Below are 141900 nucleotides of genomic sequence, written 5' to 3' on the forward strand. Positions count from 1 at the left end.
TACCAGAGGGATGCGGACAGAGGGACACTGATATCTAAATATAAACTGGGCAATTCAACTATATTTCTAAATCTTTTCAAATCTTTTTATTATTATTATCATCCAAAATCAACACGAGTATATCGAAGTCAGCAACATTTACAATGTCTCAAGAAAAGAACATTATTTTAAAGATTGAAAAATGTTTGGTGATAATAAAAGAAACCCTATATATATTTCAGGCATTACCGATTTTTGTTCCAAAATCTTTTTTGATAAAGTTGACTCAAAAATTTCTTCATTTATTTGGCAAAATAAAAACCCGAGACTGGGTGAAATACATTTACAGAAAGCTAAGAGAGATGGAGGCTTAGCATTACCTAACTTTAGACTTTATTATTGGGCAATTAATATTTGCCATATGAAATTCTGGTTACTTGACCAGGATATACTATCCATTCCTAAATGGGTAGCATTTTAATTACAATCTGTTCAGGGTTTTACACTTGGCTCTATTTTAGGTTCCTCTCTTCCTTTTGATTTGAAACGCCTTAAACAGGTGTCTAACCCGATAGTTAAATATACCTTGCGTATTTGGTTTCAATTCAGAAAATTTTTTGATCTTAATCAATTTGGGTTAGCGATTCCTATTTTAGGTAACATATTTTTTCCTCCCTCTTTTATGGATCGTGCTTTTCAAATTTGGAAGACTAAGGGTATTTCACGGTTTTTGGATTTATTTTTAGATGGTTCCCTTATGTCTTTTGAACAATTATCTAATAAATATAACTTATCAAGAATACATTTTTTTAGATATCTACAAGTTAGAAATTTCCTAAGTACTATACTTTCTTCCTTTCCAATGCTTTCTCCCTACATATATTTTAGATACTATAATTAACCTTAATCCATGTCAGAAAGGTGCATCGGCTATGATTTATAATATTATTATGAAACTTAGGAAAGCTCCATTTGATAAGTTTAGGGTAGATTAGGAACAGGAATTGGGTTCTATCATTTCCGTGGATGACTGGGGGCAGATTTTACAATTAGTCAATACTTCCTCTATCTGTGCTAAACATTCCCTAATTCAATTTAAAGTTGTTCATAGAGCACATATGTCCAAAGATAAATTAGCTCGTTTTTATTCTCATATTAATCCTTTTTGTGATCGATGTCCGGGGCAAATAGCCTCTTTAACTCATATGTTTTGGTCTTTTCCTACTCTGGAAACTTTTTGGAGAGACATTTTTAATATTATCTCAAAGGTATTGAATATAGATATCTCTCCTCACCCTATTACTGCTATCTTTGGATTACCTAAAATTTCTAGTAATCTTTCTCCTTCAGCCCGTAGAATGATTGCATTTCTTACTTTAATGGCGAAAAGATGTATCTTACAACATTGGAAAGAGCTTAATGCTCCAACTACTTTTTTTTGGTTTTCTCAGACGATTTTATGCTTGAATTTGGAGAAAATTAGAAGCAATCTTTATGATTCCTCATTTAAATTTGAACAGACCTGGAGATCTTTTATTCAATATTTTCATTTAATGTAATTTTTTTTTCTCTTTTTTGCTCCATATTTATATTCCTTGTTTTTTTTTTACTGTTTTTAATGGAGGTCGGGTTTGAGGACGTGATTTTAAGTTCTTTATCTCTACTTGGTTCCAAGTTAGCCCATTGCTTTGCTTTGCTTTTAGTTTAGTTGCACGGTGGGTTTTTTTTGGGGGGGGGGTTGGGTTTTTTTTTCCCTTTTCTCTATTGATATATATATATATAAAAATTAGTATACTATTATGTTACCTTATTATGTTATGTTTAAATTACATTGTTTGTATCATTTTTTATCTGTATTAATATCTCCTGTAATTTTATTATATTCTAACAGTGTATTAGTGCCTATATGGCTTACCTTTTTGTATACTTATTCAATAAAAAGATTTAAAGAAAGAAAAGAAACCCTACTAAGCAAGAAAAAAATACCCCACTAGGTGTTCAACCCCAGAGCCATGCGTCGTACAAAAAGCTTCTAAAGACGAACATCAAACTGCCAGTTCTAAATCTTTACACTCCCTGTAGGGCAAACTTCAGAATGGGGAGAGGAAGTGAGTGGCCATGCAGTCGTCATCAATTCACAGAATCAGACCCCATGGAAAGAGGCCATTCAGCCCAACTGGTCTATGCCAACCCAGATTCTCATACAAGCTAGTCCCATCTGCCCGTGTTTAAACCACCTCTCTCTCAACTTTCTAGATGTGCTGGTTCTGTCTCAGTCTTGCTGCCACGAATTGGAACTCCTAACAGTCACGTGTCATCCATTTTACCTGCCGAGAGAGTTTTCCACCCTCATCCTGGTGGCGGTGTACACTCCACCCCTGGCCAATGTCAGGCAGGCTCTGGAGGAGCTGAGAACCTTGATCAACAGCCACGAAACAGCACAGCCTTCCTGATCAGTGCAGGGGATTTCAACCAGGCCAGCTTGAAGAAGTCTCCGTACAACAACCACCAACAGTTGAGGCCAGTTCATTGGCTATATTTAAGAGGGAGTTAGATATGGCCCTTGTGGCTATGGGGGTCAGGGGGTATGGAGGGAAGGCTGGGGTGGGGTTCTGAGTTGGATGATCAGCCATGATCATAATAAATGGTGGTGCAGGCTCGAATGGCCTACTCCTGCACCTATTTTCTATGTTTCTATATCAAGCCCACACGTTGGAAAGTCTGACTACTTCAGCTCCTGGTGTACAAGCAGAGACTGAGGATATGCTCATGTGGTTCAGAGCTTCCCATCACTTTCCCCCTCATCCCTCGGCCTCCTATCACCACTCTTCCCTCTAAGCTGCACGTGCTTGGCCGCGTGGTGTCTGAAATGCTCCCACACACATAGCCTTCGTTGCCACACAGCTGGAATTTTATTTTATATAATGTTAATATAATTTTGAAATTATACTAACATAATTTTGAAGGCTGTGTTAATATAATTGTGAAACACCCTATAACTTAGTATGTGTTAATGAATATAATCCATGAAGTTTCTAAATACTATATGTACCACAACCTTAACTTTGAAACATTTTAGAGCTTCAATGTATTTACATTGTCTGTGTTTCATGTTACAACAGTGTAACAAATTGTAACAATAAACACCGAATGGAAGTCTGTCGTGCTAGTAAATTGTCAGTCTGCAAAATGCCAACACCATCTAGTGAATATACACTATTACAGAGAAAAAACATTTAAAGTGCCATGCAGCTTTCAGGCCATATAAACATTTCCAGCTCAGAGCCATGGTTGGTCATGAAACCAGAGGTCCATGAGCCAGTACTCATCAGAGGGTGAGAGGGTCAGTAACTTTACATTCCTGGGCATCACTATCTCAGAGGACCTGTCCTGGACCCGTCATATAAACATAATCCAAAGAAACCACAACAGTGCCTCTACTTCCTTCGGAGTCTGCGGAGATTCAGTACATCGTCAAAACTGTTGATAAACTTCTATAGACATGTGGTAGAAAGCGTATTGACCGGCTGCATTATAGCCTGGCGTGGGAACACCAGTGCTTTTGAGTGGAAAATCCTACAAAGGGTAGTAGATTTGGCCCAGTACATCACAGGTAAACCTTCCCAACCACTGAGCACGTCTACATGAAATTGTTGCCATAGAAAATCAGTGTCCACCATCAGAGATCCTCACCACCCAAGCCATGCTCTCTCTTCTCGATGCTGCCATCAGATACTCACACCAGCAGGTTCAAGAACAGTTACTATCTCTCAACCATCAGACTCTGAAACAGAAGGGGACGGCTACACTCATGCAAGGACTCCGTTTATTTTGTTACTTCACGCTCGTTTTTTTAATTGCCATTTATTTATATCTGCATTTGCAATTTCTTTACAGTTCCTAATGTCTACAGTTTACAGTTGCTGTTCTGTAGATTTGCTAAGTATGCCCACAGGTAAAAGAATCTCAGGATCGTATGTGGTGACCTGTATGTACTCTGATAATAACTTTTTACTTTGAACTTTGATAAGATGATTAGAGGCATATCTAGAATGGACAGCCAGTGACTTTTTCCCCCAAGTGAGAATTGGCTAATATGAGAGGGGGCATAATTGTAATGTGATTGGAGGAAAGCATAGGGGCAAGTCAGAAGTTTTTCTCTGACTGATAGCGTTGGATGCATGGAATATCCAGCCAAGGGTGGTGGTAGAGGCAGATACATTAGTTTCATACATAAGAGATTCCTAGATAGGCACATAGTTGATAGAAGAAGTGAGATTTATGTAGGAGGGAAGGGTTTGATTGATGTTAGAGTAGAGTAGGTTAAAAGGTTGCCACAGAATCGTGGGCCCAAGAGCCTATACTCAGCTGTAATATTCTGTCTTGACTTGTTGGGCACAGATATTGATGCAATAGAAACTGTGCACCTCATGCTCCCATCATTTTCATTATATTACATGTATCCCAGGTGTTAACCAATTAAATCTGAAAGGTGAAAAATTTAAGGGGACATGAGGGGAAACTTCTTCACGCAGAGGGTCAGGAGAGTGTACAAGTGGTGCATGCAAGCTCAATTGCAATGTTGAAGAGAAGTTTAGATAGGTACATGGATGGTAGGGGTGTGGAGGGCTCTGGTCCCGGTGCAGGTCACTGGGAGTGGGCAGTTTAAATGGATCAGCAGGGAATAAATGGGTCAAAGGACCTGTCCCAGTGCTGTACTTTTCTATGATTATGTGTTAAATGCCAATAAAACTAATTGTTCATTTGTGTCTTTATCCTGTCTTGGTCTGCTCAGTGATCCTGGTGCCCGGGCATGAACAGAAAGGCCGTACAAAGGGAAGTTTGGCTTTCAGGGGTCATTGTGCCGGGGTGACTGAACTATGTCCACACACTGTTCCTGCCAGCTTATCATTTTAACCCTTGTCTTGCCGCAACTTCCACATCAACATCAGAGAGGGGCTCCAGGCGCCTGAAGACCCACGCTGAGCAATTCAAGAACAGCTTCTTCCCATCTACCATCGGATTCCTGAATGGTCCATGAACACTACAATATTCCTCTTTTGCACTAGTTATTTATTTTGTAATGTTATGTCATTGTATTGTCCTGCCGCTGAAAAGCTACAAATATTACAGCATACAAAGGTGATCCTGATTATAGCTTGTGTTCTCTGTGTCATTATCCTAACCTACGTGACGCTGCAGTGGGCAGGCTTTTTACTGTACATGTAATTGTGTACGTGTGAGAATCAGGTTTACTGTCACCCAAAGTTCTGCTCTAATGAGATTGCTAACAGGGCTGCTTGGTCACTGCCCACCACTGTGAAAAGTTGAATTGCAGGAGTGCCTTCAAGAAAATGGCAGGCCAAATTTTGCTGAGTGTTTTTTAGATGAAGAATGGCTGCATTGCACGAAATTCAAAAAATGATTTTTTTTTCAATCATGACCTCTCTCAGAACCTCAGTCAACAAACCTTGACTTAGCGGGACATGAGAGTGTGAAATGAATGAGCTGCCAGCACAAGTGGAAGTTTGGATAGGTACATGGATGGTAGGGGTCTGGAGGGCCATGGTGCTGGTGCAGGTCGATGGGGGTAGGCAGTTTAAATGGTTTGGCATGGACTAGATGGGTCAAAGGGTCTGTTTCTGTGCTGTGCTTTTCACAACTAATGTCATGGAGTGATAGAAATCTGTTGTTTTGTAGCAGCAGTGCAGTGCAAGCTCTTGCAACACAAAATAAATGAGTATGTAGCCCAAAAGAAGAATTGTGAAGTCATGTTCATCGGCTCTTCAGAAATCTGATGCTGGAAGGAAAGAGGCAGTTCCAAGATTGTGAGGGCAGCTGCATCTCCTCCCTGACGGTAGTCAGGAGAAGCGAGCGCATCCCAGATGGTCAGGGCCTTTAATGATGGATGCCACTTTCTCGAGGCAGCACCTCTTGAAGATCTCCTCGATGGTGATGCAGCCGGCTGAATTTTCAACCCACTGAAGCCTCTTGCAATCCAGTGCATTAGAGCCACCCTACCAGGCAGTGATAGAACCAGACAGAATGCTTCCCACCAGACATATGGAGAAATTTCTAGAGTCCTTGGTGACATGCCCCTTCTCTTGTCAGTAGAAATAGTTCCACTGAGCCTAGTAACTAAGCCACACGTGAAGGCCAAGAGTTGGACTTGGGTGTCAGAGGCTGTTAGAGTCGCACACCATTTGGAGCACTTTACAGGCAGTGGGAGCTTATCCCCACTACCACCCCCAGCTATGACAACCTTAGGAATCAAGAGAAGGGGTAAAGGCGGACCACTGGCACCTCAAAACTCGTTGCTTCGGGCAGGTGGGGCTTGTCAGCCTTGGACAGCAGCCCACCTAGGAGAAGGAAAACTCTGATTTTAAACATCCACTGCCTTGCGGCCATACCCACCCATAGGAAAGGCTTCAGGAGTAAACCCCGAGGAAGAAATCCGGAGCCGGGTTCCCTAAGGCAGTTTGATGCTGTTTACAACTTCACTCTGGCAACTGGTGCCAAGCTGTATCAGCACTTGCCCTTCCCTTGGACAATATCAGTGATGTGGAGAGGGACAACAGCCGGTTCTAGTCATAGCCATACTTTATTGATCCCAGGGGAAATTGGTTTTCGTTACAGTTGCGCCATAAATAATAAATAGTAATAAAACCGTAAATAGTTAAATAGTAATATGTAAATTATGCCAGGAAATAAGTCCAAGACCAGCCTATTAGCTCAGGGTGTCTGACCCCCCCAAGGGAAGAGTTGTAAAGTTTGATGGCCACAGGCAGGAATGACTTCCTATGAAGCTCTGTGTTGCATCTCGGTGGAATGAGTCTCTGGCTGAATGTACTCCTGTGCCCACCCGGTACATTATGTAGTAGATGGGAGACATTGTCCAAGATGGCATGCAACTTGGACAGCATCCTCTTTTCAGACACCACCGTGAGAGAGTCCAGTTCCATCCCCATAACATCACTGGCCTTACGAATGAGTTTGTTGATTCTGTTGGTGTCTGCTACCCTCAGCCTGCTGCCCCAGCACACAACAGCAAACATGATAGCACTGGCCACCACAGACTTGTAGAACATCCTCAGCATCGTCCGGCAGATGTTAAAGGACCTCAGTCTCCTCAGGAAATAGAAACGGCTCTGACCCTTCTTGTAGACAGCCTCAGTGTTCTTTGACCAGTCCAGTTTATTGTCAATTCGTATCCCCAGGTATCTGTAATCTTCCACCATGTCCACACTGACCCCTTGGATGGAAACAGGGGTCACCAGTACCTTAGCTCTCCTCAGGTCTACCATCAGCTCCTTAGTCTTTCTTCAGATCTTCCCATCTAGTCCTGCACCCTGGAGAGGACACGGTCCACCAGAAGCGCAAACCCATGATCCCCTGGGATCGAGTGCTGCCTACAACTACTTGGTGACACAGCAAGTCTCCTCAAACTCCCAATGAAGTCGCTGGTGTGCTTCTTCATAATTGCATCAATACGCTGCGTCCAGTACAAATCCTCTAAAATGTAGACGCCCATGAATTTGCAGCTCCTCCCCCTTTCCACTGCTTACCCCACAGTGAAGACTGGTATGTGTTCTTCAAAATCCCCTTCCTGAAGTGCACAATCGATTCCTTTATCTCAGTGATACTGTGGGCAAGGCTGTTGTGGTGACACAACTCAACCAGCCGTTCTCCTCGTCACCATCTGAGATATACACAACTTGTTTTTACTGAAGTCCAGGTATACTCCATCAACAGCATTGCCCTCATTACTGCACTCCTTGAGTCAGATTATCCAGGCGGGACCTCGCTCTATGGGCGCAGGGGGTAGAGCTGCTGCCACACAATATCCAGAGACCAGGGTTCGAGCTGACCTCCGTGTGTGAATGGAGTTTGTATGTTCTCCCTGTGACTGTGTGGGTTTTGCCCTGAGTGCTCCGCTTTCCTCCCACATCCCAAAAATGTTTAGTTGTGAAACTACAGAGTTATTGAACCTTCTTCGAAACTACACAGAGAATCTTTGTTTTAAGAACATGGAACAGTTCAGCCCACAATGTTGTGCCAAACCAATTAAATTAGTAAAAAATGCCCAACTAAACTAATCCCACTGCCTTCAGTGTCCATCTCCCTCCATATCCATGTCAGAGTTTGTTCAACATCTTTCATATATTTACCTCCACCAGCATTCCAGGCACCCACCACTCTCTGCATAAATCAGGGGTCCCCAACCTTTTTGCACCGCGGACCGGTTTAATATTGACAATATTCTTGCGGACCGGCCGACCGGGGGAGGGTGTTCAAGTAGGGTTTAACTCACCTCAACATGTCTTTTACAGTTAGGGTTGCCAACTTTCTCACTCACAAATAAGGGACAAAAGTAGCAGTCAAATCCTGACGAAGGGTCTCGGCCTGAAACGTCGACTGTACCTCTTCCTAGAGATGCTGCCTGGCCTGCTGCGTTCACCAGCAATTTTTGTGGGTGTTGACGAGACACTTGCGTTTTCCCCGAGAAAGACTACCATCACCACGAAGCCTTGCACAGACTCCTGTGTGCGCATGCGCGTACGTGCCGCCCCACCCCCAAATCGGTTTTGGCTTAATCTTCTCGACTATACTGTAATACATTATTTCTACTTTATATAGGTTGTGTATTTATCATATCATTAATGCTTTTACTATATGTTAGTGCTATTTTAGGCTATGTGTTATTTGGTAGGTTATTTTTTGGGTCTGGGAATGCTCAAAATTTTTCCCATATAAATTAAAGGTAATTGCTTCTTCGCTTTACGCCATTTTGGAACGAAAGGTTTCATAGGAACGCTCTACCTTAGCGGGGAAAATACCGGACAAGGGCTGTCCCGTATGGGACAAACCAATTTAGCCCAATATACGGGATGTCCCGGCAAATACGGGACAGTTGGCAACCCTCTGTTCAAGTTCAACAGCGTGTGACCGGGAATGAGGAAAGGTGCAACTGACTCGTATCCTCGCGGCCCGGTGGTTGGGGACCGCTGGCATAAATAACTTGTCCCGCAAATCTCTTTTAAACCTTCCCCCTTTCACCTTGAACTTTACCTACCCTATCTCACCGATGTAGGGGACCACTTTGTCAAGGGCCAAGCAGGATATCTCACTGGCCAACCATTTTAATTCCAATCCCCATCCTGCCACGTCAGACGGCCTCCTCTACTGCCAGGATGTGGCCACTCTCATGGAGGACAAGCATCACTTCATATTCCATCTGAGTAGCCTTGGAATGATGGCATGAACATCTATTTCTCTAATTTCTGGTAACAAGTCCCCACTCACTCTTCCCTCATAGATTGTAGAGTTCACACCCACAGATCCCTCAAAATTTGCCACAGAAGTTACTAGGGTTGTGAGAATATGTATGGCGTGTTGGCCTTCAATAGTCAGGGGATTAAGTTGAAGAGATGCAAGGTAATGTTTTAACATTTGAAATATTGTGTTCAAGTTCTGGTGGCTTCATTATATCGGAAGGATGTGGAAGTTTGTCGGAGCTGATTTACCTGCTGCCTGGATTAGAGAGGACGTTTTATGAGGATCATTGAGTGAGCTGGTGCTTTTTCTCCCTGTAGAAGGAAAATGAGTTTTAAGCCCCTTCATTTTAGCCAATTCCATCCTGGAATAACGTCTCTGGCTGCCCACTTGACCAATGCCATGTATCATCTTGTACACCTCCATCAACTAATCTTCAATTGCCATGGTTTTAAGGTGACTGGAGAAAAGTATCGGGGGAGATGTCAGAGGCAAGTTTTATTTTTAAGCACAGAGTGGTGAGTGCATGCAATGCACTGCAGGTAGAGGCAGGATGAGCTAAATATAGCTCCAGAAGTTTCTACAGACCCAGGCAACTTCTTCCAGTTCTATCTCCTATACTTTCCAGGTTTTTCACTCCATCTCCGTACATGACAATAAACTCCCTATTCACCTATTTACTGGATTCTCTGGAACAATGGAGATTGAGGGGTGACCTGATCAAGGTATATAAGATCACGAGGGACATAAGTAGAGTTAAAGTCTTTTTCTCAAGGGGAGGGGGCTGCTTAGCAAGAAGAGCATAGATTTAAAATCAAAACAGAAGATTTAAAAAGAACCTCATGGGACAGGCAGCGTCTTCATGCAAAGAGTTAAATAAAAATATTTTGAACAAGCATCTAGAAATAGTTCCATCATTGGTCTATTTAAAGTGGAGGTAGATAGGTGCTTAATCGTTAGGGTTACAGGGCAAAGGCAGAAGAGTGGGGTTGGGAGGAAAACAAATCAGCCATGATTGAAGAGAGACGAGGAGGAATTTCTTTAGCCAGAAGGTGGTGAATCTGTGGAATTCATTGCCACAGGCAGTTGTGGAGGCCAAGTTATTAGGTATATTTAGAGCGGAGCTCAATAGTTTCTTGATTAGTCAAAGGTTGTGGAGAGAAGACGGGAGAATGGGGTTGAAAGGGATAACAAATCAGCCACAATCCTATGGTGAAGCAGACCCAATGGGCTGAATGACATATTTTTGCTCTGCCTTATGGTCTTAAATAGTGATTAGGGCCCAGCACATTAGCAACATTTAAAAGGCATCTATAGGACATGTTTGTTGAACTGTGTGCCGAATATGGGAGATGGGTCTAGCTCACTGGGCAACATGATTGGCACGTATGAGTAGGGCCAAAGGGCTGGTTTCCATGCTATATGGCTGTTTCTTTAGTAACAGGATCTCATCCTCTGGCTGGGTTCCTGGCAGAATTCCAAACTCAGGATCAGAATGGTCTGCCTTCCCATCCCCAAGCACCTTTGAGTGATCCACAGCACCTCCACACCTCCATCCCTGTGGCTGTTCCCTCAGTGGGGTCCACGACATCTCCTCTGCATACCCAGCCTGACTGCCTTCGGAGGTCCTTGGCTGGTTTGTCTGCTCCCCCCCCCCCCGCCACAAAATTAATTCCTTGTCTCTCCCTTTCTGTCTCCAAAGGAGGGTGTGGGGGGAGACAAGAGTCCAACCTTGACGGTTTCTTTCTCTCCCTCCCTTCTCTTTCTTCCCCCCCCCCCACCCCTGCTCTCATGGAGTCTACACCATCTCACTATATGTCCTCAGGAGGCTGAAGAAACTTGACACATCCCATTAACCCTCATCAATTTATATTGATGCAGCTTTGAAAGCATCCTACTTGGACACATCATGGCCTGGCACAGCAACTACTCTGCCCATGATCATAAGAAACTTCAGAGATGTGTACATGCCCATCACATAAACCGCCCCCTCCCCTATTGATTCTGTCTACCTTTCCTGTTGCCTTAGTAAAGGAAACAACATAAAGACCTCTCCCAGCACAGACTCTTCTCCCATCCGGAAGAAGATACAATAACCTGAAATCATGTAGCACCAGGCTCCAGAACTGCTTCTATCCTGCTGTTGTATGACTATTGAACAGCTCCCAGTCCGATAAAACAGACCTTTGACCACAGTCTACCTCATGATCTTTCACCATATCGTCTGGCTGCACTGCACTTTCCTAGCAACTGTAACACTTTATTCTGCATCCTTTTGTTTGACTTTGTACTACCTCAATGCATTATTGTAATGATTGATCTGTATGAATGGTGTGCAAGAGATGTTTTTCACCATACCTTAGTACATGTGACAACAATAAAATGATTTACCTCTTTGATTACAAACGTTTGTACTTTGTAGTAAAATGGAATTAGTTTTGCTCCAAGTGTGTCCTTTCTCGGAAAAACTGTGAATAATTTTTATGGTTTTCTTGAGAAAGCTGCTTATCCGATGCGATGTGCCTCTGACGCAGCTGAGAGTAAGTTTTTCTTTGCACCTGTGCAGATGAATTGCCCAGCCCTTCCACAACTCAGTTCTGAGGGCATGTCTCTCTTTTCTCTGTGGGTGCTGCCCAATATGCTGAGTATCTTGCACTCCCCTGCTTCTCACTGGAGATCCCCGCTGCTGCCTCGTTCCACACCACATCTTTCTGGTGTCCGCAAAGAGCAGAGTGCAATCCTGACCTCTGCCTGTAATGTATGGAGTCCGGCAAGCCCCATTCCCACCCCCTGCAGAAGCCCGTCCATCAGTACATCGTTGGGAGAGCTAGCACAGAGAGAAAGGGTCGAAGGGCAAGCTGTGGAAAGTAGATGGGAGTGGAATGGGCGTGTACTGTCACACCCCTGACCTGTAGATGGGGACAGGTGATATGCAGATGTGCTAACCCCAGTCAGGGAAGCGGGGTGTGTACCTTCATGCCCTGTGCTGTAGCTGTGAGGACAAGCCTTAAATTACCCAATCATAGTTTCTGTTTAGTGTTAGCCCCCCCCCCACCACCTTTAAAGAAGGAGCAGCCAGGTCAGGTGGTATAGTGTGTGTGGAGTTTCAATGTTCTCCCGGTCTCTCTGTGGATTTCCATCAGATACTTCTGTTTCCTCCAGCATATCATTGTGTGTGGGCTCGATGGGTTAACCCGCCCTCATCGTGTCTTTAAAATCGGGTGGGGGGGTAGGTATGTGGGGAGAATGTAACAGGATCTGTGATGCACTGGTTGGTGTTGTTGACAGTGTACAAAGCTGTCAAAGGATTCAGCAGGATAGAGATCAGTTGCAGATACAGATGTAGAAACGACATTTGGAGTTTAATCCAGGCAAGTGTGAGGTGTTGCACTTTGGGATGTCAAGTATAAAGGGACAAGACCCTCAATTGTGCCGATATACAGAGGGACCTTGGGTCCAAGTCTGCAGCTCTCTGGAAGTGGCCACACGATTAGACAGGGCAGTGAAAAAAGGTGTAGGGTACGCTTGGCTTCATCGATCAGGACGCCGATCGTAAAGGCCAGGAAGTCATGGTGCATACTTGAAATCCTGCATTCAGTTCTGGTCGCCCCGTTACAGAAAGGGTGTGGGGGCTTTGGAGAGGGTGCAGAAATGGCAAAGCAGCCTACTGCCTCTATTGGAGGCAGTGGAGGAGAGGTTGGACAAAGTTGGGTTGTTTCTCTGGAGCAGTGGACGCTAAGGGGAGACCTGATAGAGGTTTACAAGATTATGAGAAGCATAGATAGAGTAGAGAGACAGTATCTTTTAGCCCAGGGTGAAAATGTCTGAAACCAGAGAGCATGCATTTAATGTGATATGGGGGAAAATTTAAAGGAGATGTGCGGGACAAATTATTTTTACATGAAGAATAGTGGGTGCCTGGAATTTACCGCCAAGGGCGGTGGTGGGAGGCAGATGCAAAGGAGGCACTTAAGATGCTGTTCGACAGACACATGAGCGTGCAGGGAATGGAAGTTATATTGTCATTGTGTAGGTAGAAGGGATTTAGTTTGATGTCATCTTTGATGCCAATGTTGTGGTCTGTGTCAGTGGTGGGCTGATGGTCAGCATACACTCCTCAAGGGGCCAAAGGGCCGATTCCTGTACTGTACCGTTCCATGTTCTGTGTCACTCAACAGGCTGACGGGTAACCAAGCAAGAATACCAGGTGGCAGCTTCGCATTTATTGAGGAAGGAACAGAAGGCAAAACGTCAGAGACCAAATACGCATCACCCTCGCCATTCCTACTAGCGGGAAAATAATAAATTAAAAAACAAAATTCCGCTGCCAAAAAGTACGACTTTTACAGGGATTCTCTCAGGCTGGGGCCAAAGCTCGGTGCCGCATAGGCCGCCATGCCCCGCCCAAAATGGCTGCTCCTGCCCTCATGCCTCACCCAAAACGGACATTGCCTTGCCCACAATATCCACCAAGGCCACAGTCCTACCTATATTGAGTGCCACTGCTTCACCCAAAATGTCTGCCTCAGCCCTATGTCTACCTAAAATGGACACCAATGCTCTGCCCAAATAGACTGTCATGGCCCCTTGCCCCACTCAAAATGGTTGCCATTGCCCCATCCCAAAATGGCTGCCTGTCAATTAAAACATAAAGCACAGGGTAAAAAAGCTGCCAACCTCAAGCACTGCCCCATGAAGTATCAGCCCAGGACCAAGGCAGGAGACTGAAAGCTCCTGCTTGGGGAATTTGTGGCAGTGTGGGCAATGGCCGAGGCTAACGACCTTCACTTGGCACGGCCCGGAATAGTCACTGTCCCACCGTTCCATCTCCACCTCTGCTCCACGCATGAAGACAACCCAGCCTTGTAGCCCCACCCAAAAATGGACTCTTGTCAGCCACACCAAAATGGTCACAGGAATTGAAAGGGGTATTACAGAGGGGATGGGTCAAGGGGCCGGAAAGCAGGTGTTACAAAGGGGAAGACTGGAGAGGGTTTGGTACAGGCAGGGACATATCCCAGGATCAGACTGGGTGTGATACAGAGGTTTCACGGTTGGAGAAGAGTATGATACGAGGGCTCAGGTTTGGAGGGGGTGGTTGAAGAGGTGTTAGTATGGAGGGGTGTGAGTCCCAGGGTTAAAGAGGGGTTGGTAGAAAGGGGAAAATTTCAAGCTTGTAGAAGTGTGATACAGAGGTTTCAGGGTTAGAGAGGGGTTGCTGCAGGGTGAAAAGGCCCCAGAGTTAGAAAGGGGTTGGTACAGAGTAGGAAGGTTTCAGGGTCGGAGAGGGTGTAATATTGAGGTTTCAGTATTGATGGGGGTTTGGTACAGCTTGGGAAGGTTTCAGGGATGAAGAGGAGTTGGTAAGGAGGGGGAGGTTTCAGGGTCAGAAGGTTCAGTACTGAATGAGTAGGGTTCTAGGGTGGGGAAAGGTGTGGTAGGGAGGGTAGCAGCCTAATCGCGAGGGAGGGTGGGTGGAGAGGACTGTCCCCAACACTCCTCAGCTGATGTAGATTCGGTGGAAGTCGTTGGCGCCAAAGGCAGCATTACACTTGGGACACTTCCGCTGCCGGGTGTCGTATCGGGTCTTGACACACTCAAAGCAGAAGACGTGGAAGCACTTGGTCAGCACGGCGTCCTTCTTCCGTGTGTTGCAGCATGGACAGGTCAGTTTGGCCTGGTGGAAGGAGGGGGAGAAACGGTTAATGGGGGACACCCTGTTACTGGGGTACAGGTGATCCCAGGACATCCTCTATCACGGGGGTACAGGCAAGCTTTGAAAACCCTCCACTACTAGACTACAGGAGATCCCAGTGGTCTGACCTTCTGTCACCGGGCTACAGGTAGTCCCCAGGGTCTGATGCCCATCATTACTGCATACGGGCAATCACAGGACTCTCTCCGTTAACAGGGTTAAAGTGATCCTGAGATACCCTCTGTGATTAGAGTGGAGACGGTCTGCAGGGTCCAACACCATCTGTTGATGGGATATACAGGTGATTTTGGGCGACTATCCATTACTGGGGTACATGATTCCTCTATGTGGGGTACACATGATCCCAGGGACACTATTACGAGGATGCAGGCAGTCCTCAGGTCTGACACTCTCCATTAACATGGTATACAGGCAAATGTGGGAAATCCTCCATTACCCAGGTAAAAGGCGATCGCGATGTCCAAAATACCCCGTTACCAATGATTCCCTAAGACGGCCTCAGTTACTGGGGTACAGGCGGTCCCCATGGTAACACATAGTCGGTTACACAGAGATTCCGGCTCTCTCACCTTGTATTCCTTAATCTCCTCCATCAGGATCTCATCGGCATCTGAGAAAACCTCCACCTTCTTCTGTTTCTCCAGTTTCCGGCGAAGTCTGGACAGGTCCTCCTGACGAACAGGAAACGGGAATGTTACAGGCGTTCTGTGGGATCTAATTAGGGAGTTTTATGTACTGTATCAGATCAAATGTGAGAATGTGGTGAGTGCACAAATGGCTGTTTGATTGCATGGCAAATCGATTTGGCCTCCTACGTGTGGGAGGCACTCCCTTCTGTGTATGGGCTTTCAAGTGCACGTCTTTCATCTTGGCAGGCCCAGTTCGTTGCTTCCACACTGTGAAATGAGCAGTGTGTACTGATACTGACATGACTCAGTAAAGGTATTTAATCATACTACCCTGTTGTTCTTGTTCTTTCTCCGCGCAGTTTATGTATAGAGTAACAGTCCCTGGCAATGGAGTACAGACTGGAATTTAATCCAATGGTCGGCAGGGGAGGGGTGTGGTTGGTTTACACGGAAAATAAACCGGTCCCTTGGAGTGAGTGCTACTCACCTGTGCTCGCTTGAGGTTGAATGACTCCTTCTCCTTGGCAGACCGGTTGTCAGACATGGCTGCCTGGATCTCCTTCAGCTTGGTCTGCGTGTGCTCCAATTGGACCTTAAGGTCCTCAGCAAGCTGGGCAGCTTCCACTGCCTGAAGCGAGAGCAAGGGTCAAAGGATGAGATCTGGGGTGGGGGGGTAGGGGTGGGGGTGGGAAAGGGTAGTGTGTCCACAGGAAGGGGAGTGGACAGTGTGTTCAACGCCCAGTCCCGCAGGAGGGAGAGTGGATGGCGTGTCAAATGGCTGGTCTCAGATGGTGAGTCCAATGCCCGGTCCCAGAGGATGGGGAGCAGACAGTATCTCAGACACCTGGTCCCAGATGGGAGGTGGGAGAGGATAGTGAATCCAGTGCCTGGTCCCAGAGGATGGGGAGCAGACAGTATCTCAGACACCTGGTCCCAGATGGGAGGTGGGAGAGGATAGTGAGTCCAGTGCCTGGTCCCAGATGGGAGGTGGGAGAGGATAGTGAGTCCAATGCCTGGTCCCAGAGGATGGGGAGCAGACAGTATCTCAGACACCTGGTCCCAGATGGGAGGTGGGAGAGGATAGTGAGTCCAGTGCCTGGTCCCAGAGGATGGGGAGCAGGCAGTATCTCAGACACCTGGTCCCAGATGGGAGGTGGGAGAGGATAGTGAGTCCAGTGCCTGGTCCCAGAGGATGGGGAGCAGACAGTATCTCAGACACCTGGTCCCAGAGGAGGGAGTGCGGATGGTGTGTCAAATGCCCGGTCCAGGTGAAGAGGGGGAAGAGGATGGCTTGTCTGATGTCCGGTCCCAGAGGGGGGAGGTGTGTGCAAGAGGACAGTGTGGCCCGGGGGTGGGGGGAAGGAGGACAGTGTGACTGATGCTTTGTTCTGGGGGTGAGGTACCTTGCGCTTGTTGAGTTCGAGTGCTTGGCTCCGCAGAGTGAGCTCCTTTTCCACCACAGAGAGGTTACTCTGGAGAACCCGCTCCTTCTCTTCCAGCTTCTGCACCACCAATAACTGGGCATCCACCTGTGGGACACAGGGGAGATGGTGGGGTGATGCCTGTTCCTGCTCCACTCTGAGCAAACCTGTGCCCTCCACCCCCAGTCATAAGAGTCAGAACACGACAGCACAGAAACAGGCTCTTCAGCACATCTTGTCCATGTGATCCTGGTCTTTTGCCCAGACCCATCTACCTGTATCCGGACTGTATTCTTCCATATCCCTCCCACCCAAACTTCTCTTAAATGCTGCAATCCACCACTTGCACCTGCAGCTCATTCCACACTCCCACCAGCCGCTGGGGCTGATGAGGAGTTGGGAGAACGGGAAGGACAGGAGGGTGGGAACAGAGGGGAGAGCAGGGTGTGGGCGAGTAAGGATGGAAGGGGTGGGGAATGGAGCGGAAAAGGTGGGGGGGGGAGGAGTGGAGAGGGAGATTGTTTGTTAGGGGTGATGGAGGTGAGAGTGTGAGGCCATACAACCCTGCCCTCCACGGACGGTACCTGGGTCTTGAGCGTCAGCACCTGCTCTGCCAGCTCATCTTTCTCCTCCTTGAGCAGCTTGTGGATCTGGTTGGACTTGATCCTCTCGGACATGAGCTTGAAGTTGGCGTCGTCCTTCTCCCGCAGCTGCTGCATCAGCCGGATGTTCTGCTCCTGCATGTCCTCGAAGGCCTGGCCCGTGACGTCCATCTCCGAGAGCAGTGCCTCCTCCTCCTGTCCCGGGGAGAGGGGGCAGGGGTCAGATCTCTGTCATGTACAGTGCAGATATTTCCCTTTCTCACACACACTGCAGCTGTCTCTCTCACCCACAGACACTCAGTGCAGGTCGGTCTCTCTCTCTCTCTCGGACCCCCCCCCCCCGTGGTGTCAGTAACTGTCCCTCACCCCCCCTCACCTGTTTTGTTGCCGCCAGCTTCTTCTGCAGGTGCTCAATCTGCTCCTCGGCAAACTTGATCTTCTTGAGGGCGTCCTCATCCGCCAGCTTCTTACTCTCCTTGCGTTCCTTCTCCTCCATGTCCTTCACCTTCCCCTTCATCTCCTCTACCTGGACAGGTAGGCGGGGGGGGGAGGGGGGGTATGTGGAGAGACAGAAGAGAGGGGACAGACAGAGTCCAAAGATTGATCGGAAGCCAGTACATCAAAGACTGAAATATGAGCCCACCAGGGAAGTTGGTGTCCACTGTCAGTGAGTCGATTAGAGGCGTGTCCTATCCTGGGGTTACAGGTCTCTCTGTGAGCGTGTGTGCGTTGATAGTGAGTGCAAGGCAGTGAGGAAAGGGGTTTGTTTTGCTGTTCTGCTGAACACGGTGGGCACGTTATGTTGGTGCAGGCTGCCCCCAGCACATCCTTAAGTTGCACTGCACTGTACTCACTGTATGTTTCGATGAACATAATGAATAAATACATCTGAATGGGAGAGACGGGGATGAGAGGGGTGTGAGAAGGGGTAGAGGGATGAGAGGTAGGGGAATGTTTGGGGGTGGGTTGGTGGGAAGTAGGGGGTGGGGTGGAGTAGGTGTGGGGGGAGGGAAGGGCAGGGGCTGGACTATTCACACTCCCCCATCCCTCTGAGTGTTGCCACCGCTTACCTCGGCCTTGGCCCTCCTCTCCGCCGCCATCAGCTGCACCTTGTCCCTCTGCTCCTTGGGGGCCGACTTGTACATGTCCAGCAGAAGCTTCATCTCCTTCTGGCTCTCCTGGGCTTTCCTGGGGAGTGGGCAGAGGGAAGGACGTCAACGCATGTCAGGGGAGGGGAGAATACTATTGGCACCCCACTACGAGTCGGGGATCGGGGGAGGAACAGCCTGTTGTGAGATGGAAGTCAGGGCTGGGAGCGGGATAGGGGAATTAAGGGTTATAGGGAAAAGGCAGGTACGTGGCATTGAGTCCATGGACAGATCACCCATGATCTTATTGAATGGCGGAGCAGGCTCAACGAGCCAAATGGTCGACTCCTGCTCCTATTTCTTATGTTCTTATGTAGGGTGGAGAGGAGAGCAACAGCATTATTAAGGTACGAATTGAGGGTCCATTATAAGATGGGGACGGGAAAGGCGGGTGGCTATTACAGGGCAGAGGTGCGGATCAGGGACCCATTACAGGACAGGGAAAAGGGAGTGACAGCTTCTTATGAGACAGGAACCATCTCCTCCTTACAAGATGGATACAAGGGATTCAGTACCAGCTGCAAAACGGGGATGCAGATGGGGATCAGGTACCCATTATGATACGGGGGTGGGTGTCAGGATCCCATTGGGAGACGGGGAGGCGGGAATTGGAGGCCATCATATGATGGGGAGTGATGGCCCCTTACGAAGCAGGGGTGAGCACCAAATCCTATTTAAAGACAGGAGGTGAGCATTGGCACATTACGAGACAGGAAGCGATTCCCCATTATGAGATGGGGATCGGTGGACCATTACAAGACATTGTAATGGCAGTCCATTACAAACCAGGTGTGGGGATTGGGCCCTCGTTATAAGACAGGGAGCAAGAACAAGGCTTGTGGGCGAGTGGTCCATATGGGACAGGTCAGCGGCCCTTTATGAGACTGTGGTGGGGACCAGGATGGGCAGCAGGGAGCGGTGGCCCATTACGAGATGGGGTGCGGTCGCCCATTGCAGGCCTCACTTGAGCTCCACTTTCAGCTGCTTCAGGACATCAGAATCCTTCTTCTTGGCGTCGTCGCCCTTGGACTTGTCCTTCTCTTTGTCCCGGTCTCTGTCCCGATCCCTGTCGCGGTCTCGATCTCTGTCCCGGTCCCTGTCTCGGTCTCGTTCTCGGTCTCTGTCCCGCTCGCGGTCCCTTTCCCTCTCCCGCTCCCGCTCCCTCTCTGGCTCCTTCTCCCTGGTCCTAGGAGGGCGTTCTGGTTCCCGTTTCGGTGGGGGAGCCTCCTCCTCTTTCACCTCGGCTGCTGCTGGCACCTCCTTCTCCTTCTCCTCCTTCACCACTGCTGGAGCGGATGGTGTCGGCTGGGGCTCCCGGCTCTCCTTTCTTGCCTCTGCCGCTCCCTCCTCTTCCTTCACTTCCTCCGTGCCAGGAGGGGGACCAGTGGAGGGTCCGGACGAGGTTGAGGAGGAAGCAGTAGAGGAGGAGGAGGAGGAGGGAGGTGCGGGCGTCGAGCTGCCGACAGACGGAGGGTAGCACTGCATGCGAGCCTGAGGAACGGAGAAGTGGAGGGAAGAAAGTGAAGTGTTAGTCCGAGAATAGCGTGCAAGGTGGTCAGATTCGATCAAACTGACGCAGCGGTCTGGATTCTGGAAGCATGGGGACCTCTTTCTTTATTAATCTTTTTATTGATTTCAAAGGAGCATAAATATAATCAAGAGGAGAATTATTTCAAATATACATACATATATATATATCGTAACAACATAAACTGAGATTAAGATAGACATTGTCAAACGACTTGGGCCGGCTCCCCCACCAGACTTGGTCTGGTGAGGAGGGTGGGAGGACACCCAGCAGGACTGAAAAAAACAAGACCTGACAAAGGGCAGATGAGCTCCTTGTGAGCCAACGGCCATCTTCCGTGGAAGAGATTAAAGCCTCACTACGTATGTGGCCATCAAACTTTACAACTCCTCCCTTGGAGGGTCAGACACCCTGAGCCAATAGGCTGGTCCTGGACTTATGTCCTGGCATAATTTACATATTACTATTTAATTATTTATGGTTTTATATTGCTATATTTATACTCTATTCTTGGTTGGTGCAACTGTAACAAAAACCAATTTCCCTCAGGATCAATAAAGTATGACTATGACTATGAATCTACAAATTGTATGCTATGCATTTAGTTAGAAGAGACATGATGAACTTGGGTGCTGCACCGCGTGCCTGAACCTGCCCAAGGCCTCCGCCTAAGGAAGGGCCAAGCTCGAAGAAGTGGCCGCGGCTGGGAGCCGACACGGCCTCGGGCTCGAGTTCAGCGGGGCGGTGGCGGGCAGTGCCAAGGCAGCCAGCGAGGACAAACTGGAGGAGAGGCTGTACTCGGTGCTGTCACAGGATCGAAGATGATGGAGGTGCAGAGCCACCAACCCCGGATTCAGATATTGTTAAACTAGTATAAAATATATAATTAAAAAAATGAAAATAACAATTCTCCTCTTACCAGTATATAAAGAGAAAGGAAAAAACACTGGGTTTTAAATGAAAAGGAAAAAAACACTACACTATAGAGAAAAAAAACAAAAAAAAGGGACTGGGCAGTCCATTTTGCAGATACGACCAAAAAAAAAGAAAGACTTTCTGATCAAATCTAAGACTTCGAAAAAAAGATTGAAAGAGGGATAAATCAAATTAAATGAAAATACTGGAAATAAGGTCACCAGATTTGCTCAAATTTAAAGGATGTATTAAATGTCCGACTTCTTATTTTCTCTAAAATAAGTGGGAGGAGAAGATGGCAGTGCGCCTGCTTGTGCGCAGCTCTCCGGTGAAAAATGATATCGTATCTGTTAAATAGGGGCCGTGGACAATTCTGATTTGATGGAGAATGGACGTGAAAGCACAGAGGAACATCTGGAGAAATTTCTGAAACACCCGTTCGCTGCCGTCATTACGGTGTGGTTGGGAATCTTTCGGAGGGTAGACCTCAAAATCCCCGGCCTTGCCTACTTTTGGCAACCGAGAAGGAGGTCGAATCATTTGGACAGAGATGGTGCTCAGTACTCGGTGTCGGAGAGCTGATCAGAGCTCGAAGTTTTCGGATGACTCAGAGTCGGACCATGGTCGGGTGTGGCAGGGAGAGTTTTTCTTCCTTCTCCCGTCTGCGTGAGATGTGGGACATTTGAGAGACTTTGAACTTTACTGTGCTCATGGACTTCTTCATCAAGTTATGGTATTGTTGCACTGTTGTAACTATATGTTATAATTATGTGGTTTTGTCAGCTTTATCAGTCTTGGTCTGGCCTGTGTTTTGTGATATCACACCGGAGGAAATAATGTATCATTTCTTAATGCATGCATTACTAAATGACAATAAAAGAGGACTACGTGTCTTCATAATCCAAACTCGAACAGGACATAATGGAGGAGAGCCAAAAAAAAGAGCGTAGGTGGATTAGAATACTTCTACTTCAATAAAATAGCTCTCCTAGCCAGTAAGGTCGAAAAGGCTATCATACGTTGAGCGGAAACAGGAATATTTTCTGCTTCCGATGGGATAATCCCAAAAATTGCCGTAAGCAAATTAGGTTGCAGATCCAGATCCAGAACTTTTGATAGCATTGTAAAAACATCTCTCCAAAAGTTATCTAGCTTTATACAAGACCAATACTTATGAGTTAAAGTGGCCAGCTCAGTATTACACCTGTCACAAATAGGACTGATATTGGAGAAAATACGCACTAGTTTATCCTTTGACATATGGGCCCGATGCACTACCTTGAACTGTATCAAGGAATGACGGGCACAAATAGATGAGTTGTTAACAGAACGAAAAATTTTACTCCATTGGTTATCTGAAAATGACTCTTGAAGTTCTGATTCCAAAGCGTATTTAATTTTATCATTAGATATCATTCGTGAGCTCAATAACCGTTTATAGATTATAGCTATCAACCCTTTTTGAAATGGTTTAAACTGAAAGAGAACGTTGAAGACTTCATTCCCTGGAGCACAGGAGAATCGGGGTGATCTTCTAGAGGGGTACAAAATGACAAGGGGTGAACCCATGCTGGCTTATTACACTCACTGGATATATTTACAGCAGAGGTTGACAGGTTCTTGTGGGTTGAAAGAGTGTCAGAGGTTAGAGGTGAAGGCTGAGGATGAGAGGGATAGTAAATCAGCCATGATGGAGCGGACTCGATAGGGTGAATGGCCCACTTCTGCTCCTATGTCTTATGGTCTCAAGTTAGATGACATTAGAACTATACAGTAGGTCATAGGATTAGGTAGGATGACAGTGAACAGTAGCGTCCTGAGAAGAGCTGAACAGAGACACCATGAAGTGCAAGTGTATAGTTCGGTGAGAGCGATGTCACAGCTAGAAGGATGATGAAGAAAGGCGTTTGGCACACTGACCTTCATCGGTCTGGGCACTGAGTACAGGAGTCGAGAGTAGCAGTGGTACAAGATGAGGCCAGAGTGAGCCCATACTTGGGAGTTCTGTGTTGATTTTTTGTTGCTGTACACTGGGAAAGATGTCACTGAGCTGCAAAGAGATCTCTGAGGACATTACAAGGTCTGGGACAGTCTAGGACCAGAGATGAGGAAGAACTTCTTTAGCCAGAGGGCAGTGAATCTGTGGAATTCATTGTTGCAGATGGCCGTGAAAACCAAGTCATTGGGTATATTTAAAGTGAAGGTTGACAGGGCATTGTAAGGGCATCAAAGTTTATGGGAGAAGGCAGGAGCATGGGGTTGAGAGAAATTAATCAGCCATGATTGCATGTTGGACCAGATTCAGTGAGTCGAGTGGACTAATTCTGCTCCTACGTTGTATGTTGCCAGATCTCAGTTATGGGAAGAGGTTAGACAGACTGGGATTTTACTCCTTGGTGTACAGAATGTGCACAGTCTTTTTCCACAGCACTAGGAAATCAAGAACTAGAGGGCACAGTTTTAAGGTAAGTGGGGAGAGATATTAAGGTTTTAAGATTGAAAGGGGATCTTGGCTACTCCCTGAGAACTCAAAAAGAAACATTTTATCAAATCTGGAATAAATGGATTGAATATATAACCCCAATGCGAGCAGACTTTAGATGACTCTCCTAATGATTTATATTGCTCTTCTCATCAACACAGTAATATTGCTAACATAAGCACCCCTAGTCTAAATGTTTGTTGTTTTTTTTTGGAAAATAGAGAATTAACACAAGTAAAGGGAAAGATTTGGGAAAGGGATAAAAAAAAAAGAAAAAATTAAGTAAATAAGTACATAGGGATTGGATAATTATGTCTGCGGGCAGGAACAAGCACGAACAAATTGGGATATAAACACCTACAATGGTTGGTATATAGGCTTGTATGCAAAATTTTGGACCAGTGGAAATGGTCCAGAAGGGTTGTATGGAAACTATTATTACCATTTTTCTTAACAACTAATTTCATTACTTAGCCTAATAGGTTAGATTTACCACAGTACATAATTATCTATTTAAATGTTTATTTTGCTTTTATAACATCTCAATGTGTACTTAAGAATGTATAAATAATTGTAGTTTTATACATATAAAAAAATGGAAAAGGTTATATGTGTGAAAAAAGTACATGATAATTGTGAACTCCTTATCCAAATAAAAATAAAATTAAAACAAAAAAGAAAGGGGATCTTGGGGACAACATTTTCACCAAGAAGAGAGGTCCATACGTGAAATGAAATGCCAGGGGAAGTGGTTGAGGCAAATACATTAAAAGTGTTTAGAACATACTTGGACAGGAAAGGATTAGAGGGATATGGGTAAACACGAGTAAATGGGAACCTGGATCAGCGGAGACGGATTGGACTGAAGGCCTGTTCCTGTGTGGTGTGTTGGTAAAATTTTCTCAACCAGACAGCCTTCGCAGACACTGAAGGATTCCCCTGGCAGATATACTGGGGATGAGATGTGGGGAGCAGGGCAGTGCAGGGTGGGGGTGTCTGCTGCCCAGGAGGAGATGGGGGAACAGGGAACAGAGAAGGAATCGGCTTCCTCAAGGCCACCAACCTTATTAATCTCAGTCTGTGCCTCCCGTAACTTCCTCTTGTAACGCTGCACGTCCCCCTTTAGCTGATGGTTGTGGTTCTGCAGACTGTTGATGAGGTGTCGCATCTCACGGTTAATGGGACCTGGGGGTGGAATGGAGGATTAGACAAAGGGTTAGGCTCCCTCCACACCGTCCTGCCACATTCCCCAGAGTCAGGTTCTCATTGTGTCATCCTAACAGATTCTCCTGGGGTCAGACACAGAGTGACACTCTCTCCACACCGTCCCGTCACACTTTATAGGGTCGGACACGGTGAGGCTCCAATCACACTGTCCCATCACACAAACCTGGGGTCAGAGACAGAGTGACACTCTCTCCACACCATCCCATCACACACTCCCGGGGTCAGACACAGAGTGACACTCTCTCCACGCCGTCCCATCACACACTCCCGGGGTCAGACACAGAGTGAAGCTCCCTCCACACCGTCCCATCACACATTCCCGGGGTCAGACACAGAGTGAAGCTCCCTCCACACCATCCTGTCACACAAACCTGGGGTCAGACACAGAGTGACACTCTCTCCACACCGTCCCATCACACACTCCCGCGGTCAGACACAGAGTGAAGCTCCCTCCACACTGTCCCATCACACACTCCCGGCATCAAGCACAGAGTGACACTCTCTCCACACCGTCCCGTCATACTTCATAGGGTCGGACACAGTGAGGCTCCAATCACACCGTCCCATCACACACTCCCGGGGTCAGACACAGAGTGAAGCTCCCTCCACACTGTCCCATCACACACTCCCGGGGTCAGACACAGAGTGAAGCTCCCCCCACACCGACCCATCACACATTCCCGGGGTCAGACACAGAGTGAAGCTCCCTCCACACCATCCTGTCACACACTCCCGGGGTCAGACACAGAGTGAATCTCCCTCCACACCGTCCCATCGCACACCCCCGGGGTCAGACACAGAGTGAAGCTCCCTCCACACCGTCCCATCACACACTCCCGGGGTCAGACACAGAGTGACACTCTCTCCACACCGTCCCATCACACACTCCCGCGGTCAGACACAGAGTGAAGCTCCCTCCACACTGTCCCATCACACACTCCTGGGGTCAAACACAGAGTGACACTCTCTCCACACCGTCCCATCACACACTCCCGCGGTCAGACACAGAGTGAAGCTCCCTCCACACTGTCCCATCACACACTCCCGGGGTCAAACACAGAGTGAATCTCCCTCCACACCGTCCCATCGCACACCCCCAGGGTCAGACACAGAGTGAAGCTCCCTCCACACCGTCCCATCACACACTCCCGGGGTCAGACACAGAGTGACACTCTCTCCACACCGTCCCATCACACATTCCCGGGGTCAGACACAGAGTGACACTCTCTCCACACCGTCCCATCACACACTCCCGGGGTCAGACACAGAGTGAAGCTCTCTCCACACCGTCCCATCACACATTCCCGGGGTCAGACACAGAGTGAAGCTCCCTCCACACTGTCCCATCACACACTCCCGGGGTCAGACACAGAGTGAAACTCCCTCCACACCGTCCCATCACACACTCCCGGGGTCAAACACAGAGTGAATCTCCCTCCACACCGTCCCATCGCACACCCCCGGGGTCAGACACAGAGTGAAGCTCCCTCCACACTGTCCCATCACACACTCCCGGGGTCAGACACAGAGTGAAACTCCCTCCACACCGTCCCATCACACACTCCCGGGGTCAAACACAGAGTGAATCTCCCTCCACACCGTCCCATCGCACACCCCCGGGGTCAGACACAGAGTGAAGCTCCCTCCACACCGTCCCATCACACACTCCCGGGGTCAGACACAGAGTGACACTCTCTCCACACCGTCCCATCACACATTCCCGGGGTCAGACACAGAGTGACACTCTCTCCACACCGTCCCATCACACACTCCCGGGGTCAGACACAGAGTGAAGCTCTCTCCACACCGTCCCATCACACACTCCCGGGGTCAGACACAGAGTGACACTCTCTCCACACCGTCCCATCACACACTCCCGGGGTCAGACACAGAGTGAAACTCCTTCCACACCGTCCCATCACACACTCCCGGGGTCAGACACAGAGTGAAGCTCTCTCCACACCGTCCCATCACACACTCCCGGGGTCAGACACAGAGTGAAGCTCCCTCCACACCGTCCCATCACACACTCCCGGGGTCAGACACAGAGTGAAGCTCCATCTGCATCATCCTGTCACATACTCCTGGGGTCAGATACAGACTAAATTTTCCTCTGCAGTATCCTGCCACCTACCTACAGGAAATTATGTAAATAAGGTTTAAGGAGTAGTGAAAATTTAAAAGGATGTTGCCAGGTCTGGAGGACCTAAGTTCTAATGAAATATTACATAGGTTAAGACTTTATTTCTTGGAACGTAGAAGATTAAGAGGAGATTTGATAGAGTTATACAAAATTATGAGGGGTATAGATATGGTCAATGTAAGCAGGCTTTTTCCACTTAGGTTTGTTGGGACAATAACCAGAGGTCATGGATTAAGGGTGAAAGGTGAAAAGTTTAAGGGGAAGATGAGGGAAAACCTCTTCACTTGGACGGTCATGAGAGTGTGGAATGAGCTGCCAGTTCAAGTGGTGCATGGAAGCTCGATTTCAACCTTTAAGAGAAGTTTGGATAGGTAGATAGATGGTGGGGGTATGGAGGGCGATGGTCGCAGTACAAGTCAATGGGAGTAGGCAGTTTAGCACTGACCTGCAGGGTCAAATGGCCTGTTTCTGTGCTGTACTTTTCTATGACTCTACACTCCTGGCGTCAGACACAGAGTGAATCTCTCTCTGTGGCGTCCTGTCACATCCTGTCAGGCATAGAGTGAATCTCACTCTGCACCTCGTCACACTCCCGGGGTCAGACTCAGGGTGAAGCTCCATGCACAGGATCATGTCACACACTCCCGGGACACGGACCATCCCAGCTGCGGTACAGAGCACGGTACAACCAACCCCAGCCCGTACCTGCCTGCTCGTTGGCTGCCAGGTTCTGCTCAAACTCGATCCGCAGCATCTCGTACTCCTTGCGCACCTGGGCCAGTGTGTCCTCCAGCTGGATCACCTCTGTCCGCAGCTTTTTCTGCAAGTTCAGCTCGTCACTCTGGGGTGGCGAGCCGAAAGACAGAGGTGTAAAGAGGGAGGGGAGGGGAGGGAGTGAGGAGGTGGGGTGGGGGTGAGAGTAAGGGGAGGGCAAAGGAGAGGGTTGGACGTGAGGGAAGGCAGGAGAATTGAGGGCAGGTTAGACGGATAGAGGGGAGAGGGAGAAGGGGAGAGATGGGAGGCGGAGAAGGGGAGGAAGGGGGTGAAGAGGGATATGGGAATGTTGAGGAGAAGGAGAATGAGGGAGAGGGTGAGAGTGCGACAAGGGTCAGCCCATGTTGGTTGACTAGAACTGCACACAATAGTACCCCACTCTGCTAGTCCCAACTCCTTGCATTAGGCCTGTCCTGCCATGCTTTTTAAATGCTTCTATCATACCTGCCTCAACCACTTCACCTCAGGCGAAAGTCCTTTACCCTTGGGAGAAGACTTAACTTTAAATGTTTCTGTGAGGCAGCACCCTTGTAAATCTGATCTGCACCTTCTCCAGCTTGATGCTGTCTTTCCCTTAGCATGGTGACCAAAATCATATTCAATACTCCCAAAGTGCAGCCTCACCAACAACTGCAATGTAATGTCCCTACTCCTGAGCTTCCCCCTCACTCCTTCCTCATCCCCCTGCCTCCCTCTGTGACACCCCTTCCTCATTATCTGTACCCAAGCATACCACCCTTCCCACTCAGTGACACTCTACTCCTTGCTGCCAACCCTCCTCAACACCGCCCTGACCTCCATGTGCTCAATCTGGCGAAGGTGTGCATTCTTGGTGGTGAGTAGCAGGGCTCGAGCCTCATCCAGCTGCGTCTTCACCTGCAGGCTCTCATTGTAGAGCAGTGAGAACTGCGACTGCAGGCACTTGTATTCCGCCGTCTCCTTCACCACCTCCTCGGGGATGTTCCGCAGGTCAATCTGCGTGCGAGGAAGAGACAAAATCACCTGGGCTCAGAAACCCAGCCCGAGGATGGCGCAGAAGCCAAGAGGGTCACCCGCCCCCACACACTTGGCAAAATACCACGCCTTCTGCCATAGAATAGCTGCACACACTTGCACTCCCTGGATGTCATGGCACAGGTGTCCCTGTTGGAGGTGGGCTGGAGGTCCCTGATGGGGGAAGAGACTCCCTCTGTAACGGGGGTAATGGGGGAGAGAGACTCACTCTGTAATGGGGGTAATGTGGGAGAGACTCCCTCTGTAACAGGGGTAATGGGGGAGAGACTCACTCTGTAACAAGGGTAATGGGGGAGACACTTCCTCTGTAATGGGGTAATGGGGGAGAGACTTCCTCTGCAATGGGGTAATGGGGGAGAGAGACTCACTCTGCAACAGGGATGATGTGGAGGGACTCTATAACAGGTGTTGGGGGAGAAACTCACTGTGTAACAGGGGTTATAGGGGAAATACTCCTCTGTAACGGGGTCACTGTCTGTACCAAAGTAAACTGATCACCGTCTGCCTGTGCGTGGTCCACCCCCCTCCCCCACTTTGTTTCTCTGCCTGTTTGTGCTCCTGTCTAAACAGCCTCTTGAACGTCTCTGTCGTATCTGCCTCCGCCACCATCCCTGGCAGCACAGTCCAACCACCCACTGTGTGTACAAAAAAACCCTCCGTTAATCTGTTTTCACATGTGCTCTGAGCTTCCCTCCACACAACTGGGTTCAGGAACAGCTACTTCCCTTCAACTGCTCAGTTCCTGAACCAACCGCCAGAACCTTAATCACCGCCTCAGTGTAGCAAACAGTGACCACTTTACTACACAATGGATTTTTAAATTCTAATGTGTCCTTTCTGGTAAAAGTTGTACATAATTTCCGCTTTTCTTGTGAATGCTGCTGCAAATTTCTCATTGCACATGTCCTTGTGCAGATGAGTTGTCCACCCCTTGACAACACAAGACTAACTCACTCTCTCACAGCTCTGTGCGGAACCAAAGGAAATGGGGAAGATCTTAAATAGGTGTTTTGCATCTGTATTTACTAAGGAAGCTGGCATGAAATCTATAGAATTGAGGGAATCAAGTAGTGAGACCATGGAAACTGTATAGATTGAAAAGGAGGAGGTGCTTGCTGTCTTGAGGAAAATTAAAGTGGATAAATTCCCGGGACCTGACAGAGTGTTCCCTCGGACCTTGAAGGAGACTAGTGTTGAAATTGCGGGGCCCCTGGCAGAAATATTTAAAATGTCGCCGTCTAAGGGGGAAGTGCCGGAGGATTGGAGAGTGGCTTATGTTGTTCCGTTGTTTAAAAAAGGATCGAAAAGTAATCCGGGAAATTATAGGCCGGTGAGTTTAACGTCAGTAGTAGTTAAGTTATTGGAGGGAGTACTAAGAGACAGAATCTACAAGCATTTGAATAGACAGGGGCTTATTAGGGACAGTCAACATGGCTTTGTGCGTGGTAGGTCATGTTTGACCAATCTGTTGGAGTTTTTCGAGGATCTTACCAGGAAAGTGGATGAAGGGAAGGCAGTGGATATTGTCTACATGGACCTCAGTAAGACCTTTGACAAGGTCCCGCATGGGAGGTTAGTTAGGAAAATTCAGTCGCTAGGTATCCATGGAGAGGTGGTAAATTGGATTAGACATTGGCTCGATGGAAGAAGCCAGAGAGTGGTGGTAGAGAATTGCTTCTCTGAGTGGAGGCCTGTGACTAGTGGTGTGCCACAGGGATCAGTGCTGGGTCCATTGTTATTTGTCATCTATATCAATGATCTGGATGAAAATGTGGTAAATTGGATCAGCAAGTTTGCTGATGATACAAAGATTGGAGGTGTAGTAGACAGTGAGGAAGGTTTTCAGAGCCTGCAGAGGGACTTGGACCAGCTGGAAAAATGGGCTGAAAAATGGCAGATGGAGTTTAATACTGACAAGTGTGAGGTATTGCACGTTGGAAGGACAAACCAACGTAGAACATACAGGGTTAATGGTAAGGCACTGAGGAGTGCAGTGGAACAGAGGGATCTGGGAATACAGATACAAAATTCCCTAAAAGTGGCATCACAGGTAGATAGGGTCATAAAGAGAGCTTTTGGTACATTGGCCTTTATTAATCGAAGTATTGAGTATAAGAGCTGGAATGTTATGATGAGGTTGTATAAGGCATTGGTGAGGCCGAATCTGGAGTATTGTGTTCAGTTTTGGTCACCAAATTACAGGAAGGATATAAATAAGGTTGAAAGAGTGCAGACGTGGTTTACAAGGATGTTGCTGGGACTTGAGAAACTCAGTTACAGAGAAAGGTTGAATAGGTTAGGACTTTATTCCCTGGAGCGTAGAAGAATGAGGGGAGATTTGATAGAGGTATATAAAATTATGATGGGTATAGATAGAGTGAATGCAAGCAGGCTTTTTCCACTGAGGCAAGGGGAGAAAAAAGCCAGAGGACATGGGTTAAGGGTGAGGGGGGAAAAGTTCAAAGGGAACATTAGTGGGGGCTTCTTCACACAGAGAGTGGTGGGAGTATGGAATGAGCTGCCAGACGAGGTGGTAAATGCGGGTTCTTTTTCAACATTTAAGAATAAATTGGACAGATACATGGATGGGAGGTGTATGGAGGGATATGGTCCGTGTGCAGGTCAGTGGGACTAGGCAGAAAATGGTTCGGCACAGCCAAGAAGGGCCAAAGGGCCTGTTTCTGTGCTGTAGTTTCTATGGTTCTATCACAATCCCTGGAATGAAAGGGTTAAGGTGTGAGAAGCATTAGATGACTCTGGGTCATCAGAAGAATGGGGGGGGGGTTGGTGGGAGGGGGGGATCTCACTGAAACCTTCCAAATATTTGAGTGGCCTTGGAAAGGATGTTTCCAATACTGAAAGAGTCTAGTACCAGGGTGAACAGACTCAGAATACGAGGACATTCCTTCAGAACAAGAGATGAGGAGGATTTTCTTTAGCTAGAGTGTGGTGAATCTGTGGAAGCCAAGTTGTTGGGTATATTTAAAGTGGAGGTTGATAGGACGTCAAAAGTTGCAGGGAGAAGATAGAGAATGGGGTTGAGAGGTTAATAAATCAGCCAAGATGCAATGGTGGAACTTAATCAAATCAGATAGTAGGATTAACTTTGCAGACTATTCCAGTCCTCCGAATGCTTTTTCCAATAACCTCGCCACTGAAATGAAATCCACTTGCCTGTAATTACCTAATTTATCCCCTGGTGGGGTTGAGAGGGGTAACAGATCAGCCGTGATGGAATGGCAGAGTAAACTCGACGGGCTGAATGGCCTAATTCTGCTTATGGTCTTATCTGATGCTGCGCGGCTGTGATACTGATGCAGGTAAGCTTTTACATTGCACATGTACTTGAGCACAAGACAATAAACTCCACTTTAAATGAGGCAATTGTCACTCAATCATTTATTATTTGCCATCTTCCTTTCCCGTCCTTTGCTGGGTCACTGGGTCTTGTCATACAGCTATAACATTGCCATGCATGGGGAGAGTTGCTCGGGCACAGTCAGTTTTCCCCCTCTGGGATACCCCTCACTCCCCAACTCCACAAGCCCCCCACACACTCCTTTCCTACCTTCAACTTCTCATTCTCCCGCACAGCTTCCTGTAACTCCTGCTCCAGTTTTTCCAGCTCCGCCATCCGGCTGTTTGCCAGTTCCTTGTTCTCCTCCAACTCTGCATTCAGCATCTCGAACTGCGAGGGTCGGGTGGGAAGATGCAGCAGAGGTCACCCCAATTGGTAGGGCCAAGAGTGAGGTGAAGAGACCCCCTCCCTCAGCCCTTCTGTAAACCCAGCCTGCCTACACTTAATATTCAAACGTGCAAGAAAGTAAGAAACTGCAGAGAGTAGTAGACTCAGCTCAATACATCATGGGCACATCCCTCCCCCACCATTAGCAATATCTACAGGAGATGCTGCCTCAAAGATCCCCACCATCGGGGCCATGCCATCTTCTCGCAGCTCCCTTTGGGCAGAACGTACAGAAGCCTGAAGTCCCACACCATTATGTTCAGGAACAGCTACATCCCTTCAACCATTCGGTTCTTAAACCAGATGGCCCGACCCTAATCATTGCCTCAGTATAGCAACACCATGACCACTCGGCACTACAGTGGACTTCGTTTTCTGTTATCAAATTATGGTATTGCTTTGCACTGCTGTAACTATATGTTATAATTATATGGTCTTGTCAGTGTTAGTCTTTGGTATGTCCTGTTTTTTTCGTGTTATCATTGTGGAGGAACATTGTATCATTTCTTACTGCATGCATTTCTAAATGACAATAAACGAGGACTGAGTGTCCTCATAATCTACTCTAATCTAATCGAGTATAGAGAGGAAATTAAGAACCTGGTGGCATGGTGCGAAGACAATAACCTATCCCTCAACGTCAGCAAGACGAACGAATTGGTTGTTGACTTCAGAAGGAGTAACGGACCGCACGACCCTATTTATATCGGTGGTGCGCAAGTGAAACAGGTCAAAAGTTTTAAGTTCCTCGGGGTCAATATCACAAATGACCTGACTTGGTCCAACCAAGCGGAGTCCACTGCCAAGAAGGCCCACCAGCGCCTTTACTTCCTGAGGAAGCAAAAGAAATTTGGCCTGTCCCCTAAAACACTCACTAATTTTTATAGATGCACCGTAGAAAGCATTCTTCTAGGGTGCATCACTACCTGGTATGGAAGTTGTCCCGTCCAAGACCGGAAGAAGCTGCAGAAGATCGTGAACACGGCGCAGCACATCACACAAAGCAATCTTCCGTCCTTGGACTCACTTTACACCGCACGCTGTCGGAGCAGTGCTACCAGGATAATCAAGGACACGACCCACCCAGCCAACACACTTTTCATCCCTCTTCCCTCCGGGAGAAGGCCCAGGAGCTTGAAGACTCGTACGGCCAGATTTGGGAACAGCTTCTTTCCAACTGTGATAAGACTGCTGAGTGGATCCTGACCCGGATCTGGGCCGTACCCTCCAAATATCTGGACCTGCCTCTTGGTTTTTTGCGTTACCTTACTTTCTATTTTCTATTTATGATTTATAATTTAAGTTTTTAATATTTACTATTGATTTGTACTTCAGATAGTGCAAAGCGCAGAATCAAATATCAGTTGTTTGGCGACAATAAAGTAATTGATAGAACACAGAACATTACAGCCCAGTACAGGCCCTTTGGCCCACGGTCATTTAACCTACTCTAAGATCAATCTAACCCTTCCCTCCCACACAACCTTCCAGTTTTCTTTCATCCATGTGCCTATCTAAGAGACCTCTGTGTGGGAAGTGCCCTTCAGGTCCCCATTAAATCTCCTCCCTCTCATCTTAAACTCTCCAGATTCCCTAGCTTCTGGACTTTCCCACTCAGAGGAAAAATACTGTGAACATCTACCTCAGACCACAGAACTTCATACAGCACAGTAGTGGTCCTTCGGTCCATTATGTTGCACTAATCTTTTAACCTACGCCACGATCAAACTCGTCCTTTCCTCCTATATAGCCATAACCCTCTATTTATCTTTCATCCGTTCGCCTAAGAGTTTCTTAAATGTCCTGAATGTATCTGCCGCTACCACCGCCTCCAGCAGCGCATTCCATGCACCCACCACTCTGTGTAAAAATCCTACTTCTGATATCCCTCCCCTAAACGTTCCTCACTCACTCTGAACCTTTGATACCATTATTAATCAAGAACCTAATAACCCCCACTTTAAGTATACCCAATGACTTGGACTGCACAACCTTCTGAGGCAACGAATTCCATGGATTTATCACCCTCTGACTAAAGAAATTCCTCCTCATCCCTGATCTACAGGAACCTCCTATTCTGAGATTGTGCCCTCTGGTCCTAGATTTTCCCAACATTGGAAATATCTTCTCCACATCTGCTCTTTCTGGGCATTTCAATACTCAGTAGGTTTCAGTGAGATCCCCCCTCACTCTTCTGAACTCCAGGACTCGAGGCATCAAATGCTCCTCATACGTTAACCCTTAATTTCATGGAATCATTGTCACAAACCTCCTCTGGACTTTTTCCAACGCCAGTACATCCTTTCTTAGATATGGGACTGAAACTGCTCGTTACTCCAAATGTGGTCCGATCAATGCCTTATAAAATCTCAGCATCATATCCCTGCTTTTATACTCTTTTGAACATAAATTCTAGTCCTGCTATAACAGAAAGCACTAGCCTTCCCAAAAGCCATCCCCTTCCCCACCTTAAAGGGATATCACCCAACACACCATGTAAATAAAACAGATGACCCTCCTTTCTCCCCACATCTCAACAGAAGGATCAATAAATTAGAGTCTGCGAAGGGCAGCGAACACATGGCCCCGGAGGAACAAAATTGGGTCAGACCAACACTGGGATACCCTACCGGGGGTCAGAGGAGATGGGCCTCACCCAGAATGGGGATGGAACGGGAAATTTACCTTCTGTATGTGGAGCGTGATGTGTCCACCCTGGAATCCACCGGATCCGCCTGACACGTGGTATCCTGTGTTCAGCTGTTGGGGGGAGGGAGGAAATGGGGAAGGGGGAAGGGAGGGAGAGGGAGGAAAAGAGGGATCAGGGTGGGAAAGGAGGGAGAGGGAGTAAGAAGGGAGGGAAAGGGAAGAAGGGTAAGGAAAGGGAGGGAAGGGAAAAGGGAGTGTAAAAAGGGAAAGGGCACAAAAGAGGAGGAAAGGGGTTGGGGGGAGGTGTGATGGGGAATGGGAGGGAGAGGGGATGAAATAGGAGATGGAGGTAAAAAGGGGAGAGGTGGTAAAGAGATGGGCAGAGTGTAAATAGGGAGGGAGAGGAGGTAACAGAGTGAGTGAAAGGGAGGGAGAGGGGTGAGCGAGGGGGGAGTAAGGGGCAAGGGGAAAGGAGGGGGAAAGAGCAATGATTATTCTGCAGTTAACACAAGGATGTCCCTTTAGCACACAGAAGCAGAGGAATTTCTTTAGCTAGAGGGTAGTGAATGTGAGGAATTCATTGTCTCAGATGGCCGTGGAGGCCAAGTCGTTGGGTATACCTGTATTTAAAGTGGAGGATAATAGGTTCTTCACAAACACGAGGAAATCTGCAGGTGCTGGAAATTCAAGCAACACACATCAAAGTTGCTGGTGAACGCAGCAGACAAAGCAGCATCTATTGGAAGAAGTACAGTTGACGTCTCGGCCCGAAATTTCGACTGTACTTCTTCCAATAGATGCTGCCTGGCCTGCTGCATTCACCAGCAACTTTGATAATAGGTTCTTGATTAATAAGGGTGTTAAGGATAACAGGAAAAAGTCAGGAGAATGGGGTTGAGAGGGTACATAAATCAGCTGTGATCAAAATGGAGAGCAGAGTCAATGAGCTGAATGGCCTTACTCTGCTCCTGTCTACTTTGGACTTACAGACTTCCCAACTTGGATCCAGTAGCTGTAGGGACAGGGAAGGGAATGTGCCAGAAGGAGGATCTCCTCGCCCACCTGGCCACGCAGAAGGTACTCACCTGCTCCAGCGCCTCAGCAAGATGCTTGTTGAGCTTCTGCTCACGCTTGCGAAGCTTCTCGATGTCCCACTGCAGGTCCTCGATGGTTGTCTCCATCTCCGACACCTTGGTCTCGGCGGACTGAACCTTGTCCTGCAGCTCATTGTACTGTTGGTGGGGTGTAGAGAGGAAAAAGAGTGTGAGGGGAAGGGGAGGAATAGCAGGAGGAGGTAGGAGAGAGAGAGGGAGAAAGATGGAAAGGGATGGGGTGGGGGTTGAAGGAATTGGAAAGATGTGGGGTGGAGAGAGAAATATCAGATTAGTACATCAGAACCAGGAAGAGACACTTCAGTGCCCTGGGACAATGTTCCCTCTAAGGTGACGGTGCACACACATCTTTTGTTACTAGCACACAAAAGAATTGAAATTGCACATAAAAGGATGTCACCCTCTACCTCGTTGGCATGTTAAGTATGTTTCACTATCATACACAATCACATTTCCTTTTCCAGTTTCTGATATGGACCGTGTTGACAACGTGGAGTTTGCAATGATTGTCTGCAAATTTTAGAACTGGCTTATTTATACTGTTTTTATTGAAGAAATTATTGTTTCACTATGTCAAATTTCAAAGAAGCAAAGGGTGTGAAGCGGACAAGAACTGCTCGTGCATTTAAAATGGAAAGGCTCAATGAAGCAGTAGAAACTGCTACAGCAAAAGCCCACGAGGTCAGGAAAGTGCAGCTACGAGTAATATCTATGTACAATACAGAAACTGGTGTTACCTGTGTGTTGTTGCGATACAAAAGCTGCTGGAGAATTTGCAAGTAGGAAGGAGTGGAGTGATATTTGGAAACTTGACTTTTTAAAGCGTAATTTAGCAAGCAAATCACTTATGGATGGTGTGCGAAAGCTCTGGCAAGAAAATCCTTCATTACCCGGCACAGGCCTGCTACATATGTTTTACCAGAGTGCAAATGAATGAGAGCGAAAACGATCAAACCCAGAGGAAACCAAAGTCCTTATTGACAGCGTTTTGCTAGCTGTTAAAATGAATACCTCTATATTTAAAATTCAGTGCACACATGTTGTTGTCACTGGGCAAACAATTGCACAGCACAAGAGTTTTGCGCACAATGGTCATTATAAATTAGAGGGAACACTGCTCTGGGACTGGTGGACACCACCAGGTCTGCAGCGTCTCCTAGACAAATCTCAGCACAAGAAAATGGTGGCAGACATAGATCCGTTCGGCCTCTCCCCTTGTCCTGTCACACTCCTCCACGTAACCGTGGCTGGTTTATGCTGCCCTCAGTGCCAGCTCCCTGTTGCACAGTGATCGTCCATCTTCCCAATGCCTTTACCCATGCACCGTCCACCACCACACACGGAACAGGGAATATAGAACAGTATAGCACAGTAAAGGCCCTTTACAACGATGTTGTGCTGGAATTTTAACCTTCTCCAAGGTCAATCTAATCCATTCCTCCTAACAGCCCATAGTCCTATCTACCCTAATTCTACCGCCACCCCTGGCAGTGCATTCTACACACCCACCACTCTGTAAAAAACTTACCTATGACATCCCCTCTATGCTTTCCTCCGATCACCTTCAAATTATGCCCCTTCATATTGACAATTGCCATGCTAGGAAAAAGGTGGGACCCATTCTATTGATGCCTCTTTTCATCTTAATACCTCCATCAAGTCACCTCTCATCCTCCGTTGTTCCGAAAGGAAAAGCCCAAGCTCACTCAACCTTTCCTCATAAAACAGGTTAGACAAAGGAGAATCAGTTGATGTTGTGTACTTGGATTTTTCGGCCTTCGATGAGGTCCCACACATGAGGCTGCTTAACAAGCTACAAGCCCGTGACATTACAGGAAAGATCCTAGCATTGATAAAGCAGTGGCTGATTGGCAGGAGGCAAAAGGTGGAAATAAAGGGAGCCCTTTCTGGCTGGCTGCCGGTGGCTATTGGTGTTCCACAGGGGTCTGAGTTGGGACCGATTTGTTTTACATAATGTGTCAAAGATTTGGATAATAAAATTGATGGCTTTGTTGCAAAGTTTGCAGGTGATATGAAGATAGGTGGAGGGGCAGGTAGTTTTGAGCATGTAGAGAGGTTACAGGAGGACATAGGAGAACGGGCAAAGAAATGGCAGACGGAATATAGTGTCAAGAAGTGTATGGTCATGCACTTTGGTAGAAGAAATGAAAGGATTGACTATTTTCTAAATGGAGAGAAAATACAAAACACTGAGGCACAAAGGGACTAAGGAGTCCCTAAAGGTTGATTTGCAGTTTGAGTCCATGGTGAGGAAGGCAAATGCAATGTTAGCATTCAAGAGTACTAGATTGTAAAAGCAAGGATGTAATGCTGACTTTATAAAGCGCTGGTGAGGCCTCAGTTGGAGTATGGCGAGCAGTTCTGGGCCCCCGATCTTAGAAAGGATGTACTGATACTTGAGAGGGTTCAAAGGAGGTTCATGAAAATGATTCCAGAATTGAATAGCTTGTCATATGAAATGTGTTTGAAGGGTTTGGGCCCGTATTCACTGGAATTCAGAAGAATCAAGGGTGACCTAATTGAAAACTTTCAAATGGTGAAAGGCCTTGATAGAGTGAATATAGAGAGGATGTTTCCTATGGTGGGAAAGTCTAAATCAGAGGATCCAACATCAGAATAAAAGGGCGTTCTTTTAAAATGGAGATGAGGAGAAATTTCTTTAGCCAGAAAGTGGTGAATCTGTGGAATTCGTCGCCACAGGCAGCTGTGGAGGCCATTTTTATGGATACTTAAGGCAGAGGTCGCTAGATTCTTGAGTGGTCAGGGCAGAAGAGATATGGGAGAAGACAGGAGATTGAGGCTGAGAGGAAAATTGGGTCATAATTCTGCTCCTGTATCTTATGGTCTTATAAAACAGGCTTACTAATCTAGGCGGCCTCTTGGTAGATCTCCTCTGTACTCTCTCTAAAGCTTCCACATCCTTCTTATAATGAGGTGACCAAAACTGAACGCAATATCCCAGGTGTGTTCTAACTGGAGTTTTATAGAGCTGCAACATTACCTTGCACCTCTTGAACTCAGTCCCTCAACAAACAAAGGCCAACCCACCATGTAACATCTTAACCAACCTATCAACTTGCATGGTAACTCTGTGGGATCTATTTTCAATTGTGAGGGGGCTACCACCTCGCACAATACTTGTATATGTGATGCACAGTATCTACTAGACTGTGGAAGCGACAGGCAGCTGGGAGATCTGACCTTATTACAAGACACCACTCTACCAGTTAGGTTGAGGCTGAAGGGATAGGCTGGAAGGGGTGGGGGGAGTCAGTGGTAGGTGAGGATGTGGAGGTGTGACAAAGGGAGGGAAGGTACGTCTGTGGGGGGGGGGAAGTCAGAGTAAGTGGAGGGACTGAAGTCGTTGGTAAAGAATGGAGGGTGAGTCGGTGGTGTGGATGTGAGGTTGGGGACAGATAGACAGATGTATGGGAGGTGTAAGGGTAGTTAGTGGTGGGAGGTGGAGCGAGGTGGGTTTGTAAAGGAGCTGGTTGGGGGAGTTGATGAGTGGCTGGAAGGGCATGCAGGGCAGGGGTAGGGGAGGAGAGATAGCAGTGGATGGGGATGTGGACAGTGTGTTCGTGGGGGAGGGGAGAGAGGGTGTGAGGGTATGAATGGGAAGTGTGCAGGGAAACTTGCCCTGCCTGGTCCATTACCTCCATGGACATCTTGTGGTGCTTGCCCTGCAGCTGGGTTGCCAGGTCGTGTAGGCGCCGGTTCTCCCCCATCACCTCCTGGTTCAGGCATCGGGCACTGTCCTCCAGTTCTGCTGCTCCTACGGGGGGTCAGCAAGAAAGATGGTGGGTTGGGGAAGAGGAAAGGGTAGAAGGGAGGGAAAAGGTAGGAGGGGAGGGTTTAGACAAGTGGGGTGGATGGGGGTGGGAGAATGGGGACAGGGGGGTTGACAGAGAGTTGGAATGGGTGAGGGGTTGAGGGGAAGGTATTGGTGGAGGGGGAGGTAGAGGTAAGAGAGGGGTGGAGGGAGAAGGATGGAGCAGGAGGCAGAGAAGGAGAGGGGATGATAGAGGTGGCAGGAGGAGGTAGGAGAGGGGAGGGCAGGGCAGATGAGGAGTGGGTGACAGAGAGGCGGATGAGAGAGGACGAAGCAGGGAGAGAAAGGAGACCCATTGTTACTCTGGTGACCACAATAAGAGCAAAGGCTGGGAGTGACTTTGGGGTGAGGGGTGGGAAGTGGGTCAGGTTCTGCAGACACACAGGGACAGCTAGGCCCTGACTTGACAACCCCAGCTTGGCAGAACCAGGATATGGGGGTGGGAGGGTCACTTCTCTCCAGTGTGGATCAGCAGAAGGTCTGTCAGTCAGAAGTGGGAAGGGAGTTCCAGAGGGGAGAGTGAATGGGCCAGGTGGGACAGGGGTAATCAGGAGGGGAGAACGAGCAATGGGATGAGCCGGTGAGGGCTTTCAGAATGGAGGATGGGGGACGGGCACATGAGGGGTATAGCAGGGAACAGGGGTATGTGGGAGCAGGGTTCTAGAGAGGTGGGGGGCAATAAGGGGAACATCTCAGTGGAAGGGGAATGAGGAAGAAGGATCCTTGAGGGGCAATGGAGGGGTGTGAGGACTGGATGTTCGTGGGAAAGGGAAGAGGTGGGAGGGGCACATAAACTGCGGTTTTCTTGGTGACGGGGCAGTGATCTATCTTTTGCATGGGTGAACACAGCTGGAGGCAAGGACTCACCTTGGCTGCTGAGCCTCTGACACAGCCCCTCAACGCGGCGGTGCAGCCGGTCGAAGACCTCCACGATGCGTGACACGGCCTTCTTGGAGAAGTCCATGCGTTCCTGGAGCTGCAGTTCGATCTCCTCGCTACTGCTGCTCGCAAGGGTGGCCAGGAACGAGAGTGCCGGCTCTTCCAGTGGCTCCTTCACTGTGGCAGGAGGGGGGCTTGGGTCTGGCAGAGTGACTGGGTGGTGGGGGGACAGAGGGAAATGCCAGATGGGACGAGGTGAGGGTGGTGGAGCGGAGAAGAGGGAGGGGGATAGAGGGGGATGGAGGAGGAGGCGGCAGGGGAGGGGAAGTGGGGGAGAGGGGTAAGTGAGGGGTAGGGGAGTGGGGTAAGTGAGGGGTAGGGGAGAGGGGCAGTGAGGGGTAGGGGAGAGGGGAAGTGAGGGGTAGGGGAGGGCAAGGGGGGAAGTGAGGGGTGGGGAAGATGGGGAGGGGTGGGGAAGGGGAGTGTGGGGGGCAGAGGGGTGAGGAGCAGGAGGGTGAAGTGAGGGGAGGGGAGGGGAGGGGGGAAGTTAGGGGTAGGGGAGAGGGGGAAGTGAGGGGGAGGGGAGAGGGGAAGTGAGGGGGAGGGGAGAGGGGGAAGTGAGGGGTAGGGGGAGAGGGGGAAGTGAGGGGTAGGGGAGGGGGGAAGTGAGGGGGAGGGGAGAAGTGAGGGGTGGGGAGAGGGGGAAGTGAGGGGTGGGGGAGACAGGGAGAGGTAGGGGAAAGGGAGTGTGGGGGGACAGAGGGGTGAGGATGGAGGTAGATAGAGTGAGGGTGCAGAGTGGGGTGGAAGGGGGAGAAAGATACAGAGCGAGAAAACATAAAATGTTGTCCATCCTATCCCATTCTTTCACTCCACTCCCTTCTGCTCCCATCCCTCACACCCTCCTTGCTGGCCCCTCTCCCTCTTCCCCTGCCACCCCTCCCTCTCCTTTCCCCTTCAATCTCTCACCCCTTACGGCCCAATCTCTGCAGTCCATCACTCTTACTCCCTCCCTGTTACATACATTCCCCTATCACCATCTTCCCTCTCCCTCCTTATTGCTGCCCCCATCCCCTTCACTACCATTTCCCCCTCCTCATTGCCCCCCACTGTTCCCCCCAATTGTCCCAAGGTGGCCCACCTGTCTCCTGCTCTGTGCTCTCTTGTCCCTCGGTGCTGTGGGTGGGCTCGGTGGTGTCTGTGGACTCTGTGTCTTCTCTGGGCGCTGGCACCTCGTCCGGCTCCGGGTCGTATCTGTGCAGCAGCACCTGCACGTTCTCATCCAGCTGGGCGTGGGGAACGGAGTAAAGTGGGGGGAGGGGGGGAGTAGAGTGGAAAGTGAGGGGGGGGAGAGGGGAGGGGGAGAGGGAGAGGGGGTGAGGGAGAGGGAGGGGAGGGAGAGAGGGGGAGGGGAGGGAGAGGGGGTGAGGGAGAGGGAGGGGAGGGAGAGAGGGGGAGGGGAGGGAGAGGGGGTGAGGGAGGGGGAGGGGGTGAGGGAGGGGGAGGGGAGGGAGAGGGGGAGAGGGAGAGGGGGAGAGGGAGAGGGGGGAGAGGGAGAGGGGGGAGAGGGAGAGGGGGGAGAGGGAGGAGAGGGAGAGGGAGGGGAAGGGGGGGAGGGGGAACATGAGAGGGATAGAGAGAGCAGGTCAACCATAAGGACCAAGGCTTCCCTCCTGACCCTCTCACTTCTCTGACTCTCCCCCTCACCCTTCTCCCCTCAGTTCTCCCCCCTCCACCTTCCCACGTGTCCCTCCCCTCCTCCTGTACACTCAATCCTCTTTGTACCTCTCTCCCCCACCCACCTGGCTCCAGTATCGGTTGACGATGAGCAGCGTGGCATCGTCAGTGGCCTGTCGTTTCTCCAGCTTCTCGATCCGTTCCCTCAGTTCGTCCTCAATCGCCTGCCGCTGCTCCAGGCGCTCCGCCAACTTCTTATTCTTGAACTGGAGGACCTTAAGGTCCATCTCCTCCTGCAGTAGGGCAGCCAAAAGTCAGATACCTCCTCACAGACAGCAGACACTCTCCTGCTGCCCCCACCCACCTAGGCATGTACCCTCGTGTCTGGACTAGCGCCAGCACGGTGCAAGCAGAGTATAAGGTCCAGAAGGCGGCACAGGATATAGTGAACCTGGAGAGGCTTCAGCCAGTGAATGTGGAGTGTGTGGTCCAGTGGAAGGCACTGCCTAATATATCCTACAGGAGACTTACTGGAAACGGATGGGAGTTACATGGCCAGCAGAATGCAAGGGACAAGGTGATCCATGAAAGAATTACAGATTCAATATGAGAAAAATTAAAGTTTTAACGTTAGTTTCAGTATAACTGGAACATAAAAGTAAAGACTGACAAGTAAAAACTTTATACAGTGCTGGACAGACCACATTTGGAATATTGTGCACAATCCAAAGAAGGATGTGCTGACTCAGAGACTGTCACTAATTATATCCCCAATACCCCTAACACTGTCACTGACTGTATCCCCACTGACGTTAATCCAGCTCTCACACACTATTCCTCAGTGTCTCCTCACCCCCAGCACCGTGTCACTGACTGTATCCCCAACACCCCTAACACTGTCACTGACTGTATCCCCACTGATGTTAATCCAGCTCTCACACACTATTCCTCAGTGTCTCCTCACCCCCAGCACCGTGTCACTGACTGTATCCCCAACACCCCTAACACTGTCACTGACTGTATCCCCACTGATGTTAATCCAGCTCCCTCTCACCGTCCCTCAGTGACCCCCTCACCCCCATAGCCCTGTCACTGACTGTATCCCTACTGACATTAATCCAGTTCCTTTACATCACCCCTAGGTGACCCCTCTCCCCCAGCACCCTGTCACTGCTGTATCGCCACTGACGTTAATCCAGCTCCCTCACACCGTCCCTCAGTGACCCCTCTCCCCCTTCACTATCACTGACTGTATCCCCAATGATGTTAATCCAGTTCCTTTACATCACCCCTAGGTGACCCCTCACCCCCAGTGTCCCGTCACTGACTGTATCCCCACTGACATTAATCCAGCTCCCTCACACCGTCCCTCAGTGACCCCTCTCCCCCTTCACTGTCACTGACTGTATCCCCACTGACATTAATCCAGCTCCCTCTCACTATCCGTCAGTGACCCCTCTCCCCAAACGCCCCACGTCACCATCTGTATCTCCACTGACAATAATGCCCCTCCCTCACACCATCTGTCTGTAACTCTTCGCCCTCCCCCCCCCCGTGTTACTGAACAGCTAGCAGAGTCCCACACGCTCACTCACGTACAGTGGAGGAGATCCCTCCCAGGCGAATGGGCTCGATCAGGGTGGTGGTGGGTTTCTCCTCCGTGTTTGTCTTCTTCTCTGGGGGTCCAGAACCCGCATCGGACGCAGCTCGTTTACTCCCTGCGGCGGACATCACTCTGGGTGGGTGGGGGGAGAACAGCAGCTCAGTCTAACCCTGTGTCAGAAAATGGAGTGAGGGAGAAGGTGGAGGCAAAGGAGGGATGTATAGGGGGAGAAACAGTAGAAAAGGGGACAGACAGGGAGGAGAGGGAGATGTGGGGGTAAAGTGATGTGAGGATGGTGGGAGGGGAGGAAGGAGTATGCGCGAATGGGATAGGGTGAGAAAGGGGACGAGGGAATGTGGGAGAAAAGGGGTTTGAGGAGGGGTGTAGGAGGAGGGAGTTATAGGGAGGGGGAAGTGGAGTGGGTTAGAGGGGAAGGGGATGGTTGGTGAAAGGGGGAGAAGAGGTGGGAAAGAATATATCAATAGTGTTGACACATTTTCTACTCCAGTCCCCTCCTTTCCCCATCCACCCCCTCCAAATGTACTCAGCAAACCCTGTATCTGCCTCCATCCCAACTGCCATCCCTTCATTCCCCTTCATCCATTGTCTTTCTTCTCATTTCCCCCCCAATCCTCAACTACATCCAGCATCCCTCAAACCTTGCCTCTCACCCTCCTTCTTTTGTCATTTTCTCCCTCTCTTTCACTAATCCCGCCCTCATTCTGTCCCCCTCCATCGCTCACCATTCAGTTCTCGCTTGCCATTCCCTCACCCCTCATTCTCTCACCCTTGTTCCTTACCCCCATTGCTCACCACTCATTTCCTCCCTGTCCCCTCGCTCCCCCTTCTCCATTCCCTCCTGGTCTCCTCTCTTCCTCAATCCCTCCAGCAAATTTTGAATGACATCAAGATTGGGGGCACAGCGGAGAGTGAAGACGACCATCAAAGCAGGATGTGAAGCAGCTGGAAATTAAAGGAGATAAGTGTGAGGTGCTTCACTTTGGGAGGACAAACCAGCGTAGGACTTACAAAGGGTTTAAATAAGAGCAGGAGTGAATGACTATACGGACAGCGGTTGACTGAGGGGGCAAGGGGAATAGGGAATGAGGGGCACTGAGAAAGGGACCCGGGAAAACAGATCCATAAACTCGAGTTGCAGGGAGGTGGGAACCAGAGTGGAGTTGTTGTGGAGAAAGATGTTAAGCCTACATACAAAGTCAGGAATTGAAAGGTTGAGCGTGGTGGGACTAATGTTCAGAGCTGTGTATATTTCAATGCAGAGCATTGTAGGAAAGGCAAATGAGCTTTAGGCATGGATCAGCATGTGAAATTATGGCATTGTCGCCTTAGTTACAGGAGGGGCAGGACAGGCAGCTCATTGTTCCAGGGTTCTGTTGCTTTAGCCGCGAGAAAGCAGGAGGGGTGGCGTTACTAGTCAGGGGAACTGTTGCTGCAGTACTCAGACAGGACAGGATGGAGAACACGTCCAGTGAGAAATGAGGAATAAGAAATGTACGACCATGTTATTGGGTTTATATCGGAGACCACCCCACAGTCAGCGGGGTTTAGTGGAGCAAATTTGTCAGGATATTGCACACTGTTGTAAGAAACATAGGGCTGTGATAGTACATGGTTTTAAATGTGTTCAGGAAAATTTCTTAATCAGTACCTAGAAATCGCAACCAGTGAGAGTGCCATACTCAATCTATTAGGGAATGAGACGGCAGGTGATAAAATTTGTGTAGGGGAACACTTTGCATCTAGTGATCATAATGCCATTAGATCAAGGTAGATATGGAAAAGGATAGGCCTGGTCCTTGGGTTAAGATTATAAATTGGAGAAAGGATAATTTTGATGTTATCAGAAAGGATCTGGCAAGTGTGAATTGGGGCAGGTTGTTTTCTGGCAAAGGTGTACTTGGTAAGTGGGAGACCTTCAAAAGTGAAATTTTGAGAGAACAGAGTTTGTACATTCCTGTCAGAAAAAAAGGCAAGAATAACAGGTTGAGAGAACCTTGATTTTTGACAGATACTGAGCCCCTAGTTAAGAAAGAGAAGGAAGTACATAGCAGGTATAAGCATGTTGGAATAAATGAGGTACTTGAGGAGTGTGAGAAATGCAAGAGAACACTTAAGGAAATCAGGAGGACCAAGACAACTTGCTAGAGGTTGCTCTAGCAAACTATGTAAAGGAGAATCCGAAGGGCTTCCACAGAAATATTAAGAGCAAGAGGACAAAATTGGTCCTCTGGAAGATCAGAGTGGTAACCTGTGCATGGACCCAAAAGAGATGGGGAGATCACAAAAGAATTTTTTCTGCATCTGTGTTTACTTGGGAGATATGAGGCAATGCAGCAGCGAGAACATGGATCCCATAGTTTACAGAGGTGATGTTTATTGTCTTGAGGTAAACCAGGGTGGATAAATCCCCAGAGCACGACAACGGGTTCCCTTGGACCCTGGGGAAGGCTAGTGCAGAAATTACAGGGGCCTTAGTAGTGATATTTAAAACATTTTTAGCTGCTGGTGGGATGCCGATGAATTATAGGATAGCTGATATGGTTCCATTATTTAAGAAAGGCTCTGAAAATGAGCCCGACATCAGTAGTAAGAAAGTTATTGTAAAGTATTCTAAGGAACTGGATTTATAAGTACTTGGATAGACATGGACTGATTAGGGATCGTCAACCTGACTTGGTGCGTAGTAAGTCGTGTCTAACAAATCTTGTGGGGTTTTTCAAGAAAGTTACTAGGAAAATTGATGAAGGGAAGGCAGCTGACTACATAGACAGTAGCAATGCCTTTGTCATGGGAGGTTGGTCAGAAAGGCAATCACTTGGCATTCAAGATGAGATAGTAAAATGAGTTAAAGATTGGCTTCGCGGAAGAAGTCAGAGGGTGGTCGTAGATGGTTGCCTCTCCAACTGGATGCCTGTGATTAGTAGAGTGCTGCAGGGATCAGTGCTGGGTCCATCATTGTTTGTCATGAGGAAGACTATCAAAGCTTGCAGTGGGATCTGGACCAGCTGGTGAAACAGGCTGAAAAATGGAAGATGGAATCTAATGCAGGCAAGTGTGAGGTGTTGCACTTTGGGAGGACCAGCCAGGGTCGGTGAGCAGTACAGCACTGAGAAGTGTGGTAGAACAAAGGGATCTCAGAATATGGATTGATAATTCCTTGAAAGTGGAGCACAGGTAGAAGAGTTCATAAAGCAAGCTTTTGGCACACTGGCCTTCTAAATCAAAGCACTGAGTACAGGAGATGGCATCTAATGTTGAACTTGTATAAGATATTGGTGAAGCCTAACTTGAAGTCTGCAGTTCTGGTCACCTACCTACAGGAAAGACATCAATAAGATTGAAAGAGTGAGAAAATTTACAACTATAGGGTAAATGAAAGCAGATTTGTTCCACCGATGTTGGATGAAGCAAGGTGCCACACAAGGCTGCAGAAAAGATACTAGCATTGATAGAGCATTGGCTGATTGGCAGGAGGAAAACAGTGGCAATAAAGGGAGACTTTTCTGATTGGCTGCCTGTAACAAGTGTTGTTCTGTAGGGGTCGGTGTTGGGACAGCTTTTTTTTACATTGTCATGTCAATAATTTGGATGATGGAATTGATGGCTTTCTACTAAAGTTTGCGGATGATATGAAGATAGGTGAAGGAGCAGGTAGTTTTGAGGAAGCAGGGAGGCTGCAGGGCTTAGACAGATTAGGAGAATAAGCAAAGAAGTGGCAGATGGAATACAGTGTCAGGAATTGTACCGTCGTGTACTTTGGTAGAAGAAATAAAACTTAAAACTGTTTTCTAAAGAGGGAAGAAAATTCAACAATCTTTGGTGCAAAGGGACATGGAAGTCCTCGTACAGGATTCCCTAAAGCATAATTTGCAGGTTGAGTCACTGGTGAGAAAGGCAATGCAATTTTAGCATTCATTTCAAGAGGACTAGAATATAAAAGCAAGAATGTAATGCTGAGGCTTTATAAGACCTCACATGGGAATACTGTGAGCAATTTTAGCCCCCTCATTTAAGAAGGGATGTACTAACATTGTACCCCCATCCCTCCCGACCGATCTCCCTCCTGGCACTTATCCTTGTAAGCGAAACAAGTGCTACACATGCCCTTACACTTCCTCCCTTACCACCATTCAGGGCCCCAGACAGTCCTCCAGGTGAGGCGACACTTCACCTGTGAGTCGGCTGGGGTGATATACTGCATCCGGTGCTCCCGATGTGGCCTTCTATATATTGGCGAGACCCGACGCAGACTGGGAGATTGTTTTGCTGAACACCTACACTCTGTCCACCAGAGAAAGCAGGATCTCCCAGTGGCCACACATTTTAATTCCACGTCCCATTCCCATTCTGATATGTCTATCCACGGCCTCCTCTACTGTAAAGATGAAGCCACACTCAGGTTGGAGGAACAACACTTTATATTCTGTCTGGGTAGCCTCCAACCTGATGGCATGAACATTGACTTCTCAAATTTCCGCTAATGCCCCACCTCCCCCTTGTACCCCATCCGTTATTTATTTTTATATACACTTTCTTTCTTTCTCTCTCTCTCTCTCCTTTTTCTCCCTCTGTCCCTCTGACTATACCCTTTGCCCATCCTCTGGGTTTCCCCCCCTCCCCCTTTTCCTTCTCCCCAGGCCTCCTGTCCCATGATCCTCTCGTATCCCCTTTTGCCTATCACCTGTCCAGCTCTTGGCTCCATCCCTCCCCCTCCTGTCTTCTCCTATCATTTTGGATCTCCCCCTCCCCCTCTCAAATCTCTTACTAGCTCTTCCTTCAGTTAGTCCTGACGAAGGGTCTCGGCCTGAAACGTCGACTGTACCTCTTCCTAGAGATGCTGCCTGGTCTGCTGCATTCACCAGCAACTTTTATGTGTGTTGCTTGAATTTCTAGCATCTGCAGATTTCCTTGTGTTTGCGTTATAGGAAAGTTGAGAAGGTTAGAACTTCAGTCCCTGGAGCGAGGGAAAATGAGGGGAGATTTGATGGAGGTACACAAAATTATTACTGTTATAGATAGGGTAAATGCAAGAAGGCTTTTTCCATTTGAGCAGGACCAAAACTACAGGTTCTGGTAAGAGTGAAAGGTGAAATAGTTAATGGGAACCTGAGGGGAACTTTTTCACTCAGGTGGCGACATGTACTATTGCAACGTTTAAGAGAGGAGTACAGAGGTTTATGGTCCAGGTGCGGGTCGATGGGACAAGGCAGACTAACAGATTGGCGTGGCAGCCTCTGTTTCTATGCTGGAGTGTTCTACCACTCACTAATTCTCGACCCCTCCCTCATTCAAAGGCCCCATCCCAAGGCCTCTCTCCCCTTACCCTCATTTAACGTCCCCATTCCATACCCTCCCTTCCTCCCTCAATACCCTCTCCCAGTCCACTCATTCAATATCATGGCTTCACCAGAATTTCCCCCTACCTCATTCCTCCGATATCTCATCCTCTTCCACATTAAATGTCCCAAGACCATCTTCCCTCCCTCATTCCCCCACCCTCCCTGTCCCCTCATTCAATGTTCCCATCCCATGTACTCCTCCCTCATTTCCTCCACCCTCCCTGTCCCCTCATTTCCCCTACCCTTACTGTCCCCTCATTCCCTCCCCCTCTCATTCATCTCCCTGTTCCCTCCCGGCCTTATTTAAAACCGCTCCCTCCCTCACTCACCTCTCTGCCCACTCACCGCTCCCTCAGTGCCAACTGCGCTCCCTCCGCCGCTCCCTCCTCCTCCTCCCGCCCGCCGCCATGTCGCGAGCAGCAGCGGGCGGACAAGCGGCGACAGGCACCCGGATGCTGAACCCTGACCCCCACCGCACACGGCAACTGCCCGGTATCCCTGGTAACCGCCTTCTCCCTACGCCCCCCCAACAAACTACAGCACACGCTTTCCCGTCCTCCGTTTGTTCGCATTATTTCTGACTTTAATTGCGAAGTAAAATAATTTTGTTAGCATCAATTCTGAAGCAGGAGAGTACGACCGGAAGTGACCTGCCGCCTCGCCCTTTTTTCACTTAATGTTCTCCCACAAGCACGTCCTCTAAAATCTCGCTGCGGTGTTTCTGCCTCAGCATTCAGGTCTGTGAATTATATTCTGCTGTGTTAAGTATATATATTAAAAAAATAAAGGTAATGTCAATCCACCTCCTGATCTGATTGGTCCAGTAGCCCAAGAGCCGGAAATGGATCAAACGTGGCCTCTCCCGTTGTCATGGTGATGAAAGAGTCAGACTCCGGCCCGTCCGAGCAAATAACCGATGAGTTTTCATATACACAGTTATCAACAAGCAGTTCATCGTGAGCGAAAGCGAGCGCCGGCGTGCAGATGGATTACAAGCTGCTGGAGAAGGTAAGGGCAGCGATGTTCGGTACGAGGATAATACGTGTAAAGGTGGGAGGTGGAATACTACCCCAGTGTTGATAAACTATCCACTGTGAGAGTGTAAACGTAAGGAGTAAATTCGCCCTGCACTGTGAGTGTGTCAGTGTAAGTAGATACACTCTGCACTGTGAGTGTGTCAGTGTAAGGAGTAGATACAACCTGCACTGTGAGTGTGTCAGTGTAAGGAGTAGATACACCCTGCACTGTGAGTGTGTCAGTGTAAGGAGTAGATACACCCTGCACTGTGAGTGTGTCAGTGTAAGGAGTAGATACACCCTGCACTGTGAGTGTGTTACTGTAAGGAGTAGATACACCCTGCACTGTGAGTGTGTCAGTGTAAGGAGTAGATACACCCTGCACTGTGAGTGTGTCAGTGTAAGGAGTAGATACACCCTGCATTGTGAGTGTGTCGGTGTAAGTAGATACACCCTGCACTCTGAGTGTGTCAGTGTAAGGAGTAGATACACCCTGCACTGTGAGTGTGTCAGTGTAAGGAGTAGATACACGCTGCACTGTGAGTGTGTTACTGTAAGGAGTAGATACACCCTGCACTGTGAGTGTGTAAGTGTAAGGAGTAGATACACCCTGCACTGTGAGTGTGTCAGTGTAAGGAGTAGATACACCCTGCACTGTGAGTGTGTTACTGTAAGGAGTAGATACACCCTGCACTGTGAGTGTGTCAGTGTAAGGAGTAGATACACCCTGCACTGTGAGTGTGTCAGTGTAAGTAGATACACCCTGCACTCTGAGTGTGTCAGTGTAAGGAGTAGATACACTCTGCACTGTGAGTGTGTCAGTGTAAGGAGTAGATACAACCTGCACTGTGAGTGTGTCAGTGTAAGGAGTAGATACACCCTGCACTGTGAGTGTGTCAGTGTAAGGAGTAGATACACCCTACACTGTGAGTGTGTCAGTGTAAGTAGATACACTCTGCACTGTGAGTGTGTCAGTGTAAGGAGTAGATACACCCTGCACTGTGAGTGTGTCAGTGTAAGGAGTAGATACACCCTGCACTGTGAGTGTGTTACTGTAAGGAGTAGATACACCCTGCACTGTGAGTGTGTCAGTGTAAGTAGATACACCCTGCACTGTGAGTGTGTCAGTGTAAGGAGTAGATACACCCTGCACTGTGAGTGTGTTACTGTAAGGAGTAGATACACCCTGCACTGTGAGTGTGTCAGTGTAAGTAGATACACCCTGCACTGTGAGTGTGTCAGTGTAAGGAGTAGATACACCCTGCACTGTGAGTGTGTTACTGTAAGGAGTAGATACACCCTGCACTGTGAGTGTGTCAGTGTAAGTAGATACACCCTGCACTGTGAGTGTGTCAGTGTAAGGAGTAGATACACCCTGCACTGTGAGTGTGTCAGTGTAAGGAGTAGATACACCCTGCATTGTGAGTGTGTCGGTGTAAGTAGATACACCCTGCACTCTGAGTGTGTCAGTGTAAGGAGTAGATACACCCTGCACTGTGAGTGTGTTACTGTAAGGAGTAGATACACCCTGCACTGTGAGTGTGTAAGTGTAAGGAGTAGATACACCCTGCACTGTGAGTGTGTCAGTGTAAGTAGATACACCCTGCACTCTGAGTGTGTCAGTGTAAGGAGTAGATACACCCTGCATTGTGAGTGTGTCGGTGTAAGTAGATACACCCTGCACTGTGAGTGTGTCAGTGTAAGGAGTAGATACACCCTGCACTGTGAGTGTGTTACTGTAAGGAGTAGATACACCCTGCACTGTGAGTGTGTAAGTGTAAGGAGTAGATACACCCTGCACTGTGAGTGTGTCAGTGTAAGGAGTAGATACACTCTGCACTGTGAGTGTGTTACTGTAAGGAGTAGATACACCCTGCACTGTGAGTGTGTCAGTGTAAGGAGTAGATACACTCTGCACTGTGAGTGTGTTACTGTAAGGAGTAGATACACCCTGCACTGTGAGTGTGTCAGTGTAAGGAGTAGATACACCCTGCACTGTGAGTGTGTTACTGTAAGGAGTAGATACACCCTGCACTGTGAGTGTGTCAGTGTAAGTAGATACACCCTGCACTGTGAGTGTGTCAGTGTAAGGAGTAGATACACCCTGCACTGTGAGTGTGTTACTGTAAGGAGTAGATACACCCTGCACTGTGAGTGTGTCAGTGTAAGGAGTAGATACACCCTGCACTGTGAGTGTGTCAGTGTAAGGAGTAGATACACCCTGCACTGTGAGTGTGTTACTGTAAGGAGTAGATACACCCTGCACTGTGAGTGTGTCAGTGTAAGGAGTAGATACACCCTGCACTGTGAGTGTGTCAGTGTAAGGAGTAGATACACCCTGCACTGTGAGTGTGTCAGTGTAAGGAGTAGATACACCCTGCACTGTGAGTGTGTCAGTGTAAGGAGTAGATACACCCTGCACTGTGAGTGTGTCAGTGTAAGTAGATACACCCTGCACTGTGAGTGTGTCAGTGTAAGGAGTAGATACACCCTGCACTGTGAGTGTGTCAGTGTAAGGAGTAGATACACCCTGCACTGTGAGTGTGTCAGTGTAAGGAGTAGATACACCCTGCACTGTGAGTGTGTCAGTGTAAGTAGATACACCCTGCACTGTGAGTGTGTCAGTGTAAGGAGTAGATACACCCTGCACTGTGAGTGTGTCAGTGTAAGGAGTAGATACACCCTGCACTGTGAGTGTGTCAGTGTAAGTAGATACACCCTGCACTGTGAGTGTGTCAGTGTAAGGAGTAGATACACCCTGCACTGTGAGTGTGTTACTGTAAGGAGTAGATACACCCTGCACTGTGAGTGTGTCAGTGTAAGTAGATACACCCTGCACTGTGAGTGTGTCAGTGTAAGGAGTAGATACACCCTGCACTGTGAGTGTGTCAGTGTAAGGAGTAGATACACCCTGCACTGTGAGTGTGTTACTGTAAGGAGTAGATACACCCTGCACTGTGAGTGTGTCGGTGTAAGGAGTAGATACACCCTGCACTGTGAGTGTGTCAGTGTAAGGAGTAGATACACCCTGCACTGTGAGTGTGTCAGTGTAAGTAGATACACCCTGCACTGTGAGTGTGTCAGTGTAAGTAGATACACCCTGCACTGTGAGTGTGTCAGTGTAAGGAGTAGATACACCCTGCACTGTGAGTGTGTCAGTGTAAGGAGTAGATACACCCTGCACTGTGAGTGTGTCAGTGTAAGTAGATACACCTGCACTGTGAGTGTGTCAGTGTAAGGAGTAGATACACCCTGCACTGTGAGTGTGTCAGTGTAAGGAGTAGATACACCCTGCACTGTGAGTGTGTCAGTGTAAGGAGTAGATACACCCTGCACTGTGAGTGTGTCAGTGTAAGGAGTAGATACACCCTGCACTGTGAGTGTGTCAGTGTAAGGAGTAGATACACCCTGCACTGTGAGTGTGTCAGTGTAAGTAGATACACCCTGCACTGTGAGTGTGTCAGTGTAAGTAGATACACCCTGCACTGTGAGTGTGTCAGTGTAAGGAGTAGATACACCCTGCACTGTGAGTGTGTCAGTGTAAGGAGTAGATACACCCTGCACTGTGAGTGTGTCAGTGTAAGAGTAGATACACCCTGCACTGTGAGTGTGTCAGTGTAAGGAGTAGATACACCCTGCACTGTGAGTGTGTCAGTGTAAGGAGTAGATACACCCTGCACTGTGAGTGTGTCAGTGTAAGGAGTAGATACACCCTGCACTGTGAGTGTGTCAGTGTAAGGAGTAGATACACCCTGCACTGTGAGTGTGTCAGTGTAAGTAGATACACCCTGCACTGTGAGTGTGTCAGTGTAAGGAGTACACCCTGCACTGTGAGTGTGTCACACCCTGCACTGTGAGTGTGTCAGTGTAAGGAGTAGATACACCCTGCACTGTGAGTGTGTCGTGTAAGTAGATACACCCTGCACTGTGAGTGTGTCAGTGTAAGGAGTAGATACACCCTGCATTGTGAGTGTGTTACTGTAAGGAGTAGATACACCCTGCACTGTGAGTGTGTTACTGTAAGGAGTAGATACACCCTGCACTGTGAGTGTGTCAGTGTAAGGAGTAGATACACCCTGCACTGTGAGTGTGTCAGTGTAAGGAGTAGATACACCCTGCACTGTGAGTGTGTTACTGTAAGGAGTAGATACACCCTGCACTGTGAGTGTGTCAGTGTAAGGAGTAGATACACCCTGCACTGTGAGTGTGTCAGTGTAAGGAGTAGATACACCCTGCACTGTGAGTGTGTCAGTGTAAGGAGTAGATACACCCTGCACTGTGAGTGTGTCACTGATACACCCTGCACTGTGAGTGTGTCAGATGTGTCTGTAAGAGATACACCCTGCACTGTGAGTGTGTCAGTGTAAGTAGATACACCCTGCACTGTGAGTGTGTCGGTGTAAGTAGATACACCCTGCACTCTGAGTGTGTCAGTGTAAGGAGTAGATACACCCTGCACTGTGAGTGTGTAAGTGTAAGGAGTAGATACACCCTGCACTGTGAGTGTGTCAGTGTAAGGAGTAGATACACCCTGCACTGTGAGTGTGTCAGTGTAAGGAGTAGATACACCCTGCACTGTGAGTGTGTCAGTGTAAGGAGTAGATACACCCTGCACTGTGAGTGTGTTACTGTAAGGAGTAGATACACCCTGCACTGTGAGTGTGTCAGTGTAAGGAGTAGATACACCCTGCACTGTGAGTGTGTCAGTGTAAGTAGATACACCCTGCACTGTGAGTGTGTCAGTGTAAGGAGTAGATACACCCTGCACTGTGAGTGTGTCAGTGTAAGGAGTAGATACACCCTGCACTGTGAGTGTGTCAGTGTAAGGAGTAGATACACCCTGCACTGTGAGTGTGTCAGTGTAAGAAGTAGATACACCCTGCACTGTGAGTGTGTCGTGTAAGTAGATACACCCTGCACTGTGAGTGTGTCAGTGTAAGGAGTAGATACACCCTGCACTGTGAGTGTGTTACTGTAAGGAGTAGATACACCCTGCACTGTGAGTGTGTTACTGTAAGGAGTAGATACACCCTGCACTGTGAGTGTGTCAGTGTAAGGAGTAGATACACCCTGCACTGTGAGTGTGTCAGTGTAAGGAGTAGATACACCCTGCACTGTGAGTGTGTCAGTGTAAGGAGTAGATACACCCTGCACTGTGAGTGTGTTAGTGTAAGGAGTAGATACACCCTGCACTGTGAGTGTGTCAGTGTAAGTAGATACACCCTGCACTGTGAGTGTGTCGGTGTAAGTAGATACACCCTGCACTCTGAGTGTGTCAGTGTAAGGAGTAGATACACCCTGCACTGTGAGTGTGTAAGTGTAAGGAGTAGATACACCCTGCACTGTGAGTGTGTCAGTGTAAGGAGTAGATACACCCTGCACTGTGAGTGTGTCAGGAGTAGATACACCCTGCACTGTGAGTGTGTCAGTGTAAGGAGTAGATACACCCTGCACTGTGAGTGTGTATGTAAGGAGTAGATACACCCTGCACTGTGAGTGTGTCAGTGTAAGGAGTAGATACACCCTGCACTGTGAGTGTGTCAGTGTAAGGAGTAGATACACCCTGCACTGTGAGTGTGTCAGTGTAAGGAGTAGATACACCCTGCACTGTGAGTGTGTCAGTGTAAGGAGTAGATACACGCTGCACTGTGAGTGTGTTACTGTAAGGAGTAGATACACTCTGCACTGTGAGTGTGTCAGTGTAAGGAGTAGATACACCCTGCACTGTGAGTGTGTCAGTGTAAGGAGTAGATACACCCTGCACTGTGAGTGTGTCAGTGTAAGGAGATACACCCTGCACTGTGAGTGTGTCGGTGTAAGTAGATACACCCTGCACTGTGAGTGTGTCGGTGTAAGTAGATACACCCTGCACTGTGAGTGTGTCAGCGGAAGTAGATACATCCTGCACTGTGAGTGTGTCAGTGTAAGTAGATACACCCTGCACTGTGAGTGTGTCAGTGTAAGGAGTAGATACACCCTGCACTGTGAGTGTGTCAGTGTAAGGAGTAGATACACCCTGCACTGTGAGTGTGTCAGTGTAAGTAGATACACCCTGCACTGTGAGTGTGTCAGTGTAAGGAGTAGATACACCCTGCACTGTGAGTGTGTTACTGTAAGGAGTAGATACACCCTGCACTGTGAGTGTGTCAGTGTAAGGAGTAGATACACCCTGCACTGTGAGTGTGTCAGTGTAAGGAGTAGATACACCCTGCACTGTGAGTGTGTCAGTGTAAGGAGTAGATACACCCTGCACTGTGAGTGTGTCAGTGTAAGGAGTAGATACACCCTGCACTGTGAGTGTGTCAGTGTAAGGAGTAGATACACCCTGCACTGTGAGTGTGTCAGTGTAAGGAGTAGATACACCCTGCACTGTGAGTGTGTCAGTGTAAGGAGTAGATACACCCTGCACTGTGAGTGTGTCAGTGTAAGGAGTAGATACACCCTGCACTGTGAGTGTGTCAGTGTAAGTAGATACACCTGTAGTGTGTCGTGTATACACCCTGCACTGTGAGTGTGTCAGTGTAAGGAGTAGATACACCCTGCACTGTGAGTGTGTCAGTGTAAGGAGTAGATACACCCTGCACTGTGAGTGTGTTACTGTAAGGAGTAGATACACCCTGCACTGTGAGTGTGTCGGTGTAGTAGATACACCCTGCACTGTGAGTGTGTCAGTGTAAGGAGTAGATACACCCTGCACTGTGAGTGTGTCAGTGTAAGGAGTAGATACACCCTGCACTGTGAGTGTGTCAGTGTAAGGAGTAGATACACCCTGCACTGTGAGTGTGTCAGTGTAAGGAGTAGATACACCCTGCACTGTGAGTGTGTCAGTGTAAGGAGTAGATACACCCTGCACTGTGAGTGTGTCAGTGTAAGGAGTAGATACACCCTGCACTGTGAGTGTGTCAGTGTAAGTAGATACACCCTGCACTGTGAGTGTGTCAGTGTAAGTAGATACACCCTGCACTGTGAGTGTGTCAGTGTAAGTAGATACACCCTGCACTGTGAGTGTGTCAGTGTAAGGAGTAGATACACCCTGCACTGTGAGTGTGTCAGTGTAAGGAGTAGATACACCCTGCACTGTGAGTGTGTCAGTGTAAGGAGTAGATACACCCTGCACTGTGAGTGTGTCAGTGTAAGGAGTAGATACACCCTGCACTGTGAGTGTGTCAGTGTAAGGAGTAGATACACCCTGCACTGTGAGTGTGTCAGTGTAAGGAGTAGATACACCCTGCACTGACTGTGAGTGTGTTACTGTAAGGAGTAGATACACCCTGCACTGTGAGTGTGTCAGTGTAAGGAGTAGATACACCCTGCACTGTGAGTGTGTCAGTGTAAGGAGTAGATACACCCTGCACTGTGAGTGTGTCAGTGTAAGGAGTAGATACACCCTGCACTGTGAGTGTGTCAGTGTAAGGAGTAGATACACCCTGCACTGTGAGTGTGTCAGTGTAAGGAGTAGATACACCCTGCACTGTGAGTGTGTCAGTGTAAGGAGTAGATACACCCTGCACTGTGAGTGTGTCAGTGTAAGGAGTAGAACACCCTGCACTGTGAGTGTGTCAGTGTAAGGAGTAGATACACCCTGCACTGTGAGTGTGTCAGTGTAAGGAGTAGATACACCCTGCACTGTGAGTGTGTCAGTGTAAGGAGTAGATACACCCTGCACTGTGAGTGTGTCAGTGTAAGGAGTAGATACACCCTGCACTGTGAGTGTGTCAGTGTAAGGAGTAGATACACCCTGCACTGTGAGTGTGTCAGTGTAAGGAGTAGATACACCCTGCACTGTGAGTGTGTCAGTGTAAGGAGTAGATACACCCTGCACTGTGAGTGTGTCAGTGTAAGGAGTAGATACACCCTGCACTGTGAGTGTGTCAGTGTAAGGAGTAGATACACCCTGCACTGTGAGTGTGTCAGTGTAAGGAGTAGATACACCCTGCACTGTGAGTGTGTCAGTGTAAGGAGTAGATACACCCTGCACTGTGAGTGTGTCAGTGTAAGGAGTAGATACACCCTGCACTGTGAGTGTGTCAGTGTAAGGAGTAGATACACCCTGCACTGTGAGTGTGTCAGTGTAAGTAGATACAACCAGCACAGTGAGTGTGTCAGTGTAAGGAGTAGATACACCCTGCACTGTGAGTGTGTCAGTGTAAGGAGTAGATACACCCTGCACTGTGAGTGTGTCAGTGTAAGGAGTAGATACACCCTGCACTGTGAGTGTGTCAGTGTAAGTAGATACACCCTGCACTGTGAGTGTGTCAGTGTAAGGAGTAGATACACTCTGCACTGTGAGTGTGTCAGTGTAAGGAGTAGATACAACCTGCACTGTGAGTGTGTCAGTGTAAGGAGTAGATACACCCTGCACTGTGAGTGTGTCAGTGTAAGGAGTAGATACACCCTGCACTGTGAGTGTGTCAGTGTAAGGAGTAGATACACCCTGCACTGTGAGTGTGTCAGTGTAAGGAGTAGATACACCCTGCACTGTGAGTGTGTCAGTGTAAGGAGTAGATACACCTGTAAGGAGTAGATACACCCTGCACTGTGAGTGTGTCAGTGTAAGGAGTAGATACACCCTGCACTGTGAGTGTGTCAGTGTGCACTGTGAGTGTGTCAGTGTAAGGAGTAGATACACCCTGCACTCTGAGTGTGTCAGTGTAAGGAGTAGATACACCCTGCACTGTGAGTGTGTCAGTGTAAGTCACCCTGCACTGTGAGTGTGTAGTGTAAGGAGTAGATACACCCTGCACTGTGAGTGTGTCAGTGTAAGGAGTAGATACACCCTGCACTGTGAGTGTGTCAGTGTAAGTAGATACACCCTGCACTGTGAGTGTGTCAGTGTAAGGAGTAGATACACCCTGCACTGTGAGTGTGTCAGTGTAAGGAGTAGATACACCCTGCACTGTGAGTGTGTCAGTGTAAGGAGTAGATACACCCTGCACTGTGAGTGTGTCAGTGTAAGGAGTAGATACACCCTGCACTGTGAGTGTGTCAGTGTAAGGAGTAGATACACCCTGCACTGTGAGTGTGTCAGTGTAAGGAGTAGATACACCCTGCACTGTGAGTGTGTCAGTGTAAGGAGTAGATACACCCTGCACTGTGAGTGTGTCAGTGTAAGGAGTAGATACACCCTGCACTGTGAGTGTGTGTCAGTGTAAGGAGTAGATACACCCTGCACTGTGAGTGTGTCAGTGTAAGGAGTAGATACACCCTGCACTGTGAGTGTGTCAGTGTAAGGAGTAGATACACCCTGCACTGTGAGTGTGTTACTGTAAGGAGTAGATACACCCTGCACTGTGAGTGTGTCAGTGTAAGGAGTAGATACACCCTGCACTGTGAGTGTGTCAGTGTAAGGAGTAGATACACCCTGCATTGTGAGTGTGTCGGTGTAAGTAGATACACCCTGCACTCTGAGTGTGTCAGTGTAAGGAGTAGATACACCCTGCACTGTGAGTGTGTCAGTGTAAGGAGTAGATACACGCTGCACTGTGAGTGTGTTACTGTAAGGAGTAGATACACCCTGCACTGTGAGTGTGTCAGTGTAAGTAGATACACCCTGCACTGTGAGTGTGTCAGTGTAAGGAGTAGATACACCCTGCACTGTGAGTGTGTCAGTGTAAGTAGATACACCCTGCACTGTGAGTGTGTCAGTGTAAGGAGTAGATACACCCTGCACTGTGAGTGTGTCAGTGTAAGGAGTAGATACACCCTGCACTGTGAGTGTGTTACTGTAAGGAGTAGATACACCCTGCACTGTGAGTGTGTTACTGTAAGGAGTAGATACACCCTGCACTGTGAGTGTGTCAGTGTAAGGAGTAGATACACCCTGCACTGTGAGTGTGTTACTGTAAGGAGTAGATACACCCTGCACTGTGAGTGTGTCAGTGTAAGGAGTAGATACACCCTGCACTGTGAGTGTGTCAGTGTAAGGAGTAGATACACCCTGCACTGTGAGTGTGTCAGTGTAAGGAGTAGATACACCCTGCACTGTGAGTGTGTCAGTGTAAGGAGTAGATACACCCTGCACTGTGAGTGTGTCAGTGTAAGGAGTAGATACACCCTGCACTGTGAGTGTGTTACTGTAAGGAGTAGATACACCCTGCACTGTGAGTGTGTCGGTGTAAGTAGATACACCCTGCACTCTGAGTGTGTCAGTGTAAGGAGTAGATACACCCTGCACTGTGAGTGTGTCAGTGTAAGGAGTAGATACACCCTGCACTGTGAGTGTGTCAGTGTAAGGAGTAGATACACCCTGCACTGTGAGTGTGTCAGTGTAAGGAGTAGATACACCCTGCACTGTGAGTGTGTCAGTGTAAGGAGTAGATACACCCTGCACTGTGAGTGTGTCAGTGTAAGGAGTAGATACACCCTGCACTGTGAGTGTGTCACTGTAAGGAGTAGATACACCCTGCACTGTGAGTGTGTCAGTGTAAGGAGTAGATACACCCTGCACTGTGAGTGTGTCAGTGTAAGGAGTAGATACACCCTGCACTGTGAGTGTGTCAGTGTAAGGAGTAGATACACCCTGCACTGTGAGTGTGTCAGTGTAAGGAGTAGATACACCCTGCACTGTGAGTGTGTCAGTGTAAGGAGTAGATACACCCTGCACTGTGAGTGTGTCAGTGTAAGGAGTAGATACACCCTGCACTGTGAGTGTGTCAGTGTAAGTAGATACACCCTGCACTGTGAGTGTGTCAGTGTAAGGAGTAGATACACCCTGCACTGTGAGTGTGTCAGTGTAAGGAGTAGATACACCCTGCACTGTGAGTGTGTCAGTGTAAGGAGTAGATACACCCTGCACTGTGAGTGTGTCAGTGTAAGGAGTAGATACACCCTGCACTGTGAGTGTGTCAGTGTAAGGAGTAGATACACCCTGCACTGTGAGTGTGTCAGTGTAAGGAGTAGATACACCCTGCACTGATACACCCTGCACTGTGAGTGTGTCAGTGTAAGGAGTAGATACACCCTGCACTGTGAGTGTGTCAGTGTAAGGAGTAGATACACCCTGCACTGTGAGTGTGTCAGTGTAAGGAGTAGATACACCCTGCACTGTGAGTGTGTCAGTGTAAGGAGTAGATACACCCTGCACTGTGAGTGTGTCAGTGTAAGGAGTAGATACACCCTGCACTGTGAGTGTGTCAGTGTAAGGAGTAGATACACCCTGCACTGTGAGTGTGTCAGTGTAAGGAGTAGATACACCCTGCACTGTGAGTGTGTCAGTGTAAGGAGTAGATACACCCTGCACTGTGAGTGTGTCAGTGTAAGGAGTAGATACACCCTGCACTGTGAGTGTGTCAGTGTAAGGAGTAGATACACCCTGCACTGTGAGTGTGTCAGTGTAAGGAGTAGATACACCCTGCACTGTGAGTGTGTCAGTGTAAGGAGTAGATACACCCTGCACTGTGAGTGTGTCAGTGTAAGGAGTAGATACACCCTGCACTGTGAGTGTGTCAGTGTAAGGAGTAGATACACCCTGCACTGTGAGTGTGTCAGTGTAAGGAGTAGATACACCCTGCACTGTGAGTGTGTCAGTGTAAGGAGTAGATACACCCTGCACTGTGAGTGTGTCAGTGTAAGGAGTAGATACACCCTGCACTGTGAGTGTGTCAGTGTAAGGAGTAGATACACCCTGCACTGTGAGTGTGTCAGTGTAAGGAGTAGATACACCCTGCACTGTGAGTGTGTCAGTGTAAGGATACACCCTGCACTGTGAGTGTGTCAGTGTAAGGAGTAGATACACCCTGCACTGTGAGTGTGTCAGTGTAAGGAGTAGATACACCCTGCACTGTGAGTGTGTCAGTGTAAGGAGTAGATACACCCTGCACTGTGAGTGTGTCAGTGTAAGGAGTAGATACACCCTGCACTGTGAGTGTGTCACTGTAAGGAGTAGATACACCCTGCACTGTGAGTGTGTCAGTGTAAGGAGTAGATACACCCTGCACTGTGAGTGTGTCAGTGTAAGGAGTAGATACACCCTGCACTGTGAGTGTGTCAGTGTAAGGAGTAGATACACCCTGCACTGTGAGTGTGTCAGTGTAAGGAGTAGATACACCCTGCACTGTGAGTGTGTCAGTGTAAGGAGTAGATACACCCTGCACTGTGAGTGTGTCAGTGTAAGGAGTAGATACACCCTGCACTGTGAGTGTGTCAGTGTAAGGAGTAGATACACCCTGCACTGTGAGTGTGTCAGTGTAAGGAGTAGATACACCCTGCACTGTGAGTGTGTCAGTGTAAGGAGTAGATACACCCTGCACTGTGAGTGTGTCAGTGTAAGGAGTAGATACACCCTGCACTGTGAGTGTGTCAGTGTAAGGAGTAGATACACCCTGCACTGTGAGTGTGTCAGTGTAAGGAGTAGATACACCCTGCACTGTGAGTGTGTCAGTGTAAGAGATACACCCTGCACTGTGAGTGTGTCAGTGTAAGTAGATACACCCTGCACTGTGAGTGTGTCAGTGTAAGGAGTAGATACACCCTGCACTGTGAGTGTGTCAGTGTAAGTAGATACACCCTGCACTGTGAGTGTGTTAGAAGGAGTAGATACCCCTGCACTGTGAGTGTGTCAGTGTAAGTAGATACACCCTGCACTGTGAGTGTGTCAGTGTAAGGAGTAGATACACCCTGCACTGTGAGTGTGTCAGTGTAAGGAGTAGATACACCCTGCACTGTGAGTGTGTCAGTGTAAGTAGATACACCCTGCACTGTGAGTGTGTCAGTGTAAGGAGTAGATACACCCTGCACTGTGAGTGTGTCAGTGTAAGGAGTAGATACACCCTGCACTGTGAGTGTGTCAGTGTAAGGAGTAGATACACCCTGCACTGTGAGTGTGTCAGTGTAAGGAGTAGATACACCCTGCACTGTGAGTGTGTCAGTGTAAGGAGTAGATACACCCTGCACTGTGAGTGTGTCAGTGTAAGGAGTAGATACACCCTGCACTGTGAGTGTGTCAGTGTAAGGAGTAGATACACCCTGCACTGTGAGTGTGTCAGTGTAAGGAGTAGATACACCCTGCACTGTGAGTGTGTCAGTGTAAGGAGTAGATACACCCTGCACTGTGAGTGTGTCAGTGTAAGTAGATACACCCTGCACTGTGAGTGTGTCAGTGTAAGGAGTAGATACACCCTGCACTGTGAGTGTGTCAGTGTAAGGAGTAGATACACCCTGCACTGTGAGTGTGTCAGTGTAAGGAGTAGATACACCCTGCACTGTGAGTGTGTCAGTGTAAGTAGATACACCCTGCACTGTGAGTGTGTCAGTGTAAGGAGTAGATACACCCTGCACTGTGAGTGTGTCAGTGTAAGTAGATACACCCTGCACTGTGAGTGTGTCAGTGTAAGGAGTAGATACACCCTGCACTGTGAGTGTGTCAGTGTAAGGAGTAGATACACCCTGCACTGTGAGTGTGTCAGTGTAAGGAGTAGATACACCCTGCACTGTGAGTGTGTCAGTGTAAGTAGATACACCCTGCACTGTGAGTGTGTCAGTGTAAGGAGTAGATACACCCTGCACTGTGAGTGTGTCAGTGTAAGGAGTAGATACACCCTGCACTGTGAGTGTGTCAGTGTAAGAAGTAGATACACCCTGCACTGTGAGTGTGTCGGTGTAAGTAGATACACCCTGCACTGTGAGTGTGTCAGTGTAAGGAGTAGATACACCCTGCACTGTGAGTGTGTCAGTGTAAGGAGTAGATACACCCTGCACTGTGAGTGTGTCAGTGTAAGTAGATACACCCTGCACTGTGAGTGTGTCGGTGTAAGTAGATACACCCTGCACTCTGAGTGTGTCAGTGTAAGGAGTAGATACACCCTGCACTGTGAGTGTGTTACTGTAAGGAGTAGATACACCCTGCACTGTGAGTGTGTCAGTGTAAGTAGATACACCCTGCACTGTGAGTGTGTCGGTGTAAGTAGATACACCCTGCACTCTGAGTGTGTCAGTGTAAGGAGTAGATACACCCTGCACTGTGAGTGTGTCAGTGTAAGGAGTAGATACACCCTGCACTGTGAGTGTGTCAGTGTAAGGAGTAAGATACACCCTGCACTGTGAGTGTGTCAGTGTAAGGAGTAGATACACCCTGCACTGTGAGTGTGTCAGTGTAAGTAGATACACCCTGCACTGTGAGTGTGTCAGTGTAAGTAGATACACCCTGCACTGTGAGTGTGTCAGTGTAAGGAGTAGATACACCCTGCACTGTGAGTGTGTCAGTGTAAGTAGATACACCCTGCACTGTGAGTGTGTAGTGTAAGGAGTAGATACACCCTGCACTGTGAGTGTGTCAGTGTAAGGAGTAGATACACCCTGCACTGTGAGTGTGTCAGTGTAAGGAGTAGATACACCCTGCACTGTGAGTGTGTCAGTGTAAGTAGATACACCCTGCACTGTGAGTGTGTCAGTGTAAGGAGTAGATACACCCTGCACTGTGAGTGTGTCAGTGTAAGGAGTAGATACACCCTGCACTGTGAGTGTGTCAGTGTAAGGAGTAGATACACCCTGCACTGTGAGTGTGTCGGTGTAAGGAGTAGATACACCCTGCACTGTGAGTGTGTTACTGTAAGGAGTAGATACACCCTGCACTGTGAGTGTGTCAGTGTAAGGAGTAGATACACCCTGCACTGTGAGTGTGTCGGTGTAAGTAGATACACCCTGCACTGTGAGTGTGTCGGTGTAAGGAGTAGATACACCCTGCACTCTGAGTGTGTCAGTGTAAGTAGATACACCCTGTACTGTGAGTGTGTCGGTGTAAGTAGATACACCCTGCACTGTGAGTGTGTCGGTGTAAGTAGATACACCCTGCACTGTGAGTGTGTCAGCGGAAGTAGATACATCCTGCACTGTGAGTGTGTCAGCGGAAGTAGATACACCCTGCACTGTGAGTGTGTCAGTGTAAGGAGTAGATACACCCTGCACTGTGAGTGTGTCAGTGTAAGGAGTAGATACACCCTGCACTGTGAGTGTGTCAGTGTAAGGAGTAGATACACCCTGCACTGTGAGTGTGTTGGTGTAAGTAGGTACACCCTGCACTGTGAGTGTGTCAGTGTAAGGAGTAGATACACCCTGCACTGTGAGTGTGTCGGTGTAAGTAGATACACCCTGCACTGTGAGTGTGTCAGCGGAAGTAGATACACCCTGCACTGTGAGTTTGTCAGTGTAAGGAATAGATTCTTACTCCTACATTGTGTGTGTGCAAATACACTCCAGTGTATTACCATCCTGAGTGTAGCACTGTGCAGTTATTACTGTTGAATCGGGTAGTTTGTCGGGAGACAGCAAATCATGGACTGCAGCCATAATCTAGTGTCCCATAATGAGCAATGTTACATTTTATATATGGAGGATGATATACAGAGCAATGATATACATGGAGCATGATGTTATAAATATTGTGGCTAATATTACACGTTTCCAACACATGGAGAATAACATAAAAAGTGGCCGATACAGTGCAGTACATCTGAGGCAAATCCCTCCCCACTATTGAGCGCATTTACACAGAGCGCTGCCGCAAGGAAGAAGCAAAAATCAAACACTGTTCCCTCCCCTTTCACCACTATTGAGGCCATGCTCTCTTCTCATTACTGCCAGCGGCAAGAAATATAGAATCATTGGGTCCCACACTACCAGGTTCAGGAACAGTTGTTACCCTACAACCATCGGACTCCCATGGGAAACTTAATTCACCACTCCTCTCAACTGGTTCTATCACCTACAGATTAATTTTCAATTACTGCTCATGTTCTGGGTCATAATTGTTCTATTGGCACAATTTGTCTTCGTTTGCACCATTGTTGTTTATTAATCTTTGTTTATGTAGTTTTTAAAAATAAATTCTATTGTATTTTCTTTCCTGTAAATGCCTGCAAGAAAATGAATCTCAAGGTAAAATACAGTATAGAAAGATATACTTTATTAATTCCGAGGGAAATTTGGTTTCGTTACAGCCGCACCAACCAAGAATAGAGCGTAAATATTGCAATACAAAAAACCCCAACAATCAAACAACAAAATGCAAACAATGCCAGATGGAAAGTAAGTCCAGGACCAGTACTTGGATAAGAAATTTGCTTTGAACTTTATTACACGGGGAATGTAGAGAGTGTAATCAAAGTTTTAAAAGTACTTTTGTTAGCAAAGTATGTATACATTATACATCCTTCAGATTCGTCTCCTTATAGGCAGCCACAAAACAAAGAAACCCAGAAGAACCCAACATGCAGAGAAGGTAAAATAATCATGCAGACAATAAAAGTAAACAAAAAGCATTCAGAACAAAAGTCAGAGCTCAGGCATGAAGTCCGGAGCAGGCCACAGCCTCGTGTATAGCGGTGTAAGCGTTGCAGAACCCACAGACGCTAAGCCCAAAGCCGCAGCCTATGTCTGGAGCATACTACTATACAGAAAGAACTAATATTATGCAAATACAATCAGAATCAGGTTTGTTATCACTGACATGTACCATGAAATATGTTGTTTTGTGGCGGCAGTACAGTGCAAGACATAAAAAATCATTGTAAGTTACAATAATAAATAATACCGCAAAAGTGGAAGAGTGCCGTTCTGTTCAGAGGTTCATGGATCGTTCAGACTATGACGGCAGAGGAGAAAGTTGAAAGTAAATTTTATTATCAGAGTACATAATGTCACCATATACAACCCAGAGATTCATTTTCCTGCCCAGTCAACAAATCTATAGAATAGTAACTGTAACAGGATCATTGACAGATCAACCAAAGTGCAGAAGACAACAAATTGTGCAAATGTAAATAATTAGCAATAAATAACAGAACTTTTTAGATAAAGAGTCCTTAAAGTGAGATCACTGGTTGTGGCAATATCTCAGTAGGTAAGTGTCGTTATCCTCTTTTGTTCAAGAGCCTTATGGTTTAGGGGTAGCTACTGATCTTGAACCCGGTGGTGCGAGTACTGAGGCTCTTGTATCTTTTACCTGATGGTAGCAATGAGAAGAGAGCATGGCCTGGGTGGTGATGGATGCTGCTTTCCCACGACAATGTTTCATGTGGATGTGCTCAATGGTTGGGAGGGCTTTACCCATGATGTACTGGGCCAAATCCACTACCTTTTGCAGGATTTTCCATTCAAAGGCTTTGGTGTTCCCATACTGGCCGTGATGAAGTATTGCACAATTTGTTGTCTTCTGCACTTTGGTTGATCTGTCAATGATGCTGTTACAGCTACTATTCTATAGATTTGCTGACTGTGCAGGAAACTGAATCTCTGGGTTGTATGTGGTGACATATATGTACTCTGGTAATAAAATTTACTTTCCACCACACATCTATAGAAGTTTTTCATGCCAAATCTCTGCAGCTCCTAAAGAAGTGGAGGAGGTAGGAAGAAGCTGTTCCTAGAACATTTTGTACTGATATTATATATTAAATTTATTATAGATATACTGTCTAATATTATATTTGGAGCATTATACATGGCAACCTACTGTTATGTATGGTGGTTGCTCATTCTGTCCCATGATGACAGGACACACATGCGGGTGAGTTTTCAAAATGGAAAAGTAATTGCACTGGGACAGTTCCACTTTAAGTCCAGGTCCCATGGTACGAACAAGCATCACAAACTGGGGTCTTTATACAATTGTGCCTATTATATGCGTCTGATATTATATGTAAGATCAAAAGCCTATATACATTGTTAATGCTATATAGTGCCCAACATATGAAGTTCATAATATAGACAGAAAAATATATACAGTATTCACCCACTGGGAAGTTTGCATGTTTTCATTACAAAATTGAATCACAATGGATTTAATTTGGCTTTCTTTTTTGCACTGATCAACAGAAAATACTCTTTCATGTCAAAGAGAAAACAAATTTCTACAAATTGGTGTAAGTTTACTGCAACTATTAAACACAAAATAATTGATTGCATAAGTATTCACCCCTTTCAAGTCAGTATTTAGTAGATGCACCTTTGGCAGCAATTACAGCCTTGAGTCTGGTTGATAGGTCTCTATGAGCTTTGCACATCTGGACTGCAATTTTCCCCCCATTCTTCTTTACAAAACTGCTCAAGCTCTGTCAGATTGCATGGGGATCATGAGTGAACAGCCCTTTTCAAGTTCAGTCACAAATTCTCAATTGGATTGAGGGCTGGACTCTGACTTGGCCACTCCAGGACATTAACTTTGTTGTTTTTAAGTTTTGGCTTTATGCTTGGGGTTATTGTCTTGCTGGAAAACAAATCTTCTCCGAAGTTGCAGTTCTCTTGCAGACTGCATCAATCAGACTGCTCCAGGATCTCCCTGTATTTTGCTGCAGTCATTTTACCCTCTACCTTCACAAACTTTCCAGGGCCTGCCGCAGTGAAGCATCCGCACAGCATTACGCAGCCACCACCATGCTTCACAGTAGGGGTGGTGTGTTTTTGATGATGTGAGGTGTTTGGCTTAAGCTAAACATAGCGTTTAGTCTGATGGCCAAAAGGCTCAATTTTGGTTTCATCAGACCATAGAACTTTCTTCCAGCTGACTTCAGAGTTTCCCACATGACTTTCCGGCAAACTCTAGCTGAGATTTCATGTGAGCTTTTTTCAACAGTGGCTTCTCTTTGCCACTCTCCCATAAAGCTTCAACTGGTGAAGCTCCCAGGCAACTGTTGTTGTATGCGTAGTCTCTCCCATCTCAGCCACTGAAGCTTGTAACTCCTCCAGAGTTGTCACAGGTCTCTTGGTGGCTTCCCTCACTAGTCCCCTTCTTGCACGGTCACCCAGTTTTTGAGGACGGCCTGCTCTGGGCAGATCTACAGCCGTGCCATATTCTTTCCATTTCTTGATGATTGACTTAACTGTACTCCAAGGGATATTCAGTGACCTGGAAATGTTCTTGTATCCATCTCCTGACTTGTGCCTTTCAATAACCTTTTCTCAAAGTTGCTTGTAGTATTCTTTTGTCTAATGGTGTAGTTTTTGCCAGGATACTGACTCACCAGTAGTTGGACCTTCTAGGCACAGGTGTATTTTTACTACAATCCATTGGATCATCTTGACTGCACACAGATCTCCAAAAACAGTCTTCATTTAACTAATTATGTGACTTCTAAAACCAATTGGCTGCACCAGTGATGATTTGGTGTATCATATTAAAAGGGGATGAATAGTTATGCAATCAATTATTTTGTGCTTTTATATTTGTAATTAATTTAGATCACTTTGTGGAGATCTGTTTTCACTGAGAGGGAAGAGTCTTTTTCTGTTGATAAGTGTGAAAAAAGTCAAATTAAATAACCATATATAACCATATAACAATTACAGCATTGAAACAGGCCATCTCGGCCCTTCTAGTCCTTGCGGAACACTTACTCTCACCTAGTCCCACCGACCTACACTCAGCCCATAGCCCTCCATTCCTTTCCTGTCCATATACCTATCCAATTTTTCTTTAAATGAGAATATTGAACCTGCCTCTACCACTTCTACTGGAAGCTCGTTCCACACAGCCACCACTCTCTGAGTGAAGAAGTTCCCCCTCATTTTACCCATGGGATCGTAGCTGTTAGTGCAATTGTTTTATGGAACCAGCGATCACCAATTAGGATTCAATTCTCGCCATTGCCTAAAGGATTTTGTACATTCGCCCCATTACCACATTGGTTTCTTCCAGGTGTTCCAGTTTCCTCCCATATTCAAAAGTACGCAGGATAGTAAGTTGTGGGCATGCTATGATGGAGCCAGAAGTGTGGCAACAATTGTGGGCTGCCCACCATAATCCTCACTGATTTGATCTGATGCAAACAACACATTTCACTCTATGTTTTGCTAATATATGTGACAAATAAAGCTAATCTTAAAATCTCTTTATCTTTATAACAGTGGCTATAATCCACTGTGATTTAAGGTCGTAGAACAATAAAACCTGAAAACTTCCAAGGTGGGGGTGAATATTTTGTATAGGCACTGTAGTAGATTATATTGCTTGCAATTCACATTGTATGCATCACTTAATGTACCAACGTAATGCATTCTATGCAATACATACATCCTGTAATAAATGGATATGGAGGAACATAAGGTAATACACATTTCTGACCAGGTAAATCTGCTTTCTGTGCTTTGCTGTTGAAAAATGGACACTGCCCTAGAGGTCAAGGGGAGGGTTGGAAGAGAGTTGAAAGTCTCTTGTTCCTGTCCCACCAATGCAACAGGGATTTCCTATGTAAACGTCACACTGCAGGGCTGCTGTGTGGCCAGTGGGTGGCACATTGGTGTAGAAATTCACAGGAGAGCACAGCAACATCATAATAGATTAAATTAAATCTCTTCTTCCTGCACACAGTCCTTATCTGTTTGTGTATAACAGCCTTTTATACATCTTTATCTTATCTGCCTTCTCCACCACTACCCCTGGCAGCTCATTCCAGGCACCCATTGTTCTGTGTTTTTTAAAACAAAACTATTTACCACACGTAACTCCTTTATACTTTACCCCCATCACCTGAAATATGTCCCCTCTGGTATTAAACATTTCTACCCATGAGAAGTGATTCTGACTGTCTGTCTCAGCTTGTTAACCTTCTAAACCTCTATCAGGTCACCCCTTGGCCTCTGCCACGCCACATAAAACAACCCAAGTTTGTCAAACCTCTCCATATACCTCAGTTCTGTAATGAAGACAGCTTCGTGGTGAACCCATTCTGCACCCTCTCCAAAGCCCCCACATCCTTCTTCCAATGGGGGCAACCAGGATTGCAAACAACATCCAAGTGTGGCCTGACCAGATTTTCTCCCGGGCTATCCTGGCCCTCTCCCGTGTCCCAATGACGTGCGAGTGTAATTAGCCCCACAGTGTGTGCAGGTGACGACGTATAGAATCTGAGAGTTGTTGGGATTGCGGGTGGGGAGGAGGTTAGTTATATTGCAATGAAAATTTTCAAATTATTTGTTCTTTGCCTTCCAGCCCCCACTACCGGAAGCCAGGATTTGTATATGGTGAGCTCCCTCCTCACTGGCCTCTGCCCGCCACCCATCTCAGTCCCTGATATTTCAAGTAAACTTGACCCTATCCATCCCCATTTCCTCTCCCTTTCCTTCCACGTCAGTTTCCCTTCCCCTCTGAGACCACTCTGGCTTTGTCTGACCTGCTTCCTTCTCCCCTTCGTCCTGTCTGTCCACTGTGAGACAGTCCTGGCATCCTCTGTCCCTATTTTCCCCTCCCCGAAAGGATCTCCCCTCCGCCAATCACCTCTGACGATGATCTTCACCTCACCCCAGGGAGGACCTGACCTACAGTGGGATGGACGTCATCGAGCAGGCAGCCAGCATGGAGGAACTGAAGCTGTGAGTGGAGAAGGGGGGGTGAAGGTGAGTGGGAGGCAGAGGCAGGAAAGAGGAGAGTGCAAAAATAAAGGGAGGAAGAGTGCAAAGGAGAGGGGGAGGAGTGGAAAAGAGGTGTGAGGGGGCAAAGGCATGGAGAGGAAGGGAGGGTTGGAGGGGAAGAGAAGGTGGAAAGTCAGATGGAAGGAGGGGGAGGCAGTGGAAAAGAGGGGTGGAGGAGGAGAGGGAGGGGCAGGTGATGGGGAAGAGTGGGTTCAAGGGGGTGGAGAGGTAAAGAGGGAGCCGGTGGAAAAGAGAGAAGTGAAGGAGGAGGAGGGAGGGCAAGGCAGTGAGCTGTGCGAAGGTAGGATCCAATGATTATTTATTTCTGGGAGGTAGAGTTGTGGGGAGGTCAGAGGTTGCTCTCAAACTTGTCCTCGTCTCTCTCTCTCTCTCACCCTGTTTGTCCCTCCCTCTGTTTCCTGCCCCGTTTCTCTCCCTCGACCCCCTTCACAGAGCCCTGGCTCAGCTGCTGTGTGAGCCCCTGCAGACCTGTGATCCTCGGGGTTCCATTCTGCTCGACCTGTACGCCTATGCTGTGCAGTTCAGCCGGACTCACAGCTTCAGCAAGGAACAGACTTCGGCCTTCTTCTCCATTGTCTGCAGGCTGCACAGGGCGGCTACAGGCAAGAACAGGGTGTGCAGGGCCAGCTACAGGCAAGAGGGATATCCAGGGCCAGCTACGGGCAAGGGCTGGGCTATGCATAGGGCAAGCCACAAATGGGGAGAATGTAGGAGACGAGCTACACCATGGTAGGGTGTATTAGGTAGCTCCCATAGGTAAGGGGGAGAGCACACGGGTTGGGGCTGTCACTACAGATGGGAGGAGAATGGACTATGGGCAACAGAAAAGGTGTCGGTCCAGCCTGCAGAGGGAGTAGGGGGAGAGTGCTATAGGGGTAGAGAGGCTGTGGTGGAGGACAAGGGAGGGGTGAGCTGTTGCTGCATACAAGAATGTGTTTCAGGGACAGCTACAGGGGAGGGTGTTGGGCATGGATCACGGGATGCCTGGGGTTGTGAGCATCCACGTCCCTCTTACCCAGTGCCTTCTCCTCTCTCCCCCTGCCAGGAACTCCTCTGGGGAACGTGAACGAGTGCTGCCAGTACTTCAAGGAGCTGCTTCTCTGCCACACTGTGCAGGTGAGGGCGACGTACTCCTTAATCTTGGAAGAAGCATGGGTAGAGAGAGTGTGGACGAGGGGGAGGTGGGACTTTGGAGGAGGAAGGGTAGGGGTGGTCAAAGGGACGACAGAGGTAAGGGGTGTGTGGGGTGAGGTGGGGTTAGAAAGAGGGGGGATTGGTGGGTCTAACATTGGGAGAGAATGTCCCAAATCATTTACTTTTCCATGTTGCACATTATTGTGAATATTCCTAAAATCCCGGCAGCAGAATGGGGCCCTGGCGGGCTGAAAGGGAGTGGCAATTGAAAGGGAACCATTAGGACCCTGTTTCCCAGCCTCACTTTTTGCAAATGGAAAGAAGACCATCATGTTCCCTTTTACCCTCGACTGCCCCCTTACACTGACCCCATTTTATTCCCCCTCATCAGACATTGACCTGCTGACCCCACACATTGCTGGGACATGGGTGGGAACTGGGGTAAGCCCATGGGGGTTACAGGAGGCAGCAGAATTTTCCATCTGGGATTGATCCCTGAAAGGCGGAGAGCAAAGTGTCCTCAGAAGTTCGATGTTGGTCCCAGATCACAGCTCATCTTCTCTTTCTCAACCTCTCCAACAGCGACCTCCGTTCAGCATCAATCTATTCAGTGCCAAGCAGGTGAAGCTTATCACAGAATACGTCATCGACACCTACTTCAGACACTTCAAACTCTACAAGTACGTCTTCACCCCTCAGGTGAGTTACGGGCACAGACTAACCAAATGGTGATGCTGAGATTATCGGCTGTGGGAAGTCTGCTTTGCCTCTATCCCCTGATCAGATAGAGAGGACGGGAGGTGGAGGGAGAGAAGTATAGTAGAGAAGGTGATGGCCAGGGAGGGAGTATGGAGAGACCGCAATAGGCCCAGTGTCTGACCTCTTCATTTCCCTATCAGATTCGGATGGACCTCAGCGTTACATACTTGGGAATGCCCGAAACACCTCCAGGTGAGTAGCCGTGATCAAGAAATGGAGACCAGGGGAAAGGATGGAATTCCCACCTACACTTGGCCAAGAGTGTGTGACAGGCCTGTGTGGAGTGGACTTCATCCTGTGTCTGACCACAAGAATATGTGACAGGACGGTGTGGGGGGAGCTTCACCCTGTGTCTGACAGGACGATGTGAAGGGAGTTCCACTCTGTGCCCAACCCCAGGAGTGTGTGATGGAACTGTAAAGAGTGAATTTCACTCTGTGTCTGACCCCGGGAGTGTGTGATGGGATGATGTGCGGGGAGCATCACCCTGTGTTTGGCCCTGGGAGTGTGTGACAGGACAATGTGAAGGGAGTTTTACTCTGTGCCCAACCCCAGAAGTGTGTGATGGGATGCTGTGTGGGGAGCGTCACCCTGTGTTTGACCCCTGGATGTGATGAGATGGTGTAGAGGGAGCTTTGCTCTGAGACTGAACCCAAGGGTGTGTGATGGGACGGTGTGGGGGGAACACACCGGGACGCCAGGAATGTGTGATGGGTCATCCCGCTTTCTAACATAGTTTGTGTTTCCTGTCGCGGGCCGCAGCTGCTGAAGAGGAGGAACTGGTGCTGGAGGAGCAGCAGGAGAAGGATCGGGAGGAGCTGGAAGTCCATGCCCAAGAGGAAGACCCACAGGGTGAGGATCTAGGCTGTACGTGGGAACCACTGGGGTTGGGGGAAGAAACCCTCATGATACAAGCGCCGGGGCTGGGCACTGGCTTCCTGCAGGAACAGAGAAATGCTGGGCCATGTGCTCCACCGATACTGTCTACCCCTCCTCTCCCCCCGCCCCCCATTCAGCAGTCCCTGGATGTGTCCATACACACATTCCTGAGCTCGTTCTGTTCCTAGGCCCCCTTTCCCCACCCCCACCGTGACCCGTGACCTGTGACCTCAGCATGCTGACCTACAATCTCTCTCCCCTCCAACCCCGTCTCCCTACCCCACAGTGAATGGGATCCATGGAGACGACTTGCGGGAGTACATCGAGGCGCGAGTAGCAGAGCGGGTGTCCGAGCTGAGGGTCTCACTGGAGGGGCAGCTGAAGGCAAGCGAGCGGCAGCTTGGAGCACAACTCTCAGCCTTGGAGAGGCCAGGCTTTAGGGAGGGGCAGAAAGCCTCCCGGGGCAAGAGGTAGGATGTGCCCCCTGCCTCCCACACATTCCTGGGACGAGGGAAATCACAGACACCGAATGCTTCCAGAATAAAGTTTATTTGTGAAATATTATGCGAGTTGGTGAAGTGGGGGGGGACTGGAAACTTGTGTGGGTGTGGAGAAAATAAGGAGGGACACCATCGGGGTCACAAGGAGAGGGGTGAGAGATGGGGAGCAATGGGGGGAGAGGGGATTGAGCAGAGGGTGAGGAAGAGTTGGAAGGAGAGGAAAGGGTGAGGAAGGAATTGAGGGAGAGGGAGTGTAATGAGGGGAGGAGTTGTGGGAGGGGGTGAGGTGGTGGGAAGTTGGATGTGCACATTCACCCAGATTCATGCTCCCATCCCCTGGACCCAGCAACCATTGCCAGGCGCAGACCCCTGACTGAGGGACAATCCCTCCATCCGGCCACAGTATCAGCCCAGCCACCCAGCCACCCTGCCACATCCCCGCCCCACCCGATATCCGACACGCGGGTCTGTGACTGGAGATTCTCAGGGCAGAACACATCCGAACGAGGCCCAGCACCTGGAGCAGTCAATCGTGGTCAGTGATCTGTAGGGGAGAGAGATGATGGGGAGAGAGGAAGTTCACATACTCCTGGTCAGAAACAGAGTGAATCTTCCCATACCCCCCCCCTCCAACCACCATCCCTTCACACTCCTGAGTCAGACACAGAGTGAAGCTCCCTCCACACCGTCCCATCACACACTCCCGGGGTCAGACAGAGTGAATCTCCCTCCACACCGTCCCATCACACACTCCCGGGGTCAGACACAGAGTGAAACTCCCTCCACACCGTCGCATCACACACTCCTGGGGTCAGACAGAGTGAAACTCCCTCCACACCATCCCTTCACACACTCCCGGGGTCAGACACAGAGTGAAGCTCCCTCCACACCGTCCCATCACACACTCCCGGGGTCAGACACAGAGTGAATCTCCCTCCACACCATCCCATCACACACTCCCGGGGTCAGACACAGAGTGAAACTCCCTCCACACCGTCCCATCACACACTCCAGGGGTCAGACACAGAGTGAATCTCCCTCCACACCGTCCCTTCACACACTCCAGGGGTCAGACACAGAGTGAATCTCCCTCCACACCGTCCCAACACACACTCCCGGGGTCAGACAGAGTGAATCTCCCTCCACACCGTCCCATCACACACTCCCGGGGTCAGACACAGAGTGAATCTCCCTCCACACCGTCCCATCACACACTCCCGGGGTCAGACAGAGTGAAACTCCCTCCACACCGTCCCTTCACACACTCCAGGGGTCAGACACAGAGTGAATCTCCCTCCACACCGTCCCTTCACACACTCCAGGGGTCAGACACCGAGTGAATCTCCCTCCACACCGTCCCATCACACACTCCCGGGGTCAGACACAGAGTGAATCTCCCTCCACACCGTCCCATCACACACTCCCGGGGTCAGACACAGAGTGAATCTCCCTCCACACCGTCCCATCACACACTCCCGGGGTCAGACACAGAGTGAAACTCCCTCCACACCGTCCCATCACACACTCCCGGGGTCAGACACAGAGTGAATCTCCCTCCACACCGACCCATCACACACTCCAGGGGTCAGACACAGAGTGAATCTCCCTCCACACCGTCCCTTCACACACTCCAGGGATCAGACACAGAGTGAATCTCCCTCCACACCGTCCCATCACACACTCCTGGGGTCAGACACAGAGTGAATCTCCCTCCACACCGTCCCATCACACACTCCCGGGGTCAGACACCGTTTGAACTTCCCTCGGGGGTGCAGGGATCTGACTCACCCTGGGGTCAGTGCAGAAAAGAGTCGTGACTGAGGTGGACCTCCTCAGCCAGGGCGCGGGGAGTGTTCTGGAAGAGAGCGGCCCGGTTCTGAACCAGGCCTCGCTTCACCCAGTGACTGTAGAGGTGGAAGGCGTGGCCGTCGATGAGGCGGCGGCCCAGTCTCATCCGGTAGGCGTCCTGTATGAGGTCGTTCTGGCTCACAGGCCGGCGGTGTCGCTGGTTCGCCCACAGCCAGGCACAGAGCACGATCACCCACACAACCGCCTGGGGGTTTGGGGGGCAAGGGGAGAGGTGGGTGGAGTGCAGAGGCAGGAGATGGGTGGGGTGAAGGGGGTTTGGGGCAATAGATGTATGGGAGGGTGAAAGGATGTGGGATGCAGGAAGGAAAAGGTGGGAGGGGAGAGGGGAGTGAAGGATGGAAGAGGAGCGGTGGATGGGGAGAGAGAGGAGAGGGAGAGAAGTGAGTGAAGAAACAGCTGATGTTCTGGGCGTGGAAGGGAAGCTGGCAACATCGCCTCGTCTCCGAGGCCCCTGACCCAGATCAGAGACCACAGTGAATACAGGCTCAAAGGTGAGGATGGGACCCTGCATTGTGGGGTTTGACAACGGACCTTTCTCATTACCCTCTGTCCGTCCTTCTCCCTCTGTCCCCCCCCATCCCTCCCGAGTAACCATCCTTCCTCACTCCTTCCCCATCTCCACCATTCATCATCCCTGAACCAACCCTAATGTTGACCTCAGGACCCCAGACCCTGACCCCAAATACCCAGGTAGACCGCTTGCCCCAGTTCTTCACCTACCCGGAACTTCTGCAGGGAGGTGAAAGGCTGTTCTTCTAGTTTGTGGCTGTAGAAGAAGGGATGGGATAGGGCTTGTTCTGCTGTGATCCGCAGGCTGGGATCCACTGTCAGCATCCGGAAGATCTGTCCAGGACAGTGAGCAGAAAATGAATCTCCCTCCACACCGTCCCATCATACACTCCCAGGGTCAGACACAGAGTGAAACTCCCTCCACACCGTCCCATCACACACTCCCGGGGTCAGACACAGAGTGAAGCTCCTTCCACACCGTCCCATCACACACTCCCGGGGTCAGACACAGAGTGAAGCTCCTTCCACACTGTCCCATCACACACTCCCGGGGTCAGGCACTGAGTGAAACTCCCTCCACACCGTCCCATCACACACTCCCGGGGTCAGGCACTGAGTGAAACTCCCTCCACACTGTCCCATCACACACTCCCGGGGTCAGACACAGAGTGACGCTCCCTCCACACCGTCCCATCACACACTCCTGGGGTCAGGCATGATGAAGCACCCACTGCACTGTGCCATCAGACACTAGCTGATACATACCAAATCCTTGATGGTGTGGGACCGGTCTTGCCACTCGCTGGAGTTCATCTGGTACCTGCCCTCCATGATGTTGCGCATCATGGTGAGCTGTTTCCGGTGCCAGAACGGGGGGGAGCCGGAGACGACGGTGTACATCACGACTCCACATGCCCACCTGCAGTGGGGAGAGAGGGGCTGGCAGGGTCAGCAGATTCAGTTTAAGGGAGAGCCACAGGAGGAGGGAGAGGGAGGGGACGTGGCTGTGGAAAGGTATTGAAGGAGAGAGAGGAGACGAGGAAGATGGGGGTGGATATCAGTGAGGGAAAGGACAGCGAGGATGGCAGGGCCATGCCGGGAGGGGATGGGGAACAGTGAGCGAGGGAGGGGTAAGAGGGGTAAGGGGTGGGATTGGCAGAGCCAGGCAGTCAGAGGGAGAGGAGCTCTACATGGAGGAGAGGGAGCAGCTGAGGCAGCGAAGGATAACTGTGCATCACTGTACAGGAGGAGAGGGAGGGAGCTCAATACAGCGGGTGCAGGACACTCCAGGCACTACTCACATGTCAACCTCCATGCCGTACCCTGGATGTGTTTCATCCATCGAACATTTCAGCAGCTCTGGTGCCAAGTAGCTCGGGGTCCCACAGAGCTCTGGCGTGGGGAGTGGGGGGACGAGAATGAGAAGGATGAGAAGGCCAGCCACCTTTGTGTCTCCTACCACCAACCCTCCCATGAGTCTCTCTGCTGTACCAACCTCCAGTCTGGGATCCATGTGCCAAGATACAGAGCCTGCCATCCAGACAGACATAACGACAGCAAAGTCGTAGTACAGATGGAGACAGTGCAGGATAGATCATAGAACATGACATTACAGGACCTTCAGCAGCCCATGATGCTGTGCTGACCTATATAAACCCTCTCCACCATCAATCCCCACCAAATTCCAAACAATATACATCCCAGCATATGTCGGTGATAATAAGCCTGATTCTGACCTCCTAGGAAACACTACTTTTGTTTGTCCGTGGGCCAGTCTAAGAGTCTATTATTGTATCTGCCTGTATCACCACCCAAGGCAGTGAGTACCCAGGCACCCACTACTCTGTGTATAATTTAAAAAAAATCTACCTCTGGCCCACAGCCTAAAGGAATGTCTTCTGGTATTGGTGAATGCCACCCTGGTAAAAAAAAAGTCTCTGTCCACTCTATCCATTCCTCTTATCATCGTGTACACCTCTGTCGAGTTACCTCTTCTCCTCCTTCACTCCAAAGAGAAAAGCCCGAGCTTGCTCAACCTTTCCTCATCAGACATACCCTCCAGTCCAAGCAGCATCCTGGTAAATCTCCGCATCCTCTCGGAAGCTTCCACATCCTTCCTATAATGAGGTGATCAGAACTGAAGTGTGGTCTAACTAAGGTTTTATGGAGCTGCAACATTACCTCACAGCTCTGGAATTCAATCCCCCCGACTAATGATGGCCAACTCGCTGTACACCTTCTTAACCACCCTATCGACTTGTGCGGCAACTTTGAGTGGACCCAAAGATCTGTCTGTCCCTCCACACTAACAATGATCCTGCCATTACGGATGTTTTGGAGACATCAGAATCAGGTTTATTATTACTGACGTATGTATGTTGTGAAATTTTTTGTTTTGTGCCCAGAATGCTGCAGGGTACAGTAATATAAACATAAATGATATGAAAAGAGCACAAGATAGTGAGGCAGTGTTCATAGGTGTAACCAGACGGGGATGGAGTGCTGGGATGTTGTGGTAGACACCCTCCCCTCTCACCTCTCAGTCGCTGGCCGGGACGCAGGAGGCAGGAGAATCCAAAGTCAGAGAGACGGATGTGAAGCCCATCATCCAGCAGGATGTTTTCTGCCTTCACGTCGCGGTGAACCACGTGTCGGCTGTGCAGGTACTCCACTGCCTGGAGCAGCTCCTGCATCATCACCCTGATGGGGGAAAGTGGTCAGCTCCCTTACAAACCGCCCGATCTCCTCCCTTCACTTTCCCTTGTGTTCCTACACTGCCCCCACCACTGGCGACTGATGCCAAAGATATTCCCAAGGACAAACGTTATCTGTCCTGATCCTCTCTGACTCGAACTCCTCTTCCAATCCTATAAAATCCCTCTGGGATTGAGCCCCTCTCCTAACTCTCTAGAATCCCTCCTGCCCCTCTCCCATGTTCCCCAGCCCTCCCTGACTCCTCTGGGATCAGGGCCATCTAAAATCCCTTGTTTGGAGCCTCTGTCCTGCCTCTCTTTATTGTCCTGATTCCTCTGGGATCCCTTTCCCCTCTGAGCCCCTCTCCCACCTTTAAGAACATTTAAGAAGTAGGAACAGGAGTCAGCCATCTTGCCTGTTGAGCCTGTTCCACCATTCAATAAGATCATGGCTGATCTGGCCTTTTCCCATAACCTTTAATTCCCCTGCTATGCGAAAATCCATCTAACAGTGCCTTAACCACATTTGATGAGGTACCCTTGACTGCTTCCCGGGGTTGAGAATTCCACAGATTCACACATCTCTGCAAAAGGCAGTTGCTCCTCACTTCTGTCCTAAATCTGCTCCCTTGAATCTTGAGGCTATGTGCCCTAGTTGTAGTCCTACTTATCAGTGGAATATACTTTCCTGCCACTATCCTATCTATCTCTTTCGTAATTTTATGTTTCTATAAGATCCACTCTCATTGTTCTAAATTTCATCATCTGTCATCATCAGTTAACAGCCTCAGCTCCGGAATCAACCTGGTGAACCTCCTCCGCTCAACTCACAAAGCCAGTGTAGCCTTCCTCAAGTAAGGAGACCAGAACTGCATGCAGTACTCCAGGAGCGGCCTCACCAATACCCTGTACAGTTACAGCAAAACCTCCTTGCTCTTAAATTCAATCCCTCTGGCAATGAAGGCCAACCTTCCATTCACCTTCTTGATAATCTGTTGAATCTGCAAACGAACTTTTTGTGATTCATGCACAAGCACTCCCAAGTCTCTCTGCACAACAGCATGTTGCCTTTCCTGGTTCTCCAGAATCCTATTGGGATTAAGTCCCTTATCCCAATTGAGGTTGTCCAGATCGCTAGAATCCCTCCTGGATGAGCTCCACTCCAAGTCTTCTGGAATCCCACCAGGATTGAGCCCTTTTCCTGCTTTAACCAACCCTCTCCCACCTTTCCCAATTTTTCAGGATCAAGCCCCTCTCCTGATCATCCAGAATCCCACCAGAATCAATCCCATCTTCCACCTTTCCCATTTTCAGTCCCTCTCTTTAAGGGGGAGATCTGTACGCTGACCGGTGTCTCTCAGTCCCTCTCTCTCAGGGAAGATCTGTACACTGACCGGTGTCTCTCAGTCCCTCTCTCTCAGTGGAGATCTGTACACTGACCGGTGTCTCTCAGTCCCTCTCTCTCAGTGGAGATCTGTACACTGACCGGTGTCTCTCAGTCCCTCTCTCTCAGGGGGAGATCTGTACACTGACCGGTGTCTCTCAGTCCCTCTCTCTCAGTGGAGATCTGTACACTGACCGGTGTCTCTCAGTCCCTCTCTCTCAGGGAAGATCTGTACAATGATCGGTGTCTCTCAGTCCCTCTCTCTCAGGGGAGATCTGTACACTGACCGGTGTCTCTCAGTCCCTCTCTCTCAGGGGGAGATCTGTACCCTGACTGGTGTCTCTCAGTCCCTCTCCCTCAGGGGGAGATCTGTACGCTGACCAGTGTCTCTCAGTCCCTCTCCCTCAGGGGGAGATCTGTACGCTGACTGCTGTTTCTCGGGATTGTGCTTTCTCACCTGGTCTCCCTCTCCTTTAGAGTAACTTTCTTGGTGAGGTAGTCAAACAGCTCCCCTTGCTTCATCCTGTTGGGAGCAAGAGGCAGGTTTAAAGTCAATGTCCCCTTTCCCTATATTGGACCCCCCTTCCCAAACTCCATCCCCTCCAGCACTTGAAAGAATTCCCTAGGCCACAGACGCAGTGGCCAAGGCTGCACACTGCTTAAACTCTCCTCTGGCTGATACAGCTTGGAACCCGGCCCTTTGGCCCACTGTCCCTGCCATCCCAGTTCTGCTTCTGAGAATGTCCCATTTGCCTGTGTCTGACCCATATCCCTCCACCTTTCCTGTCCGTGTGATTGTCTCAGTGTTGTTAATGTTTCAGTTCTGTCTTCTGGGACTGCAACACCCCATGCTTGATCATGTTGATTCCCACCTTGGCCCATGTTCCTGCTGACCTTTCTACTGCCCTGAGGGGGGCAAGGGAGAGGAGCAGCCGTTACTTAAGAGCGGGTACTCACAGGTCAAACACCAGGAAGGCGACGGTGGCCGAGCTGAAGAAGTCGATGAGTGTGACTGAAGTGGGGGGGGGGTGGGGGGAGAGACAGAGATGGGAGTCAGTACACAGTGGAAAGCTGCAGGAAGTTCAGATACCTGGGGGAGTAGATCCACTGCACAGGCTACAGCACCAACAGCCTGTCCTGGTCCAACCACGTAAACATCATAGCCAAGAAATCTTAACTGCATGTCTGCTTCCTCAGGAGTCTTAAGAAACTCAGCATGACTCCATTGATCTTTGGCAATTTTTATCAGTGCATCCTATCCACATACATCACGGCTTGCTACAGCAACTTATCACAGACCACAAGAAACCAGAGAATTAGGGACACAGCTCAGCACATTACAGGAACCAACCTCCCCTCCATGGACTGTCTACATTTCTGGTTGCCTTAGTAAAGCAGCTGCAATAATCGAAGATTCCCACATACCCAGCCAATCTCTCTTCTGTCCTCTCCCATCGGGTAGAAGATTTAAAACGAAAAGTCTGAAAGCACGTCCCACCAGTTCAGGGAAAGCTTCTACCCTGCGCTTATAAGAAGTGACCATTCCCCTAGTTCAATAAGATGGACTCCTGACCTCATAATCTATCTTGTTGTGACCCTTGCTCCTCATTCTCTGCTTGCACTACACTTTATCTGTAACTAGCACTTCATCCTGCATGCTGTTACTGTTTTACCTTGTGCTTCCTCAATCTACTGATGTGGTGGGATCTGTGAAGGGGAATAAACAGTTGATATTTTGAGTTGAAACCTTTCATCAGGACACATAACCGATGTTTTTTCCTTTCCACAGCTCCTTCCTTATACAAATAAGGTCCTGTCTTATACAAATGAAGTCAGCCTTTCCCCAAATTATTGTAATTGGTTTATAATTATCATACATACGGAGGTGCAGTGATAAACTTGTCTTGCATACTGTTCATATGAATCAGATCGTTACACCCCTGTGCTCCGGTAGAACATGTTAAAAAACTCAATAACAATGCAGGATGAAGTGTTACAACTGAGGAGAAAGTGTAGGTAAACAGCTAACAAGGGCGACTGAGCTCAAAAGTTCATCTTATTGTATGAGGACAGACATACCCGAGCAGAGTTTAGACATGTGAGATGGAGTTTAATCCAAGTACGTGTGAGATGTTGTACTTTGGCAGATCTAACATATCAGGTAAGTACAACTCTTTCTCCAGCCCCCCTTCTCCTCTCTCTAAAGAGATGCAGCATGACCCTGTTGACCCTTACCAATTTTTATTGATGCACCACCCAATGTATCACAGTGTGGTAGTGCAATTGCTGTCCATGACCACAATAAACCGCAGAGCTGTGGACACAGCTCAGCACATCTCGGAAACCAGCCTCCCCTCTGTGGCTTTCGTATTTATTTCTGAGTGCTTCTGTTAAGCAGCCAACATAATTCCCATCCCAGACATTCGCTCTTCTCCCCTCTCCCATCAGGCGAAAGATACAGAAGCCTGAATGCAAAGACGGTTTCTACCATGCTGTCATAAGGCCGCTAAGTAGTTGCCCAGTACGATAGATTGGACCCGCGACCTCACAATTGAACTCATTATGATTTTCTACCTTGTTGTTTGCCTGCACTGCACTTTATCTGTAGTTGTTACACTTTATCCTGCATTCTGTTACTGTTTAACTCTGCACTCAGTAATGATTTGATCTGGATGAACAGTGTGCAGGACAGGTTTTTTACTGTATTTCAGTACATGTGACAAAAATAAAGCAATTCCAATTGACAGGATAGACTGTGTGGACAGTCAGAATTTTCCCCAGACTCAAATACATTTGACCATAAGATACAGGAGCAGAATTAGATCATTCGGCCCATTGAGTCTGCTCCGCCATTTCATCATGGCTGATCCAATGTTCCTCTCGGCTCCAATCTCCTGCCTTCTCCCCATATCCCCTCGTGCCCTGAACAATCAAGAATCTATCAACCTCTGCCTTAAATGTACATAAAGACTTGGCCTCAACAGCTGCCTGTGGCAATGAATTCCAAAGATTCACTACTCTCTGGCTAAAGAAATTCCTGCTCCTCTCCATTCCAAAAGGACACCCCTCTATTCTGAATCTGGGTCTGCTGGTCTTGGGCTCTGCTATCATAGGAAACATCCTCTCCACATCCACTCGGTGAAGGCCTTTCACCATTCAATAGGTTTCAATGAGGTCCCCTTCATTCTTCTGAATTCCAGAGCCCTCACATGCTCTTCAAATGACAAACCTTTGAACCCTCTTGAGTTTCAGTACACCCTTTCTTAGATAAGGAGCCCAGACCTAATCACAATACTCCAAGTGAGGCCTCACCAGTGCCTTATAAAGTTTCAACATTACATCAACACACATCAAAGTGGCTGGTGAACGCAGCAGGCCAGGCAGCATCTCTAGGAAGAGGTACAGTCGACGTTTCAGGCCGAGACCCTTCGTCAGGACTAACTCTCATTGTTGTTTGTTCAACATTACATCCTCGCTTTTATATTTTAGTCCTCTTGAAATGAATGCTAACATTGCATTTGCCTTCCTCACCACAAACTCAACCTGAAAATTAACCTTTAGGGAATCCTGCACAAGGACTCCCAAGTCCCTTTGTGCGTAAGTTTTTTTTTTGTATTTTCCCTCCATTTAGAAAATAGTCAACCCTTTCATTTCTCCTACCAAAGTGCATGACCATACACTTCCCAATGCTGTATTGCATCTGCCATTTCTTTGCCCATTCTCCTAACCTGTCAAGGTCTCTCTGGAGCCCCTCGACCTCCTCAAAACTACCTGCCCCCTACCTATCTTCATATCGTCTGCAAATTTTGCAACAACGCCATCAATTTCATCATCGAAATCATTGACATATAAAATAAAAAGCTTCTGAACCAACACAGACCACTGTGGAACACCACTAGTCACTGTCAGCCAGTCAGAAAAGGTTCCCTTTATTCCCACTCTTTGCCTCCTGCCAATCAGCCACTGCTTTATCCATGCTGGAATCTTTCCTGTAATACCACGGGCTCGTAGCTTGTTCAGCAGCCTTATATGTGGTACTTTGTCAAAAGCCTTCTGAAAATCTAAGTACACAACATCAACCAATTCTCCTTTGTCTGTCCTGTTGGTTATTTCTTCAAAAAATTCCAACCAATTTGTCAGGTAAGATTGTCCAGAAGAGGACAGAGGTTTAGGCAAATAATCTGGATGAACAGTGTGGAAGACAAGCTGTTCACTATATCTTGGTGACAACGATAAACCAATCCCAATACAGTACTGCCAAAGGATTCCTCCTTGGACATTTCCACCTCTTACCCATCCTCATTCCCCAAAGTTGAGTCCAACTCCTCCTTCCCTCTTAGAATTCTCTCTGGGCTGCTTTACGCATCTTTCTCGGACGGTTACCGAGTGCCTTACTGTCAGCAGGGCCCTGACCCCCTTTTTATACATACCTTTTTTACAAATAACATGTTCTATGATACTACAACTGGTGACTAGACGAACTAAGTTAAACTACAATATAAACATCTCTATCAATGATGGTGGTGCCCATCTGTCCCGGACAACATGTGTTCCCTCTCAATGGCTACCTCCTGAAACTTTGCCAGGCAGTCTGCCGGGGCAGACTCCTCCGCCACCGGCTTCCAGGGCCCATGGATAGCTGTTTTAGCCAAGCAAATTCACGAGGTGATCCTCATCCCTCCATGCCCCCTCCTTACTGGATGACCAAATATAAATAGGGTAGGGCTGAAATGCAACCAGAAGGCGAGGAGCAGCCCTCACGGATATGCGAAAAGGGGCAGCAGCCTCGCACACTCCATGTACGCGTGGTACACGGTCTCCTCCAACCTGCAGAGATGATCTGCGCTGGGAGATCCGTGTACTTGTTGCAGAGCAACGCTCCATGCAGCGGCCTCCCCAAGGTGGATGGGAAGAACTCCCTCGTAAAAGGGACTTCCATTGGGGTCTCCCGTCTCTCCCAAGTGGAAGACAGCCTGCCATGGCGTGTCGGGATAGTGGACAAGGGCTAGGAAGTGGAGGGTGTGGCGCAGCAGCCCAAACAGGTACCTCCTACCTGCATCCCTGAATGACATTGCGGGCGTTAATGAAAGACGGCTCAAGTTGTGTGGGCCCGGCTCCGGATAAGATTCCGGTTCTTGGGTCTCATGAGCAGCTGCAGCGGAGCAAAGGTGAGGCCAGCCGAAGTCACTTCACACAAAGTAGCCGCACCGACATCCGTTGGGGTAGGGCAGGGGTACCCGCCCTTTGCTAGCGGAGAAGATCCCCGGCCTGAAGCAACCATGTTCCAGACTTAGCAGGTCCTGACAGAAGCCGGGCAGCCTCCGCAGAGCAGGAGCCCCACACCCCGGGAGTAGATAGGCGAGGGAAGCTGCCCACTCACTGATGCTCCGGTGGCCCGACACCATCTGCAGGATCTGGACCTCGTTCAGTGTGGACCGGCGAACCTCGTCGAGTTGAGCGTCAGTCATTCTGTCGTCCGCCAGCTCCATCACCTTCACCGCATACTCCTTGCCCGTAGTCCGGTGAATGCAGCGTTGCACCACGCTGCTCACTCCTCTGGGAGGAAAGGGAGAGGCCATTAGCGAGCGCGCATGACAAACAGATGTCTACTGCAAGGAGCAGTCACACCATATCACCCACTCTCTCACACATTGGGCAAGATGGGACGTACATCTGCCACCAGCGACATAGGAGACATGCTTCAGTCAACGAGAACGCTTCTTTACGGTGTCCACGAATGAGCAGACGCAGGAACACCAGCAGCAAGGGCATGCGTGAAACAAGATTAGGCATAGATAGAGTGGACAGGGAGTATCTGTTTCCCAGGGTTAAAATGTCTCATACCAGAGGGCATGTATTGAAGGTGAGGGGGGTAGATTCAAGGGGGATGTGAGGGGTAAGTTTTTTACTCAGACTGGAATGTGCTGCCTGACATGGTGGTAGAGGCAAATATATTAGAGGTTTTTAAGAGACGTTTGGATGGATACATAAGGAAGACCGAGAGATATGGACATGGTGTTGGTAGGAGGGATTAGTGTTTGGGTGCTTTTGATTTGCTCTTTAACTGGTTTGGCACAACATTGTGGGCCGAACGGCCTGTCCCTGTGCTGTACTGTGATCGAACTGCGGCACACTCTGTGTTTATGTGGAGAGTTTTGTGGGTTTGGGTTGGGGGAGGGGGGAGTCCAAGCTCACCTTCCAATCACCTCCTTGGTTTTGTACTTCTCGTGAAATCCCCCCGAGGCGGTCAACAGCTCCTGGCGGAAGTTCCGAGTCATGGCTGGTGCGGTCGGTGTCGAGGGAGTCTCTGAGAGAGAGAGGGGCAGTGTTCAAATCCTGTGCACCACCCTGCTTGGGATTAGCGAGGTTGAGGAAAGGGGGGAGGGCTGTTAGGTTTTAACAGAGATTTGTTCGGGAGAGGAGGGTGGGATGGAGCGTGAGTGATGGGTCAAAGACACGGGGCAACATTTCCAACACCCAACACGTTGGTGCAGTCACAAAAAAGGCACACCGGCCGCCATACTTCGCTCGGAGCAGAGTTGGTCGCATCCCCGGCTCCAGTGCGCAGGATCACAAGAGGCTGCGGAGGGTTGTAGGTTCAGCCCGCTCCTTCAGGGCGCAATCCTCCCCGACACCGAGGGCATTTCCAACAGGCACTGCCCCAAGAAGGCGGCAGCAATCACCAAGGACCCTCACCATACCCTCTTCTCATTACTACCTGAAATCCTACGGTCAACTATACCCAGTTTCTTCCCCTGCTGAACGGTCCATGAACACTGTCTCATCAAACCTCTTTTTGCATTGGGTATTTATTTTGTACCTTATAAGGATTTTTATGTCTTGCACTATACCGCTACCGCAAAAAAAATTTCACATCATATGTCAGTAATAGAAAACTTGCTTCTGTGGTGGGCAAACGATGCCTCACATTAAATGTGTACTCAATAGCCAGAGCGTTGATGTACTGAGGGATCTTGGGGTGCAGGTCCGAGGCTCCCTGGAACTGGCTACTCAAGTAGACAGAGCGGCACGGAAGGCGTGCGTTCATCAGTCGGAGCGTTAAGTATAAGAGTGGATGAAGTACACAAAATTATGAGGGATATCGATAGGGTAAATGCAAGCAGGCCTTTTCCACTGTTGGGTCACCGATTAAGGGTGAAAGGTGAAAAGTTTAAGGGGAACATGAGGGAAACTTCTTCACTCGGAGGTTCATGAGAGTGTGGAATGAGCTGCCAGCACAAGTGGTGGACGCGAGTTCGATTTCAATGTTTAAGAGAGGTTTGGATAGGTACACGGATGGTAGGGGTGTGGAGGGCGAAGGTCCCGGTGCAGGTCGATGGGAGTAGGCAGTTTAAATGGTTCAGCACGGACCAGATGGGTCAAATGGCCTGTTTCTGTGCTATACTTCGAAGTCACATTGCAGCTGTATAATACTGGTCAGGCGACACTTGGAGTATTGTGTGAAGTTCTGGTCGCCCATGACAGGAAGGCTGTCGCGCTTTGAAGAGGGTGGTTTCCAGACGTAAATGTCGAATAAAGTCTTCTCGGGCTTCCTGTACCTCATTTTCACACAGAGACCGGCGGGTGCCCGAAACGCGCTGCCAGTGAGGGTGGGGGTAGATATGGCCGAGGCATTTAGAAAACTGGCTAAACCTGTGCAGCGACCTGGTGTCGCCTGGATTAGAGGACATGAACTGGCCGGATTTAGCCTATTTTCTCTGGAGAGTCGGAGGCTGAGGTTTATAAAGTTAGGGGAGGCATAGACAGCACGAACAGAATCGACTATATCTCCCCCCGGTTTGAAATTTCTGATGCCAGAGGAAATCTATATAAGGGGAGGGGGGTAAGTTTAATGGAGAGTGCAGAGCAAGCTTTTTTAAAACACAGAGACCGGCGGGTGCCCGAAACGCGCTGCCAGTGGTGATGGGGGTAGATACGTCTAAGACTGGGATACGGATTACGTGCAAGCAGAATGGATTTAGACTGATCTGGCATCATGCTCAGCACAGACAATGGGCCGAAGGGCCTGATCCTGTGCCGAACCGTTCTGCCTTATTCACAAATATAAATCAGCTTTGACACGCAACGCTCCTACAGCGCGAATCCCCCACCCGCCAACTCTCCCTCCATGCACTCACTGCCCTTTCCCTCCTCCCTGCCCCTCCTGAGGTGCTGCCTCCCTCATACCAGTATCCATAGCCCGTGTGCGGTGGAGCGGAGCAGGAGAGGCAGCTGCCGGAGCGCGGTCACTGTGCCTGCGAGGGGTTTTGGACAAGGGACACACAATGCCTGGCACATGGATTGGGGTCGGAGAGTGAAGATAAAGCCGGTCCAATGGCAGCCTGGGAACACTGATCACATTAACACTCACAATGGTGCAGGGGAAGGAGGGAGAGATAGAGGAGGGGGAGGGAGAGAGCGGGAAGGAAGGAGGGAGCCAGGGAGAGTGTGGGTGTGGGGGAAGGGAGAGAACAGTGAGGAAGGAGAGGGGCAGGGAGTTTGGAGGCAGAGGGAGCTTGGAAAGAGGACTAATTCGAGGAGAGGGAGAATGGGAACAGCGGGGTGTTGAGGGGAGGGGTGCGAGGGTGGGGAGAAGAAGTCAAGGGTTAGGGTTAGCGGGAAAGGGGAGGGGTGCGACGAGAAGAAGGCGGGGCACTTTTGGTAGGAAACTGGCGTATCCATAATTGTGGTCCAAGGGAGAATGTGCATACTCCACACAGACAGAGCCAGCGCCGGAGATGGGAATCGAACTGGGGCCTTGGGGAATAAGGAAGCGGTCTTGCCGCTGTGCTCACCCCGACATGGACACTCTTCACGTTGACCACGATACATCTCCCTCTGCTACGTCACCCCCACTATGTCACACCTCTCTCCAATTCCCTCTGCCCTCCTCCACTCCCTCTGTCACTGTCCAGCCCGCTACCCCTCCAAACGCTCTGCATTCCCTCCCCCGACGCGTCCCTCTTTCATCTCCAACCCTGCTTTCCATCGGACCACCCACCCTCCCCCCCATCCCTCCTTCTGCCCACCTTCCCTCTCCCCCTCCCACCCCCCCTTCTCTGGATCCATCCCCTCTCCCTCCTCCCTTCTGGCCCTCCCACTCCTTCCTCTTCCTCTCTCACTGTCCCCACCTCCCTCCTCTGTCATGTCCCCTGTCCCCTCTTCCTTTCCCCCCAGGCCCTGTCCTTCTCTCTACCCTCTCCGTGTGCCCCATCCCCCCTCTTTGCCTTTCTCTCCCTTCCTCTAACTCCTCTCTCCCTCCCTCCTTTCTCCTGCTCCCTCCTCATCTCCATCCACCCAAGGTCACATTTCTTTCTCTGTCCCTTCCTTTCTCCCTGCTCGTCTCCCTCACCATAGCCCTCTCTCCCCCGACTCTCTCTGCCTCCTTTGCCCTTCTCTCTTCCCCTACCCATGTTTTGTCCTCACCCCCTCCCTCCCCACCTCTAACCCTATCTCCCCACTGCACCCAGTGGACCCTCCCCTTCTCCACAGTCAATCTAGCCTCTCTCGCTCAAGCTCCTTAGCAGGGAAACAGGAGTAGAATGGGTCTCCACAGCTGGAGACATTACCCTGGTCCTCTGCTGATGTGTGTGTACCTCCTGCGGCGAGGAAGCTTGGACGAGGTGAGCCAACTGGTGTGACTCTGGGTCTGTTAGGATTGGGAGTGGGTCCCAGTGGCAGAGACTATGACCCTGTCCCCCCCACCCCCATTGACCTTAGGAAAGACAGTGCACACTGTTGCTCCAAAGATCCTGGTCTCCTTGGTTTGACATGGGCAGTGGGCTATTGGAGCCTGGGATGGCTGCCGTTGCCTCCTGGTTCATCACCAGTCCAGTCTGATTGGGATGGAGAGGGATCATGGCTGATTCCAGTATGGCTTGGACTTAGGTTCTAATGAATGGATGTTCATGTGGGTTCAAACCCCACTCCTGGTAATTCATTATCGATTTCACTTTGAACTTTTAGGCACAAATGCTCAGCTGGTCTTTGTCAGGTGTACATTTTGAAAGAGTGGATATTGGACTACTGGAAAATAATGCTGGACAGGTAATAGTGGGGGACAAAGAAATGGTAGAGAAATTCAAAAAATCTCTTGCATAAGTCTTCACTGTGGAGGACAGCAGCAATATGCAGAAATTTGAGTGTTAAGGAGCAAAAGTGAGTATATTTGCTATTACCAAGGAGAAACACAGAGAGATTAGCCCCACCCCACAGCATCTTGTCAGCAAATTTGCAATCATCGGAGAACAAAATTGAGGACCTGAGGTAAGATTACTGTATCAAGAGGGAAATGAGAGATTGTTGTGTTCTGTGTCTGAGTGAGACATGGCTTTCTCCCAGCACATCAGATACAGTGATCAGACCAGAAGGCTTCTCAGTTCACAGAAGGGATTGAACTGCTGATTCAGAAAAGGTAAAAGATGGCGGTGGGTGTTTCATGACAAACTTTTGGTGGTGCTCCGATGTGGCAGTTTTGTTGAACTCACATTCCTCTCACCTCGAACACCTAACAGTCAAATGCCATCCATTCTATTTACCTAAGAAGTTCTCCTCCATAATCCTGACCGCAGTTTTCATACCACCAGTGGCCAACGGTAATCAAGTACTTGAGATACGGCATGATGCCATCTCCAAACAAGAAGCAGTTCAACCCAACACATTTCAACTCATAGTCAGGGACTTCAACCAGGCGTACCTGAAGAAAACCCTGCCCAATTACCATTAGCACCAGAGGTCCCAACACATTGTTATACTAAGATAAGGAATGTCTACCATTCCACGACTGGACCGCATTTCGGTAAATCGGATTACTTGGCTATTGTTCTCCTACCTGCATACAGGCAACGGCTAAAGAGCAAAACTCCAGAGATGAGAACAACAAAGAGATGTTGTGGGAGGCAGGGGAGTGGCTTTGGAATTGGTTCAAGTCAGTGGACTGGACCGTGTTCAAGGGCTTATCTGTGGGTTTGGATGAATGCACCATGGTGATTCATCTGTAGATTTAATCCTTACTTTCATAAGTTATTGTGTGTTATGTGTACTACTGTGCTTTACACCCTGATTCAGAGAAACGTTGTCTTGTTTCTATATACATTATATACGTAGCTTAGAGATGTGCCCCAAGTCGAGGCACAAAATCCAATTACAGTACATGTACAGCTTATACATATACCCTGAAGGTAGTTTTATATAATTTTAAAATAATTTTGTGCATGAAACAATACTGTGTAGATTAAACCATCAGAAAGGTAAGCTATCACTCCCTTGGACTCCCAGGTGGAGAGACAATGGCTGCTTGGCATCGCCATCATCCCTGACTCAGAATTTATGTGCTACTGGTCTTACACTTGTCCATCACGCATTATTACATATCATAAATATAATGTGCGCAGGATGAATGAAACATTGGGAGAACACCCAAATCAACTGTTGAACAACAAACAACAGCAGGTTTTCAGTCTTCACCTGCGATGACGTGTTTTGATTAAAAGGTTACCGTACACTGTGTTTGTATTTTACTTATCTTTAGCTCTTCACGTGAGGTATAAAAAGATTGGATTTAATTACAGGTAAATGTAATGAAAACGGTGAAAAACCACGACGTTTTATTTTTACATAATAATGACGCTGGTCATGTTGCACTCAAACAACAATCTCTCAGTGAATGTCAGCAAGGCCAAGGAGCTGATTGTACACTTCAGGAGAGGGAATCAGAGAGGGCCTGTGTAAGAAAGCACGGCAGCACTTCTACTTCCTCAGGAGTTTGTGAAGATTCTGCGTGACACCCAAAACATCGGAAAACTCCGATAGATTGACACTTCAGTAGTGGAGAGCGTAATGACTGGCTGCATCACAGCCTGTTGTGAACACCAATACCTTTGGATGGAAAATCCCACAAAAGTGCATCACAGGCAAAGGCCTTCCAACCACTGAGTACAACTACATGAAATGCTGTCATAGGAAAGCAGCATCCATCATTAGAGATCCCCACCACCCAGGCCATGCTCTCTTCTCGCTGCTGCCATCAGGTAGATGGTACAGGAGCCTCAGGACCCGCACCAGCAGGTTCAAGAACAGTTACTACCCCTCAACCATCAAGTTCTTGGAACAAAGGGAGTAACTACTCACAACACGCTGGAGGAACTCAGCAGGTCAGGCAGCATCCGTGGAAACGATGAGTTGACGTTTCAGGCTGGAACCCTTCATCAGGACTGAAGAGGGAAGGGGCAGAGGCCCTATAAAGAAGGTGGGAGAGGGTGTGAAGGAGAAGGCTGGTAGGTCCAGTTGAAAAACCAGTAATTTGAAGTGGAGTAACTATACTGATTTGCCCATCCATTGAGATGTTCCCACAACCTATAAGCTCACTTTAAGGACTCTTTATTCCATGTTCTTGTTATTTATTGCATATATATTTGAACTTGCACATTGTGTTGTCTTGTGTACTCTGGTTGATCTTTCATTGATCCTGTTATATTTACTATACAATCGATTTGCTGAGTATGCCCACAGGAAAACGAACCTCAGGGTTGCATTTGGTGACATGTAAGGACTCTGATAATAAATTTTACTTTACTTTGACCTTTGGGATTTTAAGTGGAGATGAAATTCAAATTTCATGCAAAAATAATATTTTGTAATTACCAAAAAATGTGATGGTCCTTGCTCACAAAAGAAGATAAATGCAGCATCAAACACTACAACTGCATCAGGTTTCAGAAACTTGAGGATGAGTGTAGATCATCATTGACATTAGCACATCCCACCAGTTATTCTGCCCGAGGCATCCTTAATTCCAGTAGGAGCTTTCTCATCAGCTGTCATCAGTGTCTTCCTGGAACAATAACACAAGAACGATGATGTGACATCGACACTAAAGACTTATTCTGGGGTTAGATTCTCATCAGTGCATTTCTCCGCTGCTTTGTGATTAGCAGACGCTTTATCACCGCGAACCTTCAAATATTTATTGCCATGTCTTTTCTTAAAATTTCTGTAACCAGCCTGCTGAATGTTCACAATTGAAGTTTTAGTGCATCGTGATAGATCTCTGCTTGTTTCACGATCAGCATACTGTTAAGTGGCAAATGTTCACTCCGATGCTGACGAATCCACTCTTTCAATACACAATCCAGATCTTCATTTTTTGCTTCATGCAGCGTTTTTCTATTTCCATTCGACTTCTGTTCATTACTTTCAGCATAGAACAATAAGTTTGCCCTTCTGTTTCTTCAAGTCATAGTTGGTGGACATTCCAACACCATACTCCTCTGTCAGATGCCTCGCAATTACACCTGCTGTCAAGTTTTTCCAACAACTTGACTTTCTGTGTTATAGATAAACAAATGCTTCTTTTCCTTTTGACTATTACCTATAGAGGGTAACTGAAGGCCTTTTTAACATTTTCAGCAATATCATTACAGCACAGAGCAGGGAAGAAGCACAAAACACATGGTAATCACTGTGAGTAATGCACAGAGATCTGCTGGAAACCAACTGGCTCCAACGGGTCCCACTCAGAGGATCACCTGGGCATTTTCTATTTGTGGTGTCATGTCAGTGCTCAGATTTCAGAGGTTTTCAGACAAGGGGTGTTCAAACTGTACCTGTGTCAGTCTGCTGTTTATTGATTCAACTCAGTGTTCAACCCCATCATACCCTCAGTACTAATCAGCAAACTCCAAAACCTGGGCCTCTGTACCTACCTCTGCAACTGGATCCTCGAAATAAAATCTCCTCCTCATTGACACTCAATACTGGTGCACCTCGAGGAAGCTTACTTAGCCCACTGCTCTACTTTCTCTATATCCATGACTGTGTGGCTGGGCACTGCTCAAATGCCATCTGTAAATTTTCCGATGGCACAAGTACTACAGGCAGAATCTCAGATGGTGTCGAGCAGTGAGATCGATCAGCTAGTTGAGTGGTGTTGCAACAACAATCTTGGTGTCAGTCAGACCAAGGAATTGATTGTGGACTCCTTGAAGGATAAGTCGAGGGAACACACACCAGTCCTCATTGAGGGATCTGCAGTGGAAAGGGTGAGCAGTCTCAAATTACTGGGTGTCAACATCTCTGAAGATCTATCCTGGGCCCAACACATTAATGCGATTATAAAGAAGGGACAACAGCAGCTATATTTCATTAGGAATTTGACAAGATTTAGTATGCCACCAAAGACTCCAGTAAATTTTTACAGATAAACCTTGGAGAGCATTCGAACTGGTTGGATCACTGTCTGGTATGGAGGCACAGGATTAGAAAGAGCTGCAGAGAGTTGTAAACTCAGCCAGCTCCATCATGGGCACTGGACTCCCTAGCGAGGAGATCTTCAAAAGGCAATGCCTCAAAAAGGCGGCACCTATCATTAGGACCCCCATCAGCTAGGAAAAGTTCTCTTCTCATTACTACTATCAGGGAAGAGGTACAAGAGTCTGATGACAGACACTCAACATTTTAACAACAGCCTTTTCCCCTCTGGCATTAGATCTCTGAACGGACAATGAGCCCATGTACACTACCACACTCTTTATACACTACTTATTCCAGTAGTGCATAAAGAGTGGATTCATTGTGTGTATTGATTGTAATTTATAGTATTTTTAATAAGTATTGCACTGAACTGCTACCACAAAACAACAAATTTCAGGACATGTGCCGGTGGTATGCCTGATTTGAGTACTGTGAGCAGTTTTGGACCCCATACCACAGAAAGGATGTGCTGGTGTTGGAGAGGGCCCGGAGCAGGTTCACGGGAAGGATACCGGGAATAAAAGCATTGATGTATGAAGAGCGTATTATGGCTCTGGGCCTGTACTCGCTGGAGATTAGAAGAACTGAAAGCTATCAAATATTGAAAAGCTTAGATAGAGTGGACATGAGGGGAGGGCAGAAGGCATAGCCTCGGAATAGAAGGACTGACCTTTTGAACAGAGACGAGGGGGAATTTCTTTAGCCAGAGGATGGTGAATCTGTGGAATGCATTGCCACAGATGGCTGTGGAGGCCAAGTCATTCAGTTTATTGAAAGCAGAAGTTAATATGTTCTTAATTGGTAAGGGCGTCAAAAGTTACGGCGAGAAGGAGAATGGGGTTGATGGAGCAAACTCGATGGGCCAAACTCAGCACAATAAATTCCAGTCCTAGCTTGGCCAACCTTTGGCTATAATTTAGGGACTCGACATTAAATTCCATCTGCCATTTTTCAGCCCATTTTCTCAGCTGATCCAGATCCCATTGCAGTCTTTGATAGTCTTCCTCACTGTCCACTACATACCCAATTTTGGTGTCATCCGCAAACCTTCTGATCCAGTGTACCACGTTCTCATCCAGATTGTAGATATAGTTGATATATATCAATGGCACCAGCATCAATCCCTGGGGCACACCACTAGTCACAGACCTCTGGTCAGAAAGGCTACCATTCACTGTAAAGCCAATGTCTAATCTACTCCTGAATGCCAAGTGACTAAACCTTCTTGACCAACGTCCCAACAGGGACCTTGTCAAAGGCCTTGTTGTCCATGTGGACAACATCCACAGCATTTCCCTCATCAACTTTCCTAGTAACCTCTGGAAACACAGGACAGTTACCTCACACACACAGTGTAGGCATTCACCCACCGATCATCGAGTGACTGCGACTCCATGCCTGAGTGAATGGGCACCCTACCTGCTGGGAGGGCACCCCTGGAGCGCTTAACCCTCAGACCATGGAACAAGGGAAATGGCGCCGTGGCCGAATTTGACCTCGCTTCGGGTCACAACGGCCAGCGGACTGGGATCTGAGGATCGAGCGGGAGGAGGGGGGGCGGGGCCAGCGGACAGGGATCGGAGGACCGAATGGGGGCGGGGACAGAGGGCCGAGAGGGGCGGGGCCAGCAGACAGGGATCGGAGGACCAGACGGGAGGCGGGGCCAGCGGATCGGGATCGGAGGACCAGACGGGAGGCGGGGCCAGCGGATCGGGACCGGAACACCAGACGGGGGGCGGGGCCAGCGGATCGGGACCGGAGGACCAGACGGGGGGCGGGGCCAGCGGATCGGGACCGGAGGACCAGACGGGGGGCGGGGCCAGCGGATCGGGATCGGAGGACCAGACGGGAGGCGGGGCCGGCGGATCGGGATCGGAGGACCAGACGGGAGGCGGGGCCGGCGGATCGGGATCGGAGGACCAGACGGGAGGCGGGGCCAGCGGATCGGGATCGGAGGACCAGACGGTGGGCGGGGCCAGCGGATCGGGATCGGAGGACCAGACGGGGGGGGGGCCAGGGCCAGCCGACGGGGATCGGAGGACCGAACGGGGGGGGGCGGGGCCGGGAACAGAGGACAGATCGCAGGTGTAGGGCTTGAAGATTGTGCGGTGTGTGTGTGTGTGTGTATATGGATCGCGCAAGAGCGATGGGCGGGCGGGATCAGACGACCGAGTTGGGCAGCAGGGCTCATGGTGCCGATGGGTCTGGAGGACCAAGGGTAGGGGACGGGAAGGGGCGTCCAGTGTGGGACGTCAGTTTAAAGCCATCGATGACAGACGCGAACTGGGGCCAATCACCATTGTGACGTCGATGTTTCAGGTAGGCGGGATTGAGCCTTGTGACGTCACACAACCCTCGTCAATTAAAGCAGAGGGATAGATCGTGACTATTGCAGCTCAATTTAAATATCCTCCCTCCACCACCCCTAACGTCATCACGCCCGTAGCTCCACCTCCACGCCTTCTCGTTAACGTCCAAAACCAGTTCGCCAGTCACCTTCTCCTCTCGAACGTCATCACGCCCAAAGGCACCGGAAGCTCTCGCCCCCGTTCAGACGTCATCCAGTCCCGAGCCACCAGTAGCCCCACCTTCCCCCTCTTGAACGTCATCGCGCCCCGAGCCAACCCACCAATCACCTATTCAGCCCTTTCTTGTGTCATGACGCCAGGAGCCAGCCGGCCAATCACCACTGCCCATGACGTAATTGCGCCGGGGCCGCTGCCCTCCAGAAGAGGCGGGAGGAGGGAAGGAACTGGTCTCCAGTGAAGAAAGGAAAAGGCGGAGCGAGATCGGGACGTGGGGAGAGGAAGTCGGAGCCGAGCGCGGCGACAGGGAAGCGGCAGCTGGCCCCCGTGACACCGGTTGGTCGGCCTTTCTCCCCGTCGGGGGCACCGTGTGGGACGAAGGCGGAGAAGGAGGGCGGCGGGCGCGAGCGGAGCCGCCATCTCGGTGATGGCACCGGAGACGGCGGGCGGGCCCGCTGGCCTGACGGAGAGCGGCCGGGCGGAGACGGGTACGGCGGCCACCACCAGCGGCAACACCACACGGAAGCCCGAGGACCGGGGCCAGCGAGCCGGCGAATGAAGCGGAGCGGCCTCTATTAAAGGCGCCGGCGCCACCAAACACACACACATTACTTTTCTGTCGGCGGACACTTATTTATTTCCCAGCGAGAACCTTCCTCCCCCCACCCCAGGACTTTTTTTTCTTCTTCGCCTCTTCCCAGAAGTTTCCGGACGTTTAATTCTGCCCATGGCAGTAGGAGGAGCGAAGGAGCGAGAGTGTGTGTGAAGGATTTGAACTGAGTTTTCTCCCTCCCATCAGCATTTTTTAGTTTGTTTTATTTTTTATTGAGGGGGAAGAAGTTTCCTGGTATCCCAGCGTGACATACTTACCGGTCAGGCAAGGAAGAGGAAGGGGGGCTTAGATATCTGCAACTTCGCTGTTGGCCAGGAAGAGGAGGAGGAACAGAGAGATTTCAACTCATTTTCTATCGTACACGGGGAAAAAGAGGAATAAAAAAAGACTGAACTCATTCCCTCCCTTCCCATTCAACGTGACAGAAGTGATAGAGGAGAAGAGAGAGCATAAAACATTTAACTCATCGCTGCCTTCCCCATCAAAAGTAACTGGGTGAGGAGGAGGAGGAAATAGTTTTCATTTGCTGCTTCTGCATCCAAAGTAACAGTGGAAGCAACGGTGAAGTAGGATCAAAAAGGAATTAACGCATTTTCTTCCCACTTCCCCACCCATTGAACGTGATAGAGGGGGACAGAATAAGGCATCAACTCATTCCTTCCTGCCCTATCCTCGTTCATCTTTAGAGGGGAGAGTAAACGAAAGACAGACTTTAACTCAACCTCACCCCTTGGTCTTCAAAGTGGCAAAGGTTGGCAAGAGAAGTGTGTGACTTTGGATCATTTCCATCCTTCCCTATTCAGAGTTAGAAAAGGAGGAGGGCTAAAGGCTTCACTTCATTTCTCCCCCCTCCCCCGGGAAAGGCAAGGAGCATCCCAGCCTTCTGGTATCTTGCTCAAGACGTCTCTGGGGTGTTTGTATCATTCGAAGTTGGCGGAGGTGTAACCTCACTCGTCACACTAATCATCTGCATTGTAAGGATACTCAAATTCTCATCTGCCGAGCCTGGAGGAGACTGACTGCAACAGAGAGTGTGGGTGTGTGCATGTGATTTGTGTTCTCAGTTTTGAGGAGGTCTCATCGTAAGTCCTGGAGGATACAATTTCCTGGAACGGGGAATCGTACATTTTCTTTTTTGAAGAGGTCTTGTCTTCCCTGCCTTCTATTTAAATTAATTCCTTCACAGGAACTTTTATTCCAGGTCCTGTTATTTCGCAACTTGAGTTCTTTATCGCAATAAGTCTTAAAGCTGGATTGCACTCTCTGCTAAGACTTTGGCCTAAGTTAATAGACAGGTGGAGGGGATAGTAATACAGCCCCCACCTCTATTTTTTTGAATATTTATATCAGGAGCAGTATTTTAGAGGAACTTTTTTTTTAAAGAAGAAATTCTTTTGTTACCAAATAAAGCTACCCGTAACCATGGACGGGACGCAAAGATTGGGTAGAAACCGGCGCAGCAGGCGGTCAAGGTCACAGAGGGACCGGGAGAGGAAGCTGGCCGGCGTTGCCGGCAGGGACCCCAGGCCCTACACCCCATCCTCTGGCTCGGACCAGGAGCGAGCCGAGGGCCCCTGCTCGTCCCGACCCCGGCCCCCCAGGCGTAGGAGGAGGGAGTCGACTTCCTGCGAGGAGGACATCATCGATGGGTTTGCCATTGCCAGCTTTGTCTCGCTGGAGACCTTAGAGGTGAGAGGGTGCCGGAGTTGGTTTGGGGGGCGAGGAGGGAGAGGGACATCTATCGTGCTCAGGCCATTGTCATTCACTATCCGTCAAGATTTGCAGGTGAGAAGGAAAGGCTTATAGGGTCCCGAGGGGAACTTTTCCACACAGAGTGGTCCGTATGTGGAATAAGCTGCCAGAGGAAGATCTTTAAGATCTTTATTTCTCTCCCATGGATTGGAGAGTACCGTGAGATGCCTTGTTTTGCATCAGTGACCAACACGGTCGGAGAATCGCCGTGTATCGCCGTGCTTCCGGCGCAGACGTACAGTGGCCACAATTTACCCACCCGTACGTGTCTGGAATTTGGGATGAAACTGAAGGTTGTGGTCGTGGGGAGAAGGTACAGTGGTGGGAATTGGAGCCTGATTCTTGGTGCTAATCGTTACGCTAGTGTGAAGTGGGTTATCACAAGTCCAAGTGCCTTTTAAAATGTTATTCTTATACAGGTTCATGAATAGGAATGGTTTAGGTCAGAGGTTCCCATGGACCTCTTGCTTAATGATGTTCGTCCGTGACATAAACAAGGTGAGGAGCCCCTGGTTTATTTTACCGTGGCGGTGAGTGTGCGGTACGCCCTGTCAGGGGTGGTGGTACAAACAGGTACACTGGGGACAATTAAGAGACCCTTGGGCGCGTAGATGGAAGAAGAATGGAGGGTTATGTGGGAGGGAAGGGTTAGGTTGATAATGGAGCTGAAAGGACAGTGTAGCATCGTGGGACGAGGGGTCGGCACTGTTCGGAGATGTGTGGGGCAGCCTCTTTTTGTACGTTACACAGATGGGCTGTCAGCGGTGGTGGTGGAGGCAGATGCGTTGGAGATGTTCAAAGGGCTCTTGGGCGCGTGAGCGGGCAGGCAGGGGGGGGTTAGGGACTGTGTGTGCAGGGAGACGGGATTAGATCAGTACCATGGTCGGCACACACTCTGAAGGGTCACTCTACTGGTTTTGAAGGCAGTGCAGAGGAGGCTCACCAGACTGATTCCAGGAGATGAGGGTGTTATCCTACAAAGTGACATTGTCGCCTGGGACTATACTGTTCAGAATTCAGAAGAATGAAAGGGGATTTTATAGAAACTTAAAATTATAGAACATAGAACAGTTCAACACAGGAACCGGCCATTCAGCCTACAGTGTTGTGCTGAACCAGCTAAAAAGCCAATCAAAAACACTCGAGCACTAATCCCTCCTTGTGAAAGGGACAGATAAATAGTGACAGGAACTTTCTTTCAACAGGTGAGATTAGAACCAGGGCATGCAGCCTCAAGCTTCAGGGGAATGGATATATTTTGTTGTTTAGAGATACAGCACAGTACCAGATTCTTCTGCCCTAACGAGTCCTCTCCACCCAGTTATGCCCACGTGACCAATTAACCTACTAACCTGCAGGTCTTTGCAACGTGGGAGGAAACCAGGGCGTTTCAGATGCGGATGAGGAGAAACTGCTTTTCCCAGAGAATGGTGAATCTGTGGAATTCTCTGCCCAAGGGAGTAGCAGGTTACCGAATTAAATATAACCATATAACAATTACAGCACGGAAACAGGCCATCTCGGCCCTTCTAGTCCGTGCCGAACGCTTACTCTCACCTAGTCCCACTGACCTGCACTCAGCCCATAACCCTCCATTCCTTTCCTGTCCCTATATCTATCCAATTTAACTTTAAATGACAACATCAAACCTGCCTCAACCACTTCTGCTGGAAGCTCGTTCCACACAGCTACCACTCTCTGAGTAAAGAAGTTCCCCCTCATTTTACCCCTAAACTTTTGCCCTTTAACTCTCAACTCATGTCCTCTTGTTTGAATCTACCCCACTCTCAATGGAAAAAGCCTGTCCATGTCAACTCTATCTATCCCCTCATAATTTTAAATACCTCTGTCAACTCTCCCCTCAACCTTCTACACTCCAAAGAATAAGACCAGGACTGAGATAGATTTTTGCTCAGTAGGGGAATTCGAGTATTATATGGAAAAGGCAGGTAGGTTGAGTGGAATCCATGGCTGATCTTATTGAATGCTGAAGGAGATTCAACAGGCCAGATGGCTGACTTGTGTTCCAAGTTAATTACGTTTGCTGCTCCCAGAGTATTCTTCCCCATCTTTTTGTCCTGGGACAGAGATGCACTATCAGACCAACTGGTTTGTGCTAAACCAGATCTCCTTGTAAGTCAGTTCTATTTGCCCATGTTTGGCTCGTATCCCTCGAAACCTGGGGTCCGCATACCCCTCAGTTAATGGTAAGGGTCCGTTGGGAAACCCCTGCTGTAAACCTTTCCTACAGAATGTAAAACAGCACAGGAACAGTCCCTTCAACTCACAACGCTGTATAAGGTAATTCAATTAGTAACTAATGCCCAAATGCATTTGCTCCCGGTGGTAGATATGCAGAAGATGTACAGTCCAGCTGACCTCTTAACCTACTGCACAATCAAATCTAATTGTCTTTCCTACACAGCCCATAACCCTCCATTTTTCTTCCAACTTTGGGTGTCCCTAAAGTATCTGTCCACCACCCCGGCATTGCATTCTATGCACTCATCAAGCAAAAACCTACCTCTGACCTCCCTCCTAAACAGACCTCCACTCACCTTAAGGATATGATCCCTCATCGACCACTGGTGTGCTGGGAAAAAGGTGTTGGTTGTCCACTCTATTTATGCTGCTTACGTTATACACCTCTCTCAAATAGTGTCTCGTTCTCCTTCACTGCAAGAGAAAAGCTGTAGCTTGCCCTACCTTTCTTCTTAAAACATGCTCTCTAATCCGGGCAGTATCCTGGTAGACCTCCTCTGTACCCTCTCTGAAGCTTCTGCATCCTCTTTACAATGAGGTAACCGGAGCTGAATAGACAATAGGTGCAGGAGTAGGCCATTTGGCCCTTCGAGCCAGCACCGCCATTCACTGTGATCATGGCTGATCATCCACAATCAGTATCCAGTTCCTGCCTTATCCCCATAACCTTTGATTCCGCTATCTTTAAGAGCTCTATCCATCTCTTTTTTGAAAGCATCCAGAGACTTGGCCTCCACAGCCTTCTGGGTAAAGAAGTTTTTCCTCAACTCCGTTCTTAATGGCCTACCCCTAATTCTTAAACTGTGGCCTCCGGTTCTGGGCTCACCCATCAGCCGGAACATGCTTCCTGCCTGCAGCGTGTCCAATCCCTTAATAATCTTATATGTTTCAATAAGGTCCCCTCTCAGCCTTCTAAATTTCAGAGTATACAAGCTCATGTCTCCCCCATCACGTCTTCCCTTGAATGTATACTCCCCATTCTCTGGTATGAGTCAGCTGCTCCTCACTGATCAAGATCCCTCATCTGAACCAGTCTGACTTGTCCTTGTTTGACCCGTACCCCTCTAACCAGTTTTATATCACCTCATGGCTCCTGGACTCTCTCCCCTGACTAATGAAGGCCAGCACATTGTAGGCCTTCTTAACCACCCTGTCAGATCGCACGGCAATTTTGAGGCATCTGTGAATGTGAACCCTGGATCCCTCTGCTCCTGCACACTGACTAGAATCCTGTCATTTGTTTTGTACACTGCCTTCAGATTTCTCTTTAAGTTTCCCCACCCCAGCTTAAACGCATGCTCTTGTGACATTAGGCACTTGTACCCTGAGCAGTAAGATTGAGGAGAAATTACGTCATAATCGTTTAAACCTCCCCCTCAGCATTGCTTTTGTGCCCCAACTCGTTTCTCATGCTGCAGCTTCATTGCTGTGTGGAGCACAGCACAGGAACAGAGGCCCTTCAGTCATTGTGCTGGTCTCATTAAACATCCAGCTCATCCCTTCTGCCTACACAGAGTCCTGATCCGTCTGCACACTCACGTCCCCGTCCTAGGGTAGTGTTCCTGTGTGAAATTCAGTAGTATCTGATATTTGACATTTTCACTCTTTGAGGATTCAGACCCCGGCTGTCTACCCTATCTGTGCCTCTGGCAATTTTGTAAACCTTTTACACACACAGAAGTGGATTTTGGGATTCATAGTAGATCTGGTATTTCCATTCTGAAGAATCAGATTGCACATCCTGTCTGTGCCCCTCATAATTATGTATATGTATATTGGGTCTTCCCTTAGTCTTAGTTGTTCCAAAGAAATCAACCTGAGTTTGTCCGACTGTCTCCTTAAAGCTCATGCTCTCCAATCAAGGCAGAGTCCTGGTGAAGCTCTTCTGTACCCTTTTCAAAGCCTCCATGTCCTCCCTGTAAGGGGATGACTAGAATTCCAACTGCACCTGATGAAATATCTTTACAGCCACAGTGTGACTTCCTAACTCTCGTCTTCACTCACCACGCTGCCAACTGATGGAGACCAGCACGCCGCACGTCTTTACTGCCCTGTTGTGCAGCCTCTTTCAGGGAGCTGGCACCAGGACCCCAAGGTCCCTCTGCACCTCAGCAGGTAAGGAGGCAGTTGATGTTCAGGTTGGAGCATAGAACATGGTGTCCTTCGGCACATCACGTTGTGCTGACTTTTTGTCCTACTCCACGATCAGTCTACATTTCCCTCCCACATAGCCCTGTTTTTCTTTCTTTCACACACTTATCTAGGAGTTTCTTAATGGTCCCTAACATATCTTCCTCACTATCACCCCGGCAATAAGTTCCATTTCACTTAGCGCTCTGTAAAAGGAAAATTACCCATACTTAACTCCGAGCACCTTAAAACAGTCCATGTTCCAGTGCCTTCCTGTGATGAGGCGACCAGAATGTCTCCAGACGTCCTGTTTTTTCATAGTCATACTTTATTGATCCCGGGGGAAATTGGTTTTCGTTACAGTTGCACCATAAATAAATAATAATAAACCCATAAATAGTTAAATAGTAATATGTAAATTATGCCAGGAAATAAGTCCAGGACCAGCCTATTGGCTCAGGGTGTCTGACCCTCCAAGGGAGGAGCTGTAAAGTTTGATGGCCACAGGCAGGAATGACTTCCTATGATGCTCTGTGCTGCATCTCGGAGGAATGAGTCTCTGGCTGAATGTACTCCTGTGCCCAACCAGTACATTATGTAGTGGATGGGAGACATTGTCCAAGATGGCATGCAACTTGGACAGCATCCTCTTTTCAGACACCACCGTCAGAGAGTCCAGTTCCATCCCCACAACATCACTGGCCTTACGAATGAGTTTGTTGATTCTGTTGGTGTCTGCTACCCTCAGCCTGCTGCCCCAGCACACAACAGCAAACATGATAGCACTGGCCACCACAGACTCGTAGAACATCCTCAGCATCGTCCGGCAGATGTTAAAGGACCTCAGTCTCCTCAGGAAATAGAGACGGCTCTGACCCTTCTTGTAGACAGCCTCGGTGTTCTTTTTTTTTCTGCTTTGAACTTGCCCCCTTCACCTGAAATGTATACCCTTTAGCATTGAGACATTTCCACCGGGGGGGGGGGAGATAGCAGATGTCTGCTCTAACTATGCCTCCCAGTGTTGTAAACCTTTATCAGGTCTGTCGTCAGCTTCTGAAAGCAACCCCAGTCTGTCTAGCTCATGCTCTCAAGTCCAGGCAGCTTCCTGCTGATCCTCTTCTGCGTCCTTTCCAAAGTCATTGGAGTTGCTGAGTCCACAGCACCAGGATGTGTTCATGGTGGGGAGGTCACCGTAGAGTGGACAACCACTGAGCAGGAAGAGGCATAGGTTGGGCTTGGAACCAAGGCACCACTACAACGTATCCAATAAGGAGAGGAGAGGCCACAGACATGGCAGAGTGTGGAACAACGCACTAACTGCTGGAGGAGCTCGGTGGGGCAGTGGGGGCAGAAAATGGGCTTGTCTCTGGAGCAAAGCAGGTTGTCGATGTAAATTGATAGACATGTATAAAGTGATAAGAGGCATAGATAGTGTGGGTAGCCGGAGACTTTTCTCCCAGGGTTGTAATGGCTAATATGGGAGGACTTGATTTTAAAGTGATTGAAGGCAAGTACAGGGAGGAGGTCAGAGTTAACTTTATTGGGATGGTGGGTGTCTGGGGTGTGCTGCCAAGGGCGGTGGAGCCAGATACCTCAGAAACATTTAAGAGATTCTTAGGCACATGTGAGCTGGATTTCAACATTTAAGAGAAGTTTGCATAGGTACATGGGTGGCAGAGCTAAGGTCTGGGTGCTGATCGATGGGAGTAGGCAGTTTAAATCGTTTGGCATGGACTAGATGGGCTGAAGTACCTAAATCTGTGCTGTATTCCATTAAGAATTTGCGGACATGGATGAAAGAAAAATGGAAGCATTAGGTTCTGGAGTTTGCATATTCACCCTGTGACTGGATGGGCTTCTCCCTCAGTGATACTGTTCCTTCTCAACGACGTGGAGGATTGGTGGGGTAATTAGCTGCTGTGAATGGAGGCACTCACCACCACCCCCCCATACGGGTGAGGGGTGTAATCTCAGGATCGGGTGGAAGTGTGCTGAGTGAAGTGAAGATCAGTGTAAACAGGTGTTTGATGCTCGGGGAGGTGCAGTGAAAATCGACCAGGTCTCCTTCCCCCAGGGTAGGGAACTCTAACGCTAGGTGAGGGGGAGAAATTTAAAGGGGGTGTGAGGGGTAAGGCCGGTGGAACTATTTAGGAGGTGCCAGAGGAACGGTCTGAGGCAGGTGAAGTAACAACAGTTGGAAGAGCCGGTTCAGAAGTATATGGACAAAATGCAGGCAGTTGGGGCAGCTCAGATGGGAATCTGGGGAGGCACTGGTGAGTTGGGCCAATAGGCGCATGGATGTAAAAAAAAATGGAAGCGTTAGATTGATCATGGAGAACCAGCTGGAGGTGGATCTGCCTTCAGCAATGCAAATCGCCCTGCAGCAGAGCAGTCCTGCCCTCTGCAACGAAACCTGGATCACACCCCTTCGGGTTATGTCATGTCACTGATGCTCTCCCAGGTTTAGGAAGTTGGGCACGGGTCAGCCGAGCCCCTGCAACTCAGCCAAGTTTTAATGTGTTCCTGGATGATAGAATCCTGTGGCCCATATTGTCTGTTCTGACCCTGGAGGCATTTTATGCTGACCCCAACTGCCCGCTGTGTTCTGTACCACTCTCTGCATTTTCTATCGGTGGTACCTGTCCCGGTGCCCTTCAAACTAACCCTTCCTGCCTCTTCTGATTGTACATGCCCTCTTGATCTGAATTCCTCAGCCATCCCCCCCCCCGCCCCACTAATTCTCACCTTCCCAGCCTCTATCGCTACTCCCACTCTCCCGTTCTGCCTGTGAACCTACCTTACCTGGTCCCTCCACCCTTTCCCTCACCTTTTCATAGAATCAGTCTTTTTTTGTAAACATCTTGCATCGTGAATTTTGTTTTGTGACAGTAGAGCAGTACGAAGACGTGAAATTATTGTGTGTTAGAAAATAGAGCAAATGAAAAGAATGAAGAAAATGGTTCATTTAGGAATCTGCTGGCAGAGGGGAAGAAGCTGTTCCAGAATCTGTTGATGCCCAGGAACTTGTAGTTGCTCATTCTTTCCACTGCTGGCACCCCAGCAAGCACTGGTGTGTGTTCTCTCAACTTCCCTTTCCTCACATCTGCAGTCATTTCCCTGGTCTTGCTGACGGCGAGTGCAAGAAGTAGAAGGTTGCTAGACCATTCAACCGGGGAAGAGAGCAGGTTGAGGTTCTGTGAGGAGGGTGGTCCTAATCCCATTTTATTTCTGAGTGGATTAGAAATACTATCTCATTACAGGGTACTGCAATTTTTTTCGAAAGTGTTCCTTGCTTAGAATCTTTTTGTTTATGATACTGCTTGAAGCTGAACACAAGTAGTTTCAGACTAGTTGTATCATGTAGGGATTCAGATCCTGCTTTGCAGGATATCGCAGTGGCAACCCATTTTAATTCCACTTCCCACCCCCATTTTGATATGTCCATCCATGGCCTCCTCCACTGCTGGAATAAGGCCACATTCAGGTTTGAGGAACAACACCTTATGTTCCTCACCTTTGTCCCCCTTTGCCCACACCTCAGCGAGTTCCGTGTTCGCCATGACGCGGAACTCTTCTTCCGCTGACTCCGTCTCCAAGCCTACTTCTTCAGCAAGGACTCTTCCACCCCCACCGATGACCCCTTTTCCCGTCTTCAACCCTCCTCCTTTTCATGGACACCCCGCTCTGGTCTTCTGCCTGCTCTGGATCTCTTTATTGCTAACTGCCGACGGGACATCAACCGTCTCGACTTCACCGCACCTTGTCCCCATTCCAACCTCACTCCTTCCGAACGCTCTGTTCTCCACTCCCTCCACACTAATCCTAACCTTACTATAAAACCCGCCAATAAGAGGGGTGCTGTTGTAGTCTGGCGTACTGACCTCTACCTTGCTGAGGCACAGCGACAACTCGTGGATACCTCCTCTTATTTACCCCTCAATCGTGACCCCACTAAGGAGCACCAGGCCATTGTCTCCCACACCATCACCGACTTTATCCGCTCAGGGGATCTCCCATTCACTGCTACCAACCTTATAGTTCCCACACCCCGCACTTCCCGTTTCTACCTGCTACCCAAGTTCCACAAACCTGCCTGTCCTGGCAGACCCATTGTCTCAGCTTGCTGCTGCCCCACTGAACTCATTTCTGCATACCTCGACACGGTTTTATCCCCGCTTGTTCAATCCCTTCCTACCTATGTTCGTGACACTTCTCACGCTCTTAAACTTTTTGATGATTTTATGTTCCCTGGCCCCCACCACTTTATTTTCACCATGGATGTCCAGTCCCTATATACTTCCATCCCCCATCAGGAAGGTCTCAAAGCTCTTCGCTTCTTTTTGGATTCCAGACCTAACCAGTTCCCCTGTACCACCACTCTGCTCCGTCTAGCGGAATTAGTCCTTACTCTTTTAATAATTTCTCCTTTGGCTCCTCCCACCTCCTCCAATCTAAAGGTGTAGCTATGGGCACCCGTATGGGTCCTAGCTATGCCTGCCTTTTTGTTGGCTTTGTGGAACAATCTATGTTCCAAACCTATTCTGGTATCTGTCACCCACTTTTCCTTCGCTACATCGACAACTGCATTGGCGCTGCTTCCTGCACGCATGCAGAACTCGTTGACTTCATTAACTTTGCCTCCAACTTTCAACCTGCCCTCAAGTTTACCTGGTCCATTTCTGACACCTCCCTCCCCTTTCTAGATCTTTCTGTCTCTGTCTCTGGAGACAGCTTATCCACTGATGTCTACTATAAGCCTACTGACTCTCACAGCTATCTGGACTATTCCTCTTCTCACCCTGTCTCTTGCAAAAATGCCATCCCCTTCTCGCAATTCCTCCGTCTCCGCCGCATCTGCTCTCAGGATGAGGCTTTTCATTCCAGCGCGAGGGAGATGTCCTTTTTTAAAGAAAGGGGCTTCCCTTCCATCATCAACTCTGCTCTCAAACGCATCTCCCCCATTTCATGCACATCTGCTCTCACTCCATCCTCCCACCACCCCACTAGGACTAGGGTTCCCCTTGCCCTTACCTACCATCCCACCAGCCTCCGGGTCCAACATATTATTTTCCGTGACTTCCGCCACCTCCAACAGGATCCCACCGCTAAGCACATCTATCCCTCCCCCCCCACCCCCTGCTTCCCGCAGGGATCGCTCCGTATGCAACTCCCTTGTCCATTTGTTCCCCCCATCCCTCCCCACCGATCTCCCTCCTGGCACTTATCCTTGTAAGTGGAACAAGTGCTACACATGCCCTTACACTTCCTCCCTTACCACCATTCAGGGCCCCAGACAGTCCTTCCAGGTGAGGCGACACTTTGCCTGTGAGTCTGCTGGGGTAATATACTGCGTCCAGTGCTCCTGATGTGGCCTTCTATATATTGGCGAGACCCGACGCAGACTGGGAGATCGTTTTGCTGAACAACTACGCTCTGTCCGCCAGAGAAAGCAGGATCTCCCAGTGGCCACACATTTTAATTCCAGGTCCCATTCCCATTCTGATATGTCTATCCACGGCCTCTACTGTAAAGATGAAGCCACACTCAGGTTGGAGGAACAACACCTTATATTCCGTCTGGGTAGCCTCCAACCTGATGGCGTGAACATTGACTTCTCTAACTTCCGCTAATGCCCCACCTCCCTCTTGTACCCCATCTGTTATTTATTTATATACACACATTCTTTCTCTCTCTCTCCTTTTTCTCCCTCTGTCCCTCTCACTATACCCATTGCCCATCCTCTGGGTTTTACCCCCCTCCCCCTTTTCCTTCTCCCTGGGCCTCCTGTCCCATGATCCTCTCATATCCCTTTTGCCTATCACCTGTCCAGCTCTTGGCTCCATCCCTCCTCCTCCTGTCTTCTCCTATCCTTTTGGATCTCCCCCTCCCCCTCCCACTTTCAAATCTCTTACTAACTCTTCCTTCAGTTAGTCCTGACGAAGGGTTTCGGCCTGAAACGTCGACTGTACTTCTTCCTCGAGATGCTGCCTGGCCTGCTGCGTTCACCAGCAACTTTGATGTGTGTTGCCTATCTTCCGTTTGGGTAGCCTCCAACCTGATGGAATGAACATTGATTTCTCAAATCTCCAGTAATGTCTTTACACCCCACTTCACCATTTCCCACCCCCTTGTCTCTCTCTCATGTTATCTCCTTGCCTGCCCATCACCCCTTTGCTCCTCCCCCCTTTTTTCTTCCATGGCCTACTGTCTCTTTCACCAATTCACTTCTTAGATCTTTGCTTCATTTCTTCCCCTCCGAGTTTCACCTATCACCTGGTGTTTCTCTCCCCTCACCCCCACCTTTTCAATCTACTTGTTAGCTTTCTTTTCTCCAGTCCTGCCGAAGGGTCTCGGCCTGACATGTCAACTAATTTTTTTCTCTAGATGCTGCCTGGCCTGCCGAGTTCCTCCAGCATTTTGTGGATGTTTTGTTGATATTTGTTCGTACTCGTTGTCTGAGGCTTCTCGCCTCAATAATCAGCAGCATTGGTGGATTCCAGTTGCTTTGATACTGTTTCTCCATGACTGCAATGTCCAGGAGAAACCTTTCAATATGCTCGTTGCTGACAGCACCAAGATTTGCAGGGAAGAACCAGCTGCATGTAGTTTTGTGCTCTGTAGTTACTAGAAAAATTTCAACAACATCCTTGAATAGCTTCCATGTAATTTTCTCCTGTTCCATAGGAGCTCTTCAAAATGTCTGTCATTGATTAAATTGTTTGGTTCATGGACCAACAAAACTGCCTTCCTTAATCTTGGCATCAGTTATTTTGAGAAACATCCATCTCAAATATCAAAATCCTTTACTGAAATTTTTGTGCCTGGCGAAACCAGATTCCATCCTTGTAGTTCTGTGCTCAGTAATTCTGCTTTTGCCTTTGACAAAACCCAAATTTCTGACCAGGTCATTTAACTCAGATTGAGTTATCAGATGAGGCTCACTTGACATAAAGAGTTCAAAATCTGCGTCAGTATCAGTGTTTTACATTCACGCAAAATAATCTGCAGATGCTGGAGTCAAAGCAACGCTCACAACACGCTGGAGGAACTCAGCAGGTCGGGCAGCATCCGTGGAAAAGATCGGTCGACGTTTCGGGCCGGAGCCCTTCGTCAGGACTGTAGAGGGAAGTTATCTTTCCCCGTACTGGTTTTTCACCTGGAACCTACCAGCCTTCTCCTTCCCACCCTCCCCCCACCTTCTTTATAGGGCCTCTGCCCCTTCCCTCTGCAGTCCTGACGAAGAGTTCCGGCCCGAAACGTCGACTGATCATTTCCACGGATGCTGCCCGACCTGCTGAGTTCCCCCAGCGTGTTGTGAGTGTTGTTTTACGTTCCTCGGTTGTGTACCGTGGCATCTTCGTCTACCTCATTTGAACTCCATGTTCTGAAAACTTTTCAGCTTGCATTGTGGGCAACATTTTAATTGACCTGAGTTGTGAATTGAAATAAATATTACAGATTTTTGAAAAAATGGAGTGTGATAGTGAAATTTCATGATTGACGGCCCAAAATCCATAAGGTACACGCGAGTATTCAGGAATCAAAACTTTGTGTTTATTGCTGCACTCTTTTATTTCTCTGTACTGCAACTATAAAACAACAGATTTCATGTCAGAAGATATTGTTGATAAACCGGATTCTGGGATTCAGGTCCTCTGGTCTAACCTGCTTAGTACCCATCCAGCAAAATCTAGTTTTCTGTTTGACCCAGCTATGTCCCTCATGTACCTAACCAAGTAATTCTGAAATATTGTCCCCACCTCAGCTCATTCCATCCTCCCCACGTGCAGTACTGTGGCTGCAGAAAAGTTGCTTATCATGTCCCTTTTACATTGTTCCCCTCTGCACTTGAAATCTGTGCCTTTCAGTTTTGGGCTTCCTACCTTGGGGTTGGGGGACGGGGAGAGAGATTGTTGCCACCTACCTAATCTAAAATTTTTAAAATATCTATAAGGTTGCCCCTCATTCTCTTTTGTTCCAAGGAATATAGACCCAGCCTCGCCGACTTCTCTCTATAACTCAAGCCCTCTAGCCCTGGCAACATCCTCGTAAATCTTCTCTGCATTCTTTCCAGTTTCACTGTGACTTTCTTATAGCAGGGTTTTCTAAAACTGTACATAGTGTGGCCTATGACATAAAACTGCAACATAATGTCCGATTTATAGATGTGTATAAAACCGATGGGTGTCAATAGGATGAATGCGGTCTTTTTCCTCTGGGTTATGGAGTCAAGAACCTGAAGCACAGGGTTAAGATGAGAGGGGAGGAATTTAGGGATCCAAAGGGTGGTCTGTACATGGTCAGAGTGGTTGAGGCAGGTACATTAATAGCTTTTAAAAGACTCTTGGGCAAGTTGGAAATGTAGATCAGGAGTTTCCACTTTTTTTTTTAATGCCATGGACTCCTACCATTAACCAAAGGGTCCACATCCATAGACCCCAGGTTGGGCACCCTTTGTTTAGAGGGGTGACTGACCAGCTTTCCACAAAGGAAATGGAGGGGTTGGTATGTAAGTTTACAGATGTCTCAAAGGATAGTGTCAAAGGTTGTCATAGGGTTCAATGGGGCATTAATAGGATGCAGAACAGGGCAGAGATGTGGCAGATGGATTTCAGTCAGGAAAAGTGTAAAGTAATACACTTTGGAAGGTCAAGCTTGAAAAGTGCATGTTTAGCAGCCGAATACTTAGCAGTGTGTACGCTTGGAGGGATCTTGGGGTCCTCTCGCGCAAGTGGACAGGGTGGATAAGAAGGCGTATTGTGTGCTATCCTTCATTAGGCGGGGGATTGAGTTCAAGAGCCGCGTGGTGAAATGCTGGTTAGTCCACACTTGAAATTCTGTGTTCACTTCTGGTCGCTTTGTTATAGGAAGGATGTGGAAGCGTGAGGGTGTTCAGTATGGACCATTTGGGCCGAAGGGCCTCTCCTTTGCTGCATGTCTGCTGTCTCCACCCCAGTTCTTCCATTACACCTTAAACACGTGCAGTACTGTGGCTGAGCATTCAGGGTGCTGCATTAAGACTCAGGTTCCGAAGGAAGCTGGGATTTGAATACCACCACTGCCGTCTAGTCTACTCCTGTTCCTGGAGCGTCACAGTCACGTAGCTACTACAGCTCAGGGCATTTTGGAGTTCAGAGTTCAATTCCAGTGCTGTCTGTGAGGAGTTTGTACCTTCTCCCCATGGCCGTGGGCTTCCTCGGGATACTCTGGTTTTTCCTGCAGTCCAAAGACGTACCAGTTAGTAGCTTAATTGGTCATTGTAAATTGTCCTGGGGTTACACTGTGGTTGAATAGGTGGGTTGCTGAGCGGCGCGATTCATTGGGCAAAAAAGGTCTGTTCCACTCTCAACCTCTAAATAAAAAAATAACATCCTACTCTTGTGCTTAGTGCCCTGATTTATGAAGGCCAGTAGCTGCATTAACCTGTGATTCCACTTTCAAGGAATTATACATCTGCATTTCTAGGTCTCTTTGTTTTGCTGCACGCCTCAGTGTTACTGTGTAAGATCTCCCCTGAAGAACTACACTGGTCTGCAATAAAATCCTGTTGCCATTTTAGCCTCCAACCTGATGGCATGAAATCAATTTCAAGTTTAATTGTCATTCAACCATACTCATGAATGCAGCCAAACAAAATGGCGATCCTCTGGGCCAGAGTGCAAAGTATCAAAAGTCGCGTATAGCCCATGTAATTATTATCACAGAAAAACAGTCACAGAATCGTCATATAGCCCAAGTCTGTGAGTGTTGTGGTTGATGATGCAGTTTGGGCCATGCATCAACTACACTTTAACACTGAACCTGTTCCCTTCACCCCTTCCCAGTACTGTCAATCCCGCCCCCCCCCCCCCACTGGTGGACATTAATCCACCCACCCAGCATGTTGCTGGAACGTGGGAAGAAACTGGAACATCCAGTGGGAAACCCACAGGGTCAAGGGGAGAACATGCAAGTTCTGCACTCAACAGTGCATGCGGATCAAACCCAGGTCTGTTTCCCTCCCTGAGGTGACACCATGAAGAAGTGGTAGAAGCAGATGGTGTAGTGATGATATCATTGGACATGTGTTGGGTTATGTTCAGCAGACTGCAAATTGCTCAAGGACAAATTGAGACAGGCCTCTGAAAACTCTTCAGCCTGTGCAGGAAGCCAACATCCATAGCATAAATACAATAAAACTGGGAAATGGGTTTATTGTTGTCACATGTACGATGATACCATGCTGTTCATACAGATAAGTTCATTTCACAGTGCACTGAGGTAAAACAGTAACAGGATGCAGAATAAAGTGCAGAAGCTGCCGAGAACGTTCAAGGACACCGACTAGGTCCATTGTGAGGTCAAGCATTGGTGTTGTTGTATAGAGGGACTGTTCAATCGTCTTACAGCAGCAGGGTAGAAGCTGTCCTTGTCATATGTGCTGTTAGGCTTTTGAATCTTCTGCCTGATGGGAGAGGGGAGAAGAGAGATTGTCCGGGGTTGGTGAGGTCTTTACAGAGGCGGCAGGAAGTGTTGTCAGGGTTCAGACTCGGGTTTAGTATTACTGGATTAGGGTGTGAAATGTGTTGACTTTACAGCAGGAGTACATAGTAACAGAAAGAAAAAAAAAACATGAATTACAGTAAGTATATATATTTACTGTAAATCATGGCTCCTTGAAAATATCCTGGATATTACAGGGGCAAGTGCGCATATTGGAGCTGACTGAGTTTACAACTCTCTGCAGCTTATTTTGATCTTTTGCAGTAGTGCCCGTCCCTCCCTCCAATACCAGACTGTGATGCAGCCAGTTAGAATGCTCTCCACGGTACATCTGTAGAAATTTACAAGTGTTTTAGTGACATACCAAATCTCCTCAAACTCCAAATGAAATATAGCTGCCTTTGTAGCTGCGTTGATATGTTGTGTCCAGGATACATCGTCAGAGATGTTGACACCCTGGATCTTGAATTTGCTCACTCTTTCCACTTCTGATCCCTCTATGAGGACTGATGTGTGTGTTCCCTCCTCTGACCCTTTCTGAAGTTGCAGTTCGAGAGACCTTGGAGGGGAGGCTAGTTTTTATGATATGCTGAGTTGTATTCACAACTCTTGCGGTCACGAACAGTGTAGTTGTGGTGCCAAGCACCACAGGATGTATTGATAAAAGAATTGGTGACGTGACGAATTTCTTTAGCTTCCTGATGGAGTAGGCTGTGGTGTCCACATGGTCCGACCAGGACAGGCTGTTGGTGATGATCACTTGTAGGAACGAAGCTCTCGACCTCCACCACTGAAGTGAACGGAATGTGCACTGCCATGCCTTCCTGAAGTCAACGACCAGCTCTTTTGTTTTTCACTGTGCCTCAGGGGACGACCAATTTGTGTACACCCCTCCTGGTTTTATATACAGGTTACCTGTCAATCTCCTCACTCCGGGGAGAACAGTCCGCGCCTGTCCAGTCTCTGCTTATACCTTGAGAGAGAGGCTGCTGTCATTGCATCATGCCACTGGGTACTTTATCTCCTTGCTCCTTGTTACCTGAGCTGCTGGGACCTCTGCTGAAAGAATGCAGGATAATGAAATGGCTTTGGGGGGGGGTGTGTTTGGGCTGATCACTATTGTGGGGAGAGACCAGCGGGAGTTTGAGAACAGTGCTGATGGTTTGGCAAGGGCGGGGAGGGTCAGATAGAGGAACACCAGTTCCATTTCCTTCACTCACAGAGGCTGGTTACACTTTGGCAGATAGACCAAGGAAAGGCTTGCACTGCGAGCAATAGGGCTCTGAGGCGTGCAGTAGAACAAAGGATCCATAATTCCTTGAAAGTGGCATCACAGGTAGATAGGATGATAAAGAGAGCTTTTGGCGCACCGGCTTTCATATGTATCGGGGCACTGAGTGCAGCAGTTGGGATGCTGATGAGGCCAAATTTGGAGTTTTGTGTGCACCTTGAAGTAAAATTTATTATCAGAGTACGTGCATGTCACCACATACAACCCTGAGGTTCTTTTTTTCTGCAGGCATACTTAGCAAATCTATAGAACAGTAACAGTAAACAGGATCAATAAGTAACACTCTGCAAATGCAAATATAAATCATTAGCAACAAAGAACAAGAGCATGAAATAAGATAAAAGAGTCCATAAAGTGAATCATTAGTTGTGGGAACACCAGGAATAGGATATGTAGTTATCCTCATTTATTCAAGAGCCTGATGGCTGGGGACTAGTAACTGTTCTTGAACCTGGTGGTGCAAGTCATAGCCATACTTTATTGATCCCAGGGGAAGTTGGTTTTTGTTACAGTTGCACCATAAATAATTAAATAGTAATAAAACCATAAATAGTTAAATAGTAATATGTAAATTATACCAGGAAATAAGTCCAGGACCAGCCTATTGGCTCAGGGTGTCTGACCCTCCAAGGGAGGAGTTGTAAAGTTTGATGGCCACAGGCAGGAATGACTTCCTATGACGCTCTGTGTTGCATCTCGGTGGAATGAGTCTCTGGCTGAATGTACTCCTGTGCCCACCCAGTACATTATGTAGTGGATGGGAGACATTGTCCAAGATGGCATGCAACTTGGACAGCATCCTCTTTTCAGACACCACCGTGAGAGAGTCCAGTTCCATCCCCAGAACATCACTGGCCTTACGAATGAGTTTGTTGATTCTGTTGGTGTCTGCTACCCTCAGCCTGCTGCCCCAGCACACAACAGCAAACATGATCACACTGGCCACCACAGACTCGTAGAACATCCCCAGCATCGTCCGGCAGATGTTAAAGGATGTCCTGAACTACCTGTTCCTTCTACCCGATGGCAGCAGCAGGAAAAGAGCATGGTCTGGGGTGGTGTGGATCTTTGATGATGGATGCTGCTTTTCTACGGCAACATTTTATGTGGATGTTCTCAGTGGTTGGGAGGGTTTTACCGGTGATGTACTGGGCTGATTGCACGATATTTTGTAGGATTTTCCGCTCAAAGGCATTGGTGTTTCCATACCAGGCTGTGATGCAGCCAATTAATTCACTTTTCACCAGACATCTGTAGAAGTTTGTTAAGGGTTTTGATGACGTGCCAAATCTCCACAGACTCCTCGGGAGTGTTTGCAATTACATTTATATGATATGTCCAGGACAGGCCCTCTGAGATGGCGATACCTTGGAATTTAATGTTGCTGATCCTCCGATGAGTACTGGCTCATGGACCTCTGGTTTCCCTCTCCTGAAGTCTATAATCAGTCTTGCTGACATTGAGAGCTTGTTGTTATGACATCACTCAGCCAAATTTTCAATCCTCCTCCTGTATACTGATTCATCACCAGCTTTGGTACAGCCCACAACAGTGGTGTCATCAGCGAACCTGTATACGATGTTGGAGCTGTACTTAAGGTTTGTCCATCGTCATCAATGAAGACCTCGACACCATTAGTACTTTTTACGAGGTCGAGTTGCCAGCTCGACACTCAATGCGGCACAGATGGAAAGTGTGCCCGGGAGTAGCCCAACTGGATTCGAACTCGGGAACCTTTGCTAAGGAGTCCGGCTCTGATGTCACTGCACTACCAGCCGGCCAGTTGGTGTGGAGACAAGTGCTTGATTTGGATTTAAGTGAGGGAGAGATGTGCAGCGTCAGCCTCACTCTCTCTTCCCAATTCCCATCTGGATCCAGTGGCAAGACAAGAGTCGAGACGGCTGGAGATGGGACTAGGCGCAGTGGATGACCAGGACGTCTTCTGTGTCTTGTCGTGCTCTACACGTTCCAGGACGCTTGCAGAGACCGCCGCCTTGACCGTTGCACTGGAGGTCATATATTAAGGGTGAAGGGTGAAACGTGAAAGGGAGCGTTGTGAGGGGGAACTTATTAACTCCGGTGATCGAACCTGGAACGAGCTTCCTTTGGAGATGTGGGTTCATTGTAAAATTTAAGAGAAGTTTGGATAAGAACATGGAATGCAGCGCTCTGGTCTGGGTGCAGGTAGATGCAAGTAGGCAGATGACCAGGCCGGCTTGGACTAATTGGGCTAAAGGGCCTTTTCTGAAGTCTAGGGGCTCTGATTAGCTCGGAGAATCTCCGAACGATACCCATCTTTCTGTTTCGCACTGTTCTTCCTCCCTTTCTCGTCTTCGGTAAAGCCAACATTCACTTGCACAGCCAAATCCAGACTGACTGGGGACAAGGGCCAAGCACTGGCAGGTTTAATTTAATTGAGATAGGTGTGAGGTGTTGTATTTTGCCAAGTCTAACTAAGGCAGGGCTTTGCGCCCGAGGTTCCTCTGTTGAAAGGCAGGGCCATTCACTGCAGAGCAGAGGGACCTCGGGGTGCAGGTACAATACAAGGTTCCCTAAAAAAAAGACGCAGGCAGACCTGGTGGTGAAGAAGGTACCGAGGTGGAGTAAAGACTTTGTTTTGCGTGCCGTTCGTACAGATTATTTCATTGAGTGAGGAAAAGATTAGCAGAATGTTGCACAACAGAGAAGCAGGCCCTTTGGCCCATCTTGTCCATGCCAGCCCAGTCTTATCGAAGCCCTGTGTACCTGCCTAGAATGTGGCCCTTGAAACCCTTCCCATCTATGTAGCTATCCAAATTTATCTTGAATGTTACCACTGAACCCCTGTATACCACTTTTGCCATCGGCTTAATCCAAATTAGCACCACCCTCTGAGTGAAGAAGTTCCCTCACAGATTTCCCTTAAATATTTCACCTTTCACCCTTCACCTATGGCATCTGGTTTTTGCCACACCCAACCTGAGGGGAGGAGACCTGCATGCATTCACCCTATCTATATGCCTCGTCATTTCGTACACCTCGACAAGATCTCCCCTCATTCTCCTGCACTCCAGATAAAGCCCTACAACTTTTTCCTATATCTCAGGTCCTCAAGTCCTGGCAACATCCTTGTAAATTGTCTCTGTGGTCTTTCTTCTGCCGAGTGAGGAATGCAAAGCGAAAGAGCATGGGGTGAGAGATGAGATTTAAATAGGACCTGAGGGGCAATGTTTTCACTCACAGGGTGTTGAGTATGTGGAACGAACAGCCGGAGGAAGTGGTAGAGGCGTGCACAATTACAGCGTTAAAACTAAACTTGGATGGGTGCATGGACAGGAAAGGGTTAAGCATTTTGGGGCTATGGGCCATATATGGCGGATGGGACTGTTGCTTGGAATATTATGTTCAGCACTGGTCACCTCATTATAGGAAGGATGTGGAAGCTGTAGAGAGGACGCAGAGATTTACCAGGAGGCTGCCTGGGCTAGAGAGCGTGTCTTATCAGGCTAGGTTGGGCAAGCGTAGGGTTTTTCTCTTTGGAGCAAGGGAGGATGAGAGGTGACTTGATAGAGGTGCACAAAATGATGAGGCATAGATCGATTGGATAGCCTGAGAGTTTTTTCCAAACCAGAAATGATTGATATGAAGGGGCATAATTTTAAGGTGATTGGAGGAAAGTATAGGGGGGAGATGTTAGAGGTAGGGTTTTTTAAACACAGAGTGGTGGGTGCATGGAATGCACTGCCTGGGTGGTGGTAGAGGCGGATACATTAGGGAGATCTAAGAGACTCTTAGATTGGCACATGGATGAAAAAAATGGAGGGCTGTGTAGAAGGGAAGTGTTCGATTGCTCTTGGAATAGGTTAAAGTGTCAGCATAGCATTATTGAGTGAAGAACAGCCCAGTACAGGTACTGTGTATGTTTTGTGTTCTATTAACGCCAGCATGGACAACTAGGGGCCGTTTCTGACAGTCTTCTTTTGAAGCTATATTCCCCTCACCTGTTCTCACCTTACCTGAGATATTCCCCTTGTTCAATCAATTCTTCCGTACCTTTTCTGCTGGTAATCCCAACTTGTTATGTTTCTTCATCACTCTTACGAAGGTTTAACTCTTTACAATATTTATTCATTGAAGATGGGCTTCACAGGCCGAGCTGGCATTTAATGGCCCCTCCACTCTGTCCCCGAGAAAGTAGTGAGTGAATTACCTTATTGAGTCTCTGCTGGGCTTGCTGTGGGTGATTCACACTGCTGCGCGGGAAGGAGTTCCAGGAATGACAGCGATGTCTTTCTAATTCAGGATGGTATGAGGCTTGGAGGGCAGATTCCAGGGTGGGAGTTGTTCCCAGTCCTTTCATTGTCCTTGTCCTTTTGGGAGGGAGTGGTGGTGGGTTGGAAGGTGCTGAGCAAGGTGTCTCAGTGAGTTGCTGCGTCCACCTACATCAGCTGTTACCAACCACCGGGCCACAAGGAAACAGTATGATTTGGCGATATGAGTCAGCTGCACCTTTCCTCATTCCCTGCCACTGTTGAGCTTGAACGCACGCGAGGTCATTATGCACGCGTCATCTATGTCAGCGCAGGAAGGAGATCAACTCCTCGAGCTTGCAAATGATGGCGGGCTGAAAAAGTATGTTTGACATAACATCTCTGCCGGCATTCTGGATCAAAGTCAAGGCTAAATATCCTGAGATGGCCACGAAAGCACTAAAAATGTTGCTTCCATTTCCAACATATCTCTGCAATGAATGCAACGAAAACTAAATTGCGGAATAGACTAGACATAAGGAACCAGCGAGTATCGCTGTCTCCCATCACCCCTTGATGGGACTGTCTTGTTGCAGGGAACAAGTATTCAGCCCAGGACTCCCACTGATTCAGCGATATTGGTGTGTTGCAATGATTTTATATGTTCATACAGGGAAAATATGTGCTGTGTGTTTAATATCCAAACGTTACTTAAAATGTTATGCTATTGACTTACAAGTGACTTATATAACCACATAACAATTACAGCACAGAAATAGGCGATCTCTGCCCTTCTAGTCCGTGCTGAACGCTACTCTCACCTAGTCCCACCGACCTACACTCAGCCCATAACCCTCCATTCCTTTCCTGTCCATATACCTATCCAATTTTTCTTTAAATGATAATATCGAACCTGCCTCTACCACTCCTACTGGAAGTTTGTTCAACACTTCAAGCTCCCCCGTCCTCCCCTGATAATTGTCTTATCACTATATTCATGCCAGGAAAATGTCCACTGTGTATTTAATATTAAATTTATTAGATAAACCCTTTCAGAAACGAAATTGAGTGTATTAGCCACTTATCACCTATATTCCGGTCGTGATTAACCCCCCCCCCGCCGAACAGAAACGCCGAAAAGGATTTGTAGAGAAAAATTGGCAGGTACACGCATACGCACTGGTGCCCGTGCAAGGCTTCATGGTCATTGTAGTCCTTCTCAGAGTAAACACAATGTACGTGACTGTTACTCTTGTCCGTTGGCAACTCTACCCCCCCCCCCCCGGGTCGGCCGATCCAAAAGATTATTGTCAATAATAAACCAGTCCGCAGTGCAAAAAAGGTTGGGGACCCCTGACCTACATCCAGGAAAGTGGGGAGTGCCCTATCACGTTCTTGACCTTACAGATACAGACCAGGGCAATGTGGCGGATGTTGTGTGTACGGACTAACCCCATTAAGAAGTGGAGAGTGTCCAGTCACACCTCGACCTGTGGATGGGGACAGGTAATACAATGGATGCTGTGTGCATTGACTAATCCCTCTCCCTCCCTCTCCCCCTCTGACACAGAGAGAGGCTGTGTTAAAGCCACCCGAGAGGACGGAAGCACAGCAGAAGAGGCCGGAAAAGCGAAGACCCGAGGAGCAGGGGAGCAGCTCTCCAGGCGAGGGTCCACGGAGGAATGAGTGCCCAGACCCCGAGCAAACGAGGCAAAACGGGGAGCAAGATGGCAGGAGGGCACCGCCCGCCAAAAAGGTACCAGGTCACAGAGCCAAGAGCAGTCGGCAGCTTTCTACCAGGAATAACACATCCCCGGAACTGAATCCAGGGTATCGGTGTTTATATCAATCCCTGGGAGTGTGTTTCAGGCTGGAATCTAATTGAACGATCGTTTTTTTAGAAAGTAAATTGACAGGTGATGTGGAAGAGAAAAGCGAAAGATTTTCAGACCAAGCATTTGGCTCCATCTTGTGGCCACTTGTAGTTCTGCAGGGTAACAGTGAACACTGGAACCAGAGACCGATTGGAGCCACTGACTCTTCCCACTGCCCCACTCTCTGGCCATGTCTCTCGATTGGTCCCAACCTATTCCCACTGCACCGAGATTCCCCACAGCCCAATATCCCATGGCCCCCTCTCTCCCCAGAGTCCTGTGCCAGTCCCCAAACTAACCCCACTGACACTCTACCCCTACAGCCCTGTGTCAGTCCTCGAACTAACCCCACTGCCCTGCTCCCTCCCACAGCTCTAGCTTACCTGCAGTGGGTCAGTTCTCTCTGTCTTTGCGGGGTGCGTGGATGTGGGACGAGAGTGCGGCTTAGAGCTGTCACCTGCAGTTCCTGTCTTACTGTTCCCCTCCCTCTCTCCCCCGAAGGTGAAGACAAAGGCGCAGAGTCGAGGCAATGAGAGCACTGGGGGCGAGAACGGGAGCTCGTATCGCAGTAGCTCACGGGGGCCGGGTAGTGATGTGAGTATTGCCGGGCACTGACCCCCCCCCACCACTCAACCTTATCCTGCCCCCCATACTACCACTGCTTTTCCCTGTCCCTTCCTCCACCCTCCCACTACCCACCCCATTTCCTCACACCATCTCTTCCCTGTTCACTCCCAGTTCACCTTCCCTACCACCTTCCCCCTCTCCTCCCCACTTCTCTTCTGCCTCCCCCTCACTGTCCGTTAATTCTGTGTTCCCGCAGCCCCTCCCTACCTCATCTGATCTTGGACCAACCTCCTCACAGAGCCACCGCCTTCATGGAGCGATATCGAGTGCAACAGGCCCTTCAGCCCATCTTTCTGCGAACACAATTCCCACCTGGGCTAGACCCGTTTGCTCACATTTGATACATTTCCCTCTAAATCAGCAGTTCCCAACCTTTTTCATGCCTTGAACCCCTACCATCATCCAGGTTTGGGAGCCCCTGCTCTAATTCTGTCTGAGCCACAGACCTGTCCAAGTGTTTAAATGTTGTTACTGTACCTGCCTCACCTCAGCCATGTCCTCCTGCAGCTCATTACGTGTTCGGATCACTGTGTGAAAAAGTTGTCCTTCAGGTATCTGTTTAAACTGTCTCCCTCTTATCTTAGACTGTGGTACCTTCTGGTTTTAAACTCTCTGACTCTCTGACCCTGTGGGAGAAAAGGACTTTGACCCTGTGGGAGAAAAGGACCTTGACCATCCACCTTATTTGAGCCACCCCCCGCCCCCGATGATGTTATAAATCTCTATCAGGTCACCACACGGCCTCCTTTGTTCCAGTGAAAACAGTCCCAGCCTGCCCAGTTTCTCCTTATAATTCAAGCCCCCCCCCCCCCACAGTCCTGGCAACATTCCCTGAATCTGCACCCTCTCCAGCCCCGTCAATCTACCTGAACCCTCTCACACCCTTACTGTACTGTGTCGACCAGAACTGAACATGGTACTCCTCACCAAAACTCTCCCTGTCTGTCTATTGTCACTGGTTCCCGATTCTGTTAGTGGCAGGCTTGATTAGAGTGCAGTGAGATCCCATTTCTGTCACCCGACTCTGTTTAATTTTCTTATTCCCCTTTCTTCAGGAATCTGTGCACTCAAGTTTGGGAACAGGATACTTTGTAAGTACCGTCTGTTCAGCTGTGAGATGTAAAACTGCTTCAATGTCAAACAAAGAGACTGTTCTTCCCACATCCCCCCCTCCCACAGCACTCCCTCCTCACCCCCTCCCACAGCGCTACCTCCTCACCCCCCACAGCGATCCCTCCTCACCCCCTCCCACAGCGTTCCCTCCTCACCCCCTCCCACAGCGCTCCCTCCTCACCCCCACAGCGTTCCCTCCTCAGCCCCCCACAGCGTTCCCTCCTCAGCCCCCACAGCATTCCCTTCTCCCCCCCAGTGTTCTCTCCTCACCCCCCACAACGCTCCCTCCCACAGCGATCCCTCCTCACCCCTCCTACAGCGCTCCCTCCTCACACCCTCCCCCTGCGTTCCCTCCTCACCTCCTCCTCCAGTGTTCCCTCCTCACCCCCCCCACAGCGCTCCCTCCTCACCCCCCCACAGTGCTCCCTCCTCACCCCCCCACAGCGTTCCCTACTCACCCCCTCTCACAGCGTTCCCTCCTCACCCCCCCACAGCGCTCCCTCCTCACCCCCGCACCCCCTACAGCATTCCCTCCTTACCCACCCCACAGCATTCCCTCCTTACCTCCCCCACAGCGTTCCCTCCTCACCCCCCTCCCACAGCATTCCCTCTTCACCCCCTCCCACAGCGTTCCCACCTCACCCCCTCCCCCAGCATCCCCCCCCCACAGCCCACCGGTGTTGCATTCCTCCCTCCCTGCAGCCCCTCCCACAGCACTCCCTCCCCCTGAAAACAGTTTGTAAATCTCTCTCTCCTTCCCTCCCCCACTCTATACGTGTGTGTATATAAAATATATACCCTCCCTCTCTCGCTGTCTCACTGTCTCACCTTCTCACCCTCTCTCTCTCTCTCCACGCACGCACGCGCGCACACACACTCACACACACACACACACACACACACACACACACACACACACACGCACACACACACACACACACTCCACACACACACACACTCACACACACACTCACACGCACACACACACACACACGCACACTCACACACACACACACACACACACACACACACACACACGCACACTCACACACTCACACTCACACACTCACACACACACACACACACTCACATACACTCACACGCACACGCACACTCACACTCTCACACACACACGCACACACACACTCACTCACTCACACGCACACACACACACTCACACACTCACACTCACACACGCACACACACACTCACTCACTCACACTCACACACACACACACTCACACACACACACACACACACACACATCTGCGCTCTCTACTGTGTGTACACTCCCCTTCCTCGTACTGAGCTGCTTCCCTGTCCCCCTCACTGTCTCTCCTGTCTTGTCTTTCAGTGTGACATCGACAGTGACCCAGACGATAAGGTGAGCAGTTTCAGTTGCCCCCCCCCACTCTTCCTCTAAACCTCACTCTTCTGACCTCTTCCCATCTCTCTTCCTCCACTCCCTTTCCCCAGGAAGTCAAAAGTTAGGGGATCCAGGGAAACTGGGCAGCTTGCCCGTGGAAGGCAGAGGACGGTAGAGCATACTCTTTGTGGAACTTGGTTCCACAGGAATCAGTTCTGGGTCTCTCGCTCTTTGTGATCTTTATAAATGGCTTAGATGAGGAAATGGAAGTGTGGATAAGTAAGGCTGCAGATGACACAATGGTTGGTGATGGTGTGGGTACTGTGGGATGTTGTTGTAGGTTACAATAGAACATCGACAGGTTACAGAGCAGGGCAGACAAGTGGCAGATGGAGTTCAAACTGGAAAAGTGTGCAGTGATTCACTTTGGAAGGATGAATTTGAAGACAAATACAGGATCAATGGCAGGATTCTTAGGTTTGTGGAGGAACTGAGGGATCTTGGGGGCCACGTCCATTGATCTCTCACAGTTTCCGTGCAAATTGATAGGATGGTGTTTTGTCTTTCATTAGTTAGGGGATAGAGTTGCAGCTCTATAAAACCCTAGTTAGAACACACTTGGAGTATTGCGTTCAGTTCTCATTGCCTCATTATAGGAAGAATTTGGAAGCTTTAGAGAGGGTGCAAAGGAGATTTACCAGGATGCTGCCTGGATTAGAGAGCATCTCTTTGTGGGCAAGTTGTACGAGCTAGGGTTTTTCACTTTGAGCGAAGGAGGGTGAGCGATGACTTGATAAGATGCATACAAGATGTTAAGAGGCATTGATAGAGTGGATAGGCAGTTCTTTTTTCCCAGGGTGGTAATTATTAATACAAGAGGACATAATTTTATTGCGATTGATGGAAAGTATAGGGGAATGTCAGAGGTAGATATTTTATACAGAGTAGTGAGGGCATAGAAGCTGCTGCCAGGTGTGGTGGTAGAGGCAAATACATTTAAGGGCACTTAACAGTATCTGAGATAGGCACTTGTTTGGAAGAAGAATGGGGGGAAGAGCTAGATTGATCTAGGTTAAGAGGTTTGTGGGCTGCAGGGCTTGTGCTGTGCTGTACTGTTTCATGTTGTAGAGTGGCTCTGGTCGATTGCCTGTTGTCTGGGGGTCGGTAGGCGCTGACAAAGTGGCACAGCGACTAGAATCACTTCCTCCCTGCTCTGCAAACCTGCATTCAATCCTGACCTCTGTCAGCGTGTGTGTTTGCCTCCCACATCCCAGTGACGTAGGGGGTGAGGGGGTTAATCAGCCCCTCTGTGTGGCTGACAGGGAGGATCTGGTGGGGGTCAGTGGGGAGGATGGAACAGGAAGGGTGCAGGTAGGAGGTCTTCACGGAATCTGTGGGTCAAAGAGCCTTTTTTTAAAAAATTAATTCAGACGAGACACGGAAAGATGTAAACAGAGAGTCCAGCGAGAACGGAAATGTTTAGCAGTAAAACATAATGAAATTCTGTAATCGTGTGTAGAGTGAGCTTAGTCAACTGTAAAGTGCAGTTAGACACAGTGTTGATGTACAGCTCCCTGAAACAAGGTGACAGTTGAAGGAGTAAGACGTGCTTACCTTTATCGGTCTTGGCAATGTGTGTACAAGTCAGGAAGTCACGTCACAGCTGTATAAAACTGGCCAGGCCAGCCTTGGAGTATCGTGTGCAGTTTTGGTCACCAGGCTACAGGAAGGTGTGGGCACTTTGGAGAGGATGCAAAAGAGGTTCACTGGGATACTGTGTGGATGAGAGGTCTGAGCTGGAGGGAGAGGTTGGATAGACTTGAGCAGCTTCCTGTGGGACAGCGAAGGCCGAGGGGACACCTGACAGAGATGATCAGAGACACGAATACAGTAGACATCCAGTATCTTTGTCCCAGGGCTGAGATACCTAAGAGCAGAGGGCATGCATTTAAGGTGCGAGGGTGTAAGTTCAAAGGAGATCTTCTACATAGAAGAGTACAGACCAGGAACAGGGCCTTCGGCCCACAGTGTTGTGCCAACCAGCTGAAAGATAAATTTTTAAAAAACCAAAAACGAATCCCTCCTACTTACATAATGTCCCTATTCCTCCATTTTCCTCACGTTCATAAGCCCCTCTCTAAACGTCTCTTAAAAGCCTCTAATGTATTTGCCTCTACCACCACACCAGGCAGCACATTCCAGGCATCCACCTTTCTGAGTAAAAACTTACCCCTCACATCCCCCTGGAACATACCCCCTTGCACCTCCAATGCATGCCCTCTGGTATTAGACATTTCTACCCTGGGAAACAGATACTCCCTGTCTGCTCTATCTCTGCCTCTCATAATCTTATAAACCTCTATCAGATCTCCCCTCAGCCTCCGCTGCTCCAGAGAAAACAACCCAAGTTTGTCCAGCCTCTCATGATCACACTTGCCCTCTGAACCAGGCAGTGTGTGTATAGCAGGTCTTTTTCAGAAGTCTGGAAGTTATTAAACTTGTTATGTTATGTGGGGGTATGGAGGGAAGGCAGGTACAGGGTCCTGAGTCGGATGATCAGCCATGATCATACTGAATGGCGGTGCAGGCTCGAAGGGCCGAATGGCCTACTCCTGCACCTATTTTCTATGTTTCTATGTTAGGCCACGTCTGGACATTTGCATTCCATTCTGGCCGCCCCAAGAAGTGTCTGAGGGCTTTGGAGAGGGTGCAGAAGAGGTTCTTCGGGGTGCCGCCTGAGTTAAAGGGCACGTGAGAGGCTGGACAGATGTGGCTGTAAAGAGGGGTTGGACAGATATGGATTGGTTTTGAAGCGGCGGAGGCTGAGATGGGATCTGTTAGAGTTACGAGAAACAGATCGAGTAGACAACCTCTTTCTCCAGTGTGGAAATGTCAAGTGGTCGATGGTCAGATTTGGATTCCTCAAGTTTTAGGTGGGAGGGGGAAGGACTTAAGGAGAAGTGTGGGGCAAGTTTGGTTTACAGAGAATGGTCCTTAAAGCCAAGCACCTGCCGACGGCAGTTCACCAGATTCCTCTGAAGAGGAATTTCTTTAGCCAGAGGGTGTTGAATCTGTGGAATTCACTTGTGTCTTGTGGGTTGAGTCTTCATGTCCATATAAGGCAGAGGTTGATAGATTATTGATTGGTCAGGGTATGGAGGGATACAAGGAGAAGGCAGGAGATCGGGGCTGAGAGGGAAATGGATGAGCCATGATGAAATGGTGGAGCAGAATCAATGGGCCAAATGGCCCTAATTCTGCTCCTGCATCTTATCTCACAGGCATGAAAAACATCTGAGAGTTGGAAATGCCAGTGTCAGAGTCAGGCTGTGTAGGGCGCAGGGTAAGGCACTCCAGGGGAGTGGAGCTCCCCCACTCTGAGCAGCTGATTAAAGCCTATTCCCCTTCTTCCTACCCCCACCCTCCCAGTCCGTCAGCGAAGATCCAGTCCGATGCCCAAAGCGGGAAGTCCCCTCTGCCTCACCACACAGCCTCTCAACCAGGTGGAAAAGCACTTTGTTCGTGAGTACTTCATCTCATCAGTTTCCTTGCGTCTCCCAGCCAGCTCCTAGACTTCCACACATCTTCATAAAAGGGTTACCACTCACTCTCGCATCACTTCCGGTGAACTCGGGGAGCTTTATATGGAATAACAGCTCCCTGGGAATGGGTTACAGGCTGGGATCTAATGCAGGAGTTCAGTGGGTTTATGTCTAGAAAAACAGATCCCCGGGAGTGGAATACAGGCTGGAATCTAATCCAGGGGTTCGGGGGTTTATATATAGAATAACAGATCCCTGGGTGTGGGTTACAGGCTGGGATCCAATCCAGACCTCAGTGTTGAGCAGTCTTCTATTAATTACCCCTCCTTATCCGACCTGCAGGGGGCCAGTGACGAAGGTCTGTCAAAGTTATTCAGCACGGCCTCCAAAATAGGTATGTGAATGGTTTCTTCTTTCTGTGTGGTGGGATGGGGAGGGGGTGGGCGGTGGGGAAGGGAAGGTGAGGAGGGAGGGATAAGGGAGTGGCAGTGAGGATGGAAAGAGTGCTGTGGGAGGCACAGAGAGGAGGGAGGGGACAGGAAGGCCACTGAGGAGGGAGGGGTGGGGAGGGGGGGTGTTCTGAGAGTGCTGCCTTTAACCCTGTTCCCCCCCTCCCCTAGCCCCTAGTGTGAGGGGCAGTGCGGACCCCCGACCGGAGACCCAGGTGTCGGGCCTGGAGCGCAGTCAGGAGAGGAACCAGGAATCGGAGCAGGCTGCCCTGCCAGCAGGCCCCCCCAATCCCCATCCCCATCCCCACCCCCACCCCCAGCCCCCACCCCCTCCCCCGCTCCAGCCCCCAACCCCTCCACAGTCTGCGGCCCAGCCTGGACACGACCTGTCTCCCCCGAAGCCTTCCCAGGGGCAGGGGCAGTCGCAGCCCGTGCCCCCACCCACTCAGCCTGGCCCCCAGGCTCTTGTCCCACCTCAGCATCAGACACAGACTCGGCTGCAGCCCTTCCCACAGAACTGTGGCGGGGTGAGGTGAGTGACGGGGACAGGCGGGAGGGGAGCGAGGGGAGACGGAAGCAGAGGGCCCATCTGCAGCCCTTTGCACAGAACTGCGGGGGTGGAAGGAGGCGAGGCACACTGGCAGGGAGAGTGAGAAGGAGGGGATGGAGGAACAGTGAGGGGGGCAGGGTGTAAGGAAGGATGGAGCGGAACAGGAGTGAAGATGGGAGGGGAGGGAGGGATGTGGAGGAGAGGAGAGTGGGAACGGATGGGAGGATGCAGAGGGAAACGAAGAAGAGAGGGATGGGGTCAGAGATAGGAAGAACGGGGAGAGAGAGTTGGGCGATCGTGGAGAAGGGAGAGTGAGGGAAAGATGGGTGGGTAACATCATGGTCGTGTAATCGTTAACATGACACTTACAGCTCAGGATGACGGGGTGGAGTTCAATTCAGGCGTCCTCTGTAAGGAGTCCGTGCACCCGTGGAATGTGTAGGTCCAAAGACACATTGTGAATTGTCCCGTGATTAGGTCAGGGTTAAATCTGGGCAATGTGGCTGGAAGGGCCTTTACCTCGGAATAAAAATGAAAAGTAATGATGAGAAACCTGGGGGGGGGTGGTTTGGTGTGGGAGGTGGCGATTGACAGGAATGAGGGAGGGGCAGGAGGGAAGGAAATGGGGAGGGAAGTGAGTGGAAGGTGGATGGGGGAGTGGAGAAATAGGGAATGATTGAAAGTGCATTGATTGTGTATTTGATCAACCTCTCCCTTCCCCCTTTCCCCCCACCCCCTCTCCCTTCCCCCCACCCTCTCTCCCCCGTTTCTGCCCTCCTTTTCCTCTCCCTCTCACTCCCTCTACTTACCCCCTCTCTCTCTGTCCCTCCTCTTTCTGCCTTTCATTCCCCCAGCCGGAGCAGCACGCCCTCCAAGCCGCTAGCCCTCTCTTCCCAGTTGCCACACCGAGCCTCAACTCCCTCTTCGCTCCCACTGGGACTGAGCAACCACCTCAGCACCCACGGCTTTGCCCCCGGCCTACGGACGCCTGCACATCCCCACCACCCTGGGGTGTTTGCCCCTTCTCCTGGCCTTCCACCACCTCCTCCCCTCACCTCCACCATGCTCCAGGTGGCTGGGCACCCCTCACCGGCTGCTGCTGCTACTTTTTCAGGTGAGTTTTACCCTTGTTTCGGGAGCAGATACTCTTTCACTCCCCTCTTTCCTCACCACGCATCCAGCAGCGCTCCTTCCGTCCCTCCTCACCGTGCCTCTCGCAATATTTCCTCTCTCCTCACCGTGCCTCTCGCAATACTCCCTCTCTCTCCTCACCGTGCCTCTTGCAATATTCCCTCTCTCCTTACCGTGCCTCTCGCAATACTCCCTCTCTCTCCTCACCGTACCTCTCGTAATACTCCCTCTCTCTCCTCACCGTGCCTCTCGCAATACTCCCTCTCTTTCCTCACTGTGCCTCTCGCAATACTCCCTCTCTCCTCACCGTGCCTCTCGCAATACTCCCTCTCTCCTCACCGTGCCTCTCGCAATACTCCCTCTCTCCTCACCGTGCCTCTCGCAATACTCCCTCTCCCCTCACTGTGCCTCTTGCAATACTCCCTCTCTCCTCACCGTGCCTCTCGCAATACTCCCTCTCTGTCCTCACTGTGCCTCTCGCAATACTCCCTCTCTCCCCTCACCGTGCCTCTCGCAATACTCCCTCTCTCCCCTCACCGTGCCTCTCACAATACTCCCTCTCTCCCCTCACCGTGCCTCTCGCAATATTCCCTCTCTGTCCTCACCGTGCCTCTCGCAATACTCCCTCTCTCTCCTCACCGTGCCTCTCGCAATACTCCGTCTCTCCTCACCGTGCCTCTCGCAATACTCCCTCTCTCTCCTCACCGTGCCTCTTGCAATATTCCCTCTCTCCTTACCGTGCCTCTCGTAATACTCCCTCTCTCTCCTCACCGTGCCTCTCGCAATACTCCCTCTCTTTCCTCACTGTGCCTCTCGCAATACTCCCTCTCTCCTCACCGTGCCTCTCGCAATACTCCCTCTCTCCTCACCGTGCCTCTCGCAATACTCCCTCTCCCCTCACTGTGCCTCTCGCAATACTCCCTCTCTCCTCACCGTGCCTCTCGCAATACTCCCTCTCTGTCCTCACCGTGCCTCTCGCAATACTCCCTCTCTCCCCTCACCGTGCCTCTCGCAATACTCCCTCTCTCCCCTCACCGTGCCTCTCACAATACTCCCTCTCTCCCCTCACCGTGCCTCTCGCAATATTCCCTCTCTGTCCTCACCGTGCCTCTCGCAATACTCCCTCTCTCTCCTCACCGTGCCTCTCGCAATACTCCGTCTCTCCTCACCGTGCCTCTCGCAATACTCCCTCTCTCTCCTCACCGTGCCTTTTGCAATACTCCCTCTCTCCTCACCGTGCCTCTCGCAATACTCCCTCTCTCTCCTCACCGTGCCTCTCGCAATACTCCCTCTCTCTCCTCATCGTGCCTCTTGCAATACTCCCTCTCTCCTCTCCATGCCTCTCGCAATACTCCCTCTCTCAATACTCCCTCTCTCCTCCCCGTGCCTCTCGCAATACTCCCCCTCCCCTCACCTTGCCTCTCGCAATACTCCCTCTCCCCTCACCTTGCCTCTCGCAATACTCCCTCTCCCCTCACGGTGCCTCTCGCAATACTCCCTCTCTCTCCTCACTGCCCTTCCTGCAGCCCTTCATCAGTCCCACAGTTCCACCTTCCCATCACACACTTTCTCTCTCTCTCTGTCTCTCTCTTTCTCTCTCTCACACTCCCTCCCTCCCGTCACCATCTCTTTTCTCTCCCTCCTTTCTGTCACCATGTCTCTCTCCCCCTTCATCCCCCCCACCGTCCCATCTTCCTGTCACTGTATCTCCTTCCCACTATCTATCTCTATCATCTCTCTCTCTCTTACCCCTCCCACCTTCCCATCACCATCAGTCTCTCTGTCTCTCCCTCCCTCCAGAGCAAGAGCTGATTCGCCAGGAGTTGAACTCGCGTTACCTGAGCTCGCAGGGTCCGGAGCGGGGGTCCTCCCTCGGCCCGCCCTCCTTCCAGTTCCACCAGCACCAGCACAGCCACCAGCACACCCACCAGCACACCCACCAGCACTTTGCTCCATATCCTCCCATGGCCCAGGCAGGTCTGGTCCCTGCCCCCACTGCACCCATGGTGAGTACAGGGTGGGGTTGTTGGGAGGTGGTGTTGGGAAAGAGGGGAGATGAGGAGTACAGAAATGTCTGGTCCAACCCAGGCCACTTCCTCCCACTTCTTTCATCTCTGGAACTCACCCCACAGGTGCCCTTCAAAACCGCCTTCTGCTTAACTTAAGCTGGTAATCCTACCACTGAGCAAAAGGTTCCAGCTGTCTACCAATCTGGTAATCTTAGAAACCTGCGTCTTCTTGTTTTACATTCTCCTATCCTGGGGGTGGGGTGGCGGGGGGACTTCACTGCACCCTCATGATTTTAGTAAACCTTCATCAAGTCACCTTCTCAGCCTCCTTCACTTCAGGAAAAACTGTCCGAGCCTCTACTTAAACTCTTGGCCACTTTGAGGTCCATCTGCTCCTTCATGCACATTTTTAATCAGCCAATTATATGGCAGCAATTCAGTGCATAAAAGCATGCAGGCATGGTCAAGAGCTTCTTGTTCACACCAAATATCAGAATGGGGGAAGAAATATGATGTCAGTGACTCTCGAGTGTGGAGTGTTGGGGCCAGACTGAGTGGTTTGAGTGTCTCGGAAACTGCTGGAAGCCTGGAATTTTCACGCACAACAGTCTCCAGGCTTTGCAGAGACACAACGACGGAAAATATCCAGTTCTGTGGGCGAAAGTGCCTTGTTAATGAGAGAGGTCAGAGGAGAATGGCCAGACTGGTTCAAGCTGACAGTAACTCAAATAACCACATGTTACAGCAGTGGTGTGCGGAAGAGCATCTCTGAACACACAACACGCTGAAGTGTAGGGGTTACAGCAGAAGAAGGCCACACCGGGTTTCCCTCCTGTATCTAATACAGTGGCCACTTAGTGTATAATGACACCCACTAATCTCTCCTTGCGATAACGCCTGTCCAGTCTCCCCTCGTGAGGGCACTCTGTGATCTCCTCTCTTTGTGGCCGAGTTTGGAGTTGAACGAGATTGGGGAGGTGTGTGTATTATGTATGGGGAATAGGTTGATCCAGGGAGGAGGGTCAGAGGATGGGGGGGGAACAGTTGAACTGCCTGGCTGTGCGCTGCAGGACGGCCTGGCCATGCTAACTACTGGTTTTGTGCTTTGCCCCACCGCAGTACTACCAGACGTACCACTGTCCGACTGTCCCCGCCGTCCTGTCCACAGCCGGTACTTTCAGCTCCCTGCAAGGTGCCTTCCAGCCCAAGGTGAGGTCCATCCCCTACCCACCCCTTAGGGAGGGGGAGGTTGGGTGGGTGGGCATGGAGATTGTGGGGCTTCATTCCTGCTGTTTCCCCAACACCATCTTCTGCCCCTCCCATCCCCTCCCCTCACTGGTCCCATCTCTCCTTCCTATCACCCCTCCCTCTTCCAACCCTTTCCCTGCTTTTTCCATTCCACCCCTACCTGACGCTGGTCCACCCCTCTCCTTCCTATCACCCCTCCCCTCTTCCACCCCTTCCTCAGCATTCCCCAATCCATTGCCCCCTTCCTCCTCTCTGATCTTCCCTCCCTCACTTTCACAATCACACCATTTTCCACTCTTTCCTCCCCCATTCCACCTCCCACTCTCTCCCTTGCTGTCCCTCCCACAATGGCTTTACCCCAAACTTGGTTGTGACATAGATATTGTGCACAGATATTTAACTTGTTTCCCTCTCGCGTCCATCTCTCCCCTCCCTCACCCTCCCCTACTCACCCCCACTCACCCTCCCCAACCCCTCCCCTTTTCCCCAACCCTTCCCCTTTTCCTCAACCCCTCCCCTTTCCCCAACCCCTCCCCTTTCCCCAACCCCTCCCCCTTTCCCCAACCCCTCCCCCTTTCCCCAACCCCTCCCCTTTCCCCACTACCCCTTCTCCCCCCCACTCCACTTCCTTCCCTCTTTTTGTCTCTACTGTTCTCCACCTCCAATTTGTGCATTTCAGAACCCCAGTGCTGAGTTGGCATCACGACCTGGACCAGTTCCCCACACGCTCTTGCGGAAGGACCCCAGGGTAAGGGAATTTCCCCCCCCAACACCCCGTGTCTTTCTCAGCCTCTGTCCATGTTCCTTTCTGCATCTCCTGCCCAGCGGTGGGTCGGATTTGTATGTGGAGAATGGGGGCAGTGGGCTTTGGAGTTCTGATATCATTAAGCAACGGTTCCTAGTTGTCCTATGCACATGGAGGTCCCTCCCTCTTCACCGCCCATCCCATGGAGCTCCCTTCCTACAGTGCCCCCCATCCTCGCCACCCCACTACCTCTCTCTCTGCCTCCGCCAGAAGGACAGCAGCAGTTCGAAGAGGTGACTCACCCCCACCTCATCAGTGAGGCAATGAAGGTGGGCCATGCTGCCGTACCCATATTCTGAGGGGGAGTGGTCTTCTTGACAAACATTTCATGCTGTTGGAATGAGGAACTGAGGATGATCTCTGACGATGCCGGGGACTGGCATTGAAATCAGCCTTAAATGAAATTTTGATTCCTGTCTTTTGCCTCTCCCTTGCCCCACAGTTAACAGAAGTGTACCGACCTCCAGTGCGGGTGAGTTGAAACAATTTTTTCCTCTCTAGTATTAATGATTTCAAAGAAGGGGCCAAGTTGTAGCTTACCTAAATTTGCTGAGGACACTAAATTAAATGGGAAAAGAAAATTGTGCAGAGGATGTGGGGAGTCTTCAGAGAGATATTGATAGGTTAAATGAGTGGGCAGGGGTCTGGTAGATGGAGTACAATGTTAATGAAAGTGAGGTCATCCTCCTTTAAAGGAAAAATGAAGATCAGGTTATTATTGAAATTATAAAAGATTGCAGCATTTATTGTGCAGAGCAACTTGGGAGTTCTTGTCGATGAATCGCTAAAAGTTGGTTTGCAGGTGCAATGGGTTATCAGGAAGGCAAATGGGACGATGACCATTGCTCGAGGGATTGAATTTAAGAGCAGGGAGGTTATGTTGCAACTGGACAGGGGAGGCTTCACAATTCAGTTCTGGAGATTGAGGGGAGCGGTTTAGCCTTTGAGGAGAGCTGACTGTGGACTTCAGGAAGGGTAAGACCGAGGAACACACACCAATCCTCACAGAGGGATCAGAAGTGGAGAGAGTGAGCAGCTTCAAGTTCCTGGGTGTCAAGATCTCTGAGGATCTAAACCGGGCCCAACATATCGATGAAGTTATAAAGAAGGCAAGACAGCGACTATACTTCATTAGGAGTTTGAAGAGATTTGGTATGTCAACAAAAACACTCAAAAACGTCTATAGATGTACCGAGGACAACATTCTGACAGGCTGCATCACTGTCTGGTATGGGGGGGTGGGTGGCTACTACATACTGAAAGAAGCTGCAGATGGTTGTAAATCTAGTCAGCTCCATCTTGGGCACTAGCCTACAAAGTACCCAGGACATCTTCAGGGAGCGGTGTCTCAGAAAGGCAGCGTCCATTATTAAGGAGCCCCAGCACCCAGGGCATGCCCTTTTCTCACTGTTACCATCAGGGAGGAGGTACAGGAGCCTGAAGGCACACACTCAGTGATTCAGGAACAGCTTCTTCCCCTCTGCCATCAAATTCCTAAATGGACATTGAACCCTTGGACACTACCTCACTTTTTAAATATATATTATTTGTTTTTGCATGGGTTTTAATCTATTCATTATATGTACACTGTAGTTGATTTATTTATTATTTTCTTCTACATTGAATTGCTGCTGCTGAGGTGACAAATTTCCCGACACACGCCGGTGATAAACCCGATTCTGATTCTGAGAACAAGTCAGTCAGGCCTGTACTTGCTGGAATTCGGAAATGAGAGGGGATCTTGTATACAATTCTGTGAGGGTTAGAGGCAGGAAAATTGCTTCTGCTGGTAGGTGACAGATCGGGGAACACCCAAAACTTCTCTCAGAGAGTAGTGAACCTGTGGCTTTATCGCCAACAACGGCAACGTAACATCCGATCTCCTGTACTCAGTGCCCTGACTAACGAAGGCCAGCCGGACAAATGCCCTGTCTACCTGTGATGTCACTTTCTCAGGACCATGTACCTCTGCTCTGCAACCTTCCCCAGGGCTCAGTTATTCACTGTTTAAAGTCCTGTCCTGGTTTTGACTTTGAAAATCGCAACACCTCATACTTAACTGAATTGAACACTGCCCTGGAGTTGTGGGGTGGGGAGAATCATGTCCCTGTCCCACTCGGTCTGAGGGAAATCAGACCCTTCCGTGTGTTTTCTGTTCTGAGACCCCTGCTCTTTGTGGTTTTTATAAATGGCTTAGATGAAGTGGAAGGGTGGATTAGTAAGATTGAAGATGACACGAAGGTTGGTGGAGTTGTGGAACGTGTAGAAGGCTGTTGTAGATTACAACAGAACATTGCTGGGATGCTGAGCTGATCTGAGAAGTGGCAGATGGCGTGTAATCCAGAAGAGTGTGAAGTGATTCACTTTGGAAGGTCAAACTTAAGGGCAAGGTACAGGGTTAATGGCAAGATTCTTAGCCGTGAGGAAGAACAAAGGGATAATGGGGTTCAAGTCCCTCCCTCCCCTGCCCCTCCCTCACACCCTCCTCCGCCCCTCTCTCCCCCACTCCCCCCATCACACAGCAAGAGCTGAGGGATGGGGAGTGTGCACTCTGACCCCCTGACCCCTCTGCTTTGGACTCCCTACAGAAACCGGGTAAGTGGTGCGCCATGCACGTCCGGATCGCCTGGATGATTCACCGGCACCAGGAGAAGAACAAGGTACGCGTAGCCTAACACCCTCCACCCCTCCCAGGGTTGCCCTGCCCCGGCCTTCACAACTCATCACCTCCCATTGGCCTCTTTCTTTCCCTCTCTCCCCAACTCCTGCTGGATCTTCCTCTGTGGATTCTGACAGCAGTGGCTTCTTTGGATGGGGTTAGTCTGCACACACACGCCATGATTATCTGCCCACATCGACAAGTCAGGGGTGTGACAGCACACTGCCCACTCTCTCACCAACATGTGCCCTCTCTTCACCACTGGCGCAATGTGTACAAAAGTTCCTCCCCCAGTCTCCCCCTCCCTCCGTGATTTGGAGCAACGTGGAGACTGAGAACCACCTCTCCTCCTGGCCCATGTGTGTGAGTGAGATTCCTGCTTTGTCTGTGTGTAAAACTGGAGGTTGGAGCCCAGTCGTGCAGAGGTCATCAGGGTTATTAGAGGGGGGAGTTTAACACCATCACTGACATCTCTGCCCCCTGACTAACACCACTAGGGGGTGGGTTGTTTCTGTGTCTATAGAGTGCTCCATCACTCTTTCCTGTCTCCCACTTCCCTCCCCCAATTCTCTCTTTCACCCCCTCATCCTTCCTCTGCTCTCTCCATCCTCCTTTCCTCTCTCCCCTCACTCCTTCCCTTGTGCCCTCTCACCCTCTACTCTTTTCTCTACCCACCTCCCTCTCCCCAACCCCACCCATTCCCCTCCCTTCCTCCCCTTCTCCCTCCCTCCTCCCCCTCTCCCTCCCTCCTCCCCCTCTCCCTCCCTCCTCCCCTCTCCCTCCCTCCTCCCCCTCTCCCTCCCTCCTCTCCCCCTCTCCCTCCCTCCTCTCCCCTCTCCCTTCCTCCTCTCCCCCTCTCCCTCCCTCCTCTCCCCCTCCTCTCCCCCCTCCTCTCCCTCCCTCCTCTCCCTCCCTCCTCTTCCCTCTCCCCTCTCCCTCCCTCCTCCCCTCCTCTCCCTCCTTCCTCTCCCTGCTTCCTCTCCCTCCTTCCTCTCCCTGCTTCCTCTCCCTCCCTCCTCTCCCTCCCTCCTCTCCCTCCCTCCTCTCCCTCCCTCCTCTTCCCTCTCCCCCTCTCCCTCCCTCCTCTCCCCCTCTCCCTCCCTCTTCCCCCTCCTCTCCCTCCTTCCTCTCCCTCCCTCCTCTCCCTCCCTCCTCCCTGTGATGCAGGTAGAACACCAGAAGCTGGACCTGGCGAAGGCAGACCTGCTGTCGAGGGGTCCCAGTGTGTTCAGTCCCGTTGCCCCAACGCATGATCTGGCCCGTCCCATCACCCTGTTCACTGCCACAGGTAGGGGGGTGTCTGCTGGGGTGGAAACGGGTGGATGGGGAGGGAGGGGTTGGCAGAGACCAGTGGGGGGGGGGTGGAAGAATACGGAGGGATTGTCTCCTTGCTATACCCACTGGTCTGTTACTCAGCCTGTATCCGTTCTCCGCCATCTCCCAGCTTCTTCAGTTGTGCTCTTGACCCTCTGTACCCCAGTCAGTCGGCCTGTTCCCTGTCCCTGCTCACCACTCCTACTTCTCCTCCTGAACCTTAAAGACGTTACCCGTTCCAGACCCACTCCTGATTCATTTTCCCTGTAAGCCAGTCCTTCTGCCTGTACCCAGTCCCAAACACTGCTCCTCCGCCTGTAACCCAGTGCCTGCTTCTGGCCCCTCTGCGTGGACCTGTAACTCGGGGCCCCGATCCCAGCCACCTGCACGTACCCTGGACCTCCTCTCCACGCCTGTACCTGGAACTCCCTCTCTGCCTGTTGCAGACGCAGGGGGCGCCGGTTTTGCGATTACCACGGTGTGCCTCACTCCGGTTCGATGTCTGGGAGACAGATGCGGTGTTTTCTCTCCCCTCCACAGGAGCCGTGCACTCGGCCACGCCATCCTTCGGGCCTCCGCCTGCACTGAGTCCCTTCCTGAGCACCTCGTCGCCACTCGGTGAGTCCACAGCCCATCAACGGCCTCGCTCGCATCCCTCTCCATCCCTCTTTCAACCCTGCCCTCCACTGCCTCCACCTCTCCCTCCGCCTCCTCCCATTCTCCCCTCTCTCATCTCTCCTCATTCTACCTGCACCCCTTTCCTTATCCAGCCCTTCCTCCCTTCACTAATGGATGTGTCGCCCACAGATCCCTATACCCGCTCCCCCACCTACAGTACCATTGGACAACACCCCAACGCTGCCTTTGGAGGCCTTGGCAACGCTGCTGTCGGTAAGTACCTGGGGGGGGGGATCTGGTGGGTAAAGGGGTGGTCTTGGGGTAGTTGTAGCTCCTTGAAACGTCCGTCTCCATTCCTGTCTTATGGCACTCTCCTTCCTCACCTCCCCTCCCTTAACGTTCCCTCTTCACCCTCCTGACACAGCCCCCTCTCCTCAGTCACCTCCCACAGAGCTCCTACCTCCCCATCCCCCCCCACAGTGCTCCCACCTCACCGTCCCTCTCCCACCTCACCGTCCCCCTCCCACCTCACCGTCCCCCTCCCACCTCACTGACCCCTCCCACCTCACTGACCCCTCCCACCTCACCGTCCCCCTCCCATCTCACTGTCCCCCTCCACAGAGCTCCACCTCCCCCTCCCACCTCACCATCCCCCTCCCACGGCGTTCCCACACCTCACTGACCCCTCCCACCTCACCGTCCCCCTCCCATCTCACTGTCCCCTTCCACAGAGCTCCACCTCACCCTCCCCCTCCCACCTCACCGTCCCCCTCCCACCTCACCGTCCCCCTCCCACCTCATCGTCCCCCTCCCACCTCATCGTCCCCCTCCCACCTCATCGTCCCCCTCCCACCTCACTGACCCCTCCCACCTCACCGTCCCCCTCCCATCTCACTGTCCCCCTCCACAGAGCTCCACCTCCCGCTCCCCCTCCCACCTCACCATCCCCCTCCCACGGCGTTCCCACCTCACCCTCTCCTTCCCACCTCACAATCCCCCCCCCCACAATGCTCCCACCTCACCATCCCCCTCCCACCTCACTGTCCCCCCCACCTCACTGTCCCCCCCACCTCACCGTCCCGCTCCCACAGAGCTCCCACCTCCCCCTCCCCCTCCCACCTCACCGTCCCCCTCCACAGAGCTCCCACCTCACCCTCCTCTTCCCACCTCACCGTCCCCCTCCCACGGTGCTCCCACCTCACTGTCCTCCCCCCACAGAGCTCCACCT

The 141900-nt window shown here is 49.4% G+C and overlaps 4 protein-coding genes across 11 annotated transcripts in view; 2 read left to right on the forward strand and 2 right to left on the reverse strand.

The window, feature by feature from the left end:
* Positions 1 to 13455: 13455 nt before the first annotated feature.
* rnf20 (ring finger protein 20, E3 ubiquitin protein ligase) lies at positions 13456 to 50195 on the reverse strand. Of its 5 annotated transcripts, none has more exons than XM_063062955.1 (20): positions 50059 to 50195; positions 44366 to 44539; positions 42892 to 43059; positions 42231 to 42375; positions 41078 to 41302; positions 40035 to 40153; positions 36331 to 36477; positions 35282 to 35356; positions 32420 to 32539; positions 28633 to 28812; positions 27769 to 27904; positions 24757 to 24878; positions 19733 to 20259; positions 18691 to 18808; positions 17997 to 18146; positions 17603 to 17815; positions 17001 to 17126; positions 16085 to 16225; positions 15538 to 15639; positions 13456 to 14929 (listed from the first exon to the last, which is right to left on the reverse strand). In XM_063062955.1, exons 2-20 carry the CDS (start codon positions 44495 to 44497, stop codon positions 14753 to 14755), a joined length of 3123 nt encoding a protein of 1040 aa, XP_062919025.1. In that variant the 5' UTR covers positions 44498 to 44539; positions 50059 to 50195; the 3' UTR covers positions 13456 to 14752. The 5 variants fall into 5 exon arrangements, with proteins under 5 accessions (XP_062919025.1, XP_062919026.1, XP_062919027.1 ...); XM_063062956.1 differs by having other exon boundaries at positions 50075 to 50187; XM_063062957.1 differs by having other exon boundaries at positions 44366 to 44501; positions 50059 to 50175.
* A 172-nt stretch (positions 50196 to 50367) lies between these two features.
* Positions 50368 to 75418, forward strand: cfap119 (cilia and flagella associated protein 119). Of its 3 annotated transcripts, none has more exons than XM_063062961.1 (10): positions 50368 to 50466; positions 50554 to 50737; positions 71666 to 71697; positions 71980 to 72045; positions 72538 to 72707; positions 73151 to 73221; positions 73822 to 73938; positions 74139 to 74190; positions 74761 to 74850; positions 75164 to 75418. In XM_063062961.1, the coding sequence occupies exons 2-10, from the start codon at positions 50714 to 50716 to the stop codon at positions 75349 to 75351; spliced, it is 810 nt and encodes a 269-aa protein (XP_062919031.1). In that variant the 5' UTR covers positions 50368 to 50466; positions 50554 to 50713; the 3' UTR covers positions 75352 to 75418. The 3 variants fall into 3 exon arrangements, with proteins under 3 accessions (XP_062919031.1, XP_062919033.1, XP_062919030.1); XM_063062963.1 differs by having other exon boundaries at positions 50450 to 50466; positions 50557 to 50737; XM_063062960.1 differs by lacking the exon at positions 50368 to 50466 and having other exon boundaries at positions 50478 to 50737.
* On the reverse strand, positions 75418 to 88343 carry LOC134354146 (phosphorylase b kinase gamma catalytic chain, liver/testis isoform-like). Its single transcript, XM_063062959.1, has 10 exons — positions 88029 to 88343; positions 87214 to 87389; positions 82791 to 82845; positions 82291 to 82356; positions 80293 to 80456; positions 79058 to 79148; positions 78522 to 78675; positions 77967 to 78089; positions 77166 to 77430; positions 75418 to 75921 (listed from the first exon to the last, which is right to left on the reverse strand). Exons 1-9 carry the CDS (start codon positions 88109 to 88111, stop codon positions 77173 to 77175), a joined length of 1170 nt encoding a protein of 389 aa, XP_062919029.1. The 5' UTR covers positions 88112 to 88343; the 3' UTR covers positions 75418 to 75921; positions 77166 to 77172.
* A 12290-nt stretch (positions 88344 to 100633) lies between these two features.
* Positions 100634 to 141900, forward strand: part of LOC134354148 (autism susceptibility gene 2 protein-like) — a 51716-nt gene continuing 10449 nt past the window's right edge. For both annotated transcript variants that reach the window (XM_063062964.1, XM_063062965.1), the window contains exons 1-17: positions 100634 to 100910; positions 122938 to 123123; positions 123743 to 123835; positions 124924 to 124959; positions 126336 to 126365; positions 129777 to 129869; positions 130232 to 130283; positions 130510 to 130870; positions 131743 to 132002; positions 133820 to 134025; positions 135148 to 135237; positions 135956 to 136024; positions 136524 to 136553; positions 138670 to 138741; positions 139908 to 140028; positions 140595 to 140672; positions 140862 to 140945. In XM_063062964.1, the coding sequence (XP_062919034.1) occupies positions 100644 to 100910; positions 122938 to 123123; positions 123743 to 123835; positions 124924 to 124959; positions 126336 to 126365; positions 129777 to 129869; positions 130232 to 130283; positions 130510 to 130870; positions 131743 to 132002; positions 133820 to 134025; positions 135148 to 135237; positions 135956 to 136024; positions 136524 to 136553; positions 138670 to 138741; positions 139908 to 140028; positions 140595 to 140672; positions 140862 to 140945 (2128 nt within the window). In that variant the 5' untranslated portion in view covers positions 100634 to 100643. The remainder of the gene's footprint in view (positions 100911 to 122937; positions 123124 to 123742; positions 123836 to 124923; positions 124960 to 126335; positions 126366 to 129776; positions 129870 to 130231; positions 130284 to 130509; positions 130871 to 131742; positions 132003 to 133819; positions 134026 to 135147; positions 135238 to 135955; positions 136025 to 136523; positions 136554 to 138669; positions 138742 to 139907; positions 140029 to 140594; positions 140673 to 140861; positions 140946 to 141900) is intronic.

This window comes from Mobula hypostoma, chromosome 11, assembly GCF_963921235.1.
Source record: "Mobula hypostoma chromosome 11, sMobHyp1.1, whole genome shotgun sequence".
In the NCBI taxonomy this organism is placed as follows: Eukaryota; Metazoa; Chordata; class Chondrichthyes; order Myliobatiformes; family Myliobatidae; genus Mobula; species Mobula hypostoma.

Coding starts and splice junctions, on each gene's coding strand:
- rnf20 (XM_063062955.1), bottom strand. CDS start 44,497: ATGTCCGCCGCAGGGAGTAAACGAGCTGCGTCCGATGCGGGTTCTGGA. Junction 40,154..41,077: donor TCAGAGGCTCAGCAGCCAAG/GTGAGTCCTTGC, acceptor GACCCCCCGTAG/GAGCAGCAGAACTGGAGGAC. Junction 17,127..17,602: donor TGCTGACGCTCAAGACCCAG/GTACCGTCCGTG, acceptor TGTGTCCCACAG/GTGGATGCCCAGTTATTGGT.
- cfap119 (XM_063062961.1), top strand. CDS start 50,714: ATGGATTACAAGCTGCTGGAGAAG. Junction 72,708..73,150: donor GCTGCACAGGGCGGCTACAG/GCAAGAACAGGG, acceptor TCCCCCTGCCAG/GAACTCCTCTGGGGAACGTG. Junction 73,222..73,821: donor TTCTCTGCCACACTGTGCAG/GTGAGGGCGACG, acceptor CCTCTCCAACAG/CGACCTCCGTTCAGCATCAA.
- LOC134354146 (XM_063062959.1), bottom strand. CDS start 88,111: ATGACTCGGAACTTCCGCCAGGAGCTGTTGACCGCCTCGGGGGGATTT. Junction 87,390..88,028: donor ACCAAGGAGGTGATTGGAAG/GTGAGCTTGGAC, acceptor CTTTCCTCCCAG/AGGAGTGAGCAGCGTGGTGC. Junction 78,676..79,057: donor TACGGCATGGAGGTTGACAT/GTGAGTAGTGCC, acceptor TCCCCACTGCAG/GTGGGCATGTGGAGTCGTGA.